The sequence below is a fragment of the Alosa pseudoharengus genome, unplaced genomic scaffold (genome assembly GCF_046254945.1).
Source record: "Alosa pseudoharengus isolate Yale_2024_CS ecotype anadromous, Long Island Sound unplaced genomic scaffold, YU_APseudo_1.1 YU_APseudo_1.1_scf_18, whole genome shotgun sequence".
Taxonomy (NCBI): domain Eukaryota; kingdom Metazoa; phylum Chordata; class Actinopteri; order Clupeiformes; family Clupeidae; genus Alosa; species Alosa pseudoharengus.
This window is the reverse complement of record NW_027468650.1, coordinates 34,384,682-34,511,941: the sequence shown is the minus strand read 5'-3', so window position 1 is coordinate 34,511,941 and position 127,260 is coordinate 34,384,682. Positions and strand designations below refer to the sequence as shown.

Genomic DNA, 127,260 nt, shown 5'->3' with positions numbered 1-127,260 from the left:
ATGGACACTGGTGTCTCCAGCCCAGTCGTAAAGCAGAAGCACTCTCCTGATTGATGTGCCCTCTCCCCTGGAGTGTGTGTGTGTGTGCGGGGTGGGGGTGGGGGAGACCTCTTAGGCACAAAGCAGCGGTGCTCAGGTGCACCCAAACACAAGTTGGCCCTAAGAGGTGAGAGACGGCCCTCAATCCCAACTGAGGCCCTGTGGGCTTGAGTCGGATTGTAGAAGTGTTGTCATATGGTTCGTAGGTGGTGTTCATGTTTTCTTCCATGAGAACGAACTGTAATATTAGTGGTCAAGAGTAAATGAGGCGTTTTGTTTAATACAGGTGCCTGAAAGGTTAAACGGTTTTGTTAATGACGACTGCCAAGAGCTGTGGGTGTCTTGGTTTTGTATTCCTCCAAAACATAATTAACCCGTATCATGCCATTAGATACGGTTATATTTTATACAACCTGTAATGCTTGTTTCATTGTTATCCAAATTTAGAAAATAATACATGACATTTCTTACCATTTCTACAAAATGAAAGTCTTAAAATTGACAAATATAATATATCTTTCATCTTTTATCTATGTTAACCATTGAGCAGATGAGGCACTAAGTTGGCAATGGATTTGAAAGAAAGTTTTAAAAATGAGGGTTGCTTTTAAGGGTGTTCCTATCTCACATCACATGACTAACGTGTGATAGGGCGTCACAAGGGTGAATATTAAATTACTTAAATGCAGGATTAATCAGGTCTGGGATCATGTCTTACCTCCAAAATGATTCATTAGCCTCCATGCATGCTAAGCTGCACACAATAAAAAAGAAGGGGACTCATATATTTAATCTGTTTTGACTTGATGCTAGAGCAATCCATCAATCGCCGAAAAGTTCAACATGATTTTGGTTTGCATTGGTATTCATTAACCATTACAGTGAGCGGAGAGGGCATATCCTGTAGATGTAAGTATTGGGTTTCATAGGGGCATTCTTTTCCAGGGTACCACCATACCCACAGACTGGGTGTAGGGCCACACGCACAAATTAACCTCAAGATGACACTTGACGTGAATCTCATAGTCTTCCTTTTCACTGCCCATTCTTAAAGAACTTGAGTTTCAAGATACATGGGTGAAATGCATATAAAAAGACTTTTAGGATACAATACATAAATAATACATTCAATGACTGTCAGTTTAGTTTATTCTCCCTAAGTAAGTCAAAGTTTGCAGTTTTCTTCTGTGCTCGAGGCAATTTGCTGTCCATCTATAAGGAATGAGGTGTTGACAGACCTAAACTTTTTTTTTACAGTTGCAGAAGGGAAAGAGGCATTGGGGACCAAGGCAGCACTTGAGACCAAGTGGGGCACAGCAAGCACTGACCTGAATGACTTTCAAGCTACGGTGCAGCACCTCAAGCAAAGCAAACAGCCATTTGGTTTGGATCAAAATAAGTCAACGTCTTCAAGCTCGGAAGGGCCGCGGCTTTGTTGCCTAAACATGAGGGGGGTGACACGACGTCTGATTTTTTTTATGGCCTCTCAGCGTGATCACCGTACCAGAGAAACACCCATGTCCTCCAATCCGCTCAGTCTGACAGCACTGTCTTCGAGATTTATGAAGCACTTTCACAAGTTGTGTTGTTCAGACTGAAACACCTGCCTGATCAGATCAACCCTTCCAATGTAATGGTACACAGGCGTTGGATGAAATAGATCTTCCCAGAGTACACACAGACAAAGAGATATGAAAATAAAAGACAAGTCATTTTCTTTAATCTCACCCAGTTAAAGGCTTCTAAGTGAACGGTTTCAGTGCTAGACTTAGTCACCCCCATTTGGCCCTCGGGGCAAAGACAAAAGAGAGAAGAAAGTCTCTGTGTGGAAAGGGAAGGGTGGGGGGGGGTGTTTTTTGCGGGCATCGGTGGGCCAAGGTGTGTGTGTGGGGGGGGGGTTCAGCTTGTCGGGGTCAACACCTGAGCTACGTGTTATTACTCCCAAGGGAAGCTCTCCCAGGGCTCAGTGACAAGCACTTCACACTCTCCAGCGCTCAAAGGCAGCTGCTTGCGGCGGAGGGCACACTCCAGTAGCAACGAATGGCTGTGCCGCGATGCTTATCGGCCCCTTCCACCGGCCCCCTCTCCCCAGCTGGGCCGGGAGCTGGGGGAACGGGATGGGAAACCGCTGATGATGGCAGAGCTCCCAAGTGTCCACACACACACACACACACACACACACCATAGAGAGAGAGAGATACATGCACATACTCACACTCATATACACACAGATACAGTACATGCAATCAAACACATACAGTAAACACACACATAAACACACAAGCACACACAGATGCAGGAAAAATGAGAAAAAAGATGCGGGCGTGCGTTGTGCTTTTGCTCTCAGTAGATGAATGCTGAGTTTGGACAGCCACACTCTCAGTAGCTGTATGTAGACTCATATGTTTGTAGGCAAACATAGGCTTAACTGTCCCTTGCAACAATTTGTGCGATAACTCTTTGAGGCAAAGCAGATCAGGCACAGTGAAAATGTTCTGAAGTTTAACACAGAGATCTTTCTTTGTGTGTGAAATAATTTGTGTGAAATTATTTCCCGACACATAAAAACAACCAATTAATTAATGGTTAATTGGTAATTTATATGATCCGAAAAAAAATTAATTCAAACTGGTTAAAACATAAAACTTCAGACCCTGCTCACATCAAATCCTACAATGTTAAAAAAAGTAAAACCAAATTTCAGCTCATGTAATACAACCCAGATATGCTGAACCCTCTACCTTGGCTGAAAATGTGAAGTAGATTGAACCAGTAGTTTTTGCACCCTTAGCAGACACATGCACACACCCACACAGACAGACAGACCTGGTTACACTACCTTCTAGCCATAGGGGTCAAGAATGGATGAAAGCCTTGATTGTCATATTATGTGTTTGGTGGTATGAACATATTTATGTTAATCTTTTACAGGGGAAATAACACCTTTAAAAATCATTATAGTTAATTACTCAAATCCCTAAGACAGCACTTCAAAAACTCCAACCATTTCACACACACTTTTAAATCACCTCCACTCTTCAACGGAAGTCTCACCACCAGCTTTTCACTTGTTGTCCTGAGAGACCAAACAGGCGGACCAGGAGCCAGGTGTGCTGATCACAACCCTACCTGTCCCCTCAGCATGTTTATGGTGGGTATCCGATTACAAAGGACAGACATTTTGTGGGTCTGCTGCCTGACCAAGCAGGATTTGGAATTTGCGGAGAAATGCTTTTCTCCATACTACTCTCTCTCTCTGTGTATGTGTGTGTGTGTGTGTGTGTGTGTGCGTGTGTGTGTGTTTGTGTGTGTGTGTGTGTGTCTAGGTGTCCTTGTTTGTTTTGTTTCTTTCTCCCTCATTTCATCCTCACTCCAAACACTCACCGGAGTACCTCCAAGGGGTCAGCTGCTCCCAAAAACAGGCCAGCGTGTTGGCGGTCATCACACAGAAGGCCCTTATCAGTTAAAAACAGTGTCACACTGTTTGAAAAGTAAACGTACCAAAAATTACCGAAGACGCTACAGCGTCCACAGGTGTACCAGACAGCAGCTTAGCTTGAGTAAATCAGGAGTCATTAAACGCGTACCTCAATATAGAGATTAGAGGTTTAGTTATGTTCGTCTGAAATAATCTCGATCTACCTGGAGTCAATGGGGTTTTTTAAGGTTTAACAAGGATAGTAGTACAGAACCCCGGAGGTGTCACTTGCAAGACATTTTTTGGTGTATATCGAGAGCACTCGTTTTATGAAAGTGTGTGCTAAATAGTTTTACTAAATAGTGCACTCATTTTACTAAATTGTGGGCTCATTTGCTAAATTGTGCTCTCATTGTTTTTTTTGTAAAATGAGCACAAAATATAGTAAAATGAGCATATTATGTAGATAAAGGTTTTTAGTACAATATTTTTCTGGATTCATTATGCCTGCATATCCATACTCATTAAAATAAGCTAATTAAAACACTACTGAAGCAGAATATTTACAGCACAAGCAACAGACATATTGATCCGCCTAATTTGTTCATTTTTATCACTCATTTTTGGATGTTTGTGGGTACTGCATATTTTACACTTTTGTTTAATCATTTGTTTCATTCTAATTCTTCACGATCCCTCAAAATCCACCCCATCAGAATGAAGTCTGAAGTCACTGCATTGTCATCAAACATCTGTTGTTCCCAGGTCCTCTTTTTTTGCCCCCACCAAACCCCCCTACCCAAACCCTCCTCCTCCCCCTCTCACTGAAATAAAGTCAACTTTCATCAGCAAGAAAAACAAGCAGAAATCTCACTTAAAATGCTTATCTGCAGTCAGAGTCAAACATGACAAACCAAACCTTCAAAGGCCTGGCTGCTGGAATCACCCACTGCATCTCTGGCAATCAGCTATCTCTGCCCTCAGCAGGATAACATGGAGACTGACATACGCAAGGGCCCACGCAGCAGAACACTGGAGCACAGACTCAGGGGTACAGTATGGCTCACCAGCAGGGATGCTACTACATATTTAGGACCTAGGACTTGGCCAAAAAAAATGATTTCAATCGAAAATCGAGTTTTTTTAATTAAAAACTAAAAAAAAAAAATTTGTTTTTATAAAAATCTATTTTATTTTTAAATTTGATCACTGAAAAATTATCTGGCATAAGCTATGTCCAATGTCTCTAAATGATCTGGCATAGGCTATGTTTAATGTATCTAAATGATCTGGCATAGGCTATGCCCAATGTCTAAATGATCTGGCATAGGCTATATCCAATGTCTCTAAATGATCTGCCATAGGCTATGTCCAATGTCTCTCAATGGTCTCCAATAGGCTATGTCCAATGTCTCTAAATGTTCTGCCATAGGCTATGTCCAATGTCTCTAAACTTTACCCAGCTGCTGATGGGCAGCAAACATAAGCAGGATCTGATGCCAAAAGTAATGGTGCTCATTAGTGAGCCATGAGCAGAAGCTTATGTGTTCAGGCCCCCTGGGAATATCAAGGACCGCCCCTGTGATTACGTTGTTTTTCCCACTGCAAGTGTTCATGTGCTTTGCTGTCGGAATGTGTGAACAACATGGATGCCACAACAAAGGTTAAAACGTACGCTCACTTATCTTAAATAAGCAACTGTATTTGCTTAAAAATATGGTGTAAGATGCTTGTGAAAGAAGGATATGCAGGAGGATGCAAGAAGGAAGTGACAAAAAAGGCAAATTCCTAAGTTCACATTAAAATTGTTGGACATGAAAGTCCATAAGGACTACAACTGAACTACAATGTGGCGACAAAAGTGACAACAAACCCCCTACTGGGCAACTCGGTTAGCAAAATCTTCCCCCAGTTTCCCCACCTCTTATTCCCACATGAAGTGGGAATAAACTCTTAATACTGGTAAAGCAGAGTATGCCTAATATTTGTACTATCCCCCCATCCAACTTGTCTGTTACTACCAACTGATTATTCGGCCTACTACCAAACTAAATAGACTAAAAAAAACTGTCATTTGTAGTTTGTTTGGGGGGGGGGGGGGGGTATTAAAATCATAAAAAAAATAATTCTGGCCATATCGCCCAGCCCTATTAGGACCTTAAGGAGTAATATATTATGCTCCCCCCTAACAGAGTGATAATAATTTTGGTCAGTATGCCGTATTAGGGCCCCTCCTGTCAATGCAGAGCCCTTGAAATAGTCTCACTTTTCCCCTGCCTTACCGCCCCACTTTGCTACACAATACAACAGATTTTATATGTTACATTATAAAAGTATAAAATATACGATTTATCATAATGTTGTGTCACAGTCACACCAGGCTCTCCTCCAGCCACACCCACTCCTCACTCTCCTGAAGCTCCCTTCTCTCCACTCTCAGACTACTAATGACCCTCACCTGTTCCCAATCAGCCTCACTCTCTACTTATGCTACGTTTACACGTGGCCGGCTATTTTCATAAACGGACATTTCACCCTCTCCATTTTAAAAAATAACATCGTGCACACCTGTCAGTTTTCAGAAAAGTTTTCCTTTACACTGGGTATATGCCTTCAAGAGCATGCCAAACCTGTACCTGGCAGTGTAACGAGAAGCTCAACCCCATGTTAGCCAATTAGAATCCCGAAAATATCAACAGCAACGAATCACTGACTAAAAATCTCCGCCTCGTTACATAAATCTCCGTTTGTACCTATTTAGACGCAAACAAACAAACAAAGTTTTCCCAAAAAACAACGATCAGCCCTGAGTTTTTAAAAACTCTGCATCTAAGGCCTTATTTAGATGACAACGAAAACGCAACCGGTGATGTTTTTCTGCTTTTGACCCTGTCATTTAAACGCAAACGGAGGTTTTTGCGTCTAAATAGGAGATTTATGTGACAAGGCGGAGATTTTTAGTCAGTTCAAAAGAGAAAGAGGAAGTGATTCATTGCTGCTGCTTACCTTGTTTGAACTCTACCTCCCTGTCCTGAGTCTGTGTGCCATGTCAGCCATTGTGTACATTGTAGCTGGACAAACTGAACACCTGCTGTATCCATAGCCATCCAACGATAAACAAAATGACACAACAACCCAAATACAGTGAGCAAGGATATTACATTTCATCAGTGCTGGTATGCTTGAAAGGCAAGTCTGTTGGCTGTTAGTTAGTATGTCTACAAACCTGTTTCAGGCCAAACTCTTTATGATGCCCCAAGAACAGGGGATTTTGTATCCATAAAGCTCCTCAGCAACAGCTGAAGGTTCATGTGACGTTTCTCCTCAATTTTAGCTTTTTCATGAATCCCAAATAGTGAAGTTCCAAAATGTCAAGATAAAAATAATCTGAAAAAAGAGTGTGTTTTTTATGTGTGTATTATCGGTCCCAGGCTGGCTTGCCTGAGGACTGATAAGAGTGATAAATTAGAAGACACCCGAACACAAGTTTATGTGTAGATGTTCTGACCATTTCTTTATTACTCTGTCTTTTCTGAAACTTAACTCATGTTATCTTTCACAGGTACAGGTAAGTATTCATCCTCAATGAACAACCCATTCAGTAAGACAAAAATCAAATCCTAAAACTACAAAAAACAACTTCTTCCACAGGTCTACATCTGCATGTTCAAATCTGTACAAAAATAATAAACTGTATTCTCAAGGCATATCTCATTACTAGTGTTCCATATTCATTCCTTTAATAGCTCTGCTTCATTGTCTTAACATGCCCATATCAAATATAGTACCACATATCATTACCATTATCAAGTGGTAATACTGTAATTAACACTCACATAACTGAATAGTAAATACATAATGAACAGTACTACAAACATTGAAATTGAAATTTGTGCATTCCGTGGACAAAAGGTGTTACGATGTAACATGGTTTCGTAATGAATATATGTATTTCGTCACACGAAAGTCATTCTGTCCACGAAATAAGGCATGTTGGCGCCCCATAGATCATAGCCTAATCCATTTCGGTGAATCACACATAGTACACGTGTAGAATACTGGGGCCGCCATCTTAGAACTGTGATGCGCCATCAACCTTGTTCAGATACGAACGGTAACTGTCCTGATACACTTGACATCCTAATTACGTTTATCTTAAACACATATCAAATAACTCACTTCTACTATGCTCTTGCATATTACTGCAGTGGCTTCAGAATGACTCTCTTCTATACATTAGCATCAATGGTTTAGCTTTCTTTTCCTTACAAGTGCATTAACTGTTATTCACGATAACTAGCATTCTGAAAAGTACCCATATGAACACTGTACAACTGTTTCACTTTACTACAACAGTCTCTGCATATCATTGAAATGTTACGAATTTCCCAAGATACTTAAACTTCATAGTTCATAGAATATTTTCATGTTTACCAACCTGATAAGAGTGATAAATTAGAAGACAACCGAACACAAGTTTATGTGTAGATGTTCTGACCATTTCTTTATTACGTGTAGGTAGGGATCGACCGATATGGTTTTTTCAGGGCCGATACCGATATCAATTATTACCAAAACAGGAGGCCGATAACCGATATGTAAAACCGATATGTCAGTTGTCAAAAAGGGGGGTAGATAGTAAAGGCTATATGCTGCAAAAATTGTATTCAAAATCATTTAATTATGCAAACTTTTCTTTCTTCTTTTGATACACAATTGTCTATCAACTTGCATCACTTTGCAAGTGTAAATCCTGTGTGTCATGTTAATCCAAGAGCTGAGTGATAGCAATTATTTTCATAGACTAGGCCTACACAATGGGCTATGTGCTTGTTAAGGGACCTCACAAAGAGGATGCTTTGCCATCGTGTGTGTGAGTGCACGAGAGGGAGAGGAAGAGGTGCATGCGTGATGGCAAGTGTTACGGTTGAATAGTTTAACAAAACAGTTTTAAAATAGTACTTAGGCTATTTAAGCATGCAATTTGTGTCCATGTGTAGACTATAAGCTACACTTTTGAGAGCCTAAAAGGCACGTTAATAGCCAGCTCAGGACGCGATTTTGTTCAGGTCGGATTAAATTACGCTTGGCCCTGGGTGCATGTAGTCTTTTCTGACAGTCCGTTTCAAAAAGGAGCAATTAGACTTTTTGACGTTCGTTATCGCATAATTTAGGACTTGTCTGTACTTTGTCCGCCGAGGTGTCCCGTTATTCACAATTAACGAACGAGGCGGAGGCAGAGAACTCCCGACGCGCAGCACCCGAGTTTGTGGGATAACTAGGCTAGTAAACAGCATCAGTAACGTGCATCAATCGGGAATTCGCTAAATGAAGGAAGTGGGTGCTTTACTTATTGATCCGGATCAAAGAGACAATAGCTTACAAAGTGGTGTTTTTGTAACTCCCGTGTAGATGATTGTGATTCACTGCAACTTCAGCAAAGTAGGCTACCTTCCTTACCTTCGAAAAATAGCTCCGTAGGCTACAGCTGAAGCCCAGTCTGCCTCAGTGAGAATCCTAAACTTTGTCTGTGTTCAGTCTTCGATCCTGATTGGCTGCATTCGTGCTAACTAACAAATCAGACGGTGTAGTGGGCGGGACAATGCTCTTGACCACAGAGTAGCAAATTCAGGGAGTGAGAGACGCTTTACAGACAAAGTAGCGCGTTTAATTCTTTATCCATTTCAATATCGGCTTATCGGTGGAAAAAATGACCGATACCAATTATGATAAAAATGCTAAATATCGGCCCTAATAATCGGCCAGGCCGATAATTGGTCGACCCCTACGTGTAGGGTAGGCTTGCGCAAAGCGTGTAAAGTGATCTACCAATACTACGATGTACTCGTAGCCTCCCTTGCTACGCTCCAAGTGTAAGTAATCAACTGACAAAAGTTCAAACGGTGAACTAGTGTTGATCGAACCCATTTATGCTCTTTGAGGGATGGTGGGGCGTTTCTGCTTGATACAGACACATTTTGTTACATATTCTTCAATTTCTTGTTGCATGAAGGGCCAGTAAAATATCTCTCTTGCTAAGTGAATTACTTTATCCGACCCCACATGGCCCATATCATTGTGCAAGTTCTTTAGCACCAACAGTCTCAGTTTGTGTGGTAGCACTAACTGTTTGCGAGTCCCAGAATATCTGTTGAGGACTCCTCCCTCCAGCCTGAGTTTGTTCCATTCATGTACAAGTCTCCTTGTTTCTCTGCTCGTATTCTTTTTGTCTTTTTCGTTTGGAATCCAATTATTTTCTTTAAGTCTAATCACTTCTCTTATTGCTGGATCATCATATTGTGCAGTTTGGATGTCTGTCTGAGTCAAGGCTCGGACTTCATGGCCATGCTGAATCTCATCTTCCATGTTGTCAGCCGACCTGAGCCTGAGAGACGCTACCCAGGCCACATCATCATCCCTGGCTGATTTGTTTCTTTGCCACACAGCGGCCACAACATCAGGTGTCAACGTTTCTGTGTAGTCATTCATGTTGTCTGTTAGATCCATTGGAATCCTGGAGAGCGTATCGGCATCTGCATTCTGCTTGCCAGGTCTGTACTTAATGTCGAAATTAAAATCAGCTAGCTTGCCTACCCAACGATGCCCCACAGCATTAAGTCTGGCTGTACTCTGAACATAAGTCAGTGTATTATTATCGGTATATACCGTAAAGGTCGGGCATAGTAAAGATAATCCCTGAATTTATCGCAAATTGCCCACTTGAGGGCTAAGAATTCCAGTTTTCCGGAGTGCAAATAGTAATTGCGTTCTGCTGGGGTCAACGTTCTGGATCCATATCCAATTAATCTAACTTTGCCTTGCTGATGATGTTGGTAAAGTACAGCGCCTAGTCCTATGTTAGATGCATCGGTGTGGAGCACATATGGTAGGTCAAAATCAGGATATGCTAACACGGGGGGGATGATTAAGCATGTCAATGAGTCTTTCCACGACTGTTTGGTGTTCTGAGGTCCATTTAATGGGCGTCTTGGATGACAGCTGCCCCTTGCCTTAATTTTTCTTTGTTTGCCCTCTTTTGCAGGCCTTTAAGGCTGCTAGCTTCATCAGGTCCCTGTAAGAGTTTGTAAAGTGGCTGAGCAAGCCTTGAGAAATCTTGGATAAATTATCTGTAATAGCTCAGGAATCCCAGTAACATTCTCAGTTCCCCCACAGTCTTTGTTTTTTTCCCTTAAGTTTCAGTACTGCCTCCAAGTCTTTCGGATCCACTTGTATGCCTTCTCCTGATACAAGTCAACCAATGTATCGTATCTGACGTTTAAAGATCTCTCATTTAGAGGGTCGGAGTTTGATGCCATGTTCCCGCATTCTGTGAAGCACTTTTCGTAGGTCCTCTACATGATCACTGAAGGTTTTGGAGTAGCACAGGACATCGTCAAGATAAGGAGAACAGCATTCATCACGAAGGCACTCCAATACAGTCTCCATGCACCTCTGAAAGGAGGCTGGAGCGTTGGTCAGGCCAAATGGGACTCTGATCCACTCATATAGTCCCCAGGGAATGCTGAAGGTTGTTGCAGGGCGTGATCGTTCTTCTTTGAAACCCTGAGGATAAGCACTACCCTGTTCGAGGATCGAAAACCACGTATATCCGCCCAGGTTGTGTTGTATCCGTGGCAACGGGTGCCGATCAGGAACAGTCTTCCAATTCAACTGACGATAGTCGACACACAGTCTTAAACTGCTGTCTTTCTTTCTGACACAAACCACGGGTGAAGAGTAAGAAGATGTTGATTTCTTAACCCTTTAGGCGCCAGAGTTTTTTTTCTCGAAACGTTCGATTTTGACATCTTCATTTCAAAAGGCTATATCTTAAAAGTGATGAGATAGAGACTTTCTGTAAATTAGAGAAATATTAAGGATGACCCAAAGTTTATGTAGGGATTAAATGTTTATATCTAATTTGCATATTATGACGTCATATGGTGGCGGCCATCTTGGATTATAGAATTTTCATGAAAAGTTGCATGTTTGAATGATAAAATGCACCACTTCTTTCCCCCCAAAATGTCCCTCACCTTCTGTATGCTATATTGCACAATACTGAATGCTCAGGTAAATAGTAAGTAGTGAACAAACTGTGTAAATTATTACTAATAAATGGCAGAAACAAACCAAATGCATGTAGCGGTAGACTGGCCTTTTGCTGTAGAGATTTTCCTTTTACTACATACAGTAGGCACTCTGATTCCATGTATGGGGCACATATATATTATTCAGATGACACACAAACACAAGTAGACAAGACCTGTTTAGTTCAAAAGCTCATTTGCCACAGCAAGGCACAGATCAGGAGTGAGATGACGAGACAAGACAAGAGACAATGTTAGTATTTTTTTTCTTTTTGTTGTTTTTGTTGATGTTTTTTTGTTTTTTTTCTTAGCTGACAAAGACACACACATCACAAGGACATAAACACACAAAAAGGAACACATAGTGTATGTCCTAAATGATCAGGGAAATAGATAGCAAATCAACAGTGTAAATCATTCCTAATAAATGGCTGACTTTTTTTTAATGTAGCAGGCCTTTTGCTGTAGAGATAATGACTCCCTATCCCTATCCATACAGGGCCGGCATTCCCATCATCTTGTGATAGACTATGCATGACCTAATGTGTATGTGTGTGTGTGGGACAGGGAGAGAGCGTGTCACCACCTCCACCATGCGAGCAGCATGGCCAGATCTGCCTCGCGCGCCCCGAGTGGAGAGAATTTGCGCAGCTCGGACTAGGCCTACTGTCATTCTCATTGCGACTCCCCACACTGCCACTACGTTCCCCCCTAACTGTCCTATGAGCACTTCGACCTCGTCTAACATACCCAGTGGCATTAGACAAAGGCTCCACCACGTTACTGTCGCCGCGATTGTGGAGAGGCACACGTTCAGAAGACAGAAGCTAGCGCTATGAACATTAGGCTACCTCCAGCCTCGTTCGCCACACCACTAACACCCTGCTAACGTCCCGATGAACACTCCGAACCCGTGAAACATTATTCCCACCAGTGACATTGGGCAAACGATTCAACATTTGTGCTTGGTGTAAGCTAAACTATGGAGTAAACTCTCACTTTGTCCAGCTGCATCATTGCAAGGCAGGGACGCATCTGAAGCCTCACTAAACGAATCACCGTCATTTTCTGAAGGCAGATATACCCCTTCAGAATCAGGGTCCGCGAATAGAAGACCCAACACTTCATTTCAGGTAAACTTTTTTGATGCCATTAGACGATAATCTAATGCAAATACTTGCTGACGTTGACAATATCGCTCTGACAAAGTGGCTCACACGCACACTAGCTCCGGTATTTCACACACTGATTCACTGCAGCTGTAGCGCGAAAGTTTTGTTTAAAGAGTGCCCTTTTTTCGACTCGGGGATGACGTATGACATGTCTGCCATCTAGTGGAGTGGAGGTCGAACGAAATATGACACCCTATTTGACTAAATCGGCCGTTTTATTCAGTACCGCATCTTGTCGACTATAGTCGACTGTGGCGCCTAGAGGGTTAATCCAATCTCGATCAAGGAGATTTCTGACATACTCTTTAACCTCTCTATAGAGTGGCTTGGGAATTGAGGTGTACGTTTTCTGAACAGGTGTCTCGTCTTTAAGATTGATTTTAAGCTGCAGACTCGGTATGCAGCCTATATCCCCATCTTCTCTAGCAAAAACATCTGATTCCTCGTACAGCATTGCTTTGACTATTTGCTGCTCATCCTCAGTCAGGTGACTTAAGTCAACGGTCGGATACCATCTCTCTCTAGTGCTATGAAGTGTGTGGTGTTCACTTCCCTGACCTGACCGGTTCGCACCTATTGTAGGATTAACAGGTGCAGCAGCAAGTCTGACCTCAGTTATCTGCATGACCGCACCTAACACGGTCCTCTGGGAAAGATATACGTCGTGCTGTGTGTTGTTCTGTACCGGAATCTTCACGCTCTTTGTGGCACCACACTAGGAACATCAATAACCACAGGGAAGTGTTCTAAACCCTCAGGATAAGATTCTTCCATGAAAGGCTCAAACAACATTGTTCCTACTTTTGGCCAAGCTCTGATCCGGCACTTCACTTCACACAGTTCACCCTTCCTGATCACCAGTCCCTTTTTTCCTACTTTGACCTCATATCCGTCCATTGTATCACTGTGACGGGGCGCATAGCTGCCGTCACGGTAGCGATGCGCTACCTATTCCTTCTCTCAAAGACTGAGTACAAATGTTGCCTTTATGTTTTGTCTAGTGTGTCAATGTGTTCCGTTTGTCCTCATGCTGTTTTCATATCATCTGTTAACCTAGTCATTCATCAAAACCCCCACAGTAATCCCGTAGCTTTCTTGTGCACTTAACATCCAATACTACGGTGATTTAATATGCTATAGCTACAACCATCATTACATCTCTTACTGTTTAAAACCACACCAATTACTTCACAATCATGACCGGTTACAATAATCACGCAACACATATCTTTGTTCATTACGTGTCTGTTTATTTAGCTTAAAGGTAACATAGTTTCACATACCATCTCTGTCTTACCGGCGTCTTCTGTTTGTTTGTTCGTTTGGGTAAGGAATGTTTGCCGCGATTGTCAAGCTTAAATGTCTTGGAATGACTCTATGACTTCCGGGTCAATAGGAAGTGACCCGGCGTTTGAATTATTAATTTATTAGCTGTCAGTGTATATTGGGGCTTTGCCAAATGTTAGTTATAACAATATAAATAATATTAGTCAATTTCTTGCATTATAGATGGGCGCATTTTGGCTGTTTTTAAGCTTGTATTGTCTACTCACCTGAGCCACCCCTGTATTGTACTGTTCAGTTGGTATGTGCCAATTTGAGGGGTGCGCTTCAGGCCTATATAGACTCGCCGCTTCAGTCTGTGAAAGGGGAGCTAGAGTTGAAGACATAAGTCTGTTATAGGCTCTAGAGAAAAAGTGACTTGTTTGAAAGTCTGTTTGAAGCAGCTGCATTATTGTATTTTGATATATATATTTTTTGACTCCCATGTCAATTTTCTTTATTTTTCTAAAAGTATTTTGTTTTCTCTAATTTTGTTAAATTGTATTGCCTTTTTAATAATAATAATAATAATAATAAGCTTTATTTGTATAGCACCTTTCATACACAGAATGCAGCTCAAAGTGCTTTACATTTGAAGCATGTAACAAAATAATAGTCAGTCAGTCATTATCAATCACATTTCTTCATTGCTGGGGCCGTTTATGATCCACTCAGCAACATATCAAAAATATAGAAAATGACATGTCATAAGACTGGCAGCCTTAACCCTCTTACCCCCCACAAGCACGCCATATGGCAACTGTGGCAAGGAAAAACTCCCATATTCCAGGAAGAAACCTTGAGCAGAACCTGACTTAATAGGGGGAGCCCATCTGCTTCTGGCTGGCTGCGCCCTCCAATAGCAGCAGATGTAGAATAATCTGAAAAAGTAGTCTACAGGATAAGACGAGTTAACTAAAAGCTTTCCTGTACAGGTATGTTTTCAGATCTTTTTTAAAAATATTTACTGAACTCGCCTGCTTGATGTACAGAGGCAGGGTGTTCCATAGTTTGGGGGCATAATGGATAAAAGCAGCTTCTCCACTTTGTTTGTGGAGCACTTTGGGTACGATTAAAAGATTAGAATTGGATGATCTAAGTTTCCTTTGTGGTTGATAAGATATTAAAAGCTCAGAGATATATGAAGGTGCTGTGCCATTCAGAACTTTGTAAGTAATTAACATAACCTTAAAATCAATTCTATAGGAAATAGGGAGCCAGTGCAGTTCAGCCAACACAGGGGTGATGTGTTCTCTCTTCTTAGTCTTAGTTAAAAGTCTAGCCGCAGAGTTCTGTATGAGTGCCAATTTCTTTAGATGTTTTTTGGGAAGACCAGTGAAAAGTGCATTGCAGTAGTCTAACCTGCTAGTGATAAAGGCGTGAATTAGTTTTTCTGCATCTTGTTGAGTTAAAAAGGGCCGCACTTTGGCAATGTTTCTCAAGTGGAAATAGGCTGTTTGAGTAACTTTACTGATATGGGGCTTAAAACTTAACTCTGCATCTAAGATGACACCGAGGCTTGTTACTTTTGGTTTGACCTGGTGTGCCAAGTTCCCCAGATTACTAAGAACAATATCTCGCTTTAGTTTTGGTCCCACCAAAAGTACCTCTGTTTTGTCATCATTTAGTTTCAGAAAATTTTTGCTCATCCACTGATTAATGGAGGTTAGGCATGCAGTGAGGGAGCAAAGGCCATCTGGGTTAGTTGGCTCCACAGAAATATACAATTGGGTATCATCTGCGTAGCTATGGAAGTTTACATTATGCTGACTTATGACATTTCCCAATGGAAGCATATATAGGGAAAATAGCAGGGGACCAAGGCCTTAATTGGGAGAAACAATAAAATTCCCATCTTTTTTCAACATCTCCGACTTCTCCCGAGTGTTTTACACCTGCTCACGACTTCTCTTTCGCATCTACCTTCAACATTTGGTGGCAGTGGTTTCCGGGTAAACAGTGTCTGAGCAGCACTCGGTGAGTCAAGATGGAAAATCAAGGCAGAGGTACGGCACCCCTTAGAGATGGTTCAGCTATGGGGACCAGGCCCAAATCCACAGAGTCATCCAAGCATCCCACTCCTGTGGTAGAAGACAGGACCGATCGCTTGGAGAAGATTGTGAGGACGATGGTGGAGTCTCAGCGGCGGCAGCAGGACCAGATAGAGGCAGAGGCGCTCCGGCAAGATCAGAGATGGAAAAGTATGGAGCACCAATTCCAGCAACTACAGCAGCTGGTGAGAAGCGATCCAGCACCCACGCAGGCGACGAGGCAGCCACTCGCCGGACTGCAGCAGCTTGACCTGCCCAGCTCCCACCCTTCGACAGCCTTTGATCCACTCAATATGCCTTTTCTGGACTTACCAACTCCTCAGCCACATCCAGGTCAGCACCCAGCACCCAGGATGCAGAGCTCCCTCAACTCCACCACTCTCGGCCTTGCCGCACCTCTAAACCTCCAGCGGGGGTGGAAACCCCCTAAGATGTCCCCATATGAAGAGGACGAAGATATTGAGCACTACTTAACCACCTTCGAAAGGCTCGCAGCAGCAAGTCAGTGGCCCCATGAGACTTGGGCATTGTACCTCGTGCCCTTGTTAAATGGTAAGGCCAGATCTGCCTACGTAGCCATGTGCTTTGAAGACAGCCAGGATTACATGAAAGTGAAGCAAGCCATTCTCAACAAATTCAACATCAGCGCCGAGACTTACCGCCAGCGTTTCCGCTCCAAGTCCATCAAGGAGGGTGAGACGGCGAAAGAACTGCAAGCCCGGCTAAAGGACCTGATGGAGAAGTGGCTTGTTCCAGAGACGCGAACCAAGGACCAGGCGTGCGACCAAATTGTGCTGGAGCAGTTCCTGGGCATGCTGTACCCCGAGCTTCAGGTGTGGGTGAAAGAACGCACCCCAGAATCATCGGCGCAAGCAGCAGACCTGGTCGAGACCTTCATGGCCGCCAGGCAGTCCAGAAGAGGCTATCATCTGGGTCCGCAACAGCAGGACTGGAGAAGACCCTACCAAGCAGCCCAGCGAGAGCCTGAGAAGACATCCTTTGGTAAGTCTGCGGGTGGTAGTGGTCGTGTGTTTAGGCCCTCCAACAGCCCCAATAGCCCCAGTGTTAGCCCCACTCCAGCTGGAACACCTAGGGTACCTGTATGTCACGGTTGTGGTCAGCAAGGTCACATTAGGCCCAATTGCACACTGAAGAAAGTGTCTGATTCCAGACTATGCTACTTACCTGGCCCTAGCAAGCACTTACCTCTTACTACTTCTGATGTTACTGTCCCTGTGAAGATAAGAGGAAAGACAGTGCAGGCTTTAGTTGACTCTGGAAGTAGTCAATCTTTTATTCGTAAATCCTGTTTGAATGCTGATGTCCAGCCCGTGGGCAAAGTGAGAGTCCGCTGCATCCATGGCGATGAATCTGAGCACCAGACCAGCGAGGTTCTCATAGACATTAATGGGCAAAAATATTTGTTAACTGTAGGGATTTTAGATAAATGCCCTTACCCTGTGATTTTAGGTCAGGATGTGCCAGTTCTTACAGAGCTATTGCAAAGTGTTAACACAGTTAGTGCTTATGTGACAACTAGAGCACAGGCCAGAGATAAACCAGACTCTGATGTTTGGTCAGAGTTACCATTTGAGGGTTGTCCTGGTGACAAACCGAAAAAGTCCAAGGCAGAGAGGCGTAGAGCAAAGGTGGCAGGTACTGCAGTGCAGGAAAGTTTGTCCTCCCCACAACTAGAGGGCACTGAAGTCTTTTGTGAAGACTTCAAGAAGTCTTCTTAGCTCTTGCTTTTCGGCTGTTAAAACCGATGATGAGGCTAGAGAAGCCATGAGAGAGGGTGACATGTGTTTTGTTGTCAATAATGATAAACTGTATCGAGTGAGTGCAGACACAGAGCAGTTAGTTGTTCCTGGGGCTCTTAGAGCCAAAGTGTTACACCTGGGTCACAGTATTCCGTGGTCAGGACATCTAGGCAGGGAGAAGACAGAGAAGAGAATCCTGCAAAGATTTTATTGGCCCGGTTTCAGCAAGGACATAGCAGAATACTGTAGGTCCTGTCCAGAGTGCCAGTTGTCTGCTCGCTCCAAGAGAGGCTTAAAAGCTCCCCTCATCAGTCTCCCAATTATTGACACCCCTTTTAGTCGCATTGCCATGGATGTAGTTGGTCCCTTAGAGCGGAGTAGGGCAGGGCACCGCTATATCTTAGTAATTTGTGATTACGCCACACGTTACCCAGAGGCATTCCCCCTCAGAAATACTAAGGCAAGACAAGTGGCCAATAGTTTAATTCAACTTTTCTCCCGTGTGGGTGTCCCCAAAGAAATCTTAACCGATCAGGGAACTAATTTCACCAGCAAGGCGTTGAGGCAGGTGTACTCCCTGTTAGGAATCCGGGGCATTAAAACCACACCCTACCACCCGCAGACCGACGGCATGGTTGAGAGATTCAATCAGACCCTAAAGTCGATGCTGCGGAAGTTCGTATCCGAGTCAGGAGCTGACTGGGACCAGTGGCTTCCTTACCTGTTGTTTTCCTATAGGGAAGTACCGCAGGCATCCACCGGGTTCTCCCCCTTCGAACTCTTGTTCGGCCGGGAGGTGAGAGGCCCACTAGACATCCTCCGAGAGAGTTGGGAGGGGGACGCTCCATACCAGCCAGTCAACATCGCGAGCTATGTCCTGAAGATGAGGGAGAAGCTGGACCAACTGAGCTCCATGGCCCACCAACACCTGGCCCAGGCTCAAACGAGGCAGAAAACGTGGTATGACCGGACAGCACGCAGTCGCACCTTTGTGTCCGGACAGAAAGTGCTTCTGCTGTTGCCATCATCAGAGAGCAGTCTACTGGCGAAGTGGCAAGGCCCTTTCACGGTACTTCGCAAGGTCGGCGAGGTCACCTATGAGATCTCCATGCCAGACAGACGTCGCTCCAAACAGATCTTCCACGTGAACCTCCTAAAACTATGGATTGACCGACCATCTTCTATTCAAGATCAGCTGTGGGCGCGGACCGTGGAAGAGGAAGAAGAGCCGTCGGAGCAGTATTTTCCTACTGCGGGCGGTGAGTCAACCTACCCCTCCGTTTCCCACTTGACAACCGAACAGCAGGAGGACCTGCTGAACATCATCCCAAGAGGCCTGTTCCGAGACCAGCCGGGGCGAACCGACGTCATCACCCACAACATTCGGCTGACTTCTCCGGGCCCTATCCGGCAGACCACCACCAGGGTTCCGGCGCGACTGATCCCCGCGCTGAAGCAGGAGGTGTTGGCGATGCTGGAGATGGGGGTGATCGAGACATCACACAGTGAGTGGTGCAGTCCCGTGGTCCTGGTGCCAAAGAAGGACGGGGGGCTCCGCTTCTGTGTCGACTTCTCAAAACTGAATACCATCTCAGCGTTTGACCCATATCCCATGCCCCGAGTGGACGAGCTGGTGGAGCGCCTGGGAAAGGCTGAGTTTCTAAGCACATTAGACTTGTGTAAGGGATACTGGCAAGTGCCACTCACCCCTCAAGCACAGGAACTGACCGCCTTCAAAGCTCCATCTGGCCTGTTCCAGTTCAGGGTAATGCCATTTGGCCTACATGGTGCAGCAGCAACATTCCAGCGTCTCATGGACGAGGTGCTTAGGGGCGCTGAGGACTACGCTGCTGCTTATATCGACGACGTCATAATCCACAGTTCGTCGTGGAAAGAACATCTTCAACACCTGAGAGATGTCTTCCATAGGATTCATCAGGCTGGGCTAGTAGTGAATGCTAGCAAATGTCAGCTTGCCCAGTCTGAAGTGTGCTACCTGGGATATGTCCTGGGTGGTGGCACAATACGTCCTCAGGTCAGCAAGGTGGACGCCATTCGCAGCTCCCAGCCGCCTTCAACCAAGAAGGGGGTGAGATCTTTCCTGGGGTTGGTCGGATGGTACCGGCGTTTTATCCCTAACTTTTCAAGCCGAGCAGTTCCCCTATCCGACCTCACTCGCAAGACCAGCCCCAACAAGGTGGTCTGGACTGCTGAGTGTGAGGCAGCTTTCCACAACCTCAAGGAGAGCATGTGCCACGAACCAGTGTTGCAGAGTCCTGACTTTTCCTTGCCCTTCACTGTGCAAACCGACGCTTCGGGTATTGGCCTGGGAGCAGTGTTGTTGCAGGGTGAGGGGGAGGACAAAAGACCCATACAGTTTGTTAGCCGCAAACTGTTCCCTCGCGAGACGAGGTACTCCACCATTGAAAAGGAGTGTCTTGCCATCAAGTGGGCTCTGGACACTTTAAAATATTACCTTGTTGGTAAAGAGTTTGTCTTGGAGACAGACCATAGGCCCTTGCAGTGGCTACACCGCATGCGTGATTTTAATTCTAGAATCACACGATGGCATCTGTCCCTACAGCCATACAGGTTTACTGTGAGGTATAGGGCTGGAAAGGACAATGTCATTGCTGACTTTCTGTCGCGCCATGAGCTGGACCTGGACGCTCTCTCTTAAGGGGGGGGGTGTGTGACGGGGCGCATAGCTGCCGTCACGGTAGCGATGCGCTACCTATTCCTTCTCTCAAAGACTGAGTACAAATGTTGCCTTTATGTTTTGTCTAGTGTGTCAATGTGTTCCGTTTGTCCTCATGCTGTTTTCATATCATCTGTTAACCTAGTCATTCATCAAAACCCCCACAGTAATCCCGTAGCTTTCTTGTGCACTTAACATCCAATACTACGGTGATTTAATATGCTATAGCTACAACCATCATTACATCTCTTACTGTTTAAAACCACACCATTTACTTCACAATCATGACCGGTTACAATAATCACGCAACACATATCTTTGTTCATTACGTGTCTGTTTATTTAGCTTAAAGGTAACATAGTTTCACATACCATCTCTGTCTTACCGGCGTCTTCTGTTTGTTTGTTCGTTTGGGTAAGGAATGTTTGCCGCGATTGTCAAGCTTAAATGTCTTGAAATGACTCTATGACTTCCGGGTCAATAGGAAGTGACCCGGCGTTTGAATTATTAATTTATTAGCTGTCAGTGTATATTGGGGCTTTGCCAAATGTTAGTTATAACAATATAAATAATATTAGTCAATTTCTTGCATTATAGATGGGCGCATTTTGGCTGTTTTTAAGCTTGTATTGTCTACTCACCTGAGCCACCCCTGTATTGTACTGTTCAGTTGGTATGTGCCAATTTGAGGGGTGCGCTTCAGGCCTATATAGACTCGCCGCTTCAGTCTGTGAAAGGGGAGCTAGAGTTGAAGACATAAGTCTGTTATAGGCTCTAGAGAAAAAGTGACTTGTTTGAAAGTCTGTTTGAAGCAGCTGCATTATTGTATTTTGATATATATATTTTTTGACTCCCATGTCAATTTTCTTTATTTTTCTAAAAGTATTTTGTTTTCTCTAATTTTGTTAAATTTTATTGCCTTTTTGGCCTTAATTGGGAGAAACAATAAAATTCCCATCTTTTTTCAACATCTCCGACTTCTCCCGAGTGTTTTACACCTGCTCACGACTTCTCTTTCGCATCTACCCTCAACAATCACATAGTGAAATTTGCTGACGACACAACTCTGGTGGGTCTCATCACCAAGGGCGACGAGACTCAATACAGGTTGGAGGTCGACCTTCTGACCACGTGGTGCAGGGACAACAACCTCCTGCTGAACGTCAGCAAGACCAAGGAGATTGTTGTTGACTTCCGGAGAGGTCACACCCAACACCTGCCACTGACCATCGACGGTGCTGTGGTGGAGAGAGTGAGCAGCACCAAATTCCTGGGGGTGCACATCAGTGAAGACCTCTCCTGGACCACCAACACTGCATCACTGGCAAAGAAAGCTCAGCGCCGCCTCTACTTCCTGCGGAAACTCAGGCGAGCAAGTGCTCCACCAGCCATCATGACCACATTCTACCGAGGCACCATTGAGAGCATCCTCTCCAGCTGTATCGCTGTGTGGGGCGGAAGCTGCACTGAATACAACAGGAAAGTCCTGCAGCACATAGTGAACACAGCTGGAAGGATTATTGGTGCTTCACTCTCCTCCCTGAAGGACATTTACACCACCCACCTCACCCGCAAGGCGACCACAATTGTGAGTGATGCAAGTCACCCCGCTCACAATTTGTTTGATCTACTGCCCTCTGGGAAGAGGTACAGAAGCCTGCGCTCCCGCACCACTAGACTCAGCTTCATACACCAGGCTGTTAGGATGCTGAACTCTCTCCCCCCTCTCCCCCCTCCACCCTCAGCTACATAACATCCTGGACTTTGGACCCACAATGGCTGCCTTGCACTACTCCACTTGTACACTTTGCACACTTTGCAACTTGTTGTTGTTGTCCTGTTGTCCTGAAAACACAACACTTCTGCTGCTCTTACATCACTTGCACCACTATGCCACTTGCTTACTTAGGTCAAACAGAACTACCTCAGCCATTTATTGGCCTGACTTTGCACTATTATATTGACTGTCTATGCACAATTTCAACCCAATTTTGCTGCTCTTATTTCTTCATTGTATGTGCCTTCTTATTTACTAATTTATTGTTTACTTGAATGTTATGTTTGTCTGTGGACTTAATTTCGATCTCTTTGCATGTCTGGGCATGTGAGGAAATTGACAATAAAGCTAAGTAAAGCCGTTAAGTTAAAAGCACCCTTAAGCTGCTCACCATTTTCCCTAATCAGCTCCTCAATGACGTTAAATCCAAGTAAAGGATTGTCAACACAACTCTGGCTGACTAGAAAAGGCACATTTATGGCAATACTTCCATGCTGGTTGCTTTTAAGTGTGAGGCATGTTTCAATCCACCCATCAAAAGGAATGACTGTTCCGTTGGCCGCAGTGATGTGAAGTTCATTGTCACTGAGTAAACTTGCAATGGATTGAATTTTCACATCAGGCAGCTCTCTTTCAACCCATGTCTTTTCTATTATGCTAACTTGAGCCCCAGTGTCTAACAGCATTTCTGTGCGGATGCCATTAATCAAACAAGAAATCATACATCGCCTGCCAATCAGCTGAGCCACTCGTTTCTTAGAGGGATAATGACATTTTTGAGCTTGGGTGGCAAGTTCTTGACTCTTTACAGTGTTCACTTTGGGATGGGACGTCATGCTGACTTTGGCCACTAGGTGTCCCTCGTCAGTGGCCTCCGTCCGTTTCCCGCCCATGAACCCTTCTTTAAGCAACCAACTGCTTTATGCCCTTCCTGGCCACATATGAAACAGTGTGAGCATTTCTCGTTGCCTTGATTAAGACATTGTTGACATTTCCCTTTGCCGTCAGCCTTGAGAGTTTTCTGATTTGACTGTGAAGAACTAGTCTGGCTCTGGGCCATAGGTCGGTCAGTGCTCATCATCTTGTCCATGTTTTTAGCCAAAGCCTAGACCTGAGCAGTCAATTCCATGATTGCAGTGCGGTTTGTTTGGAGTTCGCTATCTACATTTCTCTGCAAGGACTTGGCCTCTGCCTGACTAATGTCCTGTAATTGAGATACACTAGCAGTCGAAGATTTGGGTTTAGAGGCAGAAGCAAGCCGCTTCTGTCTTTCAGCGTCTTCACTAGCTGCTTTAGTGATCTGTTCTAGAATGACGTCATCTGTGGCAGTCATGTCAGTTATGTAAGATTTAATGTCTCTCCTAACAATACTGGATTTTTCATTTAATCCCTGATATAACGAGTGGAGAAATACACCCTGCACTAGCTTTTTGTCATAAGTGAAGTCTGCACCGCTCTGCTGAGATGCAAAGAGAACTCTCTGTTTAAGACCCATAATTCGATACATAAACTGCTGAGGAGTTTCTTTGTCTTCTTGGCGAGCATTGCTTAACTCTTGAAAAAACTCAGTGCTAGCTTTATCTCTAAGGTGGGATCTCAAGAAACGTTTTAGTTCAGCTACCGTTAGATCCTCTTTGTTTGTTAACATGTCTTTGAAAGAACCTGGTTTCGTTAATTTTAGCACTGTGCGAATTATTTCTGATTCTGGAAACTTTTCTTTTAGGCCATCATCAATCTGCTTGCATATGTTACTGTAACTCATGTCTGAACCTGAGTCTGATATAAACCCACCATGTAACTTGAACTCTCTGCGGGGCAATAATGCACAAAGTTTTACTAACTCTGGTAGCTTTTCTGGATCATTGCTATCAGAGTCCTTGTCTGGTGTGTTACCTGTATTGGCACTCAGTTCACCAATCTTGTCACGCAATGCAAGTAGTCGAGACATTCCTTCATCTTCAAGGTCCAGCAATTGTTCACTGTTCATGTAGCCGACGATGTGATCATAAAGTTCAAGTTCGTTGGAGCCTGTAGACGCCGGAACTTCCACTTCCCTGTCATCCTCCAGTGACACGGCCAGTCTAAAGAGCTGTTCTTCATTCAGCTTAAGAAGCTGCTTCTGGATGTCCCACTGCAGGACACGGCGTGGACTAGGAGAGGTCATCTTCAACGGGTACCAGTAGCATCCACTCTCACAGCTCTCACACACTCTTGTAGTTCCGGTACCAGGTCCACTACGTTTTTTGATTGTCGGTGACGTTAAAGTAGAAATATATCAGTAAGAAGCACTAAGCTAACGCACGCTTCAGACGCCGCGACTCCCCCAGTCAAGGTTGCATAGCAACGGCAATGTTTCATAGTTTGTCTTCACGGAAATGGAGTTCGTGAAACCAGAGCCTGTCTACGGAGGTGGCACTAACCCTGCATGAAAACATCATGTTTGATAGGTTGTTAATACATTCTGAAAACATTACTGTTCTGATCAAGGTCATGCAAAATAAAGCTATCGACTCAATACGATTCAGCCTCTGATTCCTAGTCTGCTTATCATTATCTGTTATTCGTGAAAAATCTTGTCATGTCTTTAGTGTCTTCGTCGGCAATTTCTTTCTTTTTCAAATATCTCAATAACAGCCAACAAACTCGCACAGTCAAACCAAAGTTAAGTCATGTTGAAAAGAGGCTGAACCTTGCAAACGATTTACATTTATAAATGTATATTTATATTTATAAATGTATCTATAAATAGACCACTGAAACCACGCATGAATCACATGTGAAAATGACCATCACGTTAGGTTGTGACTGGGTTGTGAGCAAGATCTAACGCCCTCCTCCTCCTCCCGCGTACATCGGAACTAGCTCCCGGTTAGCATTAATAATGGTTTACTACTTAAACGGCACCGACAATCAAAAAATCCAGTGGAAACTAGATGGCAGAAGTGTGTAGGTCAATCGGCCCACCAGCTTTTTCTACTTTGTCACCTACAGAGTTTGACAGGTACGATCTTTCGAAACGCCATGTTATTTCCCATAGACATTTGACGACCGGAAGTTGGATGGATACGGAAGTTACGGAGGCGGGACTTATTCTGGAGAGGTCTATTACTCTGTCAGAACCGGGCGTCCCTATCACTACTGGCATAGTGCCATCTACAGGTGTGGTGGTAAACTGTCTAGAATGACTAGAAATTTCAGTGGAATGGGCATTAATCTATAGACTATTAGCAATACATAACTAAGAATAACATAATAATATATTTTTATTTATAGGGGTGTCTGTTTCTCTCGCTAAATATGATATGGAAATGTTTTACTAAATCACATTAACTTCCAGTCTACTACATGTGTGTGGTTCGGAACACAAACTGTGGTTCACCTGGTGCTATGTTCAACAAAACGGTGCACACTGTAACGGTAATATGTCATGACACTGATACCTAATGATCTTGCCAGGGTGCTATAATATTGAACTGGAGAATAAACACCCGGAGGTGTAACAAAGTCTCAAGTCTCCAGCTCATTTAAAATGGATTTAATCTTTTTTTTCTAGTACTATTCGATGGAAAAATGGTGTGTTTGTGTGTGTGTGTTTGGGGGTCCTACTAAATTCATATCTGCGTGATTCACAGCAGGCATCTCTGTTCATTTGAGATTTTATGGCTGTCAAGCAGACCAGCGCTCCAGAGCAGCTGTAGCCAGTCTCTCCCTCTCCCTCTTAGCTCTGCAGGCTCTAATGGCCCCTATGCCAGGAGTTGGAGGACTGAGGCCCCTCCAGACGAGCCTTGGAGAGCCCATCCCTGCAGCGCGCCTCTGCTCTTTGTGCCTTTAGATCTGAGAGGTCCCTTCGTCAGTGCAGGGCTGCCACACTGGGGATCCTTAACACAGATTTGTGTTTGTTTTATTATTTTTTCTTTCTCTGCAGCTTATTATCACATGCTCTTTTCTGCCGCGATGAGAGATGCTGTGGCACAATCAGTGCATCTCTTTGTCTGCACGCAAATGATTTGTCTCCCCTGACTTGTAAATAAATCAGCGTATTGCTGCATGTTCTGAGCGATCGGATTTCAAAAATGCCCTGGCAGTGGGTGCAGAAAAACTCTCCTCCCTTGAGCGAGGAGCCTCAGATGTGGCCCACGGCTAATGGCTGTTTTGCTTGTGATGCCATTTGGGCTGATGATCAAAAACAGAAGTAGGTCTGAGAGCGAGGGAGGAGAGGCAAGGAGTTTGCGGAAAGATAGTCTGATAGAAGGGAGAGAGAGGGGGGGACAGAGAGATGGAGAAATGAACTGAGCCCAGAGGAATCCATGGGAGGAGAAGCAGCTGGCAGATGGCTTATCGGGAACGATGCACAATATCCTGACTATAAGATGGTTATCAGGGAGGCGGTGACTTAACCGGTAGCGTCATGCCTTTTTAAGAAGACAGTACATTTTTGGCTTCTGCTTCCTGCTCTGATAAGGATTCTCACGGAAAGGTGTCCTCTCTAGGCTTATCGCCACGGAGCATCAGCCAGGGAGTTGCAGAAGTAATTGCTTGGAAGCAATGGGGGGGAGCTAAAACCAAGACTTGGCGTAGGAGGGCGCTATTAGCATGAACAACAAAAGGAGCTGCTCAGCCAGGGCAGGTGGCAGCTTGAGCATGTGTAAGTGTTGCCCAGGGGATTTCTAAATCAAAACCTTTGGGCAGTGGAGTCATCAGTGAGATGGCTAGATTTAGTGCAAAAGGGAAAAGGGGTGTGGCAACTGTTGACAACTCAGTCACTCCTATTGCATGGAAGCAAGTGTGTCAGTCACTTCTGTGGAAATCCCCACAACTACAGTGGAAAACAATGTATTTCAACAAAGCTAAAAACCAGCCTTTTTATTAAATCATGTACAGTGCATACGGACAGTATTCACAGCGCTTCTTTTTTTCCGCATTTTGTTATGTTTCACACTGAAAGTAATTGTGGTGAATAATTACTTAATATTAATCTTAGACTGGCAAACTTCAGGAAAAACTCAGGAATCAAGTTTATTCTGTTACAAGCAGAGAGGGTACAAAAATGGTCTATGGTCTATGTAGCCCTAGCCCAGGCCTGGAAGGCCTAGGTTGGCCTGTAGCCAACTTCTCCTCTCTTCCGTTCTACATCTTATAAGTCCAAGTCTAAAAATCCAAAATCTGACAAACATTGCAGTTTAGTTACTTTTAAATGCTTTAAACAAAGAAGAAAATGGCGCCAAAAACAAGCCCACTTGGTTGGCTCTCCACTTGGCATCAGACACACCTACTCACACCCACTTCACACCTATTCATTCTTATCAGAATAGCATGAGGAGAGACATCATATATATCAGAAATATCACTTATAGAATGTTCCAAACATTCTCACAATCAAATCATTACAATCCTTGTACTGAGACTATCAGAATGATACCAAACATGAATACATTTACATTTCATGACACATGGATACATTATATCAAGGTAACATCCTTTGTCCTGTGTAACTGATAGGCCTTGAACCAGCACATTAGCATTCCATTGGGGGAGGGGATGGTGTCTTTGTTTAAAACCAAGAAGGGTTACATGGCTAACTAAAAGTAGTCTTGAAGTTAAATTATTATCCATTTTAACCATAAATTTATTGCTATCAAGACCAAAATGGATTCAATTCATTTTTTTGTCATCAATCTACACACAATACTTCAACACTCCACAAAAAACAGGTGTTTGGAGTGTTTAGTACATATGTAAAAAAGAGTAAAGAAGGACAAACATCAGTGCAGCTCAGTGCCTGTTTTGTTTCACACACACCGTTGGGAATTGTGGCCACATAGTTCAGTCTTCGATTCATCAAACCAGATGATTTCACTTCTTTTTTTTTTTTTGGGGCTTTTTGTTCCTTTAATTGGATAGGACAGTGGAGATTGACTGGAAGTGAGTGGGAGAGAGAGTCAGGGTGGGATCCGGAAAGGACCACGGGGCGGGAATCGAACCCGGGTCGCCGGCGTACGGTGCAGGTGCCCCAGCCAGTTGCGCCACGGCTGGGGCCAGATGATTTCACTTCTAATGATCTGAGAGTCGTTCAGGTGCTTTTTGGAAAACTCCCGGCAAAATATGGCATCCATCTGTCCACTCTACCATAAAGGTCTGATTGGTGGAGTGATGCACTGATGTGTGTCCTTTATGCTTCTCTCATCCTCTCAAAGGAACTCTGGATCTCTTCATAGTGACCATTGGGTCCTTCATTACCTGTCTGACCAAGGCCCTTTGTCCCAAATTACTCAGTTTTGCTGAGTGGCTGGATCTGTTGGTTGTTCCAATCTTTTCCATTTGAGAATGATGGAGACTACTGTGCTCTTGGGCACTTCCATTGCTGCAGAAATGTTCTTGTATCCTTCACCAGATCTGTGTTTTCACACAACCCTGTCTCGCAGGTCTACGGACAATTCTCTCGACCTCGTGGCTTGGTTTTCATGACATACACCCAGGGTGCGATTTGTGTAAAAACCAGAGGGGGGGGATGATTTTGAATAAGTTTGTAACCCCCCCCCCCAAAAAAAAAAATTAACGAACGATTCATAGCCTAGTAATGTCATGGCTAATAATCGGTGCAGCTCAGATGTCTTCTTAATTCTTTTTTTACTTAAGGCGAGACACTACAGGTGAATAGGGTAACATTTTTAACTAGCAGATATCACTATGAAACTTTCCCAGTTGTATTACTTATACTCATATTAATGTATTACTTACATTAATATGAGAAAAAAAAGTATTACAAGTTTTCTGTGATTTAGTGTTTACATATGCAAATTAGGCAGTATCTAATTAAATATGCGATAATTTGCATACATTTTAAAACACGTTGAGTTCATCATTAACTGCTGCACCTACTGCATTTCCAAGTTCCCTAATTATGAAGTGTTTGTGCTTCCTACTTTTGTGTGTCGCAAAGTTTTGTACATTGCCAATGCTATGGTCGCAGCCTACAAATGGACAAGTTATAGCTTCACCACGACGTAAATGTCCTCCAAGATGTTTAAAAAAGTCCACTGCACTGCAATCACATTGGAATGTACACTATTGACAACTGAATGTAGTTTCGACCTGAGGTGATTTGTCTTTTGCATGGTACCGTGCCAAATTAAATTTTAATGTAAGCTTACCTGAAGTCTTAAAGATGCACACGCACTGGGGGTGGAGGCAGAGCCAGCTTTTTCCCTAGTGACCGTGATGAAGCCTGTAATGGGTCAGGAGGGTCTCTCCGGGTGAGAAAATGGACATTCCTTACATTGCATAGCAACAGAAGAGTCTGCAACAACAAACAAGAGTAGAAAATTGTTTTTTGTTTTAGTGCAGTGGACTTTTTTTAAACATCTTGGAGGACATTTACGTAGTGATGAAGCTATAACTTGTCCATTTGTTGGCTCTGATCAAGCATTTTTTAAGGGAGCGCGATCGGCGAATGTGGGGTTTCCATTGTTTTATGTGCCTGCATTCTATTGACATATGTTGCATTAAAAATTACATTGCCATTTAATTTTTTTCAACCTCTGCAGATCGAGTGGCAGCAGTTGGAAGACATTGCTAAAAACTTTGGGCGGGAGTGAGGTTTAATCAGGGGTTTAGCTTACTCCACAGTGAGATAGCTATCCTCGCTGGCATCCAATACAAAGGTCTTTCTATAAAGGTTAATATTTTAGGAACATACATGTTTTCAGCAAAACAGGGAAATAGCTAACCAGACAATTATACTATTGCATTGCCTTGATAATTGAGCTGTAGCAGCTAATTGAGCTGTATGCTATCACTAGTTGTGGAATTTAGCCACTAAGATTAGCTAGCAGGCTAGCTTAGCCTAATAGCTACTATTTCAACAACACCACACTATTTCCAAGAACGTTCCTTGCTGACATCCATTTTACACAAAGTTGTTCCTGAAAGTGAATGTTTTAGGAACATCCTTGTTCAGCATTAGCAGCTATCGGTTATGTCTTCCCAGAACATTGCAAGCTTCTAACATTCACAGTCATAACTAGACATCACTAACGTTAGCTAGTGATAGCTGCTAACGGAATGTGGGCAGTCAGATCAGCTTAGCTAAAGCAACACGACACCGAGAAAGACTGACTATCATAACAATTGGATAAAACTAAATGCCTTACTTACCTTTGACAATGCTGTTGTCATTTGCTCCACGCTGCATACAGGTAGGGAAGGTGTCTGGCTTCTGTCCTCCTGACAAATTCAAGCCGCAGCCCACAGGTCGCCTTGATACGTTAGGAAACAATGCGCTTGCGCCAACTTGACTAAAAAGTTAAGTGAACTTTGGGAAACTTCTCTCTTATAGATACTTAATTATACAAGTTGAGTCAACTCAGTTTCTTAAGTTTGTTAGGTGAAATTCCCAAATTAGTTGTGAAAACTTGTTATAATGAGTTTTACTACACTATTTGATTATTATGACCGCCGCGCAGCGAAGCGGCGGTCATATAGGTTTAGTCAGATTTTTTTTTTTTTTTTTTTTTTCTTTTTCGCATGCCCAAATTTCTGTCAATGAGTCCCGGGACACTGAAAGACCGGGGTACACGAAACTTGGTGGGCATGTAACCCCACATGGATAGCATGGAACCATCGTTTTTCGTTTTGATCTGTAGCCCCCCCGCTGGACTGGACCCCCCGAAAGGAGGGTAGGGCAGACACAGTTTTCTGTGAATATCTCGAAAACCGTAGGGTTTAGGAGGACCATTTTTTTTTTGTATGTTTGCCTCCAGGGGTCATGTTAACCCATTTCATGTACACACATGTGCACAAACAGATACACACACACACACACATACATTCACAGTAATCATACGTATGACACATACTCACACAGTAGACATATGTACGCTTGCACAGGCACATACGCAGGCACACACACAAGCGCACACGCACGCACACACACACAACATAAACATGAACATGCACACATTTCAAGAATTTCTCAGAATTATGAACAGGCAAGATGGAGGTGGGGTTGTATAAAATGAATTTTACATGTGAAATCTATGAACTAATCATGTTTTGGTACTTGTTGTCTAGCAGATATCAGTGAGAATTGAGTACGTGTGGATAATGCAATTTAGTGAGACAGTTAGAATCATATAGGCCTTTCAGCGTGATTTATTTTTGTGGAAAAAATGTGCTGGACTGGGCGGCGGTCATATTTTGTACCGCTCTGCGGTACATCTAGTTTGAGTTCTGTTTAGTCAGAAAAGTTATTTGGCAGTACTAAAGGCAAGTTGTATTTTTTACAGTGTACCCTATATTATTTTTGCCACCTTTGTAACATTTTAGTTTCAGTTTACCGTGGTGTATGACTTTAAACAGCGAGTGTGCTTGGTATGATGATCAGCTCCTCTAATGCAGGTGTAGCAGGGCGAGGTTTGCAAAGAGGGAAAGCGGCACTAAATGCCAATCACTTTAGCCAGACTACGCCACCCTGGGCCTAGCACCCAGGGAATGAGTTAAGAGCACACACTATTGCACCATAGCACACAGGTTTGTATACACGAGGCAGAGACGTGAATTCCAGTTGAAACATGACCAAGTTTATTTAACTGAAGCCAGGGAAAAGGAAGGGGGGAGAGCTGCAAAAAGACATAAAGACTAGTCTGGGTTAGGAAAGTACAAAAATATTTATTATGTTTTCTTGTTGCACTTTTGTTTATTAAAAATGATCACAACTAACACAGGCTCCATAGGGTAGGCACGATGGAGCAGGATGAGCAAGGCAGGGGCTTACCTGGGGGGAGGCAGACTACTGATAACGTGCCCTAGAGCCCACACACATGCACACGCACAGCAAGAAAGATCAAATCATGACACCGCAGACCACACCAAAATGTGCATCTTTACTGCACCACCACTAGGTAACGGACTAGCCTCCCGCCAGCGAGAACCCTGCCTGCCAAATTAACAAATAGTTAATAGTTGTTTTTCCCAGACTATGCAATAAACACACACTGTATAACTAAGATAATAAAGTAAAGTAAAACGAAAGGGGACAAGTACAATGCAAGCAGTTGCCAAGTGCGAGCAAAGCTAAACAGAAACCAAACAAAACTAAGACAGACAAGACAGCAGCACGACCTACGCTGAGGGCAACGCGGATGGAAAAGCCGTGCTACCTGGAAGACAAACAAAACACATCAAACCTGATACCATTTCCCCAAACATCAGTTTATTTTAGAGCTATACATACCCATATTCTTCTCTATGGCAATTTTCCAATTCCAGCAGATGAGGATAGCATATCCATCCATCTAGGGCTACAGAGAAATGGAGTTTAGCTAAACCAAGCACATTTTAGTCTACAGCATTAGGGCAGCAACATACCTGATGGCCGGTAGACCCCAGTGCTCAGCCGAGGGACAAACAGTGGAACCTACCGAGCCTCTTGCTGTAGAGCTCCTAAAGTAGCACATGGTGGGCCTAATTGAATGATTGGCCCCACCCACTCATTAGCAGAGGGGCCAGGAAAGACCAGGAAGAAAGAGCAAGCAAGCAGACAAGGTCTGCCTGCTACACAGGGTAGTACTACGTTTTGACAAGCATACAAATTCACCTTGTTCTTGCCCCATCTGAAATGACTTCTCTACTTTTGCTGCCTCCATCCTTTCTGTATTTGTTGTGTAAAAAAACATTGTATATGATGGCACTGAAGTCTTAAGTTAGTGAATTGGCTAACAGTGTTAGTTGGTAACCAAATAGCCTACACATTGCGCTACACGCTGCGTAGGCTACGTGCATTCTCTCTCCTGCTGATTTGCGTTCAGTAGCCAAGTGCGTAATATTGCAAAAGTTGAAAAAATAAATGTGTTTATTGTAGCCTACAGAAAATAAATAGCCTATCATACTGTCAGTTAATTGCCTACAGTGCAGTGAAGAGTTTGGAGAGTAAAGTTATAGGGCAACTTGAAGTTTTATGAAAATAATTTACGAACCAGAACATAAAGACCATGAAGCTTCTATTTCTTGCAGCTGTTAAAACACCTGCTAGATAGTTTAAATACCCACCAACATTCGTTTTTGCAGTACAGATTATTTCTAAAAGTTATTTGTCTACTACTGGCTGATTTATCAAACGAGTGCTTTCTCGTTTGTCCTCCGCAAACTACAGGTGTTTCGGTAGAGAGCCATTGAATAAGCGATGCCAAGCAATTTCTGCAACACTTTTTGTGATATTCAGCAAATATCTCCTCATTTAATGTAAGTTCCTTCGGACAATAGGCCTACGTTCTACTGTGCAGTTGTCCTCCATCTCATTTGCATCAGTTTTCTAATTTTGAAGGTTCTAAAACATTATTATGCTTCACTGAATCCTTCTCGTTTTCTTTCATTTGTCCAGCTAACTTTTCCATTGAACCTAGCCATTTATGATGGATTACACACTCGACATTCTGAAATGTCCTGCACGATCAAGGCCAAATTAAGTTATCACGCAGCCACTGTGTCAGCAGCATCAGTGCTGACGGTGACGGTGCGTTTTTGATGTCAGATTATTATGTAGGCTAGCCTGTTCTCACGTTGCAGCGCTTTACTTATATGAAGTAGCATTAATCAATATGAGGGGCAGAGGGGGATAAATGTTGCCCCCCCCCCCCCCCCCCCCCCGACGATAAAAATAATTTAGCAGAGGTAGGGATAGGAAAACCAGAGGGGGGGAAATCCTCACCATCCCCCCCTTACAAATCGCACCCTTCAGCCCAGGGGCCTTGACCAATGAGGGGCCTCCTAATAATAATAATGATAATCAATAACAATAAACGGCCGTGTCCGTATTCGCGGCGTCAGTCATTAGTCTACTCTGGAGCTAGTCTAAATAGAGCTGCACAGTCCCGCCCACAGCCAAAACGCGGTTAGGTGCCGGATGTAAGATTCCCATTCATTTGTCCCATTGACGTTTGGAAAAATCCGTATCTAAAGAGTTTTACAGCATGTCTTAGGCTAACCAGCTACGGCATAAATCATAAGCATACAACATATCATTTCGAGTGAAAAAACGAAGAGAAAATCCAAAAAAAGTCAAAGGTACAAGACTGTGTACATATTTTCATTTCCGAGCAAAGGAACTACTCATCCCATAAACCACCGCTCCTCACTGAATAATATAAGCAATGCACGAACCGCGCGAAATCATTTCAAAACTGGCGACAGCAGGCGAACCCTTTCCTCCAAACAGTGATTTTTATATAGTGAATGTGCAGTTAATAGCAGTTATTTCAGGAGTAATCGTGTAAATAATAGTGTTTTGATATTGAATTTTATATTTATCATCGTATATTTTATATCGTGTGTGAAAGCGGTTAACGTTAACGGCAATGCTTCGTAACGTTACCTGACTCATCCTATGCTGTCATCACTGCTCAGTCGGGCTGATGCATGGACTGGTGCATGGTCTGCTCTTGGACCACCATATTCAGTTTATTAATTTGCCATGAATTATTACACAAAATGTTCATTAAATGCACGAAGTATTCCTAGGTTAATGATTGATATGAATCATACAGTATGAAGGATACAGTAGCCTAGCTAATGTTAACTAGCACTGCTAGCAGCATTAAAGTTACCAACCTCCCTGCTTAACTCACCACAACTTTGTAGGTCTTGTCCCTCATACTGCTAACCCTTACAAAACCCACAAACTGACTCGGACACACAACAGTCAATAATGTGACCCGATTTAAAGTGGCTTTCACCCCTTTGGACACTCACTAAAACATAATATATTTCATACCTGTGTTGCAGCATGTAGGCTAAGGTTAGCTGCATTATGTAATGACATACAATGTCGGAAATGCTAAAGGTTAGCCTGTCGGCTAGTGCTAGCCTACCTGAAAAGTTTGAGTGTTTAAACTAACATTTACAGTGGTCTATTTGATAGTGTATTGGCCCTGACTAAGTTCGTGTGATGTATAAACCCCAATCCTTGTTGATACAAGTACCAATATTCGTCAAGAAAGTTTTTATTCACATTAAGATTTTCGCCATAGGCAGTAAAAAACTCCGCCATGTTTGTCAATATTTTTCCGCTGAGAAAGTTTCAAACTATGACCATAACGGCCTTTCCACCAATCAGAGGCATCACTGTGGGATTGTGGGATTGTTCAGGATTGTGGGTAATGAAGTACTTATCCAAGAGATCGCGAATAAAAGGCATTTATCTCAAAACAAGGTTAGTGCCCCACGAACTCTTGGTGTCTATAGGAGCATATACAATCGCTTAGTACAACCGTAGCTGGTTTTAAGTCTACCACGTGCAGTTAAGTTTTTATGGCTTACACCGCAATTGTCAATGGAGAAATTGCATTGGATTTTTACATCCGGCATCGGCTGTGGGCGGGACTGTGCAGCTCTATAATTGAGCACATCCAGGGGCGGGGCCACAGGGGCCCGGGCCCCATCTGAAATCCCATTGGCCCCTGACTGGCCCCTGTACCGTCAATCATCAATAAGTGTCAAACTTTTTGAGAACGACGATCAGAGATGCAATTCCATTCCCAAACAACTGGTGGCAGTAATGCACCTATGAACCTTGAAAGCTAAAGCAAACAGTGAACTGTAAAATAAACAATACATTTGGCTAACCAGAAATGTCTCTGCTAATGTGAAGAAACGATACATTTGGCTCACGGAAGTATCAGCTAATGTGAAGAACCGATACATTTGGCTAACAAAAGTATCAGCTAGAATTCTAACGTGAAGAACCGATGGCAGCGTTTCATCCTCCACAGAAGTTTCTTGGTGAGTCACAAATCTCTGTTGGTTATCATCATTATGTGAAATGGATGTTTATTTGTTGCTGTCACAATATTTTAAGTTTGTCAATTAAATTACGAAGCAGCAGCAAGCTTGCAGTGAACTGTTAACATTAAATTAACGTTAGGTTACTTGAGTTGAGGTTTGATTGTTTGTTTGCATGCTGGTAGATTTCATGTATGGAAAGGTAATGTGTGAAGTGTTTGAAATGGTGTTATATGAAATACAGAGAAATGGACATCCTGTTTGTTTGTTTGGGGTCCGAAATGAATAATAATAGGCTACATGCGCTAGTGCGCCTTACCAAATGTAAATAACGTTCGATTTGTTTTTCCTTGAGGAAAAAGTTTGGCAGCTGCTAACATGAACATGAGAATACATGCCTAATAGCTAACGCTACGTTTTTGTAGTTAATGTGAGCTATCATTGCAAAGTTATTAACCACTATTCTGAGTTTATTTGATTCATGGGCTTCGCATGAATTCTGTCTCAAAGTGTTAGGACAAGGAGAGTTTCATTGAGATAAATTGGTTAAATGTTCTACTCACTCAAGCTTTATATGATTTAAAATAATAATAACTGGTTTTACAGTTGCCAGACGACATGCTGAATACAAGCATGGAAATTTGTGTTTCATCTATGACTGGGATGGCGCAGGAGCTGGTGACTTCAACCCACAGTCTTCAGAACCACCAGTCACCAAGCATAGCTGCTCCTAATGGTATGATGCTATTTCCTATTGCCACTACAGTGAGCATATTTTGTCATTCATTTTAGAAACGCCAGGTTGACAGTGGGTTATGAAAGTTAATAACAATTAAGTTACTCAAACTTGTTTCATTTTCTTCTCTCCAGACATTTCCCATTCTAGAGCGATGGTTCTGTGCAACCTCTCCTAAACTGGTATTCCGCAAGATGCAGCACAGAAATAGGAAGAGGCCACTCAATGACTTCTGATACAAAGACTTCAAATGGTAGAAATATTCCATCTTTAGTGTTTTGCTACCCCTTCCTTAATTTTTGCTTTCAAATGACCCATTGTCAGTCTTCAAATCAGAATCAGGCTTTTCTAACTGGAAGCAAGACGGTGGCTTCAAAGACCATTCCAAATAAGACCATTGTAAAAATAGTTGTTGAAAAAATTGTGTAAATATGATGTAGTTGTTGCTCACATGCTGTGTGTGTGTGTGTGTGTGTGTGTGTTTGTTTTAATGTACGCAAACTGGCAGTGAAAGTGGTTTCTCTTATCAACAAAAGGGGAAACAGTTAAAGTAAAACTTGTTTAATTGAACGAAAAATGTGTGTATGATGATGTATGATTTATGTTTAAAATAGCAATGTATTTCCACTGAAGTGTCTATTATATTTTAGTTTTATATTGTGTTTTCAATGCACATTATAAATAAATGGGAAAATTGTTAAGAATTGTATTGGCTTTTTTGTTTTTAAGTATTTAGCATTCAAGTATTTGAACAAGGTAAGACTGGTGAAATGTATGCACCTTACTACTGTGGTGTAGTCTAGTTAGCTGTAGTGGGTATACTGTGATCAACCCCAAATATTAATACCTATCCTTGTCTGTTTTAAGTGGGTATACTGAGATGGTGATGCTTTTTAAGTGGGTATACCAGAGACTTTCTAATGAGGAGACACAGCACTCAAAAAATCCTCCATAGAAATTCATGGGGCTAGTTTGTCCGTTGTCTACACATATCCCACTTCTTCCTCGGCAAAACGTCAACATGTGAATACATTGAGCCAATTATGTGGTGTGATGTGAATACATTGAGCCAATCATATGGTGTGTTGTGAAGACATCGTGCCAATCATGTGTTGTGAACTCGCCGCTGGAGCAAGATTGGTGTCGTGAAGCCTTGCGCATGCACATTTTTGCCGAATAGGATGCCCGATGAGTGACCAAAAAGCGTTGCAATATGGCCGTCGAGTGGAGGGACTTGCCTAAAAGGACTTTGGGTATACCGCGTATAGTCCTGCATATCACGTAGACAACGTGCCTCTGCCTTACTGAACAAGGGATTTTCTGTGTATGGATGTTGACCGGTTCTTGGCCCCTCAGTGTATGATGTGGCCCCTTTATGGCCCCTGTCTCAGAAAAATCCTAGAACCGCCACTGAGCACATCGCTCATGACATCCATGCAGAGGCCCCCTTTGTCCTCTTCTAAAGTGTAACAAAATGTAACTAAACTTAATAAATCCCAACGGGTCTGTAGAGGAGCTAGAGGAGAGGCTGAAAAACTGACGGACAAACTTACAAACTCTGGAGATAACGTGGGTAGGATTGAAGCAACGATAAACGAATGACGTGGATTCCTGTAACTGTCCATGAAAACAGAAGGCATAGCAGGTAAATATCGTAGCAATTAGCCTGGCAATGAAAAGGCTTTAAAAACATGTATTTCACTTGTCTCACTGGAGTGAACGCAGAACATGGGCTGTTGCGCAAATAAATGATTAGTGATCTGCATCTCCGTTCACCAAAAGTTTGTACTAACCCATTATGTTTTCTCCATTGTTAACTTGAGATATGTCTCCATAGGTTAGTGTAGTGATAATGCATAAGGTAGCCAATGACACGACAAACACATGCACTTTTGAAAAGCTTGAAACGTCCATATATGTAACCCATCTTTTAACTTAGCCTACAGCCTGTGTTGTAAAAGTTCAACGCTTGTTTTCGTGCAGTAGGCTAGCCTTTTTGATAAGCGATGTCATGGGTAGGCTGACGTGATTAAGGAGGGCTTTCTGTTCCTGTTTATGTAAAGGTTTTACATAGGCTCAATAATGGCTACACTGCATGTTAGGCTATATTAACCAAAAGCGCACGTTATGTAAATAGGCGGGTCAGATCGCGGGCCGGGTATCATTTAATCATAATACATTTTTGCGGTTTGGGGGGCTTAACAACATATAGCCCAGTGGCCTCAGGTGGTATTAAAGCGCACCTGCATACACCATCAACTGTGAGACCTTATATGCTGCAGAGATGTGTGCCTTTCCTAATAATGTCCAGTGAATTGATTTAGGCACAGATGGACTCCAATCAAGTTGTAGAAGCATCTGATAGAAGTAGGATGCACCAGAGCTCAATTACAAGCGTCATAACAAAGGGTCTGAATACTTATGTAAATGGAATATTTCAGTCTTTTTTTTTATATATATAAATTTACAAAACACTCCAAACACCTGTTTTTTTTTTTTTTTTTAACTCGTCAATTGATCTCATCACACTCATAATGATTCACGTTGCATTGCACAACATTTTTGTTATGACATGTACTAACGGTGTGAAACAAGTTAATTTAACACCTCACACCCTCAACCACTCTCACTGGTTAAGTTGTTTTAGTGACTCAGAGAAAAAGAGCAGTCAGGTGACTGCAGAGCCTCGTTCCATGATTTGGTCAGTAAATAAATCTGATCTGGATCTGGATGATCATGTAGGCTGTGATACGTGACCCACTTAAATGTAAAGTAAATCGGACTAGTACTTTTACTTTTTTGATGGACACACACACACCCACATACACACACATACTCTCTCATACAGACAGACATACCAGATTATCATCTATAGCCTACTATTTTATTCCCTATTATTAGAAAAGGACATATTTATCACTTTACTTAACAGTATCGACATAAGAGTGACACTTATGCGTTATGTCATAAACGTTTATGACGTGTTTATGACACATTCATGACAGTGTCATGTCACACTTATGTCGACACTGTCAAGTAAAGTGTAACCTATTTGTCTTTTCCCCCAGTAGTGGGCAGAGGGTAAAAATGTCCTCTATTCTCGGAATCTGATCAGTTGTCTAAATCAAATGTTCTGTCATGGCCCATTTCCTCTGTTATGCCTCTGAGGTGAAGAGTATATGGCAGAACTTTATCTAACCCTTGACTTCTGTGTCAACTCTGGCAGATCAAGAACATGGGACACACTGCGCAAAAAGTCATTTCTCACCCTGCGTTGTAAACTGCCAGTTGCACAATGGCAGTGTTCCCTGAATGCTGTCACTTTTCTGTCACTTCCTATCACTGTACACTGTACATGATGTACATTATCGCTGTACATCCATCGCTCAAGAGCTCTTTGGTTTGTTCTTGATGTCGTTATTTACACCTGAACAGAATGTCCATGAAGCGGTACGGCAGCGTCTGTTTATTTTGAACGCAGGAGCAACTGATGCCGAACTGCTCAGGTCTGACTCGCTAAGAAGCCTTTGATGTGCTCCTCCCTCGATCTTGTTGGCTACCGACTCTGGTCTTCGGGAGGCAGAGGCGATCTGCACGTAGGCGCCACTCCTGTTTATGGGCGCTGTGCCAACATGCGGCCAAGAAAACTCCTGCTCATGCTGGTAGCTTTGATAAAGTATCAGCTGCTTCTGATCAGCTAAACATGCCTGCGTGCCCAATGCATCAGTGATGTCTGGAGATTGCTAAGAATGCAACTGTATACAAAGTGGCCCTAAGACATAAACTAGCAAGCGCGTTCTGCGGCTAAGGAAAATGCTACCATTTTGGTCCTATTGTGTGTGTGGAGGCTATGCTTAATTTGCCATTGTGCACCTGAATAGAAGTCAGAGGCATTTCCATCTGTGTTTCTGGGATAGGATATCCTGAGAGGCCAAGGAACTGTTTTGGCACAATTTTCAGGTTGGTTTGCCGTCCACCTGGATCTCATCCAGTTCCTGCTCCGTTGTCCGCATAGCCGGTGACCACTCTCATATCTAAGACAGTGCTAGTACCCAGGATGATTAATCTCCCTGCAACAGAGCATGTCAGAATTTGCATTGTGCAAGAGAGCGAGAGAAAGCGAAAGATAAAGAGAAAGAGAGAGAGAGAGAGAAGGAGGGGTAGTGAGAGGAGACAAGGTGTCTCTGTCAACAGCAGTTTTTTTTCCCTCTTTGGTTTACATTTTTGGGGAAATTGTCTTGTGTGTCACATGTCTGGCAAATGCCAACCTCCAACTTTATCCCTCTTCAAATCTGTGAGTCAAGCCATGGATCTGGAAAACAGTCCGTTAAGACGTTCAAACATCCACCGAAGACAAGCCTGAGGTTTGATCTGATTACAAACATTAAAAAGGCACTATCAAACAAACTTGTATCTCAGAATACACAGTTCTCATTCAGTTGTTACAGAATAAAGTAAGCATTATTTCACTTATGGAGTAAAAAACTAGAAAAGTTTTATGAGCTGAATTATTTCATGTAATGAATGATTTACATAAAAACCATAAATTTAGATTATATTGAAAACTAGCTTTAGTATTTCAGAGAGGTCATCACCGGTCAAATGCACCGCTCCTCACAGTCCTCCTCTGCACATCCATAGCCTATCCGTGATGTAGACCTTTTTGAAGTCAATATCAGCGACCTGGTAAGATCTCAAACAAACTGACTCAGTGCACCCTAAATCATGCAGGTATCTGGCCTCTTTACCAATCACAGCAAAAGCAAAAAAAATAAACATATACACCTCCTCTTGGTTTTGATTTGCTTATTGGGTCCCTCCACTAAGCTCATGCCCCCATCATTTGTTAAGTAGCCGAGTGTATACCTGTTTGCCTCAGATGGGAAGATTAGGGCACAAGTATGTGTGTGTGTGTATGTATGTGTGTGTGTATATGTATGTGTGTGTGTGCGTGTGTGTGTGTGTTATTGAACCTGCGGTTCATCGGCAGGGTCACGCTCCTTGTCCCTCAGGCATGGTGAGATTGTACGCAAAAGGATTTCACAGTGAATGGGTTTCGACGGCTGTCTCCCCCCTAGCTCTGGAGCCCTGGAGGCTATGCTATGCTGATAGCTCACTGCGCTGTACTGTGCTATGCTATGCCATGCCATGCCATGCACTGGCGCCTTTAGGTGATCGCACATGTCACCCGACACCATTCGGGAGGTCACAAGACTAGCTTCTCATAGCCCACGTGGTTCAAATATGGCAACTACGAATGGCGTTCGCATCTCGTCTGCATTATCATTCCAAATATCCTGAGAAAATATGTATGCCAGCCTTATCTCCACATAGCAGGTGAGCTTGGATTTAAAGCAACCTGGTCCTGACATGACATATCTCTACTCCAATCTAGGGTTGGATGTATCCCACGATTGGGAAAGGGATACAGGAGCATGTCCCCCCCCCCCCCCCCCCCGGACCCCCCGAGGACGAATTTTGCCCCTGTGCAGTCTAGGGCAAGTGAAGCCCCTGATCTGTAGAGAACTCTCCACGAACGGCCATACACAGACAAACTCCAGTCAAATCATTGTAAACTTTCAAAATCGGTCGAGTGTAAACGTTCTGTCATGGTCACTTTCCTGTTCACATGCATCAAGTGTTTATTAGAGTGTGCACAACGTGATATCATTCACACGAGGGTATGTTTGACTTCTTCTGTAAAGAAGTGATGATGTTTCTGATAAAAACAATGGTTCTACTGGCAAATCTTTTCTTCCTTCCAGGCCTTCAGGGAGTACCAGGAAATCTTCTGATCAAGGTCATGGGGATTGTCTGATGAGCTGATCTGGAGGAGAGTCAGGGTGTGGACGTGGGTGTGATCCTCATGCAGGGCTGGACAACAAACCCTTTCATTCTAGCGCCTCTCGCCTCTACAGAGATGCACCTACGTGGTGATAACACACAAACACACATCCTTAGGAGGTTCTTGTTCGGTCTAGTAGCACAACTTCTAAATTAGAATGAGTGATGATCGAGTGGGCTAGAGGCTCTGGCATGGCGCAGCTGTGGCTGGAGGTAAAATACTGTGTTGACGTTTCCTGACAAGAGGAGAAACTGGCTCCGTTTTCCACAGGACTTTGACTCTCAAAAACTTGAAGTGTAAATGTAATTATTAACAGTTGGCATTTAAATTGGCACGATTTGGAGATCACAGTCCAAGCCAATATGCATATGTCAGTCACCAATTTCCAATACCTTTTTAGTTTGACCCTTCACATGGCCATTTTAATTTCACTTATGTTTATTATTACTGTATACTCAATCTCCGGGACATCTCCAAAACCAAACCTTCACATCTGAAAATCTGTATATGTGTGTGTGCTCGTGAGTCATTATGGTGCCTCTGGTACATCCCTTCTAGCCCGCACACACACCACATACATACACACACACACACACACACCCACACATCCTCCCTTTGCGTGAGTGTTAGTGTTGGTCGCTAGCCATGAGAGGGTTAACGGGTGATGAGAGGGGTGTGTGTGGCTGGTGCGTATGAGATCATGACTGCTGCTGATGTGGGGATTACCGCGTGACGCCGATCCTCACTGGCGCACAAGCTTAATGCCGGGCGGAGGCTGCTCCAGTGCAGGGCTGTTCAAGCTCTATACAGATGCACATTACACACACGTATGCAAGCTCTAGGTACAGATGCACATTACACACACGTATACAAGCTCTATACAGATGCACATTACACACACGTATGCAAGCTCTAGGTACAGATGCACATTACACACACGTATACAAGCTCTATACAGATGCACATTACACACACGTATGCAAGCTCTAGGTACAGATGCACATTACACACACGTATACATTACATTACATTATATTACATTACATTTAGCAGACACTTCTTGACCAAAGTGACTTACATATGTCAGCTATATTACAAGGGATCACATTGTCCCCGGAGCAACTTGGGGTTAAGTGCCTTGCTCAAGGGCACAACGGTGGAAGCCGGGAATTGAACCGACAACTTTCAAGCTACTGCACGCTAGCCCAGCTCCTTAACCACTACACTACCACCGCCCAATACAAGCTCTATACAGATGCACATTACACACACGTATGCAAGCTCTAGGTACAGATGCACATTACACACGTATACAAGCTCTAGGTACAGATGCCGATGCATTCTCTACAGAAAAACATACAATACACACACAATTTACACCCCACTCTGTCACACAAATACATACTCTCTCTCACAGACACACACACAGACACACGCACACGCACACACACACACACACACACACACTCAGAGACACATTCAAACAAACATATATACGCACATACACATACCTTTTCATCACCTCTGTGGGATTAAACGTGAGATTAGGTGGATGCATTTACCACCTGCACTCTCTTAGCCAAGTCTCCTGTGTCTACATGTCCCAGGGCTTTGGTGCTCTGGAAGAGCTTTTATCCACCCTCAATGCAAAAGCTCAAAAGACTTGTTCTTGAGTCTTAAGTGGCTTTTGCTGTCATTCAATTACAAGGCAAATTACTGTGTGTCTAAAGCCTAAATTAGTGGCATTATAAAAGTAGCAATTTTACAGTGTAAATAAAACAGACAGATATTATTATCAGTCCTATTGAATGTAATGTGACACTCCCATCCATATTCTCACCAAAAAAAGAAGAAAAGTAAGTTATGATTGCATTCTTATAGTAGTTGAAAAGGTTTTTGGCCTGGTTGTCTTATCTCTGTTATGCTTTGAGCACTCGTCATGGTGTTCCTATCTTATTGTGTCTCTGGAGAAGCTGCTACTGATGTTGCATAGCTGTGAATGACACCAACTCCCCAAGATGTTTTCACAGAAAAATGGAGGGGTGGGGGGTGGGAAGGGGACACAATAGACTGTAACACTGTACCTTTATCAAACAACCAAACACGTGTGAACCAGAGGTCTTTCAACTGCTCTGCTATCCACACCATTTCACTTTTGTGTAGGAAACAAGGATGAGAAAAAACAGAGGGTAGGTTAAGTCCAAGCGTCACGCAGATCTGGAAAGGAAGCTGGAGGAGAAGGCTAAAGGTGTGTGTGTGTGTGTCTGTAGAGGCGGTGGGGGGGGGGTGCCCACCCCCCTTTCATCAAACATTAGCCATGTTCAGGATCGAAGTGGGATGAGAACGGCCCTGGGTCATTGGGCTTTTTGGATAGGATCCATTAGCACTTCATATTAGCGTACAGACATAACACGGCTAATGTCATCTGCTCGCTCCCTGAACCAGGAAGCTGTTGTGGAGACGGCTGAATAGGGGGAGCATGAGTGGTGTTTGATGAAGCAATGGAGAGAGAGAAGGGGGGAGAGAGAAAAAAGAAGAAAAGTTAACTTCGGAGTGAAAACAGTCGTGCTTCAGTACAGGTATGACAGACACACACATAACACACAACACACCTGCTCTAAGTGTCGTTTTACATAAGCTATGTTCTGTACCAGCCGACTGGAGTTGGACTCTTCAGGGGGGTCACCCAGAAATCAACACTTCTCCCTGCAGGAAAGGGGTGAAGATGGGGTTGCCATTGAGACAGGGGAGAAGGTGTAAAGGAAAATGGTCTAATCCAGTTATAGTGACTTAGCACCCACAAGGACTTTAGAACTGCTATGAGCAATGAGCTCCAGTAGAAACATGTCTCCTGTTCTATAGGGAATGTACAGTTCAGTGTGGTGGCAAAATGGCGTCCTGTGTCCTGTGACCAGCCAGTCTTATTCTCAGGTTCAGGTAAAGTACAAGAGGAGCTGTGCATATGTTGCACTCTTAAGACAGACTCTGTCTTCTCTTTAGCAACTTTATTTTGCCAGTTCTGTTGGAATTATATTTTTACACGAAGCAACACACAACCGCAGCAACATAGCCCACGTTTACTTTACTTGGCTCAGCTCTACTAGGCTACTGCGCTGGCTGATGACATCATCGTAACTGAACTTTTACCTTTCAGTAACACAAATCATAGAATTAACAGAATCATTTCAGAATAATTATAAAATGAAATTACAATTATTTCCCCTACAGAATCTAAGCATATCCCTATTCTAGGAAATTATGAAATCATAAAATAATACTTCTAGGTCGCAACACATACATTTGTGTCCAGGTGAGGGCCGTTGCCTGTGCGACAGAGTGACGTGCAAATTGAGCTGATGCCCTGTTAAAGATCGAGTGCCACTCATAGTCGGCACAGTCTCGTGACAAAGACATGCTGGAGATATCTGTAGACTGAACCACTGATTGGAAATGAAACATGTCCAGTGTTGGCTGGTCTGTGACAATTTGGCTAATGAATTACAGTTTTTTTCATTCGCTAACAAGCATTTGTCTAACCAGTTGTCACATTTTAAAAACTCTAAACACAATTAGCACAGCATTGGTCTTTTGTGGCCATACCATTCACACATTTCATGTCGTTTTCTGAAACATAAAACTCTATGCAGTTTTTGTAATGTCAACGATAGCCAGTATTTTGAAACCTGTTGTACTTTGATTGACTGCATGTACCTTATGAAAACAAGTGTTATTATGACCGCCGCGCAGCGAAGTGGCGGTCATATAGGTTTAGTCAGATTTTTTTTCTTTTTTTTTTTCTTTTTCGCATGTCCAAATTTCCGTCAATGATTCCTGGGACACTGAAAGACCGGGGTACACGAAACTTGGTGGGCATGTAACCCCACATGGATAGCATGGAACCATCGTTTTTCGTTTTGATCTGTAGCCCCCCCGCTGGACTGCACCCCCCGAAAGGAGGGTAGGGCAGACACAGTTTTCTGTGAATATCTCGAGAACCGTAAGGTTTAGGAGGACCATTTTTTTTTTGTATGTTGATCTCAAGGGGCCATGTCAACCCATTCCATAACCACTCATTTCATGTATAGCGCCACCTAGTTAAACACAAAAAAGTAAAAATGAGGTGTTGTAATCGCAGGTATCTGTGACCTAACATAGTCAAAACTGCACGAAATTGGAAGTGTAGGATCATTATGACACCCTCTGAATGCACGCCAAGTTTCGTGGAATTCCGTTCATGGGGGGCCACACAATAAATTAATTTATGTTACTATACACCAACTGGCCTGTAGGTGGCCGGAGACAGTTTTCTGTGAATATCTCGAGAACCGTAGGGCCTAGGAGGTCCACCTTTTTTTTGTATGTTGATCTCAAGGGGCCATGTCAACCCATCCCATTACCACTTATTTCATGTATAGCGCCACCTAGTTAAAAATTAAAAAGCAAAAAATGTGGTGTTTTCATCACAATATCTCTGGCTGACATGGTCAAAACTGCACGAAATTGAAAGTGTAGGATCATTCTGACACCCTCCGAATGCATGCCAAGTTTTGTGTACTTTCGTTCATGGGGGGCCTTACAATAAAACAATTTATGTGTACATTTAGTGACGTACACCAACAAGGATTCCCGGGACACTGAAAGACCGGGGTACACAAAACTTGGTGGGCATGTACCCCCACATGGATAGCATGGAACTGTGATTTTTCGTTTTGATCTGTAGCCCCCCCGCTGGACTGGACCCCCCGAAAGGAGGGTAGGCCAGACACAGTTCTCTGTGAATATCTTGAGAACTGTAGGGCCTAGGATGACCATTTTTTCTGTATATTTGCCTCCAGGGGTCATGTTAACCCAGTTCATGTGCACACATGTGCACAAACAGATACACACACACACACACACATTCACAGTAATCATGACACATACTCACACAGTAGACATATGTACGCTTCCATGCACAGGCACATACGCAGGCACACACACAAGCAAGCACGCACACACACACACACACACACTCACACACACACACACCCACACAGCCACACACATAACATAAACATAACACAAACAATCAAGAATTTCTCATAATTATGAACAGGCAAGATGGAGGTGGGGTTGTATAAAATGAATTTTACATGTGAAATCTATGAACTAATCATGTTTTGGTACTTGTTGTCTAGCAGATACCAGTGAGAATTGAGTGTGGATAATGCAATTTAGTGAGACAGTTAGAATCATATAGGCCTTTCAGCGTGATTTCTTTTTGTGGAAAAAATGTGCTGGACTGGGCGGCGGTCATATTTTGTACCGCTCTGCGGTACATCTAGTTCTTTGACAGAATAATTTCATTTTGAGTCAGGTCTCCAGTGTTTTGGTAAAGTTAGTGTGTGCAGAGAAAGATGTGTTCTGTTTTGAAATGAAGAGTTAGTATATATTTTAAAAAATGTGTTTTTGAGAAGAAAATTATCCATTTGGCCAATTGTGTTTTGTAGGTGTGAGTCTGTGGTAAGAGTAAGAAAAGTATGGGTAAGCGCTTGTTAGCGATTGAAAAAAACTGTAACTTACTGTAGTAGTGACCCTTACAATGACACAGGTATCTTTTTTGTTATTATGACCGCCACACAGCGAAGCGGTGGTCATATACTGTAGGTTTAGTCAGATTTCTTTTTCTTCTGGATTTTTTTTTTCTTCAGTAATTTTGTGTCAATTATTTCCGGAACACTGAAAGACCAGGATGCACAAAACTAGTTGAGCATGTAGCCCCACAAGGATGACACAGAACCATTGTTTTTCGTTTTGATCCGTCACCACATTTTTTAGTATGTTGGTCTCAAGGGGCCATGTCAACCCATCCAATAACCACTCATTTGATGTATAGCGCCACCTAGATAAAAATAAAAAAATAAAAATGAGGTATTTTAATCACAGGTATCTCTGCCTAACAGGGTCAACACTGCACAAAATTGGAGGTGTAGGATCATTCTGAAATTCCATTTATGGGGGGGCATACAATAAATTAATGTATGTGTAAATTTAGTGGCTGTACACCAACTGGCCCGTAGATGGCCGGACAGTTTTCTGTGAATGTCTTGAGAACCATAGGGCCTATGACCGATTTTTTTTTTGTATGTTGGCCTCCAGGGGCCATGTCATGACAAAATTAGTAGATAAAAAAACATATAAATATAAAAATGTACTCAGGAGTCCTTAACAACAGACTTAATACTTTTTTGGAGGTTTATGGAGGGTTGGTAGATGAACAGAATGGTTTTCGGAAAAACAGGGCCTGTATTGATCATATTTATGTGTTGTCCTCTGTGGTGAGAGCTCGTTTGGACAAGGGTAAAAGTACTTACCTGCTTTGTTGACTTCAAAAAGGTGTTTGATTGTGTTAACCGAGACCTTTTGCTGTTTAAGGGTCAGTGACAGATAAGGGTTGGTAAGATGAAAAAATTAAAAATATGTTTAAACCTTTAAAACAAAACATGCCTGAGGTTTGCTAAAGTGTATACTTTGTATTTGTGTTGTATTCATATTATTTAATATGACGTGTATGCTATTTTTTAACAAAAGATAGAACTAACAGCCTGTTAAATTGTCAAATAGTGTAACCACAAAAATGACAAATATCTAATATTTCACACCTCCTAGAGTTCATGCAATTGCTCTAATGAAATTATTAGTTGATTTTGTAATATCCTATGAGAATATGTTTTATTATATTTATTTCTAAATTTAAATTATATGGGTTTTTCATTGTACTGAGCAAGACCATATGCTGTAAACATCTTGTATTCTGTCTATTCTTTGACCATTTGAGTAAAAATGGTTTAAACAACCATTATTACAGTAAGGTAGAGTATTAAATCATTATCCATATTAATTTGGGCTACACCAATTGACCATAAAACGTTTATAGCAATAGGACAAGAAATTGACACAGAAAATAGGCATCAAGGTAAACTGAATTGGATATTTTGATATGTATTCATGTCATTCATCATATTCCATATCAAATATCATTTCATAACATCAATGAAGAAACTTGTGTTCTATTTGATTTCAATTCAGTTCTCATACAATTTCAGTCTACCCATTATTTTCAAAGAGAGTGAGATAAAGGGCCCTATTTTCGCGATGCAAAAACTGGCGCAAAGCGTATTATTATTCTGACGCAAAGTTTTTTCCTATCTTACACTTCACTTTTATTAAATAATGCGCCTAGGGGTGTGGCAATTACCGACATAAGGTGTGGTCTGGCACATGATCTAAAAATCACTATCTTATACCGTCTAAAAAGCATTACGCCACTGACCAAGAAAAGCCTGGTCTATAGTGAAAGGCGCATATGAAACACGTCACTGTCACGAGATGTAAGCAGCAATTCCTCTGCAGAATAAATGTCCTTAGGTTATTTATTCAGTCATTTGAACATTATAGGGGGAAGTTTTGCTTTTTTCAGGCTATTTTTTTGCTAGTAACCCATTGTCAGTCAATATTGAAAGTAATTAACTGTGTATAACTGTTTTGTCGTTGACTATGACACCACAGTGAAGTTAGTTTCACTTTGCCTATATGTTCAATTAATAGACAAGTGCAGATGTGTGTAGCCTATACTCTACTCAGTTTTAGTAAAGAATGGCTTAGTGGAATACCTGTTCCATACGGTCTTGCGTACAAGCAGATTCCTTCAAATACACAGCTGACTATCAAAATACTGATGCGCTGTTTGAAGTTGCCCTGCTTGCTGTTAAAGGGAATGACAGATGTCCTCCTCATTGGTTTAAAGGATGTTAAGCCCAAAACACACCCATGACTGATTAAGAAACATAAGAGCCACCTTTTTGCGCCAGGCACCTGACGTTTGATAACAAAACCACCCCGAATGTGGACTGGACAAACCCCTAAATGTATTTACACTATTTTCTAGTGACCATGCATTTTATATTGCTAAATTAGGGCCCAAAGTGTGTGTGAGAGAGAATAAGATTGAGTGAAAGAGTGGGTATGATAATTTCTTAACAACCAACCAACAGCAGGATCTGCATTCACATGCACTCTGTGGCGAGACAAGTTTTTCTTGCTTGTAAGTGGCATCCATTGGGGGACAAGAGGTACATTTTATATATAATAAATGTATTTATATTATTTATTTATAATTTGAACATACTGTTTACATACATCATAATAAAATATTAAAAAATAATTATGGAAGTTTAAATTTAAAATGAAAAGCTTTGACATTTCAAAAATCGCTTAAAGGAGAATTCCGATGTGATATTGACCTAAAGTGTGTTGAAACATGATACCGAGTGTAAACGTATGTCTCATAGCCCATCTCGGCTTGTCCCCTGCACTCCAAAATCTGGCGCTAGTTAGCCGATGCTACCAACAGCTTTTTCAATGGTGGTGCTTCGGCATCGGGCTAGCCATGCAAATAAATCACTGTTTTAGACCATTTACGAGGCTCAATGTATCTCCACACTTCATTGGTAGACTACCGAAGGCCCTGACATTTAAAACGAGACATTGAGAACTTTGAAAAAGCACTGGTAGTTTACTTACAAGACGATTTATACAGACAGTATCTTCACGAAGTTTAGCGTTTGCAGCCATCTTGAATTTAGTCACGATAAGTCGAGCGACGAGTAAGAATGAACAGGTATGATAAGGGATCAGATTCCAAAAATAATTCAGTGGAAATGCATGGATTCCAGTTTCTTCCAGTAGCAGCAACTGGAATCCATGCATTTCCACGGAATTATTTTTGGAATGGTGTAAAACAGTGATTTATTTGCATGGCTAGCCCGATGCCGAAGTACCACCATTGAAAAAGCTGTTGGTAGCATCGGCTAACTAGCGCCAGATTTTGGAGTGCAGGGGACAAGCCGAGATGGGCTATGAGACATACATTCACACTCGGTATCATGTTTCAACACACTTTAGGTCAATATCACACCGGAATTCTCCTTTAAATTGCAATCTAATTAAACCCTTTTAAAGCTATTGTTCATGCTAAACAGTTAGTCACTATTTACATTATAAAAATAATATAATTGGCACCTAAAATTACATACTCTTGGCCCTGAATCTGATCAAACTGGTCTCAAACAGAAAAGAGTCAAATGGTGTAACCGGTTGCACCATTTGACATTTCTATTTAAAAGCAAAAGTTGCAGGCATTATTATGGACAACTATGTATACACTTCACCTTTATGTGAATATTCAAACACAGTTTTTACATTAAATTGAATATTTTATGATTATTATGATTTATCAACATTTTTAAAAGGTCATACCATTTGACATGTAACCTAAGCTTGCCTGGCCATGGCCTAAAAACACTATTATGTTACTTTAAGAGAGTTGCTAACCTTGACTCATAGCAGTTGGGGTCTTGAAGGGTCCTTCTCTATGACATAATTTCCTGTCACATGATTCTCTAAAATAATACATACAAAATTGCTCCTTAAATGGTGGTTGCACCACTTGACATTTTAAGTGGTTGATGTGACAGACACGATTCCCCATATTAATTCAAACATTCAGAACAATGGGGTTTCATTACTTGTATTAAATATAGATACATTCTTGTGCAAGATCATGCCAGATTATTTTAGAAAGGATTTTGGAGAGAATTTCACATTTTTTTCAGCAAGTGTAATTATTTGGTTCATGTTTTTGTGGTTACACTGTGTTGACAATTTTACCCAAATTCAGTTAATACTCTTTCAAAATTAAATAAATCCAAAACTTTAACATTAGGGTATGATGAAAATGATATTTGATATAATTTGTCAAATTATTTTTACATTTTAACAATTTTAAAAGTATGTAACCAATATGTACACAAAAAAATGAGCGTCACGTCATTGACCCTTAAACTACTTTCATCTGGTATCAATGGAAAATTCTATAATGCTATAAAAGCCCTTTATAAAGACCCCATTGCTTGTATACAAATAAATAATTTAAGAACGGATTGGTTCCTAACGCCTTTTGGGGTGAAGCAGGGAGACTTACTCTCCCCTTCCTTATTTGCTTTTCATATAAATGATTTAGCTCAAGAAATTAAGCAGGGTAATCTTGGTGTGGCAATTGAGGACATGAATTTAAGTATTCTGCTTTATGCAGATGACATTGTTTTGATAGCTGAAAAAGAAGTGAATTTACAAAATATGCTAAATATTATCAGTTCATGGTGTAGTAAATGGCGTCTTAAATGGCGTCTTAAAAACACAAGTTGTTCATTTTAGGGAAAAATGTGAACTATAGAGTATTCATTTCAGTTTGGCCTTGTGCCCTTAAAGTATACTCATCATTATAAATATCTTGGTTTTGTTTTTGATGAAAATATGAAATTTACAGAGGGAAGGAAAGTACTAGCAGAGTCTGCTGGAAGAGCATTAGGTTCTGTGTTGAGTAAAATGAAACTATGTACAGATCTTGGTTTTTCTACATTTATACAACTGTATAAATCTTTGGTTGACTCAGTTTTGTTTTATGCTGCAGGAATTTGGGGCTTTGAAGAGGTTTTTGACTGTAACTCTGCAAACCATCCTTTTCTTGGTGCGCATAAATATGCAGCAAAGGTAGCGGTTAATGGAGATGCAGGATGGGATCCATGTATTGTAAAACAAAGGTGTGAAACGGTGCGATTGTGGAACCGCCTTGTCAGTCTGCCAGAGGAAACGCTAACTAGGAAAGTTTTTAATTGGGATAGAGCAAAGCATATCCCCTGGTCTGGAGAGGTTTCAATAATACTGTCTGCGTCTGACTTGCATATAATGTACCAAAATAATTTGCGATGTAATATAAATGTTGTCAGACAAAGACTGTTAAGGAAATATGAAGATCAATGGAAACAGGACATACAGTATGGAAGAAGCCAAAACGTAGAAATTATGTTTATGTTACAGAACCTTATATTTTCCTTAATCTAAAGAGAAGGCAGAGGTCCCTCTGTGCTCAATTGAGAACTACCTTACCTCTGGCAGTGGAAGCGGGTCGATTTAAAGGTACACCTGAACACTTACGCTTGTGTGAATTCTGTGATCTTCAGGTTGTGGAAGATGAATTTCAATTTGTTTTTTATTGTCCTTTATACTGCGACTTAAGGAACTCTCTTTTTGAATCAATTCAGTTAAAAAAATCCTGATATATTTTGGAAATATGAAGGGGAGATTTTGTGCTGGCTGTTTGAAAATGATGTTTTTGCTTTGGCAAAATGTATAAAAAAGGCCTGGTATCTGCGGCAAAGTATTTTGTGTCCCATATGACAAGCCATCTCTATGTGTATGTGTACTTATTTTGAGTGGTTTAGTTATGTTATGTTGGGTTCTGTGTTACGTCACATGGTTATCTGGAGATAACAGTGAAATTATTACTGCAGTGTCTAATAAGCCCATGAGGGCTGGGCACTATGGTGTTTGACACTTAAATAAACAAATCAATATAAATAAATAAATAAATAAATCCAGAAGAAAAAGAACTCTGACTAAACCTACAGTATATGACCGGCGCTTCGCTGTGCGGAAGTCATAATAAAATGCCCATTGCTGTGCCAGTGTAAACAGACTGGTCAAGGAAGATCCGCTTCAGCAAACAATGTTCCAAGAAAAGTCATTGTGGAAACACTGCGCCTTCCTGTTTGCCACTTCAACAGAGCGTAAAGCTAAAGCAGTCATGACTTCAGCAGAAATCATCATTACTAGGCCCGGAACTGGTAGAACTGGTCTTGGGTGGGGTGTGGCTTCCACAGAGGAGAGGGCTGCCCGGAACAGTTGTGTGGTGGTATCAATGGAGGCAGGGAGGGGAAAAAACAGGTCAGAACCAAGACAGTAGGGGGGGCTTTTGCCGCCCAACCCCCCCCCCCCCCCCCAAAAAAAACAAAAAAAAACAGTGGACCAGACATCAGAGGAGCTGTGACTTGGGCTATTCTTTTCACTCATAACTAAGGGATGGTCTTCGATGGTCCAAGGTTTGGATGAGCCTCTCAACAACATGGCTGCCTCTCCAGTCGAGTGATGTTGCAGGACTGAAGTAAACAACCTGCAAGCTATTTGCAACCTGCCTGAAGGTGGGAAAACTAAACCAAACTAGTGGTACCCAGTAGATAACACAACAAATACCGCAAGCATTCCCACTGTAGTATTGTAGTGATTTCCATTTTTTCCCTCTGTAGATTCCAATATCTGTATCCACCTTATTCGTGAAACCTTACTTCCATCCGGTTTTCATCTTCCATCCATTCTGTTGACATAATAACTTAGTGCTCAGCTAAAATCAATACCATGCAATTTTGGTCAGATAGAAAACCAGATTACTGAAATGTCATGGCGACGTCCATTCAGAGGCGTATCAAGCTTTTTAAAAGTGTGGGGGTTGTGGGACAGGGACGTTGTAAGTATTTTCTGAGAGGGGTGCGGACTATATTAGTGTCCGGGAGTTTCTCCCCCGAAAAAAAATGAGATTCTGATTGCTAAAAACACCATTTTAATGCAGTTTCGGAGGGACAGAAGAAGCAGCGCCTATGCGTGGCTCATGTGACATGTAGGCCTACATGATCTACCTGCTATCACTTCACTATTTGACACTACCCTACATGGAGACATATCTCATGTTATAAATCAAGAAATAATTTCAGAAATAATTTTTTGTGCATATGGGTTAGCAGGCTACAATAAATTGCCTAACAGACAACAGCCTAATTTCGAGGTATCACTAATACCTATTAAATAAATGTAAAGGACACAGAATAGTGACAGAACTGTAAGCTCAAATTCAAAAACGTTTGAAGTCTACCCAAACATATGTAAAGGGGATATAAATAAATTGTGTTGCATATAGCCAGCTTAATTAATGTCAATTTAAAGATTATGATTAGCAGTTTCTATGTTTTTTCCATTGATAGTTACAGGAAGCCACGTTGTTGTTTAAACTATTGTTGCTTCTAGCCCACATAACCTCTAGTTTCACTTGCTGCAGGGACGCACACATTGCATGAGCTCTCATAAGCGTTCTATTTGAGTTCATGCTGGAAATATTACTTCTCAGATGTAGAACTCAAAATTTGTGTCTTGACGCCGCCGTATAAGATCAAAATAAGATGTTCTAAATGGAATGCGATCTCCAGTAGATGTAGCACTACACACATTGAGAGTGAAATGCCGCCTACGTTTGTAAAGATCAGGTCAAATAAGACGTTCTAAATGGCGATGTAATTAAGCTGTTCAGATCTTTTCCAAGCGTCTTGGAGACGTATGTGTGCTGACTGGGCTATGTCTATATAGTTGATGACACCAAATGAATAAGTATTTCTGATTGGGGAAACTTTTTTTTTTTCAGTCCGCGCGGTTCCATACAATCTTGCTGTAAATGATCAGACGTTAAGCACCGGGCATAACTTCATTTCGCGGCTTCGTGGACCAGTAGGTTAATTGTTGTGAAGGCCCATAGTTTGAGAAAAGCTGCAGATCATAGACAGAGAAAGCATAATGCTCTGAGAACAGTAGCCAAGGTCTTTCTGCAGAAAAAACAAGTGCCTTGGTGCGCGCACCCCCGCTTTCACTTTGACTCCCTGCATTTCTACATTGTGACAAAAACTGTCAGTCAGTGAATTTTGGTTTACTAAACTAGCATAATGTGGTAACAATTATCATTTCAATTCTACCTGAAATCTGCTCACTGCAGACGTTATAATGCAGACCCAAGCAGCAGCACAGCCTTGAAAGACGCACACTTTGAATTTGATCAGAGCGGCTCTGGTTCTTCACTGGCTAACTTGATGTGATTGGCTGGATGACCGTTCAATCAAATCAACAGACCTATTTGTGTCTCTCTGTGTGTGCGTTATAGATACGCTTCCAACTCTTTACGGGAGCGTTTATTTCCATATTTTACTTTCATTTTAATCTGACAAAATGTGTGGGGGATAGAATCGTGTTTCAGCAATAGTGTGTACGTTATAACACCCACATCCCCCACGCTTGCTACGCGCCTGCGTCCATTGTTGGCTCACGAATATCGTTGATATGAAGAGAGATCATAGAGACTGTCTGGGTTAAAGCCAGAGGAATTCACATGAGAATATTTTCAAAATATCCCGGATTCCACCCATAGTGTTGCTAATTGCACAACCCCTGAAGCTATCGTAAGTGTGGTTGTAACCTTCAGGTGTAATTGAGCAATACTGTTTATTCTTGACAATGTAGTCGGCTCTCTAACAAGTGTTTTCTTTGCTGCTTGCTTTTTCTATTATTATTTTAAGCTGTTATTAATTGCAAGCCAGGAAGTCTTTCTGGTTCAGGTGAAGAAGATACTGACTGCATTTGGCAACGTTTATTCGGTAGATGACTGTATACATTGCTATCTGTCACAACTTGCTTTCAGATTGCCGTGAACTGAATGTACTTAAAACACGTAGTTGTAAATATGTGCTCTGACCTGTGTGAACGAAGCGAAGATTAGTCTACCGTATTCCCGCGAAGTACTGAGTCATCATCGAGACCTAACTGTTGACTATCAAATGTTGGATCTACAGGGCGGACACTACACAGGTGAAATGAAGCAGAGAGGGTGTTCTTGATGATCGGATACAGGACGGTGTTCACTCACATCCACAAGAGACAATTTGGAGAAGATACTCCTGGTGAACCCCTCCAGATGAAATAGTTGACAGGCCGGTTAAATTTGATACTGATTTTAAGTTAATCACTGTCATATTTCAAAGGTCTTGTTTTATTATCTAGGCCTATAGTTTCTTTTCTTATTTTTTGTTTGATTTCCGGATGATTCTTATGTAATGCTGAAGTCATGTGTTGATTGATGGGAATGCTGTCTTTATCCCAAACTGAATCTCTGCTTTGGCAAACCCAAAGTTCAAGAGTTCATTAGCACCGAATGGCTTCAGTTTGATCAATGGATATGTAATTGTCATATCTAAATAATAACCAAACACTGTGTTTATGAATTTCCTAGATAAAGTTTTCAAAAGAGTCTTTCACAGATACAATCAAGAAACTGTATTTACTGTACGTATTTTAGTCTCAAGTGGTCACCTCAATTTAGTAAACAGAGGCTGTGCAACATTGTAAGGATTAGGGATTAAGTTAGTCAATTGGAAATGAGGGCAGTGTTTATTTACCCTGAGATAGGGCCCAGCCATTATTTAGGCTTGTCTCCTTACTGTAACTGCAGCCTGTTCAAAATGATACACTCACCTCCCCTCCTTCAAGCCAACCATTGTGTGCTTCTGAAATATTATTGTCTGTAAAAGAATAGTCTGTAAAAAGTATAATTCAATTTAGATATTCTCGATATATTTATAAGGAATGACACTATAAATCTACTCTGTCCATATGAGTAACTTGAAATAAAAATTTGCAAGAACTTGCGATTTGGTTAGAGCTTCACAGACAAGATGATACGTATTCAAACACTGTTGTTTGAGAGTTGCAGCAAATGCAGCGTGTTGTTCAAAACTGAAATTTAGTTAAGCATAGTACACCTGCAGTGTACACATAAGAAAGTAGCTACCTCACACAGGGTTGTGTGCAATATATACAGCATGAGGTCCTTTGGCCAAAACTGCCACGTTCTTTCCCATGAGTCTCTGGGGATCCACTTAGCTCTCGCCCGCTGCTGCTGTGCAATGGAGAGTGAGAGATTAAACCCTCTGTGCCATTGTCCTGCTAATGAAAACATCTCAGCAGCACCATGACCTCCGTGTGGAGCGCCGACGCACCAGCTCCTCTACCTGCACGCCGGGGCCTCCTCTACCTGCACGCCGGGGCCTCCTCTGTGGGTATTTGATACAGAGCCGTGGCACGGACGGCAGGGACAGACCTCCTGGTGCAGGTGCTAATCCTCCTGCTACAGGGGGGTGAGGAGGGTGTGTTCTGGGGAGGTGGTGGTGGAGGAGGAGGGGTCTGTCTGGGGTCAGGAAAGCTGTTAGAGGAAGAGATCACAGAGGGAGAGTGCGACGGAGGGAGAGGGAGAGAAAGGGAGATCGCTGGCCCTGATCGAGGCAGCGGTGCGTAGCCGAGGGCTTTTGTCCTCCGTCGGGAGTTGTTGCGTTTTCTTTTTCCCTCCACCTTCTCGCCATGTCCTTCAAGCAGCCGGCAGCTCACAGGAATACTTAATGGTTCTGTCATCCCACGCACAAGCATATCCTCTCCTCTGGCAGGAGGTGAATAATGACTTCAGATGACAAGTCATGGGACAGTTTCACTTTTTTATATAAGAGCTGTTACTGCAACAAAGGAAATGGTCAAAGTCAGACCATGGCAGCTTCTAGGCTACTTCTGTTCTGATGGCAGTTGTACAAAGGCTACTTTTTTCCAATTTGCTCCATCCATATAACTTCTTTGTTTCTTTATTTTATTTTGCCTTCGTCATTTTTTTCTGTCTTTTTTATCTGAACACAACAATATCAGGGTCTCGTGTGTAAGACCTCTTAGAGCACTTTTCAAAAAAGTGATGCTCCAATTCTACCAAGAACCTTTTTTCACAAATACCCCTTTATTGTTAGTAAAGTTCCTCAGTTGTATTCAGCTGGTACTGTGATGAACCATCCATCATAGGGTCCTAAATAGACCTCAGTCAGGACAAAGCCTGTGAACTGCTCCGCACAGTTCACCCTGTTCTAAGGATGGGTGTTTATGTATGCACAATAGCCTACGCATTCTCTCTCTTACAACATAACTTTCATCCTCAACCTGCCTTGGATGGTACCACCTGCTAGTCTTACCCAAACAAATACTGTACCCCCCCCCCCCCCCCCCCTCCCTGCATCATGGTAAGATGTCAGCACTGACAGTCGCCGGTGCTTACTGATGGTCTAGCACGAAGAGGGAGGATGAAAGCAGAGGCCGAGGGGGGAACACAATGGCCCGGGCGTTGGGTTTGTTTTTGCTGGACGCGTCCATGTCCACGGCTCTGACGCAGCAGCCCTCAGCGGCCCATTAGGATCGGTTTCAGGTGATTTATGTTAATAGAGCCCAAGCATGGCATTCCACTGCACTGCACTGACATTCCTGTCACCTTTCAGCCTGGCAGAGCGAGAGAGAGAGAGAGACAGAGAGAGAGAGAGAGAGAGAGAGACAGAGAGAGCAATCCTGAGATAAAGAATAACCCTGTGCCTTTAAGAGACCATTTTTAGCAATTATGTGACATCCCCAGACGGCATAGCTGAGATTCCTGTCTCGGTTCATGCGAAAGGACAAAACAACAGAATCTATCAGGTGAGACAGCTTCCTCCCGACACAGGTACAGTAGTGGCCTTGTGACAGAGGGATCTGTCACGTCCACACAGGTAAGTGGCGGGGTTGTGACAGACACAATGGAAAGGAGTTCTGTTTGCTATCAAAAAAGCTAATCAAAGAACAGAAGAGGTGGGAGTATCGCACTGTGTCTGCAAATATTTTATTATTATTATTCACTGATTGGTTGTTCTGATTGTAGAATTTAGTATCGGCAGCATTTTGGCACAAATAAATATCTGAAAACGTTAATGCTAGAATTTGCGGAATTTAATTATATGCAATCTAGTGAAATTATGCAAAAAGCCAAATTCAGCAGTGTAGTGTAGTTAGTAGGCTAAGGAGCTGGGCTAGCAACCCAGAAATGTTGTGGGTTCAATTCTCGGCTTCCACTGTTGTGCCCCTGAGCAAGGCACTTAACCCCAAGTTGCTCCGAGGACAATGGCCTTAGTAATATAGTTGACGTATGAAGTCGCTTTGGATAATGGGTCTGATAAATGAATCAATGTAAATGTAATTTGCTCTTAAGATCTTTTTAATATTCTTCTTTTTCAGTTTGCCTTCAAAAAATTCAGTTGCCTGAACCATTTTTTAAAACATTTTTCCCAAAGTAAAATCCTTATGATGTCCTAAACAGAAAATTGGATTAAAAACTCCTAAACAAAACCTGTGCAACCAAGACCCACATGAGACAGCACTCTAATTCACTTTCTCCGAATCCTATTCACCCTCTACCTCGCATCATGGAGTGGAGAAATCAGGTCAAGCATTTGATGTTGACTCTATCTCACACTGTTGCAAAGAAAAGAAGGGGTTGTCAGTGTAGAAGCTCTCTGAAAGGAAGGAAACTTCTCTTTGTGCGCTCTCAAACCATGCAGCTGAGGGAGAATGGGGGAGATGGAGAGAGAGAATGGCCACCGTTGGAGCACCTGAGACCTGCTCTCGCTCCTTGAAGAGAGAGAGAGAGAGACCGTGGATAGTCTAATGGTGAAGTTGAGAGACTTACAGTATTACCGGGCTCTTTGTCAGAGCTGCTAAAAGACAGTCTTGTCACCCAAGCCACCTGTGCTCCTAGCCCTCTCCTAATAAGAGAAGAAGAGAGGGAGCTTTTAAAGCAGATTAAAAAAAGTCATTCCTGGTAGTGTGTTGTTGTGTGTTTACATCATGAAGTCATGACTTCATTTCATCTTTTTTTTCAGAATTTCATGGAAAAAAGGTCATGTGACACGTGGTGAAATATCCTGGTCCATGGCATTGTGCTGATGTATTGTACTGCTGTTTTGCATTACTATCATTTCGCTGAATAGTACATGTCAAAGAAAATCTTTATGCCTTTTAATTCTGACAATCGTGATAGTGCATGGCTGAGTACGATAATGCAAGTAATGTCCTTTGATAACAACGATGTGAACGTGGTAGGCCTACCATCGAGAGACAAGGTGACCCGTCCCCGAGAGGCCCTTTGAAGTGCTATTGGCCTGCAAGTCACAGAGATAATCAGGCACCTGCCTTAAAGTGTGGCGTATCTCTCCTCTGCTGTTTGTAAACAAAGCCTCTTGAAGTTCACTCATGGGGGATGAGGGCAAGGAGGGGAACATACGGGTTGAGCTGTTAATCACATGCCTATATCAGCAATACAGACCTGGGTTGAGAGAGAGAGAAGGAAGAGGAGAGAGGAAAGAGAGAGCAATGGGAGGAAGAGGGTGGAGGGAGCGATATGTGTGTGAGAGAGAGGTGGGAGGATAGTGGTCAAGTTCACACCATCTGAGAGAGTGATGAGAAGTAGACTTACTTAGCCTTGTGTACAAATGTCCACGCGTACATGTGCATAGTCTTCACACAGCCTATGGGAACATACACAGAAACCAATTTTAGGGAAAGGGGCGGGCTGATGCTGACTATTTGCTATTTATTACACATCCAAAAGAATACATTTCAGTCGTTATAAGCTCTGGCTTATTATGGAGCATAATAGACCTCAGCACCTTTTTATTGTAAGATCGTAGGCCTACCAATTTAAAATCATAACATAAAAACTGCAGTGGTAGTCTACTGTTTTTAAAAGCATGTGTAGGCCTAAGTGTAAGTGTGTGTGTGTGTGTCTGTGTAAACATGCTTTAATGAAAATAGATACTTGAGCTTAGTCATCAGATAGAGGATGGTTGCTGCTTGCTCTGTTAAGGTATTTATGTCCCTCCCAAACTGCATTGAAATGGTATATTTAGCAGGCACCCCCACCCCAGAAAACAATTGCAATGTCCCTGATTGTGCCACCCCCAGAATTTTGCCTTGCATTACACCCCTGTCCACAAATGGCTTTTTCTTCTCCACAAATGCCTTAATATAACATTGTTTTCTGGTTATTGCGCTGTCAGTATCTTGTACAATAGACGTGATAGCGAAATCGACCCTTTAGCAACAGCGTTTTTGTTAGGAAGAACCAGGAAGAATGAAACACTTTACTTAACTTTAATTACCGGTAGGCCTACACTTTAATTACACTTTAATTAAATGTCACTTAAATGTTACACAAAGACATCGTACCATACTGAAAGCTAACATTTTGTTACAAGCAACCTACATCTGTCCTCTGTCAAACACAGTTTTATTTTCAGCTCTGGACAAAACCGGTCAGGAGTTCTGGTCCGAACCGTGACTCCAAACAGCTCTGGTTCAGGCATAGTTAGTCCACAACGGAACAAGTGGGGCGGGGCTAAGTTCGGCTGGCTTCCAGGCTTCCATTCTGTCCAAACGAATAGTTTGTTCTTTCTGTCTTTCTGTGTGTGTGTGTGTGTGTGTGTGAGAGAGAGAGAGAGAGAGAGAGAGAGAGAGAGAGTGAGTGTTTGTGTGTGTGTGTGTGTGTGTGTGTGTGTGTGTGTGTATGTGTGTGTGTGTGTGGCACTTAACCCCAAGTAGCTCTGGGGACAATGTGGTCCCTTGTCATAAGTCACTTTGGATGAAAAGTGTATGCTAAATGTAATATAAATCTCTGTGAATCTGTGCGTGTGTATGTCTGCCTGTCTGATAAGAAAATCTCACTTATAGCTGTGGGTGGTAGCTAATTCCATTCATGTATAATTCCACTGAAAAGAGATGAAGATGCCTCAGGGACACTAATGGGAAAGACATGGGTGTAGTACCATCCCAACCACGACTCCTCGTAAATCATTCCCACTTGTTGCACACAGGGATTGCTCAACACTTTGGGACCACCAAAGCCCTGTTAGCAGCTAACTCTCAAATGCACACCATATGAGGGTGGAGCGACGTGCAGGATTCACAGAGTGGTACTTACTTATGCATTTTTCCAAACCATGAAAATAGCAAAATGCTGTACACTACCTGTTCTTCAAAGAGGAATGCATGTAAGAATGTATGTATGTATGTATTTATGTATTTATGTATGTACTGTATGTATGTATGTATGTATGTATGTATAAAATGTTGGAAGGTAACAAAACACATGTAACGGTGTTAGATATTTAAAATACAAGATATGATTAATTGTATTTAAATATGTTTACAATTTAAATGGGTGGTATTCAGAATACAGTTACAGGTACAGTGACGGTTACAGTTATACTGATCTCTGAAGGGTCAACGTTTTAAATCATTATAGCATGTATGCTCATTGCCGAGGCCTTCGGTAAACTATTGGAATACGTTAAAAAATACATTTCTGGTCATGTATTCTGTAATCTGTAGTAAAATACATTTTAAAATTAACTATGTATGCATGTATGTATGTCTGTATGTATGCATGTATGTATGGGTGTGTCAGAAAACCCAGGAATTCCAGTTCTTTAGGAAGTAATTTCAGTGTTAGATTAGAATGTTTTGAATGAAGCCAATTTTTTGCTATACGAGTTAGGTGACTTTGAGGTTGATCAATACAGTGTACAGTTTTCTTTATGGTTTTGTCTTTTAATTGTCAGTGACAGTGTAAATACTGTCAGCGTGTTGACACACTCCTCTGTAAATACAGGTTCCAAATCTTATCCTAACCTCCCTTTGAGTGCCCCGTGAGCTTCCTATGTGATCCACACATTGAGAGGGACTTACTTTTGGATTACTTGCTGTGTAATTATGTCTATTACTCTACTTTAAGGTGGGCTAAGCCCCTGTATCTGTGTGTGTGTGTGTGTGTGTGTGTGTGTGTGTGTGTCACCCATCACCTGCATTTGAACCGGAGTGAATGGCTGTGCATACTGTGAGTGGATGACTAACCAGACGTCTGTGATCACAGCGCCGTCTGACAGACGAGGTATTTATCTGCTGTCAGCCTTCAGACCACTGGTGTGGCTCCTCTCGGGGCTACAACTGACTCATTCTGTGTGTGTGTGTGTGTGTGTGTGTGTGTATTATCATTGTATGATGTGAAGAAAAGAGAATGTGTGTCCATATATGTACAGTATACAGCACCCACCACATTTAAAAAATCATTTGGCATTTTACCTTATTTTCACCATGAAAGTTATTTTCACCATGAAAGTAATGAGGAAAAATCCAACCTTTAGGGGAAGCAAGTTTATTCTCAATAAAAAAGAAATCTCATAAAGAAATATTCTTAACAAAGATTATTAGCCCAGGGTTTCATTTTTTGTAAGCCTCCCCTTGCCAATAAAAGAGTTCTTTAGGCTTAACCTACTGTATTACATCTCATAATGTTGGAGAACACAAATCAGGGGATTTGAGAGCATTTCTCTTTACATAATATCTTCAGCTTTTCCAGATTGCTTGTGCATTGCTCTTAAGCTCACCCCACTTGTTTTCAATGGAGTTCAGGTCTTGTGTCCAGTAAACCATTATTGTGTTGACCTGGACATACAGTTTGGATCATTGATCAGCTGCATGATCCAATCATGACCCATTTTTAAGTATTTTGATTTAAAATACCCAGATATTTAATGGAGTTCATGATACCATGTGGTACCTAATGGTTCGCAGGGCCTTTGGATTAAGCCCAAGACTAGCCCCTCAGCTTCCACCATACTTATACTTAGGCATGGGGTTCGCTTCAGTAGTCATTCTACTATGTACACTAAACCCACCCAGAATTTCTGTTGGCAAAGGGCTCAACATTTGTAGTAAAATGACAAGGCTTTCCTGGCATGCATTTTCAATAACCTATGGAGGTTACTTCTGGTGTTTCTGTTAGACTTGGTGACCTCAATCTGCTACTTTTGTCTGTATCTCTGTATCAATATCCTTAGGGATTTTTTTGCTTCTCTTGCCACCCTCCTCATTGCGTAGGGGCAAGACAAATATGGGTCCTTTTCTATGCAAGACTGTAACAGTTCCACTTGATTGGAACATATTAATGTTTTAATTGTAAATATGGGCATTTTCAGGCAATTACTGTACATGTTTTTTTTTATAATTTCCCGATTTACCAAGCAATACCTCTTGTATTTCCCATATTAAAAAAATATTGTGTTTGTTTGCCCTTTTTTGTATCTTAATAAAACAGGAAGTCATGGAATCCCTACTTCACTTAAGTTGAATATAAATTAAATAAGTTTCAGTTATATTTTGTGACAATAATTGTGGCACGTGTGTTTTGTTAAAATATTTCTTTCTTTACGAGGATTTTTTTTTCTTCTCAAATAGCTTCTTTTCAAAACTGGATTTTTCCTCATTAATTTCATTATGAAACTAGCATAAAATGGAAGAATACTTTTTACCCATTATTACCAAAGGTGCCAATACATGTAGAGGGCAGTGTATATTTGTGGGGAAGGGAGTGTGAAAGTTGTGTAAGTAAGATAAACACTAAGATGAGATGTGTCAGTGCATGGCTAAGCTGTACATCAGTTAATGTTAATTCTAATCTTTCTATAGGCTACTGTAAATGTGGGCATTTCAAGCATAGCAAGAGATATGAAACTGTAAAACTTAAGTAGACGTGTGTGTGCGCGTGCATGCGTGCGTCCGTGTGTGTGTGTGTGTATCTGCCTCTGTGTATGTGTATTTGTGTGTGTGCACCGCCATGCATGTAGGTGCATGTATATTATGTGTGTGTGTGTGTGTGTGTGTGTGTGTGTGCGTGTGTGTGTGTGTGTGTGTGTGTGCGTGTATGTATGTGTGTGTGACCTTATGCGTGTGTGTACACATGGGTGTGAATACTCAGCTTTAGGAGGGCAATGGCGCCTCTGCGCCTCCAAAGTCGTTGTGAAGAGAGATACTGTCAGCGACAGGTATTACTGACATCTCTCTCTCTCTCCTTCACTTTCTTTCTCTCTCTCTCACCCAACTGCACTCTCTGACTTCCTTTCACACTCTCATTCTCTTGTTCTCCCTGTGTGTCTCTACCCACCCTGCCAGTGGAATGGACAGATGTGCCTGTCAAGCTGTATGTCAACAGCCAGATTAAAAGCATCCTGATGACAAACCGGACGATTAATCGTCCAAGATTAACCTTCTTCCCCCTGACCCCCCTAAGTGAGATGGGTGAGCGAATATGTTTACTCACACCTTGGATGTTCCTCTTTAACCAAAGTGGGTAATAGAACCATGTGTACTTATGATGCACACATACTAAAGATTTTTTAAAGGTTGCCAACAATTCCAGTTTAATATATATTTTGTTAAATTCAGTGAATTTCTCCTCAAAGTTCTCACTTCAGTTTGTGCACTCAAATTTGATTTGCTGTTGACTTTATTATCAATACCTTTTTTGTCAGAAGCATAGACTTTACTTACACAGTAAATTGAAGTTTTATCTGTGCAAATTGAATTGCAGTCACAAAAACAAATCTGAATAGACAGATAGACTATCAGGTATTATTCATTGGAAAAAATATATCATGATTTCAGATGAAAGATTTTAATATTACACATATATTTGGTTTAATGTGTACAGTCAGACATATCAGCTGATCACTTTTCAATTAATTTTGTCAAATACACACCTCACAAAATATAGTCATCAAGTTTTTATTTTTACAAACACTTAATTTTGAAATATTTGTTCATAGACTGTGTTCCTGTACCAACACAAGAGTTGCTTTGGCTTTCAAGAAGCTAAACTTCCAAATTAAAGAAATGTATTGAACACCGGCATTTGTATTTTTTAACATCAGTATAATCTAGAGTTCTATGTATTTTTTAAAACGAATAATAATGACATCTCACTATATTACTGCAACACTGTTTATAAATAACAAAAAAGTATTTACAGACCTGTTTAAGGACGGCCAAACTTGGTCATGTCAAAGTGTTCTATTGGCTCGTTGATTCAGCTACATCATCAGTCTTTGTTTCTACACATATCTCACCTGTTGTTCTCTCTCTTTTTCTATCTCTCTGTCTCTTCCTCTATTTGTTGTTCTTTTGCTCCGTGGCTCACAAATGTCAGTACTCCCCTCCGTCGTACCTGAATGGATGGCTCACCCTCTCCGGGTAGCTGTTGGAGGGGTATCCGCTGTAGCGGAAGGAGTCCAAGTTTTCTGTGCGTTCGATTTTGGCGGGCAACGTCTCCTGGTAGGAGAGGGCCGACTTGATGACACCTGAGTCCTCGGCCAGCTTCAGGTCAGAATAGGAGGCGGTGGGCGAGGCCTCCTCCAGCAGGACGTTGCAGTTGGGGATGCCCTTTACATCGTAGAGGTTGTCGCCATACTTGACCACAGAGGGCTTGGGGCAGGGCTGGTAGGAGACCTTGGTGGTGGTGGTGATGATGGTCTGCAGGGCGGCGGGCGTGGCCGGTGCTGGCCCCGTGTACCGGCACGGGTATTCGCCGTTGTAGTAGTGGTGGTTGGCAGAGTTGGCACTGGGCAGCTGCGTGTACTCGCCACGCTCCCCGTACGCCCCCTTGCCCAGAATCTGCTTCCAGCCGCCCAGCTTGGCAGTGGCGGAGCCGTCGTAGCCGCGCTCGTGACCACTCACGGTGCTGCCGCTGTGGGTCGACCCGGCGAGGCCGGACTTGCTGGGGTCGGCTTCCGACGGCGGGCTGGCCGGGTCCTTGTAGAGGGCGGTGTAGGAGCTGGGGGTGGTCAGGTAGCCCGGCATGGGGAAGTCGTAGTGCGGGCGTGCCATGTAGAGCCGAGGGTTGGCTGCCTTCTGCAAGGAGGAGGGGGCCTCGGCCATGGAGTCGTAGGCAAACTTGTAGGGCTCCGAGTTCTGGAAGGGGGGGTAGTGCTGGCTCTGCAGGGGGAAACTGGGCTCCAGGAGGTTGAAGCGGTCTGCATCCACACAGGGCAGCTGGTGCAGGTTGCTGAAGGGGATGTCATGGTAACGACCCGTCTGGAATCACATAGATGAGGACAGTAAGGGACACAGCTAGGAAGGTCACATATCTTTCTGATTTCATCTTAATAAAACAATTGAACTATGTTAATGCCTTATGAAGCTGGGTTCATATATATTTTAGGGACCTCAATGTGTATGATTGATAAAAACTGTATAAACATGGATATCACTTATGTAATATACACTGCCTCCACTCACAGATAGATCTTAAATGATTAGATTCTTATTAGTCGTAGACAAGTGATTGTGGAAGGAGACATTAGCCCTGAACAACAAAGATGACCATACTGGGTTTTATTTTCAACTGACCTGTCTCAAGGGTAAAAACAGGCATGACATTTTGTAGATCAGTATTATGTGTATCATGGAAAATAAGAATACAATTTAAGAATTGATAAAACTATATGTCGGCCTATGTATTTTAGCAAAAAAGTAGACACTGTGGATTCATTTCAGTATGGCAGCTCATTGCCTACATCATGTTGCATTGAACTTAATACTCACATAGATAGTTGTGAATTCTACATAGTGTGTATTAAATCATGGAAAGAAAATATATGTTCATATATCTGAATGTACGGCAAGTTTATAAGAGTGTGAATTAATTTGTGGAGGAGTTTGTGAAGTCTGCATGCATACGAATGCATGATTACTTATGTATTTATGTGTGCATAAACTGAAACCTCTCTCTACCTCTCCCTATCTGTTAATGGGCATTTGAAAGTGGCATTTGAGTACACCTTGTGTGTGTGTGTGTGTGTGTGTGTGTGTGTGTGTGTGTGTGTGTGTGTGTGTGTGTGTGTGTGTGTGTGTGAGAGAGAGAGAGAGAGAGAGAGAGAGTAGACACACACTAACCTCGGACTCCACCAGCCTGCGTTTCTGAGAGAAGTGTGGAGACGACATCCTCCTCTTGACTGCGCTCCTGCGCGCCTCTGTCTCGGACTTGCTCTCTGGTCGTGGGTGATCATGGACTCCTTTAGCCTGATACAGAGCAAAAAGGTTCGAACCCTGATCAGTAGGAACGGCTGAAGTGCCCTTGAGCAAGCCACCTAACCCCTCACAGCTCCCGAGCGCCGCTGTCACAGGCAGCTCACTGCATCGGGATTAGTGTGTGCTTCACCTCACTGTGTGTTCACTGTGTGCTGAGTATGTTTCACTCATTCACGGATTGGAATGAATGCAGAGACCAAATTTCCCTCACGGGATCAAAAGAGTATATATACTTATACTAACAGTATAACTACTATTAATTATGAATGTAATTACAATTATTAACATAAAGACATTGGAAAAAATACATAATACAGTTCACATTATGACTGATACCAAAATTGATATCAAACTGCAAAGCTGTTTTATTTTAAATATGAAATTAAATTAAGCATGTATATCTTAAATTAATTTTGTCTGATCAATTGTAATTCAAAAATAACATTTGTACACCTACAAATGCTTTTTATTTATTGGTTTGTTACGTTACTTTTATCTCACATTCTTATTTGTTAAATTACAAATATTTTATCTTATAAATTCTTCTTCATTCAAGTCTCACCTGGAAAAAAATGGCTTTTCCATCTACTCTCCAGAAGTTTGTGACCGGATAACCACTGTGCCCTCTACATGGAACTAGCTCCAAAGCTGAGCTGCAGTTCGGGCAAAGTTTCTCTGGAAATCAACATGCAAGAGAGGTTAGTCTCATTCACGCAAGCTAGAGAGAGACATTATTATTAGGCGATGGCCTTTAAACGACAGGATGCGAGTTTGAGAACTTGTTATAGACATACAGCATAAAGCGTATATTTCCTGTGCATATTTTTCGCACCTGACTTCTTTACCTATCAATCTATAGGGCTAGATTTGATGATGGCTCTGCAATAGCAGCGTAATAATCCTCTATTTCTTTGTTCATATTGTATTCTGAAGTAGGCTAATGAAAAACAAAACTCCTCTGGCGACAACAAACTCTTTATTTTGTCCATTCTTCATGACTAAATTTCTACTTCTCTTGCTGTCCAAAATTTATAATTTAACATGCATGCTACATAAACATTCTAAAACAGTGTAGGCTACATATCACGCCAAGCTGATACAAGCACATAGTTCTGCACACAAATTTGACAAACTACAAGAAAGTCTCAACCTAGTCTCAAATAAAATTGTAAATCCTTTCTTTATTTAGTTGGAATTAATTGGAAAACAATCGTACACTACTCTTCTTAATTAAACATATCGGTAGTCCACATGGGCAGACTTCGAGCTATCGAATCGCCAGCCTATGGGGAAGTAGTTTATTGGCTCAAACTAAATCCAAGCCCATAAAAAAACTACTTTTGTTGACAAGACAACAAGAAAAAGAAATCCGTTATTACAGGCGTGAGAACTGGACCATTGCCTTGTTCATACAAGGGACCTTGTTGTAGACTAGCCTACCGTTCCTTTTCTGAGGAAGATTTAGTTAGGAAGATGTAAGTGTCGTTGACCCTATTCTAACTTAATATAGGCCGACACAATAACACAAAGATAGAGAATAACGAGTTCGAGTGGATAATGCCAATGACAGGCCTAGGGCTAAGTCATATAGGGCCCCTGATCAGCGGAGGATTTAGAACGTTTGTGAGGCCTTTGTCCCTGTGCGTAAAAGTGATATTCTTTACATGCATCATTCATGTGTTCGAAACATTTTCATTTCAAATGACAGAGGCCCACACTTACTTTGCTGCTTTTGTCTTGCTTTGTCGCAAATCGCAGGCCTAAGCTGCAATTTGCTTCCATCACTGAGCGTACAATTCCTGCCGCACACCACTACTCCCAAACAGGACTTCTTTAAGATCTGGCAGTTGTGATTGTTGGTGTTCCGCATCGCCCATCCGCTCAGGTGACGTTGTGCGTTCTTGTCCTCGGCGCTGTAGATGTAACGAACATACCCGTCCGTCCATTCTTGAAAGGCGTCAAACTGCTTCGTGTCCTATGGAGACAGGCTTTAGTGTAACTGATAACATAAGGAGAGGTACCAATACAATTTCAGTATTGAGCTTCTGTGTCCTATCGAACTATGTAGGCTAAACCGATGCAAATTTAAAACCACATGTTTGTAACAGCCTAACATGACTAGGCTAGTGATAGGATAGGCTAACGTTTTCCATTTCAAAATGAAACCAGCCCAGCAGTCTTCAGCTATTTGAAATAATGAAAGCTGTGACCCCTGGTCACCATGTCAAAAACCTATGGGTGCAGTAGCTGTCCTTGTAAGTGCGTCCACAGTCGTAGCCTGTATAACTAGCGAAACTCACCTGGGGAAGCTTGGGATCGTTGATGTCCCATGTCAACTTCATTCCGAAAGAGCAAACACAGTCCGAACCACCGTCAAACTGATCACTCGTCTTTGACATAATGTGAGAGTCTGACAAACGTTTTCAACTTTTAAGTCGTCTTCAGATGTATCCGTGCCAACATTCAATTCCGGACCTTTGAATGTTCCGTACCATAAAGAAATGTTCACACAGGAGACTTAACTTGTAAAAGTTTCTGTGTTATATAACGACACACTTTCATAGCACATAGTCTGCTATAATTCGCTCGTGTATCCAAAAAAGTAAGCCCAGAATTCCAGTACGTCAGTGAAGGTGCGCGTTAAGAGAGGGGCGGCAGGCAATGACTACAGGTGAGGACTGTCTGGCATATGTAAAGAAGGAGGCTGGGCTAACCGCTCACCTCAGAATTGCTGATGCCTAGTGCCGTGTATTCTGTACCTGATCCTTAGCCGTGACCTCTCCAAACCGCATCTATTGTCTGGAAAACGATTTTCTCTGTTGACTACAATTGATCTAACGATAACTTAAACAAATAAACATTTGAACAGGTATATCTATTGCTAAGTAGTGTAAATCGGCAGCCCAAAGTGGTAATTAGGCTACATAGACCTATTTTCATATTGATGTTTTTCCGTTTGCTGTGCAATTTCACTAAGGGAATATCACGTACAGTGATATGCAAACCTGACGGTTTGGAATTTCGAGTCTTATTATGTATGCGTCAGCGAAATTTATGCAACCTCTCGATGAAAGAAAGATGACGAGATCTTAACGGCAGAGAGACCGACTGTCAAATCACCAGACTATAGCCTATGTAAGGTGATCCATTTGAGGTCAGTACTTGTTATATGTAAACGCAAAGCCTCGACGGACTGCTGACATGAAAACGCCATTTCTCGTGAACAAAACAAACCAGACTTAGCCTATCATGCAAAACTATTCTCTCCAGTTCGAAACAATTTTGCTTTACTATTTGGAAATAGGATTAAAAAAATCGATGTAACATTTTTTGATATGACAGTATCAGAAACTGCAGGCAAACATTTATGCACATTAATTATTTTACATATGGTTATTTGTTTTAAAAGTCATTCATAGTCGTAGCTTACCTCTTAAGTTATATAATAAAAAATATCAATAATCAAACAATAGGTCTTGGTCTAAATTACAAATTTAATAATGTCTTCTACAATATCTTCTTAACGTTTTTCATGTTTCTTTCTCATCTGAATTGACCATCAGAAGGCCTTACGTTACCAAAAGAACTGACAAGGCAGACCTTGCGAGAAGTGACTGGTAAAGAAAAAATATTACCAACCATTCACAATTCCAATTCCGTTTTATTAATATGATTGATTCTAGTTGTAACCTATAAATATCATGTCTTATTAGAAATGCAGATTGTATCTAGCTACACAAGTGTTTATACAATAAACGCCTAAGTGTGTCAGCCTTTCATTTGGTAAAGGACACGATTGCTGACGCATTTAATATACAAACACCTTGGGTGTAACCATAAACAAGACCAAAATAGTGTTCTCACGTTAAATTGCGCATAAAAGGAACATCATGTGAAATAGTCTAGGTCTAGCCGATAAAACTCCGTTTTTTTCATGGAGCCTAAAGTAACCTAATTTGTAGTAGGCTATATGTAGGCATACGTTATCACACGCTAATTAGGCTATACCGTCTGATTGATGATAAATCAGACTACATTGATATTGGGAGTGATTTTTAGGCTAAGTCTATGTAATTCCTGTCGTCATGTCAATCACAGAATTGGAATATCAGAAGTTCTAAAACATTTGCTAATTTGGAAGAACATTAAAAGAAAAATGTGTGCAAAACTAATGGTGGTGTCGATAGGTGTCGCAATCTGAATGGCCAAATCTGAATGGCCAAATTCATGGTATGGTGGCAGGCTTAAAATAAACTAATAATAATTCACTTTTGCCAAAATTTTGACCATTGCTTTTAAATATTTTGAGCACAATATGCTATAAAAACCTACAGGATACCCGGGAAATAACGTTTGCTATGAACTTTCACAACTTTCTGTTGTGAAAAACTAATAATATGTGAGGAAGTGACCGGTATCCCTAGTTCACTGAACTAGCCTAATGAGAATCTACACCTGTCACCTGGTAGAGCTAATTAGGAACGCCGCGAGACATTCCACTACTGTTCAGTAAAAATGAGCGTAGGCTATGGTCTATTTTAATTATTTTCAAATCAATGTAATGTTAAATGTTAGGAAATACTATTGAACAAAGGATAGCAACTTAACCATAACCTTAAATAAATTAAGTTTAAGTTATTTTGATGTGACCAAAATGCCGGCGTGACTTCTATCATGTTTCTCTCACAGTTCGAGAACAATCTCCAACAGGCTTTTGCCAAAAATAATGTCCAAACAGTCATTGAAGTATTTGCCACGGAAAAACTTTTCAAATCATTCGCAGATCGACTGGAGAAAATCGTCATCAAGGTAGGCCTATACGCTACACATTAATTATGTCAGTAACGTTAGCCTACCCACATATTAACTTTGATAAATCATTTGAATCACAAAAGACTAGGCTAAGTTATCTGTCAATGTAGGCTAATGTGCTGCTAAACTCAATTTCAGGAACTGGATAAAAATCTATTTAAAAACGTCATCCTGATTCTCAAAGCCATTGAAAAAGCAATGGAGCAAGACCCCGATTGCTTTCACACACTTGTTCAACAAGGCCTTGTTGTAATGATGAGTATCCTGTCAACTTGTGATCCTTTTCAAACCATTACTTCTCAGTTTTGTTCTGAATTAATGGTGCTTGAATAATTGTTGCTCTTGCCTCCCCTGGCTTCTAGACTAGCCTACAACAGTTTCTTAAACATTCCCTATCTGTTGTCTGCGTTTACCTACATGCTCACTTGGTATGAGAGGACAATGGAGCAAATAATCCTGAGTGAAGAAGCAACTCCAGAGCAGATGACTTTCCTAGAGGCTTTCTATGATATTGCTGTGGTAGGTAGTTACAGCTCTTGCAGTCCATTGAAAAAGCTGTTCTGTGTTCACCTGGCCAAATACTAAATAAGATTATCCATTGATTGAAATGGTGCCAAATCCACTTATGTAGACACTACACTAAACAAATAATTATAGAATAATAAATATGAGGTATTGTGATTCTGTTGAGGATTTAAGGTTAGTAATAATGTTTCTTTTTGAGTAATTTAGTGAATTAACCTTTATTTACTTTTCCCAGAAACTTTCTCATGGCATTATTGAAGGTTGTATGCCTTTATCTATCTATCTATCTATCTATCTATCTATCTATCTATTTGTTTATTAATTTCACTTATTTACTACTCTGGTAAATGCAACAAAATTTATCTGTTTGTGACTTCTGCAGGCAAAGCTACAATCAGGACTCTTCTTATTCTGCGCTTTGGGGCTCTTGTGGCAGATGAGAGGGCAAACTACAAACTTCGCCTTGATGTAGGATGAAAGACCATAGATACCTGACTGATAATGTCATAGCTATAACAAGAAAGAATGCTTTTTTCAGTTTTAAAGAACTTTTACATTTTCTGTATCTTACATGCCAAGGCTGATTTTATTATTATTATTATTATTATTATTATTATTATTATTATTATTATTATCTATTTTTAACTTATGAAGATTTTTCATAGCCCAGCCTGTTATTCAGAGATGCTTTGTGATTGATATCGGCAGAACACTCACAATCTATTCTCGAATTTATCTATTGAACAATCAATTCTGATTGATCGATCAGAAAAGATGTCCGTGGAAACAAAGGACTATCAAATTCCCTTGATACTATACAAATGCAGTACATTTGATGGAGGACCACAGCACGCAAGGGATGTAAAGCTTTGGTGCTAATAATGTAATGCTGCACATAAACTTAGAGGGATGGTTCCATCGTTTGTAAAAGGCCTTCTTTTGCCGTCTTTCTAGGCCATTCAGACAATTAACTCCATGGTGGATGGGATTTCCAAGGATGACCGGCGAGATATTTGTCAATGCTCTTCTCTTTCTCAGCTCCTGTAAGTTTATTTTTGTAATGCCCCTACTAAATCCACTTGTTTCATTTTTTTCCCCCAAAACATACTGTTGTAAATATGTTGTGGAACTAAATCCCGCTGTAATTATGGAAAGAAAAGTTTTTAAGTTTAAATTTCACCAGGTGGTACCTTGTACCTAGTTGTGGGTTTGCTATAAGACAAGAATCTAGAATGACCCGCCACCAAGCCCATCTCTGTACTGTGATGGACAAATAAGGAGGGGAAAGTTTGTCCTCTCAAACCCCCTCAATTCCAAATGTAGTGGCAGAACATTGCCCTCTTGTGGGCAGTCAGGGTTGCTGCACTTTCAGATTGACAAACGCTTGCCCAGTTCAGCCTACTCACTCAGCAGCAGAATTGAGTTGTGAAAAGCCTTACAAACACCAACAAAAATGCAGCTGGCTTTGATAAATGACTTGCTAGCCTGATTTATGAGACTTTTGGCAATGTTGTGTTGTAAAAGCCTTTTTTGCATTTGTTTGGTCCAACTCGCCACATAACTGCAGAGTGCATCGCCTATAGGCACATAGTGTGGGTTCATGGTTTTGCATACTGTACGATGGAAAGTAAATTGATGTTACCAGTGCTAATGGTCTTTAAAAAAAACATGCTTCAAAAGTGCTTCAAAAGTGCACAGACTGCTGCACATTGACAAATGCATTGAAGTGGTCATGGTGTTAAATTATTGCATAATGTACAGTATACTCTGTACATTTCAGTATCAGAAGAATAATCAGAAGAACTGAATACTGATGTAGGCCTAGTGAAAACATATCACATTAATAATATTTGATTCTATTTATCTTGGTAAAAATCTGAGTTAAAATACTTTCATGTTGCTGTTGTGTCCCCACATTGTTCAGTCTTGACCTATGCAAAAGTTTTTGCATATTAATCAAAAATATTTAATAGCACATGCAAACAAATCTATATCTGTAGACACATTCATGGTAAGCAAAAAGGTCATTCTAAAACGTGCGCAGCTGTGTGTAACTATGCATGATTTCATGAATTATACTTTATCTTTATTCCAGGGAAGACTTTGCCAATGCTTTGTTGAAAGGTGGAGGTAAGCTGTCTTTTTTAATATTTATTTTTCAAATCACAGTTGACCTAAAACCTGGACTCATCTTTTAAATGAATGTCCTACAGCTGTGTTCACACTCCTACAGATTATGAGTTTCAGGTTGCTGTGACTGAGGCTCTGTCACGCATGACCGTAAAGAGGACCAGAGAGGACATTGCCCACAAGTGGTTTGGTGACAAAGGACTGGCATCCTCTTTTATTGGTATTAAATACGGAGAGTTCGAAACAGTAGGTTCCTATGTTCTTTAACCAATCAAAGATTATTTTTAATTAAAGTGGTCATGACTTGCTCTAGCTTGTAGTGACCTGTTTGTTATTATTAAAGGATTGCCGGATATTTCTAAATGAAGTAAATCTCTCATTTGGAGATGAAAGAAGGTATGTCACAATATTTGTGCTGTAATACCATTTAATTATCATTAATAATATTGATTTTCTTTTATCTGAACTCATTTAAGGACTGTTCCTGCAGGGCTGACCCAAACCTGTTATCTTTTCCAGAGTTTTCACATTTCCCTGCTCAAGAGTGTTTCTTGGCCCTACTGAGGTGAGTGTTGAAGAGCAGTGTGTTTATGATCCTAGTTTATCTGCATTGTCCCCCTAATGTCTATATTCTGATCAGCTTTACAAGCCTGATGATGTACACCTCAAGGAGTTCTGGGTGGATTTCAACGTTGGTTCATCCTGCATCACCTTCTCTGTGGATGATCCAGAGGTAAGGTCTTTTTGAAGGTCATCTTTGTTTTTTTTGTGTGCTCTGAACATACAGTGATGGATGTTTAATGAAATTACTGTCTCTTATAATTGATTAAGTCTTTTTTTATTTATAATTGATTATCTCTGTTTATTCCCTTGTCTAGCCCTGGACATTTGAATGTCACACTCTTGTCTTATTAAAGCCCCAACTCTTAAGAGCACTTTGTTAACTCCAGCAGATGTCTTAGGTCTACTCTGTGACTGGTTGTCTTGGCATTGAGAAATGTAGTGCTGCAGGTACATGGGAACCGCTTAACATGTGCTGTACTGTATGCTCTGTCTGTGTGTCCCAGAACTCTCTCTGGGGGTCTATCTGCTTGGTGAAGACATCTGTTCGATTCTATGAACTGTCAAGTAAGTGCCTTACTGTGTGTGCTTTCTTGGTCCTGATCAATAAAATGCCACTAGGGTTGCCATTTTGTATTTTCACACTCTCTCACTTTTTCTCACTCTCTCATACTCTCACTCAAAGCAGTGACTGACCAACTACTCCTGACTATCTGGACCACCAGTCCTGTTGTCCCCTATGGAAAACTTTCAGGCCAGACGGTGTATATGTACTTCTCGCCATGCCTTGATATTGCATCTGCTTTACAGAAAGTCTTTGGGGATATACCACAATCCAAGGTGTGTAAAACGTGCTAAGTGTGACAAATTATATATAGAATGCACTGCAACAAAATGCATCCTTTGTGCACAAATGCTTTTCTGCATTCTCTTCCATATTTTGTAGACAAAAGGAATTGCATTTTTGCTTGGTTTCATAATAAGTTAATGCATCATATTGCAAAGAATTAAATCTGAATGCACCAAAATATGTTATTCACAAATATGTGCCTCATAGGTAGATGCATTCTATATGATGTATCTAAAACACTGTTAATGCATCAAAATGACTGAATAAATATAAGGTATATAATATGTATTTCTATGGACTGTATAAGGAGCTAATGCAACATCATTAAATGATTAAGGGCTCAGTACCAGAAAGACAAACAGCCCCTCTGGCCTCCTACATTGAAGACTCCTCCTCAGGTGTGTAGATTTCTGCCCAATCAGCTTCATGGTGTTATCTGTGTTCTCCATGCCCATAACTTTAACATAACTATTTATATGTATTTATATATGTGTCATATCCAGAACCTCCTGGTGCAGTAACAGAGGATTCACCAAGGTAAGCATACATTACCCTCCAGAATTATTGGCACCTTAGGTAAAGTTGACTAAAAACAGGTATAGAAAGTACTTTTTTACTGGTTTACAATGAAAACAAAAAGAAAAAAATCAAACCTCGAAGGGAAGCAAATTTATACTGAGAAAAAGGAAAATCTCATAAATAAATAAATAAATAAATATGATCAACAAAAACAAATTGCCCCCAATTATTGGCAACCACTAGAAAACAGACACAAAATGGAACAGAAGCATTTATTTTCTTCATCTAATTTCAACTTTAATCAGAGCGTCGGAAATTTCAGAAGTAGTTCATGACTTTCTTTTTCACTAAGGTATGAAAATAAAGTGACAGAGGTTAAGCCCCCTAGTCATTTTCGCAAGAAGATACACTTAATTTAACCCTCCTGTTATCCTTGGGGTCAATTTGACCCCAAGCAACGTTTAACATCATAAAATATATGGTTCACTTTTTTTTTTTTTGCTTCATGTTTCATGACTTTTCTTAAATTGAAGGGTACAACAGAGTTAGCATGAAATTTGTTCAATAATATGTTTTCAATGTCCTGTACAAATATTTTGTACATTGATGTTCCTTGGGGTCAGTTTGACCCCAGCTGTATGAAACATAAGGTACATGAATATTTTACACATTTTGGATATTATTATGATTAAGCTAGCGAAGCGGTCATATAGGGATTGTCAAAGTTTTTTTTTTTTTCTTTTTTTTTTTTCCCCCGTCATCTACTTCCTGAAATTTTGGTCAACGATACCTGGGGCACCGAAACACCGGGGCACATGAAATTTGGTGGGTATGTTGCCCCACTAGACATTTTTACGGAAAAATTTCGTTTGGTCCCCGGGGGCCACTCCCCCTCCTCGCTGGGCCCCCTGAAACCCAAAAAATGCAGTTTTTCCTAAATAACTACCTGAACCGTGGCACCGAGGATGAAGACATTTTTATGGTATGTTGGTCTCAAGGGGCCACATCAACCTAGCCCATAATCACTCATTTGTGATTTGCACCCCCCCCCCGGTAAAAAATGAAAATGCAATATCATTCTGCTTTAATCGCCCTTCTCTTCAGTTGAGACGTTCAGAACTGCACCAAATTTTATGTGTATGATTAACCTGACATTCTCTGGGGGTATGCCAAGTTTCGTAGAATTTCATCCATGGGGGGGTCTAAAAAATTAAGTTATGTGTACATTTAGTGACTGTACACTCATTGGCCTGTAGATGGTGGTGCACATATATACACGCACACACACACACAGGCACGTATACCATCAGTATCGGCAATTAGAACGGCCGATACATAATTACAAATTCTGTAGGATTACAGGAAACCCAAATATTCATCATAATAATAATTTGGCTGCATTTCCAGTATTGGCGTCACGTAGTCGTTTGTCCACTAGATGGCGCATCGTTGCAGTGAGACGTAATTTTGTTGGAAGTTAATCTAAAGTGGGTTGGAACACTATGCTTCCTACAAGGACAAGACAGTAGGTTACAGTAGTTTACCGCAGAGAACGTCTAAGGGTGGGATGATTTCTGCATGACATGTAATTCCCATTTCCTCTTGAAGCCGAAATAAATCTGAGAATGTTTATCGGACATGCTTGTTTTTTACTGCAGGTAGCTACGTTAATCCTATCAATAGCAGAATGTAGGTAAAATAATGTTACCATTAGCATGGTTGAGTGATGGATAAACCATAAATGCGTTTATAGGCTACCAAGCAAATTGATAACAGCAGTAATTGTATCTTTCGACTGTCATCTCATTTGCTTATGACCATAGCCTAGGCTACTAACAGGAGCTAAGTGAGTTAGCCACAATACGTTCGCTACGTGATGGTTTTTTTAATGGAAAATATATAGGCTACCTGAAAGATAACCTGTCTATGATGCATCCTAAACACCGGGCTGGGACATTTCTGACATTTTATTGGTCTCAAAAAGCATCCGAGTCAACGTTCATTCCCAAACACATATAGGCTACTTCAATCCTCTATTTTCAAAGGTGATTCAAGTAAGGAAGAGCATGGCTCAAAGTAAAGTAACTGAAACTACATAAATTCGTCAAAGAGAATAATTTGTGTCAACTCGCCGCAATGTAGATTTATTAACGCACCCGTGATGATCTACATCTCCATTTAAACCAGATGTTTTAGAGCGCACGTTGAGATGTATTCAGGGCAGGGCTGTACCTACACATATTTGTTGCACGTGCTACAAAAATCATTCTTTGCGATGAATGATTTAGTACCAACGTTACACCGGTCAGATACAGTTTTGCTTATGGCTATACCGTGAGACGCTTTTTGTTTGTTCGAAGTGCGTGTTTAGGGTGTGAGAGGGGAGTCGATGTGCTTTGATTCCAGCTTGGTAGTTGTAGTCTATGCGATTAAAAAACACGTGTGTGTGAAGTATCCAAACAATGATAACGCTTTCATTATGGCTGCTTTAGCCACAGACCTTGAGCTACTGTACAGTGGGTTGGGTTCCATTTAGAAGTGTCCCTTTCGGTGATTCAGCTACTTGAAATGTATTACTACTAGACTTGTAGTCAAGACCGCCTAAACCGAGACCAAGACACTACCAAGACCAGAGGGTATCAAGACCGAGACCAAGGCCAAGACAGACTGAGTCAAGACCAAGACAAAGTTGAGACGAGACCGAGACCAAGACCGAGACCAAAAAAAAAAAAAAACAGCTAGGCATGTCCCTCCACTCGGCGGCCATATTGCAACGCTTTTTGGGTACTCATCGGGCATCTATTTCAGCAGAAATGCGCGTGCGCAAGGCTTCACCACACCAACCTTGCTCCAGTGTCGAGTTCACAACACATGATTGGCACAATGTCTGCACAACACAGCACATAATTGGCTCAAAGTAGTCAACTCACACCACATGATTCGCTCAATGTATACACATGTCGACATTTTGGCGAGGAAGGGGTGGGATATGTGTAGACAACGGCCATATTGGCGTTGCAAACTAGCCCCATGCATTTCTATGGAGGATTTTTTGAGTGCTGTGTCTCCACATTAGAAAGTCTCTGGTGTTACACCATAACTTGCATCAATTGAATAAGAGCAGCATACTGGGGCAGGGTTCTCAAGTTTTGAGCTCAGCTTGGAGTGAGATTGGGGGGTGCACTCACTCACTAATTATAAAAAAAAAATTGGAAAGAAGCATTAACCCTTTGAGACCTTGAATTTGTCATTGTAATCTATACATCCTATATCTTGTTTTTGTCTGGGAAAGTATAATGCATAGCCTATGTCTCTTATGTCAGCCTTATCAAGGGAAACCATTTGTTTTTTTATGTCACCAGGAAGCATGTCAGTAGAAATAACTTTTCATATTTAGGTGGGATAGATTGGAATCTTGATATATAATAATCGTGACGCTGGGATATTCTATGGCTAACCAATTTACGAGATGTAGGCCTATATGTACTGAGTGAAACAAATATTTTATTTATTAGGCTAATTGCTTTATTCACTTGAGTAGCCTATATTGTCACTGAATCATTAGACTAAGCATGTGCATGCCGAAACCGAGGACAGCAAGTTCATTATACATTATGGTGGTTGGCAGGTCATTGTCTGCAGCAGTCCTGTAGGCCTATGTTTAGAAAAAAATGTAGGCCTATGTGTAGCATAAATTGATAACACTCGTTAATAATAAGCTAATTTTCATTCATTGTTGACATGGTCCATGGAGGATCAGATGGGTGTCCAGGGACCTGATGAACACGGCGCTAAAAAGCACAAACGAGTGCGAAAGTTGCAGCCGTGACGACAGGGAAAGTGCAGGCAGCCACGAGAGTGATTGGTCGTGTAAAATGAACGTTGCTGATGTCTGGCTTACACAAAGCTATAACGACACAATCATTAGGTTTTCTTAATGACCGACAGTTTAGTTTAGTTTCTAGATAAGAAATAATTTTGCCATAAAGTAGGCTAGGCCAAATGTTCGTGAAAAGGCTTGATTTACACACCCTGTAAAGTACCATAAGTAGGCTGGTTTACCAAATGACAGACAGTTGAATTTCTGAATAAAAAGAATGTTGGTGCAGTTTTGAAATCTTAAACGTGTAACCCCACACAAGCATAACGTGGTTGTAGGGAGGGGATGTGCTATTTTGGAATTTTACCCGGATACAACGAATAGCCTACTATGTTTTGATTGGATGTCGGTGGCTATTTCTTTTTTTGATTTTGCTGGTGAGTGGTGCGCTAGTTCTGAACCCTGCGAGAAATCCTCTCGTATCCCTGCGCCTCCTCTAATAATTATGCAGATACCTTGACATCCCTAGTAATATTTCTGCGTGAGAAATGCAAGGTGTGGTGTGTGAGCGTGTGAACTTGTTGAATTGCGTGTGTCTCACGCCCATTGCATGAGACTTGAGAACCCTGCTGGGGTAAGAGGTTCAGTCCCAGTTTAAATTAAATTTAAGAAGGTATTATTTCAACTACAGACAGAACAATGCAGAGACAGAGCATGTCATGAATGTGTGTGACTGTGAGCTATGTACCGTGAATGCAAATTTAATGATGGTGGAATTCGCTGACATTATTATTACTAGGTCTGACTGAGACTGACAGCTACGACGTAAACCTAACGTTTCGCGCTGGCTACACTTGCGTCTTTTGATTGGATGAGCGCCAGTTTCTTAATCACAACAAAATACATGTATGTCATTGATTGGTTGCATTTGAAAGGTTGCATTTGAAGGGCGTGAAAGGCGAAATAATTTAATGTTGCATTATCGAATGTTATGTTTTGTATCATGGACATATTTGTTGCAAATCTCCCGACCACTATGTCGACCCGAGACCGCAAGACCAAGACAATGAGACCAAGACAAGACCGAGGGATCCGAGACCAAGACAAGACCAAGACCAAAGACGGTCTAGACTGTGACAAGACCGAGACCACGTAAAAGTGGTCTCGAGACCGGTCTCGAGACCAAGACCGGTCTCGAGATATCCAACTCTAATTACTACTGATATGCAAAACGATTAACTTTTCGCAAAGAGGTGGCAGCTTGATACTGTAAGGTGTAAGCCATTGGTTTCAAAGGAGATTTTATTTGGGTCGCCAGCATAGCATAGTGACAATTTGTGTTGTGTAATAGGCTAGGCCTAGCATAGGGCCTACCTTATATAGCTTATAGTTTGTTAACAGTCACGGTTTTGTCATAACTCCCTCTATGCATTTTTGCATTTACAATAGCTCTGAAACCGGGGGGCGAACACGTCGCAGGGGGGGGCGCCAGTGCGTGGATATCTCAATCGCAAAATTAAACAATATTTCTATCGGGCGCCTACCATGGACTAGGCTGGGTGAAAATCAAAAGATTGCGTCAAAAGATTGAGCTTGGTCTGGCGAAAGCCAGACTAACCATGGACCTCATAGTTGCAAAATGCAAGGGAACATGAATCAGCATATTATTTGCACAAACAATAACGGACAGTAGCTCTTCAACTTTGCCCGTTAAAATGTGTATGAACAGTCTCGCAACGCATTTCATGAAGGCCCTTTTGGACATGTCAGTTATTTGCACCACTGGGTAAAACGGCATTTTGTTTTAGACTACTGGTATTTAATTTGTGCATTGACAATAAAGCTGAATATCATATGAACTAGATGACTAAACTTATGCATATGTAGAAGAAGAAACATTCACAAAAATCCGTGACATGACCTCTCTTCTTGATAGCTGTTGAAAACTGCATGGAACTGACAGGGATTGTTTTGTTTAATAATAAATAAATAAATACATTATGCTGCTACCTTCTGCTTTTCCCAAATACAATGTAGCCTACAGGTGTACCTTTCATCAGTCTAGTTGCAATGGATGGACTGTGATGAACTGCCCTACTTGTGATTGTTTAGAAATTTTAAAGGTTTTATAACAATGCTGCACATTTTTTGGCCCAGAAACAAATCTATTCACCTTTGCAGCGCCAGTAGGCTACTTTGTGTGCGGAATGTGTGCACACACACATTCCAAACAAGTATACACAAAAGTTTCAAGAGTGGGGGATGGAGTAGAAGATGGAGACAAATTCATTAATATGATTTATTTTTGCGGAATGGATGTACAGGACTGAGCGGCGGTCACATTTTGTACCGCTATGCGGTACATCTAGTTATTATTTGAATAGTATGGGAACATATTGTTATTATCATTATTACATACACAAGTACTTATTACATATAAGTCATTTTGGCAGGACTCTAAAAGTCAAAAGAGGAAGCAACAGCAAGCCTTTGGGCTGCTGACACTGGATGGGCAATATTGCCAGCCAGGGTTCCAAGGTTCATAAAGGGGTGTGGGGGGGGTGGGATTGTTTTGTAGGGCTTTTGATGGTGGTTATCACGCTCTTGTTAAGTACCTATCACAAAAAAAACTGGGTAACAATATGAATTATAATCATTTTCTGAGGGTTTATTTAGCTGGGGTCAAATTGACCCCAAGGATAAAGAGTGTCGGTAAGATTTGAGGATAACACAAGGGTTAAATAAAAAGTTGACATTGTGGGCCAGATGTACGTAGCCTACATTTGCGAACGTAGCATTATCAGCGTCATGGACACACCGCAGATTGCGAACGCTGTCAGACCCAAGTTTCCGTCGTATTTATCAATCGTTCAATCCTTAGTGTACACTGCGCCTTTCTCTGCCTTTCTCCGCTCATAAACGCAATTTACGAACGTCCACAACTGAATGGCAGCGCCTACATACAAGCGCAGTTGAATGCTGATGACACCATTAAAAAGAATCAAACGTTTAGCGATTATGAAATAATACCATACATGATAAGATGTAAACAAGCAGGGAGATAATGAAGATCAGTAGTTCTACTCAAACTACTTGTGCACGTAGGCTATGGAAGATTGGTCAAATCTAGCAAGTAGGAAAGTTTAAGTGAATGACGTGAAAGTGAAAGTAGCCTAAGACATTCGAAAGGCCAACGAAAGTTAAGGTTGCTTTTGGTAGTACAAATACTTTCACCACAAAAACTGGTGCTCTAAATAGCGATTCTGTTGTCTTTGAAAGGTTCTCTTATTGACGCATTGAACTGCAATTTGGATTAACACCTGCTTTTACAAGGCGGAAGTATTTAGGCGCAGAATAGACGTGCGCTTTCAGGAGCAGTCTTTGTACATACCGCGGAATACATAACTAGGCGCTCTTTACTCTTCCCCTCCCATCTTTTTACGCTAAACTCCCACTTTCCCCTGGATCCTCCCATGAATGCATATGCATGACATGACAATCGCAATCTGCCACTTTCAGCTCCCGCGACAGGCAGTTTGCGCTTTTAAATCATTGCGGCCTGTTTGTACCCTCGCAATGATTTTACACGCACATTGCGAAACAAATACGCTTGAAATGGGACAAAAGCGTTAGTACATCTGGCCATGTGTGTTGACATTTGTAAGGCAGAGAATGGCTATAAAAACTAGGTACTTTGTTCAAAATGCCTATATTTACAGTTAAAACAACAATTAAAAGGTTCTGATCAACTGGAAATGTGACAATATGCTTGCACAAAGACCCATGGCTATCTTGCCCCCACACACATATATGGAGGATGGTAAGATATGCAAAAATGTCCGTAAGAACCACTGTTGGAGAGTTACAGAAAAAGGTATCATCTTGGTGTCACCATGTCCCTCAAAAAATCTTCAAAAGAGAACTCACTGCTATTTAGAGAACATGCCGGTTAAAAGCCGTTACAGTCATTTAATTACAAAAGTAAATGACAGGGGTTACTGAATGATACAGTGATTTTGTCTGGAAGTGTGGTCTATTGGCAGATGAAATGAAAATTGCCCTCTTTGGCAAGAAACGCCTTAGGTGCCTTTGGCGTAGAAGAATGACTATACTGAAAAGAACCCCATGGCTAAAGGGAATTATGGTGGAGGGGCTGTGATATTGTGGCGCTGTTTGTATTCCCAAAGGCCTTGGGAAACTTATTAAGGTGTATGGTGTCAATCTCTGCCAAGACACCACAACAAGTGGGTCATGACTGGACATGACAAGTGGGTCATGACTAGATCATTAATGAGGTCAATGAACCAAAGCAAAATCTAGATCAAGCTTCAGCCTTTGCCATCTCAGTCCTCTGATCTAATCTCCATAGAATAACTGTGGGGTGAGTCAAAGAGGACAATATACAAGTGTGGACCTACAGTAGGAATCTGGACAATCTAGGGAGATTTTGTAAAGACGATTAGTCTTAAATCCCTTGCTTTGTATTCTCCAACTTTATGGGGTGTCATAGGATAATATTACAAGCTGTTTTATTGGCAAAGGGAGGCTCAGTAAGGTATTACAAGCAGGTGCGCCAGTTATTGTAAATGGCGTGTTTTTGTGAGATTTTCCTTTCCTCAAAATAAATTAGTGTCCCTTCAATGTTAGATTTTTCCTCATTGTTTTTATTGTGAGATTGTGAAGAAATTACCAACAGGTGATTTTCGTATACCTGTTTTTATTTTACTTTAGCAGAGGTGCCAATAATTCTGGAGGGTAGATGTTCAAATGCCATGTTGTAATTATCTATGGATTTACATAGACAGACATAGACCTCCATTGATAAACCATGAGAACTAATCATTCGCCCTGTTTTGCATAGTCCACAGATTACGAACGAAGACACCGAGGTAGAGAACATTTCATTATTTTCACACCGTCTTTACACACAGGTTAATGAATTGCATAATTTTACTACTAAGAATCTTTCTGTTTGTGTATCACTTCTCTTTGAGTAGATGAGCCAGGCGGAGGTGTCCGTACAACAGTGAGTGACTGATTTACATCTCCACAGTATAAACACTGAGGAGAAGCTTTACAGTAGGCTACTCCCCAGTATGTTGTCATGCATGTGTGTGCTGCAGATTGATGTTTTGTTCTGTCATTTTATTTCCATTGTCCAGAGAGGAAGAAAGCACCCCCACACAAGATGTCTTCCTGATGCGCAATGACTCTGACACAGAGGTTGAATTGATGTGTATATACTTCATAATGTCACCTCTTCCTTCTGTCTTTCTTTTTTTTTCTGTCATATGTTTTATCTTTTTCTCTGTCTCTCTCTCTCACATATCAAGACAGTACCTCTCGGGCTTCTTTCGGTCAGTTTGTGTATTTCAATCTTTGTCACTGTCCCCAGTCTGTCTTTTCTCTTCTTTCTAAGTTTTTCTCTTTCAGTAACAGGGAACAAACTTAACATAAGATAAGTGTTATACTTCTGTTCTTGTGGAGAACAATTCAGCTTGCTCGCTAGATGTGTCCTTAACACATTAACCAAACTATCTTAGGTTGAAGTAAAACACAATCTTGAACCCACAAGACGCTTATCAAAGCGCTCACAAGTCACAAAGCCAGACAATGTGTCATTCTGGACTGCTTTGAAGATTTATAAGGTCAGTGTCTTCATAGAGCTGGGGTTTTTGGCACTAGCTGTTAAAATTTATTTGATCATAAAGTTGTCCTTTATCAGTGGGGTTGTTTTCCCAATTTGTTGGAGTTTTGAGTGGGAGAGGGAATCAAGGCATTGAAATATCACCCCAAACTCTAGCTAATTTGTCCTTTTCAGTGGCAAATTCCAATAAGCCCAATACCCAGTTAAGCATTTATGTTGTCAAGCAGCATTTTTGTTAAAATTGCTGTCTGTTTTTTTCTTTTTGTGTGTTTGTTTATTTGTTATCCAGGTAATGAGGGCAAGAACAAGATTTCTCAGCAAGCCCGCCTCCACAAATGTGTATGACCACATTTCACTACATGGTTTATAACTGTAAACGTTTTTAGAGGACATTCCAACTGAACTTGGGAGGTGGTGGGGGAGGGGGGGTTCTGATTTACCATTTCTCATATTAATCTCTAAGCTCTCTTAAATATTTAGACATTATGCCAGATAGCATACAGCTAGATATTTTCTGTTGTTTGAGGATGGCCTGTTTTCATGCCTGCTCAACCCAAGACTGAGCCGGCATCCTGCCTCACACTACATGCAAACAGTCTTGTGAAGTGATCCCACATAAATTATGGAAACAGCTGTGTCAATGGTAGGCAGGAATCATTGGATAAAAGTCGTCCTATTATTTGCAGGTCTCATCCGACTGTCTCGGCCAGCACAACTGAGAAGAAAGTTCCACAGAAGGTAAACACAAGTTCTCCATGGGACTGAACCATTGTGAATTGCAGCCACTGTGACTATGTTTGCTGTGTTATGTTATGTTTGGAAAATCTGCATATTTGGTAGATGAAACAGAGACTAAATACAAGTATTGTATTCAGTGTTATTTTTCGAAAACAAATACCTGTCTTCCATGTCATGTCTTCACTTGTTTAATCAAGTAAGATTATGTGAAATGTGTTGCCTTATGTAGACCAGAGGGGAAGTTTCCAACTGGGCTGACCTTGAGGGGAACAGCATTGCCACTGACAAGCTCAGCCCCTGCCACACTAGCACACCCACATGCACCTACACCAGGAAGAAACCAAAGGTCAAAGGTCGACTGAGGGGTAACTACAGTCAGTCTTTTCTGCTTCAGTTATGGCGCATCCTCCTGTGACGTGAGGATTTTATTTAAAGACCACCAGTCCTTGAATATGTCTCACCAGGTTCACCAGTCAAAGCACCAGTTCATGAATAGAGTTTGTTTGAGTGAATTATTCCACTCTCAAAGGCTTCAGGCATGTCATCATGGACTTATTTGGCACTTTGAACAGTACTGTTCACCCAAATTCATAATGTCAAGTCCTCTACACAGCCTACACTCTGTTCTGTTCTCTATCTAAATTCACTCCATTCACTATTGTTTTCTTCTGTCTTTTTAGATTTTATTGTTGTGTTTTTATATTTTGATTTCCTTCACCTTTTTAAACCATTTTTAACTGACTCCACCTTGTGCTTTATGGATTTTAACAATTGTTTTCTTTTTATGACTTATAATCTGTTTTATAACTTTTTATCTTTTAATCTTTAACCTATTCTCCTTCTTTTTCTTTTATCTTTGGCCACCATGCTTTTATTTAATACTGCTTGCTATTCTGTCATTGTTTAAAGCACATTGAATTACCTTTGTGTATAAAATGCACTATATAAATAAACTTGCCTTGCCTTGAGATGCACTACCCATCAAAAGTTGGGGGTCACTTAAAAATTTCCATTCTACTCCATTATAGACATAATATCAGTTGAGATCATTTGCATTACATTATGTGCTTACATAATTGCAAAAGGGTTCTACAATGTTTTCTCAATTAGCCTTTTAAAATGATTAGTAAACAGAATGTGCCTTTGGAACACTGGATGAATGGTTGCTGATAATGGGTAATGTAGATATTGCATTAAAGATCAGCCATTTCTTTCTACAACAGTTGAGAACCCTTTTGCAAGATCACACAATACTTCATACCAACCTCAAGTTTCTTGAGAACTTTAATGATCAGTTTCTTGAGAACTTTAATCATCCAATCGGAACCGGTTATGTGGTTTCCCTGCAACATTGCTCAATCTGGGCATGCACTGACGATGTCAGAGACTTGTCTCCACTATGTATCGCTTGACAAGTTCAACTGTGTCTTTTTGAGTGCATCTCTGATACAGTATTTAGGCTATGATATCTAACAGACAAGTCAGCATATTGATCTGTTGACTGTTTGCAGGTTATGGCATGTCACATAGGCAGAGAAAAGCTATTGCTCTCAAACATTGTCCATTTAATCAACATGTCAATCAACCAGTGGTAGGCCTACTGATGAAGGAATACATGAAATAGATAGATATGGATGGTTTGCAAAGTGATATGTTCCTTTTAAATAGTATGTTTAGTACTTTCAAAATGCATATTCAGTATTTTGTTTTGATACATGGTTTGGCTATGTATTTTGTAGTTTTGTAATTTTGCTGAATTTTGCCCATCCCTACCGACAGCTAGAGCAGCCAGGCAGCTACAGTGCTACACTCTGGGGGTATATTTAAGATAATGTCCCCGTAGTATAGCACTGTAGCTGCCTGGCTGTTCAAGCTGTTGGCTACAGCAACTCGAACTAGGTAGCACTAATTGTTTTCGGGCCCCTGCCTAGAGCCTGCCTTGCCGGCGGTGTACCTGCTTTAAGTGATTTTGCTTTCTTCTCGCTCTAGTCCTGCCTCTATCATCCCCCAGTAGCGGAGAGGAGGACCATGCTAAGGTAATGGACGTCTCTGCTGTCATTCTGTCATGACCATAAAGCATCTCAAACATAGCTAGAACAATGACAATGTGTTTAGATTCATTTTACATTTACATCTGTTCATTTGGCAGGTGCTTTTTAACCTGACTCTCGCCAGATGAATTTCGTTCCGTCTAGCTCCACTCATCCATCTGGGATCAATCCATTGAAGTGTTGCTTCAGAAGGCTGGGCCTAATCAAAAAATGCTTGAATATGATTGAATAAGCCACTTGTCCGTCATCTATTGACGTGTTACTTCAACCACTCACATCAAAGCCAACCCGTGACGCTGATAACAGTCTCACAGTCGCTTCTACGCTACGTCACATCTATGAAACTCCCACCCTGCGTCCTGATTGGCTCTACCATACAATCTCGTGCAGAAATCACTCTCAACAGAAGAGGTCCCAGATGGATGTGAGTGAAGCTAGGCGGAGCTAAGTGGAACGAAATTCATCTGGCGAGAGTCAGGTTAGGTGCTTTTATCCAAAGCATCTTACAGCAATAGAATAAGATTTAAGATGCAGTGCATAGGAGAGCTTAGCAATGAATTACCACTGCATCTGCCAATACCAGTACTGGAGGATAGGAGTGGTGACCTTAATAGTTAGTGTGCTTGGTGGAAAAAGTGATAAAAGGGTGAAGAGGAGGAAGGAAGAGAGGGAAAGGAAGTAGAGGAGAGAAGAGGTGCAGGAGGGAAGAGCATGGTAAGTGTGAATCAGGTGTGATCATCTTTTTCTTCTTTTTTTAGTATATATATTTTTGGCTTCTTTGTCTTCATTCTGATAGGACAGTGAAGAGGCAGACAGGAAGTGGGTGGGAGAGAGAGATGGGGTGGGATGGGGAAATTACCCGGGTCCCCATGGCACTTGGACCTAATATGGTATGAGCACTGTAATCAGTTACGCCCCCCACCCCAACCCCCCAGGTGTGATCTTTAATTGCAGCTTAACATGATTATGCCTATATTTAGTTTAAGATCAAAAAGATATGTATTTATCAGTCAGTCTATCAACCTTTCAATCTGACTGTTTGGTTATTATAGACCAAGACTGGCAGCAGATTAAATGTCATTTTGGGATTAATACTGTTATTGTCTGTATTAATCCCTGACACAGTCTTGACTATTATGATGCAATGAAAAATAACCAACCATGTATCAGATGATCTTGGTAGTTATTCAGCCTACTGTGATATTCATGATGTGAAGAGTAAAGCCCTGGTTGTAAATTTCCACTTGTGGTGCTCTTTCACAGACTTTGTCATCAATCCAAAAGACATCAACTGCTAATCTACAGGTCATTTCTGAAATCTCTGAATGTGAGAAGGGCCAGACAGACACAATGGCCGACTCAGGTAAAGTTTCTCCAACTGATAGAAGTCTGAGTACGTATGAGTACAGGAATGAAATTAACTGTTTATATGTTCATGCATCAACTATTGTGGTCCTCTTTAGGATTCCTTGAGCCGTCGGTCCTTGACAGCACCATACCTGAAACTCTACCCTGTGACCTGGCTGATAAGGTGCTCTTTTGTGAAGAAAACTTAATTTGTTCATACACTAAAATTATCTGGTGCTAAGTGGCTTGAGTCTTTGTCTAGTTTAAAGTTGCATAAAAATAATTTAACTTTGATGTCCTTAGGAAAGTGCACTTGCTCAAGAATCATCATTTCAATCAAGAAAAAGGCCCCTCAAGAGTCCAGGTTTGTTTTGGGTGAAGTTTAAAGTCAGTAAAGTTGGGGCCAGCAGCTATTGGGAAGTGTTTTCTGAAATCCACAAGCTATATGGGACATTTAATGCCGAAATATTCTCTATTTCCAGAGCCTTCTGTGATCCAGAGGAGAGAGCAGGCAGGAGTAGGCCTGCAGTCCAGAGGCCTATTCCACTCCCATCCACAAGAGGGGGCAGCAGGTATGTTTTGGAATTTGCACACCATTGTAACTGTCCTAGGCATGCTGAGTGCTGAGCCAGGGAGAAAATCACATTCAAGTTGCATTCTACCTGTAATATGTGTTTGTGTGTGTGTGTGTATGTGACAAAATCATGACCAGGTCTGCATAGTGAGAAACCTCTGGAACATACTGATAATCTGATAAGCATACTGATTATCTGACATCTGATAATCTTTTTTGTATTTTATATTTTATATTAATTCAGTTAGGAAATAAACAATTCTAAGCTGACACATTTCAGTCACATCCAGAAACATGTCACGTTCCTGTGTGTGGTGCTCATAAACAACTCCAGCTCTGTAAATGAGTTCAACTGAATCAAGTCTCAACAGTCCTCCATTATTGTCAAATGTACCTAAATTTACCTTCTTTACTGATGAATAAATGCACCAAGATATTAATTAATGCAGAATTTTGCAATGTTCCCTTATCCAAACCTGTTATGACATTTTCAAGACTTCATGTCATGACTTTTTTCACGCACGAATGGAGACGTGATATCTATGAAGAGCAAACGTCATTCATGCGTTGTGCACATGTCTTACGCCAGAGAATGTGACATGGCCTGGGTTCCGTTAACCCCAGCCAGCAATCGGCTGAATGGCCTAAGCGTGGCTTTGTCTTGAGAGAGGATCACCCCACCGTTCCCTTTTGAGTTTCCCAACAGTCTTGCCACCTGGGCATGGTGCCAGGCTGGCATACACGTTTGCCAGACCCACTCTCCTTTTATTATGCGGCTCCAAACAGAGCCACTGGTGGAACACTCGCTAGTGCCCACTGGGTACACGGGTTCACTCTGGGACAACATCCTGAGATGCCTTATTGTTATGCTCATCACTGACCAAGTAGTAGAAGTTGCAGGAAGACATTTTGTTAAATCAATCATTTAAAAAACAAGTTAGAAGGGGTGATACTGCAGGTCATATATAGTTGTTATAGTATTTGTACATAGTATTTAGAGACTGTTCTCAAGAGAAATGTTTCATGAAACACATTAAAATGAATCTCTCTTTGATTTGACACTTTTGTAATTGTCTTTTTAAATTACTCATTGTGCAGACCCTGTAATGGCAGATGAGGAGGACTCTGAGGCAGATATCATGGGTCCTGATGTGATATCCGCTTTCCGGAGCTTCAAGTCTCAGCTGCTGGACCACGTCTTTGTAATGTTTTGTCCCAAACCAACCTACACACTCTGTACTGTGCACACTGTGCATTGACTATGCACGCTTCCAAAGGACTGTGGTTCTGAAAGCATGGTTTATAAGTGAGACTAATGGGGCCTTGGAGCTTTGAGTTCATAAACTGTGACTAATGGCCTCAAAATTCATTCACTTTAATGTCTATGATTCTCTGGTAGAGATGGAATTATCTGGTATATTTGTACTACTGCTTGCCAAACATATACCCCTTTAGTGTAAATATTGTATTATAATAAGCTTTATTTGCATAGCACCTTTCATACACAGAATGCAGCTCAGAGTGCTTCACATTTGGATCATTTAACACAATAATAAATATAATAATAATAATAATAATAATACAAACAAACAAAATGATAAATAAAACATCAGTGATTTAGAATTCAGTAAAAATGAGAGAGAATGAGAATTTGCAAGATGGTAAGGAGATAGATACAACAAGGCATAGGCCTACAATATAATTAATGCAGTGAAAATAGGAAAACCCTGTAAATAGCAGCAGTAGGATGTAAAATAATGTGAAGAAATAGGCTACAAGATAAAAGTGTGTTAACTAAAATCTCTCATATACAGGTATGTTTTCAGGTCTTTTTTAAAGTTTGGATAGAACTGCCCTGTTTTGTGTCAGCTCGTCTTTGTGTCAATTGAAATGTCCTCATATAGTGGGTAGAATTATTCTTAATTCATTTTCAATCACTGTGCATCACACATTTGTTTTCCTCTGCCACAGGCAAAATATCAGAAAATAGAGACAAGATCTCTACAGTCACTGTCTGATTGCCAGAACCAGGTGGTGACGCTTCTGAAAACTGTGCAAACTCAGCGGTGAGAACAAACCCTGTGCAATATGTTATCCAACTATGCAAGTTCCTGAAGAACAATAAACGTCATTATTAGTATAGCGCATTCGGCCAAACGTGGCCTGACAATGTGTTGAAATGATGAGTCACCGTAGCATTAAATTAGGCCCACTCAAGGTTTTTATCCAGAATATGTGATCCAGCATTTTGGACAATGCAGTTAATGCAGTTTCTTACACAGCAAGGGCATTGGTCTGATGACACTTCTTTGTTTACCTTTCTGCACTTTGAATCTATGCAAAACATTAGCAATTCTAGGAAAATGTAATCCATATATTGCCTTAATGCAAACATTCTATCAACTACTGCTGAAACATTTTGTCGTATTCATGTCCACATACTAGAAGTTATTTATATATTAGTTATTGTTGAAAAGTGTGTGTGTGTGTGTGTGTGACACCGTTCGTGTCCAGGCTGCAGCTGCTGGAGAGGTTTGAGGAAGTGGTTGTGGAGCAGCTTGGGCGTCTGGAGCAGGATTGTCGTTCACTCAGGAACATCGAGCAGGAGACCATGGTCTGTATCACCACCACAGGCACAGAGCTGTTTACTGTATTCACATGATTCTCTTCTTTGCTTTACTTTGTCCAACACAGCTGTACAGTATCTGCTTGTGGAGGATATTCCTCTGCCCTCTCAAATCAGATGGGTTCAGGGGCATTGGACTGAGGATGAAACCAGTACTGATTCCTATACTCCAAGAGGAGGGAGGGCCCTTGATAAGTCTGGAATATATTTTATTATATTTATTATGGGGGGCCCATCAGGACTGCCTATGCATAGGGCCCAGGATCTTGTGCTACGCCCCTGGATGGGTTGCACACAGCCTTTGCTTGGTGCACTACATTAGCTGGTTGTGGTATGGTGTGGTAGGGTAGGGAAGGGTGGGGTAGGGTGGGGTGGGGCGAGGCATCGATGGTGCAACAATTCAAACAGTTTTCTGCTGTCTGATGTTGAAATTAAAACCTAGCTTTGTTGGACTTGAGTATATGAGTCAGCTGTGTTCTGATGTTTCTCAAACTCTTTTGCATACAGAGTGCATCAACCTGCCAGTGCTTTGCTACATGCACTGGTTCTCTGGAGGTCTGTTGTGAATATCTAACGTGCATGCAGTCTGCGGCGCAATGATAAACTTTTTGCAAATTATAAATGATAATGAAGAGTTATCGCGGTTCACGTCTGTGCATTGAACTGTAGGGGGTGCATCGTTTGGTTTAATAATATGCTGTGTACTGTTGCATCCTTAATGAGTTGGCACACCAGCAAACTACAATAGAAGACATCTTATGATTTCTCTACCGGTATGCCTTTTCTGGAGGACTGAATGTGGTCAAATTCCCCTGCCTGGTAGGACAATCTGGTGATTAGGACAGGACTGGATGGTGCCACTGTGGTCAGTGATATGAAAATGCAGTATCTAAGGCCAACAGCTTGACATTTTGCTTATCTAATTGCTAGGCCTCCTCAAAGCCACAGGAAAATGCCTGATCGTCTCCTGCACTTGGAGACGGTAACTCCAAGAATAGAAAAAGAGAACACAGTCCTTTTCAAAATTAAGTAAAATATGTCCTTCCTTCTGTGGAATCTAATAAGATTTCCTACTCTTCAATAATGATTTGACTTGGACAAGAAGCTCACCTAGGTTAGACATTTAGTGATTCACGTCTTACAACTTTTTGGAAGATAGTGATTAGATTAGATTAGATCACTTGATTGTCATTGTGCAGAGTATTATGTACAGAGATAACGAAATGCAGTTTGCCTCTAACCAGAAGTGCAAAAAAGAGAAATAAATATAAATATCTGCATGTATTAGCAGTAACCTTATAAGAGCAGATTAGATATGGATATGCAGGTTGAACAATGTATGAACATCATGTACAGATATGTGCAGTTCAGTAACACTAACATTATAACAGTAGTAAAAATAAGTGTATGTGCAGTATGAACAGTATAAAGAGCAGTAGAATATGGCTATGTATATATAAAGTGTAATTATAGTAAATTTATTAATATAAAAAGAATACTATAGATGGGATAGGGTAGTGCAATTGTTCAGGGGGAGAGTGCTGTTGAGGGGCAGCGCTCAGAGATGTGGACACCCAGAAACTTGAAGCTGGTGGCACGCTCCATCTCAGGGGATGTATGTACTAGCTTTTGACTTCCTGAAGTCCGCAATGAGCTTCTTGGTGTTGGGAGCCAACCAATCAAGAGTGTCGACTGCAAACTTGGCAATGGTGTTAGAGCTATGTACAGGTGTGCAGTCGTAGGTGAAGAGGGAGTAATGGAGAGGGCTTAGCACACACCCCTGTGGCATGCCAGTGTTTAGGGTGAGGGTTGAGGAGGTGTGGTTATCTAGCCCAGTCCAGTGAGTTTAGTGATCAGAAGGGGATGCTGGTGTTGAATGGTGAACTGAAGTCAATGAACAGCATTCTTACATCGTTGTTGCTATTGTCAAGGTGGGACAGGGCAGAATGAAGTGCCATAGAGATGGCATATGCGGTAGGCGAATTGGAAGGGGTCAGGTCTTGAGGTGGACCAGTCTCTCAAGCACTTCATGATGATGGGGGGTGAGTGCAACTGGACGGAGGTCATTAAGGCTCGTTGCAGTGGAATGTTTAGGCACCGGTACGATGGAGGTGGCTTTAAAGCATGTGGGGACCGCTGCTTGGGCTAGAGACAGATTGAATATGTCAGTCTAAACCTCAGTCAGCTGCTCAGCCATGTCATCAGGACCAGCAGCCTTTTGTGCATTAGTCCTACTCAGTGCCGCATCATGTTGTATTTAACATTGCATGTTTACGTTTCTTGACTGACTCTTTTGTCCAAAGTGACTTGCAACAATATCAAAAACATTACATTATAAACATAAACACCATAAACATATACAAACCATGAGGTCTTTGTAAAGAGCATTAATTAATTAGGCGCCAGGTAAACAGAACACGAGGTAATTTCCACAAAATGAGGAATCCCAGACAAAAATTGTCTAGACTGTGACCCCTTAGTGTTAACCCTTAAAGGTGTACCGTCACACCGGTGTGATGGGAATGTTGGAAAATGAACATTCTAAAGAGTATCTGGGTTTATTAAATTAATCATAGAATTTTAGAACCTTCAATTGTTGCGGAACGGAATCTTATGTTAGAATGTTGAAAAACCCGCACCTTTTAAAGGACCAGTATGTAGGAAATAATGAAAAATAAACTGTAACCATTCCAAAAATTATCACCATATGTTGTCAGAGAGTAAGGAAACACGATGAATTGAAGTAATGGCTTATTTGACAGCATTACTCTAACCCGTAAAACCCCTTAAAACCCATGAAAAAAATGAGTTAGGGGATGGAATCTTTGGAATTTTCGTTTGTGTTTTGAACGATTAAGGGCCGGTTTATAAAAAAAATGAATATTTTTGTATGCGTTTTTTTTTTTTTTTGTTATCGCGTTTACACGACATTCGATTAAAAAATATATCCATACACACTGGAACGCAAAATGATTCCAAACGCGAATGTTTTTGTAGAATAGTGAAGTGTATTGTTCTACTTGTCTGCGTGTCCTCCCCTTCTCAATGGCAGGAGACTAAAGACGCTAGTTTATCAGTGCATTAGTTTAGCAGTTTGGCGGAAATGACAACGTGTTGGAAACACGACAACTTGGATCACAACATAGTATGATAGAACTACAATATGAGATGGAGATGAATTGTCAGTTATGTTATATCGTGTTATGGCAAACATCGATTAAAACGTGCAAAAGCCCACCACTAACACTTCACGGTTACACTCTAGGCCAGAGGTTCCCAAACTGTCCCCTGGGGGGCGCCAAATAATTTGAGGGGAGGCGTTATGTTAGCGCCACGACGAGATTTAGCTACATGAAGTAAACAACTATAAGTAATTCAGAAGTCAACAGACAGTCCTGTTTGAACCTGCGTGAGGTGAGCACGAAATAGTTTGCGAAATATTACAAATAATATATCAGACTTGTGTGTACAGTCTGTGTGCAAAATGTTCAGGCAGGCACTGCACGCCAAGAGCTCCGCTCTAGAATCTTTGCTGCGGGTACGAAATCGAATTGACACATGACACAATCGAACACGTCATCGTTTTAAGAAATCTTCACTTTGGAGTGCGTTTGCAAAAGTATGCGTTTGAGGGAGATAAATCTCCATTTACGTGTAAACGAAAGGGCCAAACGCATACAAAAGTATGCGTTTATTCAAATATCTAGATACGTGTAAACAGGCCCTAATTCTAGAATAGCGTATTAATAATGGGCTAGTGCGTCTTCCTATTTGGGTTGCCAAATTAGCAAAGGCCAACTGTCAACAGCTGTCAGTTGTAGTCATGAACGCCTACAAGAGGCAGGCAAATTTCCAAAATTAAAACAAGAAACAAATTAAGTCGACATCGGAGGAGCTTCCTGAGATCTGACGCAGAGCTGGCCATATTTCTCCACAACAGGTAGCCTAGCTTAGGCTAAACTTCATCTGCATCGCTAACTTCAGCTAAATATATGTTACGTTGGTTAGAGAGGTATTTTTTGTTTTCACTGTTTCCGTAATGTACAGTATAGCTCTAAGCTGGGTCATGGTTGGAGAAATGTTAAAGTAGCTGCAGGTCAACTAATGTTAGCTAAGTCTTCATTACATCTGGCAACCCAGAAGAGGTTTGCGTCTGGTAGTCTTGAGAACGTTTACCAGTGTTTTGATTTTGGCCTACAGAACGTTCTGTAACAATCCTACAAATCGCACCTTTAAGGGTTAATGGAATTCTGATACGGCAGACTAAATGCATGCTCAGTTAAGGTAATGGTTTTGTAAAGAAATGGGGAATAATGTTGATGCTGATGTATGCACATACTCTCCATGTACACTGATCAGATGCTGCTCTTGTCCAAACAGACTAAATCCAATGCTTGGTGAATTCTTATTGCAGACCTTCTGGAAGACAGAGTACCAGGCCGTGAGATCCTTTTGTGAACGTCAACAAAGCAGGTCTTGTCTTTACCTCATTATTGGAGTGTCAAAAGAGAAATGGCATGTTTTCATGGTACACTGTGTAATGCCACCCGTGTGTGTGTGTCTCAGGTGTTCAAATAGTTTTTCTGTTTGATGGCTTATCTATACAATAAGTGACTACAGAAGTATAAGTATATAAGTATAAGTATATATACTTTTTTGATCCCGTGAGGGAAATTTGGTCTCTGCATTTAACCCAATGGGTGAATTAGTGAAACACAAACAGCACACAGTGAACACACAGTGAGGTGAAGCACACACTAATCCCGGCGCAGTGAGCTGCCTGCTTCAACGGCGGAGCTCGGGGAGCAGTGAGGGGTTAGGTGCCTTGCTCAAGGGCACTTCAGCCGCGGCCCACTGGTCGGGGCTCGAACCGGCAACCCTCCGGTTACAAGTCCAGAGTGCTAACCAGTGGGCCACGGCTGCCCTAACAAGCCCTAAGAAGCCCTAAATGTATAGAGGCAGCTCAGTTAGTGGCTGCAACACAGGTGGTGCTTGTCCCTCTTCAGCCGACTGTTGCTAGTCTGTTGACTATTGCAAATATCTGCGACTGCAAACACTAACGCTCTGTTTGGCTCTCTCCTCCACCGTAGACTGGACTCCTTAGAGATCTGCAGAGGTAACACCACTCAGCACGCCCCGGCTCCACAGGTATGTTGTGTAATCTCCCTCAAACTGAAACTAAATCTCCTATTCAAATACTCAACTATGGGGAATATTTAACTTGTCTACCACTTACTTTGAAAGTAGATTACTATTAAAGAGTGTTTGGATATTATTTGTATATTGCACAGACACGTAGTCAAACACTCATGCTTTTAGAGGTTATATTGAATCTTGCCTTTGAAAAGGACCTTTATAAGTAAGAATATACATAAGAATTTTGTTGAATTTTCATTATACATATATGTCATAAATGTAACTTAACAGAACTGAGGAAACAAGCATAGCCTACCCTTGGAGAAATTTGGTCAGAATATGCCCAACTACCAGTTTGTTTAGTGTTTGTTCAGTGTTCCTATTTCATGTGTTTGTCGGCGCTTATCTGTGTCAGGACAAACTAGATATGGTTTTCCAGTTCCTTACGGTTGGCTTTGCGTTTGTCCTTGAAATCCAATACTGGTGTCTGACAATACACAGACCAAAGAAGTGTCAACACGAGTGAAGCTGGCCAAGCCCATGCTGAAAAATGAGCTGAAATCAATTCCAGACATCGCCACTAGCATTAGGCTGCCCAAAATGTACTTTTCAGGGCACTGGAGCACCCCAAGGACACACATACCAGCCAGCTCAGCAATGCAAAGCAGTTTAGTAGAACAAGCAAGATGCAGTGAGAGAACGATGTTTCAGAATTTCCGAAGATGTATGTAACATTGTCCGTACAATCACATCATGCACAAACACTCAACTGTTAACTACTGAGTTACTTTTATATCATGAGAGGTATTTCACTATGTGTTCTCTGGAATGGGGTCTACAGGAAAGTGCGAGCTTGTCATACGACTTGCCCAAGTCAGCTGGGTCCTCAGAATGACCCAGAAGCTGTTCCAGAACTGATAGGGGGAGGATACCCGAAATACTGTAAAAAAACATGATTTCTCAAAACATAATGACGTACTGTGAGCCTTGGCCTGCTGCTATGGCAACGAAAGAGCTTCTCTTGGGCAAGTGCTTGAAATTATGGACCTTCAATCAATGATATTGACAGACTAAAGGCCCTAGCCAGAAGACTGAAGGAAAGGGGCTGCAACGTTACCACACAAACATGCAAAACTAAAGATGATGGCACATATCTATTCTGTGACCCGCCACATGCCCAATAATCCAGCAGCGTCCACTTTGACAATATCATGATGCACAGTGTGCTTGTGTGACTGTGCTCAGGTACAGTGGAACACCGCTTGACCGCTGACATTTATATCTTGTCTGTTTCCCTTCAGGCTGAGGAGGAGGATGCCAGCATGGAGTAGCACACTTGTCTGCTACAATGGCCTATACCATGTACATTAAAACATAAGATGTTAATAACCTTGGTAAGCTTTTTGTTTGTGTGTGTGTGTTAGCTGGATGCTCATGTTAGGATTAAACACCACTTTTATTAGTTCATTTGGTTGAAGTGTATCATTTTGTACTTAGTGCAGTATGCAAATTGGCACACTGCCCATAAATGGTATGGAAAGTAAGTGGCCTATAGTGTGGAGATATTTGTTTAAATAAATATCAAGTGTAGGAATAAAACATTGCAGGGAAATACATTCTGATATAAACAGTAGTCTGATTTAATGTTTTTGCTCAACTAACTTTATTTTGTGTCTTAGTGAGAACATTTGTTGTTCTTTATATTCAATTTATTGACTCATAATAAAAAATCTACAAAACACAGTGAAGAGATTCTGTAAAATGTTAAAATAATTCTTGTTACAAGATATATTCATATTGTCACAGCTGAAAACTAAGACATTCAAAAAACATTGTAAAATCATCTGCCATAATCAGATGGAGGGATCTTGTTGTGTGTCTAAGGCAACTTTAGTTGAATGATAGCTAAAATGTGTATTTTTGTAATGTTATACTTCACTTCATGTTCTATGAGGAGTTAATACATGGCTTGGCTAATATTCCTTGTATGTAACCAGTAGTATCACTTTATTCATAAAAAATAGTATTTCTGCTTCCTCCATGACTACGTGTCTACACTAACAAGATGTACAGCAGTGGATATAGTAGTAATGTTCTGCCATTAAATGTCTCACAATGTCAATGGGATTTATCTCCAACTTCTGTCCTGAAGGAAGGGAAAGCACCTTCCCATGCAATCAATATGAGTCACTTTAATTAATAAAAATCTTGAAAGAATTAAAAGTTATAAAAGAAAGAAAGAAATCAAGATCAAAATGGCAAAAATAAACAATCAAAAAATGATAATCCCTGCTTTTGTTCTACTTTCTCAGCATATTTAGGTTTGATACAATCATCTGCCCCCGAGGCAGGTCACTTGACCTTTTGCTTTGTCGTGGTCCCATTGACGTAGGCAAAATGGCCATTTAGATGATGAGAGCTGACGTCAGCATCAGTCCGATTTCCCTCATCCCTGGGTGTCCTTTTCCTGTATGTCTGGAATAAAACAGCTCATTTGAAAATTAACCCCACGGGACGGCTGAATAAGGGACAGGGCATTCTCCTCTTCCCCCTGACCAATTTGGCTAAGTGAGTAAGTGGCCTTCTGGTTACAAGACTACATGCCACTACATTCTGACTCAGGACATGAACCACTAAGTCACCCTTGTAGCTTATGTCTTTTTAATAACCATCTGTTTCTGCAGCCAGGGCTCTGACATGCATTTACTTAACACTGTTTAATAATGAATGTGTTGCAGCGCTTTCTCTTCTATATATTGTAGCCCCCCTCTCTGACTCATAAGCTTCCTATGCCACACTTTTTGGCACTGTTTTCTGCTCTTGAGTCTATGGAAAACACATTCATGAATGTCATATGCCAAATTCATGAATGTCATATGCCAAATCCAACATCTTAATGCTACTGTGTGGATTTGATTTGTTTAAAATGTTCAAAAATAACCTAGAAATATCAACAGAATATGAAGAAACTACTGTTTGACATATTGCTAGAAATGCCGTTGTGTTGTCTAGATTTCCACTGAATTTAGCATGCAAACCAGCTAGCGCTGGGATGGTTCTCTTTTGTAATATATCATCGTACCACTTGTGGCCATTGTATTATGCAATGCAAGTGAAAGGAGTGTCGTGTGGCTGTGGTCAAGGCAACTGGAATCCTCACAGCTCCTCAGAGCCATGACAAATGCCTTCAGCTTATTTCATCATGTTCTATTGCAATGTTCTTTTGACATTATAATGACATTAGCAAGGTACTGCACATCATATTGAAGAAACCTGTGTAGCATGTTGTATTTTGTACATATTAAAATCTTCAGGATTATATTTACAATGTATGAATTTACAGAATGTCATATGTTACACTCTTATGGCATAATTGCAATGTGATATATTCTATAATATGAAGTTTTTTTTTAGCCTAATGGTTGAAATGATCCTTTACCTGGATGTAGAAGTTGATGAAGAGAATAACAAGAGTGAACATGTAGCTCGTCTGGAAGAGTAAGCAGCCAGTGGGGAAGCCACATGGCACGATGACCGCACTCAGCGTGTGACTGATGGTCAGGAAGAACTGAATCTGAAATGGGAATCAGACAGACACATGCTTACTCAGTGACTCAGAATATAAATGGGCAAGATTACTAAACACAAGCTACACAACAAAACACAAACAGCACGTTCAGTGTGGCCTTAGAAGTGTGATCAAAAGAAAACAACTGCATTAGCAATGTGTTCAATGAAACAATCATACAATGAATTGATAAATGAAACAACATATAAAAAGAACAGTGGTGAACATAACCTACTGGTATAAGTATATATACTTTTTTGATCCCGTGAGGGAAATTTGGTCTCTGCATTTAACCCAATCGGTGAATTAGTGAAACACAAACAGCACACAGTGAACAGACAGTGAGGTCAAGCACACACTAATCCCGGCGCAGTGAGCTGCCTGCTTCAACGGCGGCGCTTGGGGAGCAGTGAGGGGTTAGGTGCCTTGCTCAAGGGCACTTCAGCCGTGGCCCACTGGTCAGGGCTAGAACCGGCAACCCTCCAGTTACAAGTCCAGAGTGCTAACCAGTGGGCCACGGCTGCCCCAACAAACAATGGTGGGACAAACAATGGAAATAAAAGATTACAACATCTCACAAAACAAAGCCAGAGCAACTGTAAAGACTGAGACCAAATGGTGTACTGACCAGCTGGGCCTGCGTCAGGTAGCGTTTCCACCACAGGTATTTGTGCATGGAGGGGAAAGTGGACAGGCCGTAGTACGAGTACATCATCACGTGGATGAAACTGTTCAAGGTTGGCCCAAAAAAACCTTCAGACAGATTAGACACAGTAAGTGTTGATACTGTTCATGTGGAAGCATTATAGTTTTGGTTTAACTTATTCATAGGTGTTTGTTGACATTCGCGTTGTGCAGTGCAAAACATGAATGTTTAAATCCTGTTTGATATGAACATTGAAATTGAAAGTATCTTAAAGTGAGAATGTTAAAGATGTTTGTCACATACAAACTGTGAATGTCATACAACCACAAAATATGTGGAGCATCTAATCGACAACAGCCGTTTGCTTTTACAGTAAAATGCTTGCTTACTCTGCCCACAGGGGATCCAGTTAAGTACACACCACCAGATGTTGAACATGGAGGCATGGTGGTACACATGCAGGAAGGTGATCTGACTGTTCTTCTTCCTCAGCACGAAAAAGATGGTGTCCATAAACTCGATGAGCTTCGAGAAGTAGTACCACCAAAGCACTCTGGCCACCTGTTAGAGACGAGGCACGGTCAATGGACTTTAGTTGTCAAGCAGTTGTCAGTTTTCAGCAGTTTACAATATCATGATGTGTCTGAAACTAGTTCAACAACGGAGCAAAGAAAGCCAGTCAGCTTCCCTCTGCTACACTGATTTCAGGTTGAAGATCACATGAAAACTGACCAATGAAACTAGAAGCACAACATTGTCTACTCCACTCCTACATTTTGAAGGGTTAAAAACATGAATATTGAAATGCACATGACAGAATTTCAAAGGAAACTAAAAAATACCGGTAATCGGTCAGTGTACTCAGTCAACATGTTGGTCAGTGTGTGAAGACATGTGTAAAGCTGGTGATGAAAGATGAAGGGTGTGTTGCCCTGGAGCTCACCCTGACGTCTGCATCTCCTACTTCGCTCAGACCCTGGCACTGGAGTCGATAGCCAGCCGCCCAGGTCGATGAGATGAGCTGAGGACCAGGAGACAGGTCAATCGATGGGCTTCCCTGATCCCCTGCCGCTAATGAAGGTGTCCTTTTCACTTACGCACAGTCTTTCTCAGTGTTGCTGACTCACACACACACACCACACACACACACTTGTACACACAGGCCACAGGCAGACTCTTACACATTATTCATACTCTTTAGTTTTCTTCAATTCAAAGACCACTGGCATGACAGAAAAAAATCTAATTTGTATTGAAACATTACTACATTCATACAAGTACAAATATATATGTGTGTATGTATATACATGGATGGACAGTATTTATAATACATGTATTTGAAATATGTATTTCAAATGCAAAATAGTATTTTGTAATTTGTATTGTATTGGGTTGGGTTGAAGAAAATGGCTTTGTATTTTGTCATGATATTTTAGGTGTGTATTTTTGTTGTTTAAAAATAATGCCAAATATGTTTGGTGATGTGATGACATCATAAAAATGCAAAACAATGAATGTAGCCTCTGACTGGTGCTGACTGTCATTTTACCCAGAGTTGTGGTGATCAGAAAATGAGATTTAGAAAGATGATCCAGTGGCAGATGAGTTGGTTTCTCACACACACAATACACTACCTTTCACACCATCTTGAGAGTTTCTTGAGAACTTTAATCATTCAATCAGAACACATGGAACTGGTTATGTGGTTGCCCTGCAGCATAGCTCACTCTTCAATCAATAACACCATTTAGTGCGTACACGGTACCCAGTTAAAAAACAACTAAAGGGGTCATCCTTCCTGATCAACAGCGACACAGTGTAATATCATTACATTACATTTTGGCAGACGCATTTTTAGCCAAAGCGACTTACAACATGGTAAACAGTTTATCAGTTTAATATCAAGCAATCTGGGCATGCATCGAAAATATCAGAGACTTGTCTCCACTTTGTTCCACTTGACAAGTTTAGTTGTGACTTTTTTAGTGCTTCTCTGATACAGTATTTAGGCTATGAAATGTAGCAGGCAGGTCAGAATAGTTGATCTGTTAACGTTTGTAAGTTAGTTCATGGCATGACTCGTAAGCAGAGAAAAGCTGTTGCTCTCAAACACTGTCCACTTAATGTACTGATAAAGGAATAGATTAAATAGAAAGATTGTGGAAGGTTTGCAAAGTGATTTCATGCTTCCTTTCAAAATACAAAAAAATACAGTATTATATTTTGATTCATGGCGTGGCTACTTTATTTTGAATTTTATTTTGATACACTTAAAATTAGGGTATTTGATATTTCATAAAGTTTAAAGAGGTCAAACAAAGCCTAAACATAAATTAAAATACTATAAAATATAAAAAAACAAATGATAAATACCCAAGGATAAGAATGAAGATTACATATATATATATATATATAGAGAGTGTGTGTGTGTGTGTGTGTGCATGCATGTGTGTGTGTGTGTGTGCGTCCATGCATGTGTGCATGTGTGTGTGTGTGTGTGTGTGTGTGTGTGTATGGGTGTACAAGTGTTTTACTGATGGATTGACTCTCCTCTATGGCAGGCATCTACATATCTATCTACGACTCTGCAAATATCCTGTTCCTCATCTCATCTTGTTTCATCTCTCTATCTCTCTTCCTCACACACACACACACACACACACACACACACATTTCTCTCTGTCTGTCTGTCACACACAGATACACCCACTGTGTGTTTGACTCTTAACTCTCCCATACTCACTCTCTCTCTCTCTCTCACACACACACACACACACACACACACACACACACACACACACACACACACACACACACACACACACAGAGAGAGAGAGAGAGAGAGAGAGAGAGAGAGAGAAATGCGCAGCAATCATCATCAGATCAGGTGGGTCTAATTGGATTGAGTGCTGAGTGGGGTGAGGGTTGAATGACATAATCTCTCATGAAGAGGGACTGAACCTACGTGACTGTCCCCTTTTTCCACCTAGTGGAACACCCGAGGCCCTCGCGACACGTCTGCCCAACTAACACTCCATGCTCCTGCATGTCTGGCCGACCCTGTGTAATATGGAAAAGACATGGGCCATTGCCATTAGGATCTCTCCTTGGCAGTGCCGAATCCCTACGATTGAATTACATCCTTTATAGTTGTGTGAGGGTTTAACACAATCTCCATTACATAACAGTAATACTTCACTGCTGATGATGTGGTATAATTTACTTAATGCTAGACTGGATGGTGGTAGAGTGAATTACACAAGCAGTCTAGCACATGGGAGATGCAGCTAACTAACTCAATCATGCAAAAACATTAGAGGAAAGGAAAGATGACCGATTTTAGTCTTTTGGCTATTCTATGCTATAACTCACTACGATGCACTATATATACCTTTATTATACGGCTCTTCACAATGCTAGTAGAACGCTCCATTGACTTGAATGGGATTTCCCAAAGTTCTAGCGGTAAGATATATCATGTAATTACCGCTGCAAACATATAATTACCGCTGTCAATGGCAATGGGTTTTGTGCTTACGATACGTCTTTCATATCACTACGCAAGGACTGGAACTTCATTCAAACGTGAAAGCAGACGGTTGATCAGCTGTGTTCTAAAGAATGTTTGATTCAAGTTCAGCAGCGTGTGTTGTTGCAAACTATTTGTTTCTCAGCAAATGCCACGATGAACGGTAACAAATAGGCTAGGTTATGTAGGCTAAAGTCATATCGTGGGGAGTTTATTATTTCGTTTTGGCAAGTAGCCGTATAATAAGCGGGATAATGTATAGAACGCCGGTCATTATAGAACTGATATGTAAGGGATAATGTATAGAACGCCGGTCATTACTGGGAAAATAAGTCCCTTCAGGGCGGAACAAGACCCCTCCGCTGCGCGTCGGGGTCCGGTTCGCCCTGTCGGGACTTATTTTCCCAGTAATGACCGGCGTTCTATACATTATCCCTTACATATCAGTGAAGCAAGGCCATATAAACGTACATCTGTGACATGCAGGGAAGAGCTCATGTAGTTCAACTCATGATTGTTTCAGGATGTCCAAGTCAAAATTGGCTTATCAATTGGGGGCCACTTGACAGGAATGTCCCAGGCCGGGCTGCTTTATGCGGCCAGTTCGCTCCTGACAAAAAGTGTGACAGGAAAGGAGGAGAGAGGGTAAGTGAGAGTTGCCGAGGGAACCGACGGAGTGACACACGGGGGAGTGAGAAAGAGGGAGAGAAGAAGATAAGATGGAGTGATATGGACAGATGGACAGAGAGAGAGATGAACACTGACACAGACACCCAGGGAGAAGCAGATGGGGAATAAAGAGGGTAAGGGAGTGGAATAGTATGAGGGTAAGGGAGTGGAAGCTCATAGTGACTCTCTACCACTCTCTACAAGTTTCTTTCTCCATCTAGTGTGAGACAGAGAGAGTTCTACTGTATCTGACTGTCACGCTTCAACTTCTCTATCTTTCTCTTTGTGGTAGACTGCAGTGTCCAAGCACACACACACACACACACACACACACACATCACTACTAAGCTCTAGTACGCCTTCATTCAACCCGCAAGAACTCTGAAAAGTTAATAAAATACTAGATGTATCGCATAGCGGTACAAAATATTACCGCCGCTCAGTCCTGTACATGCTTTCCGCGAAAATAAATCCCACTAATCAATTTGTCTCCATCTTTTACTCCATCCCCCACTCTTGAAACTTTTGTGTATGCTTGTTTGGCATGCCTGTGTGTGTGTGTGTGTGTGTGCGGCTGCACAGAAAGTAGCCTACTGGCGCTGAAAAGGTGAATAGATTGTAGAATAGCCAAAGAAGTTGTAGCATTATTATAAAACCTTTCTAAACAATCACAAGTAGGGCAGTTCATCACAGTTCATCCATTGCAACTGGATTGATGAAAGGTCACTTACCAGCATAATGTTATTTATTTATTTATTTATTTATTTATTTATTTATGTATGTATGTATGTATGTATGTATTTATTTATTTATTTATTTATTAATAAACAAAAACAAAGGTCATTTTTGGATAGATGGATTTTTTGTGAATGTTTCTTCTTCTGCATAAGATTTTAGTCATCTTTAGTTCATGTGATACTATTGTCAATGCACAAATTAAGTAACAGTAGTCTGAAACGAAATGCTGTTTTACATCTAACCCGTGGTGCAAATAACTGACATGTCCAAATGGGCCTTGATGAAATGCGTCGCTAGACTGTTCATACACATTTTAACGGGCCAAAGTTGAAGAGCTGTTGTCCGTTGTTGTTCGTGCAAATATAGGCTGATTCATGTTCCCTTGCATTGTGTAACTGAGGTCCATGGCTTGTCTGGCTTTCACCAGACCAAGCTCAATCTTTTAAGAAATCAAAAAATAAATAGCGGGCAGATCAGGCTGGGTTCACCCAGCCTAGTCCATAGGCGCCCGATATTGTTTAATTTTCCGATTGAGATATCCACGCTCTGGTTATTCTAAATGCAAAAATGCATCAGGGAGTTATGACAAAACTGTAACTAACAAACTAGATCCTAATAGAAAGCTGTTAGCTTCCCTAAGCTACAGGTAGGCCTATAAGGTAGGCCTATTTACAACATAAATTGTCAATAGGCTATGCTGGCGACACAAATAAAATCTCATTTGGAAACCAATGGCTTATGCCTTACAGTATCAAGCGGACTTAAACTGCCATATCGTGCGAAAAGTTGTAGGCCTAATAAAATTCACGCAGCTCCATGAGTCAAGGAAAGCGTGAATGAAGTAGCCACTTCTAAATGGGACCCACTACACAGTAGCTTAAGGTGTGTTGCTAAAGCAGCCATAATGAAATGAAGGTGTCATTGTTTGGATACTTCACACACACGTGCTTTTTAATCTCACAGACTACAACTACCAAGCTGAAATCAAAGCACATCGATTCCCCTCTCACACCCTGCACGCACTTAAAACAAATAAACAGGCGTCTCAGTCTCACGCATGTATAGGCAAAACTGTATCAGACCGGTGTAACGTTGGTAAATCTTCTATTGCACAGAATGATTTTTGTAGCACTTGCAACAAATGACAGTCGAAAGATACAATTACAGTGCTGCTATCAATTTGCTTGGTATAACCGCATTTATAGTTTTCTACAAATGCAATCAAATTGGCCTCCATCACTTAACCAACGCTAACGGTAACATTATTGTACCTAGGTCCTTATTGATATTATAAGATTAACGTACCTGCAGTAAAAACCAAGCATGTCCGATAAACATTCTCAGATTTATTTAGAAGAAATGGGAATTACATTTCATGTGAACATCGTCCTATCCTTATTAGACGTTCTCTGCGATAAACTACAGTCCTTGTAGGAAGCGCCCATTGTTTTTCCAACCCACTTTTAACTTCCAACAAAATTACGTCTCACTGCAACGATGCGCCATCTAGTGGACAAACGACTACTTATCGCCAATACTGGAAATCCAGCCATGATGATGATGATGAATATTTGGCTTTCTTTTAATCCTACTGAATTTGTAATTATGTATCGGCCGTTCTAATACCAATAGTATGTGCGTACCTGTGTGTGTGTGCATGTGTATATGTGTGCACCGCCATCTACAGGTCAATGAGTGTACAGTCACTAAATGTACACATAACATACATTTTTTAGACCCCCCCATGGATGAAATTCTACGAAACTTGGCATACCCCCAGAGAATGCCAGGTCAATCATACACATACATTTTGGTGCAGTTCTGAACATCTTAACTGAAGATAGGGGCGATTAAAGCAGAATGATATTGCATTTTCATTTTTTACCGGGGGGGTGCAATCACAAATGAGTGATTATGGGCCAGATTGATGTGGGCCCTTGAGACCAACATACCATAAAAAATTCTTCATCCTCAGTGCCACGGTTCAGGTAGTTATTTAGGAAAAACTGCTTTTTTTGCAGTTCGGGGGGCCCAGCACGGGGGGGGAGTGGCCCCCGGGGACGAAACAAAATTTTTCCGTAAAAGTCTAGTTGGGCTACATACCCACCAAATTTCATGTGCACCGGTGTTTCGGTGTCCCGGGTATCGTTGACCAAAAATTCAGGAAGTAGATGACGGGGGGAAAAAAAAGGAAAAAAAAAACTTTGACAATCATTATATGACCGCTTCGATTAAACACGCTTTAACAGCCCTCTAGAGCGCCTGTGTTTTCTTCTGAGATATTTTATTCATGTGTTTTTTTTTTTCTTTTTACTTCTTTTGCTGACGTGCCTCTACTTATGGCAGTTTGGCCAGGTGCAGTGGCAATGGTGTCATAATAAAGACACGATAGGTACAAGCAGTGTTCTCTCTCTTACACCTTTTACACTGCTGGGGATGACCCGCAAATGAACTAGTCTCAAACACTCAAGCCTATTACTCAGAGAAGAGATTACACACACACACGCACACACGCACACATAACACACACATTCTTTCAAGGTAAGTAACCTGGTCAGTGGTTACATTGTCCTTGACCCTACCATAACATTCAGTTCTGTTTTTATGGCATGGCAGTCTATGAAGCAATCTACAGTATCTCTTGTGTTTTGGTTTCACAGTCCATGCAGCCTACTGTACATACTAGCCATTACTTTGCCAGGTGCAGTGGCAATGGTGTCATGATAAAGACAAGAAGATACAGTAGGCACATGCAGTGTTCACGAACACTCCAATGAACTAGTCTCACTACAAACAGGCAAACACACAAGCCTTCCCTACAGTGTGAAATTGCATGGAGAAGAGATACACACACACACACACACACACACACACACAAGGCATAAGGCAAATAGCCTCATCAGATTGTCCTTGACCCCACCATCACATTCAGATCTGTTTGTATGGCATGACAATTGTATGAAGCAATCTCTTGCTTTTTTTTATTTCACAGTCCACGTAGCCTATATATTATCCAATGCACACACACACACACACACACACACACACACACACACACACACACATACACATAGAGAGACACATACACAGAGCACAAAGCTTCAACAGGCTTACCTCAACTAACATGTAGAAGGACAACATTGTGACTGAGAAGTTGTAGGCCACTAAGACCCTTTTGAGGGAGTAGGCTGGTCTGTGCCTCATGTAGAGGGGGCCTAGCAGCACTATGAGCAGATAGAGGAGCGTGAACAGGACTGTGGGCAGATAGGAGTCCAGTAGGAGCCATCCTCGCACTCTGGGATCTGAAACAAAAGTGTTTGGTACTTACAGACACATAGTAATGGTCAGGTGTCAGCGTTATACTTCTGTGGGCTCAGGTGCACGATTACGCAAAAAGGAAGTGTTGACCAGAAGCATAGCCAGTTTCAAGAAAAGTAGACAATGTGACTCATCCTTCCTTCATTCAATAATGAGGCAACAACCTCTCTTTTGCGCAAGAAAAATAAATAAATAAACTAGATGTACCGCAGAGCGGTACAAAATATGACCGCCGCCCAGTCCAGCACATTTTTTCCACAAAAATAAATCACGCTGAAAGGCCTATGAGTCTAACTGTCTCACTAAATTGCATTATCCACACTCAATTCTCACTGGTATCTGCTAGACAACAAGTACCAAAACATGATTAGTTCATATATTTCACATGTAAAATTCATTTTATACAACCCGACCCCCATCTTGCCTGTTCATAATTCTGAGAAATTCTTGAATTGTGTGCATGTGTGCGTGTACATGTTTATGTTTATGTGTGTGGGTGTGTGTTTGCCTGCATACTGTATGTGTGTTTGTGAATGTGCATGCATGCGCACATATGTCTACTGTGTGAGTATGTGTCATACGTATGATTACTGTGAATGTATGTGTGTGCGTGTGTATCTGTTCATGCACATGTGTGCACATGGAATGGGTTAACATGACCCCTGGAGGCAAACATACGGAAAAAATTGGTCATCCTAGGCCCTACGGTTCTCAAGATATTCACAGAAAACTGTGTCTGCCCTACCCTCCTTTCGGGGGGTCCAGTACAGCGGAGGGGCTACAGATCAAAACAAAAAACGATGGGGTTACATGCCCACCAAGTTTCGTGTACCCCGGTCTTTCAGCGTCCCAGGAATCCTTGTTGGTGTACGGTCACTAAATGTACACATAAATTATTTTATTGTAAGACCCCCATGAACGAAAGTTCACAAAACTTGGCATGCATTCGGAGGGTGTCATAATGATCCTACACTTTCAATTTCGTGCAGTTTTGACCATGTCAGCCAGAGATATTGTGATGAAAACAGATCAGAGGGGGCTACAGATCAAAACGAAAAACGATGGTTCCATGCTATCCATATGGGGTTACCTGCCCACCAAGTTTCGTCTACCCCGGTCTTTCAGTGTCCCGGGAATTCTTGACGAACATTTGGACATGCGAAAAAAAAAAAAAGAAAAAAAAATCTGACTAAACCTATATGACCGCCGCTTCGCTGCGCGGCGGTCATAATAAATAAAGTGCCATTACCACCAAACATGTAAATGATACAACACAACCTCTATTTTTTTTTATATATGTTCTATATTTCTATATTTTGATATATGTTCTATATTTCAGTCTCGCACTTTAATGTCTGTATGTGGTATGTCTGTATATATTTTTTTTTTTATTGTCTATGGCTATGTCTATGTCTAAAGTATGTCTATGTCTGTATTTAAAGTATGTCTATGTCTGCATGGGAAAGTAAGAAACTAAATTTCAATTCTTTGTATGACCAGTGCATGTAAAGAAATTGACAATAAAGCCGACTTGACTTGACTTGATCAGTAGCCTATGAGGAGAGAAAAGCAGCATACAGTAACTTCAGAGACAGGTCTTTCAGTAGAACCACGAGCAGGAAAAGATGGTGAAGTGGTGGTGTTGTCCCTAAGTTACCATTAGCTAGATGTTGTTTTCTGTGCCACCGGAAATGCCTTAGGAACACACATGCTTGCTTATGCAGTTGAAAGGGACTATGTAAAGACCACCTGGAAAGTGGCCCATAGGCTTTGAGTTTGAGAACCCTGTTTTAGAGTCATTTGGTGGCCGTAGGAAATTTGAGTTTGAGAACCCTGTTTTAGAGGCATTTGGTGGCCGTAGGGAATTTGAGTTTGAGACTCCTGTTTTAGAGGCATTTGGAGGCCTGAGCTGGGGGAGACTGATGTCCTGCGGTTTCAGGCCACAGTGGTAGTGCATTGATATTCTTGTGGGTGCACTGTGAGAGAGGAAAGTTTTGGCAAGACAGCTCTTAGACAGCAAAAGGCTTTCCGAGGTCAGAGTAGAGAATGGCAGTGAAGTCTGTGGCTGATCCAAGAGTTTCTCTCAGCATCAAAATGGACCCTGCGTCCAGCTGAGTATGACAGACGTTTATTCAGCCTTTGACTCTGGTGAGGCTGGTCACAGTCACTCAGGCTCTCCAGTCTCCCGACTGCCTTTTTCACCTGAGTTACCAGACTGTGTGTGTGAATCAGATTGAAGTTAAAGTGGTCTGTTCCTAACCCAAGTACCAGTATAGTATGAAAGTAAAACTGAAAGAAATTTAAAGCTAATTCATCGTATAGGAATCAATGTTTCATGCCATTATTGCAACATTCTTTTTCTTGTTTCACATTTTCAGGTTCCCCCGGAGGCTTCTCCATGTCTGTCTAAAGTTGACGTGGTGGAGGACAGATTTGTATTATTTATATTAGGTAAAGGGGAATAAAGTCTCTGACCTGGTTTTGATTGTACTGAGAGATGAGCTACAACTAAGATGCTTAGATGGCCCATTGTTCAATCAGTGCTTTTCACAACCAATTCTTTACTAACTCCTTTATCTTGTGACATAGTCAGGTCAGGTGTGACACCGTAATGAGAGTCGTGCCACAGCTGTGGGACTTACCTCTCTCTCCAAACAGGCGGTCCACGGCTGAATTTAGCCGTCTGTCTAGCGTGCTGAAGTAACTCTGAAAAACACAAGAAAGAAAAAAAAACAGGACATTTGAATAGAGTGTGAATATGCAGATGAAACACACACACATACACACACACACACAGCATGTGAGACTTAGGTGCTGGTGAAGGGTATGAGTTCAATTCCATGGAAACACCCAGCCATCTTGGCTCTCATGTTCTGTATGGCATGATGTACTGTACTACCACCACCATGCACAAGTATACACGGACTATGTTATACGCCACTTAGTTATGTCTAGTGCAGATGGGTCACCCTGATCAGAAAGGCCTCCCTTTTCAAGCTGGTACGGGTTTTTTTCAAGAGCTGCATTTCAGTTTGAGTTCCGCTTCGGAGGAGGGCATCATTGACATACTGCATGGCGTGTTGTTGTATATATGTATACAATGGCTGTAGGGGCTGAGCACTACGCTTCACTGACCTTCAGTTCAATATTGATCCACGGCCCAATCCATGGTGACCAATGTCATCAGGTTACGACCCACAGAGCAAATGATCCGACTCATATCCGCTAGATATCTAGATTCTGATGCTTCATGTAGAGATACAATTGTGTTGGGATAAATGACCAATATCTGGATGGGACACTTCATATCTTGGAGCAGTTCTGGCCTATTTCAATATTTGTTACTATCTACCGGACATGGCATGATCCCCCCCCCCAGCCCCCAAGTACAACAATCAGGCCAACCTCTGGATGTGTGGAGGATTAACCATATCCAGTGATGCCACATGAAGAAGAAGAAAAAACACAAATTTCCTATCCTCCCTTCGCGGGCGGGACTCGGGAGGGGTAAAAGACGTTTTCGCTGAGGTCGGCCTTTTTCGAGACTCTCTGTGCCTCACTTCCAAGAACTTCAGTGACCATCGATCCGATCGGGCCCGTGGTGGTGTACAGTGTCAACAGTCCGGAGGGTGACCTGACACCGGAGCAGAGACCAAGGCGTGATGCTGAAATTTCAGTCCCATGTTCTCCCTCTGTGTGTGTGTGTGTGTGTGTGTGTGTGTGTGGGGGAGGTAAGGCCCCTGGGGTTGTTACCCTTGGGCATCAGATTTCTGCACTCTACTCTGCACTCCACACAATCCCCAGTGTTATTAGCAGGCACTCTGACAGTGTCTAAATGAAGAAAGGGTGGGATTCTTGAATTCTCAGTAGACCTATGACTTATTTTGGAAGAGCTTGAAGAGGTTGCTTTTTTCCTTCAGCGCTTAGTAAAAAGTCAAGTCAGACTGCTATTGTGGGGCTGATTTTTTTACAACCAAATGATAAGACATTGAAGACATTGACATTGATGAGCTTCTCCTGCCAACACTGGTGTTGTTTAGTGTAAAATGATCCATCATATCCTCCACAGCAGCGTGGAAGATGTCTGCAAAACAGACACTTCAGAACTCTTGCATCGCAAACGTATAATATGTCTGTAAATTGAATTAAACCATATTATAAAGATCACCATGCAGTTGCCATAACATGGATCTGAGTCACTACAAAATAGTGAAAATGACAGCGTGAAAGAAGCTTTCCTGAATAGTCTCACTCTATCCCATGGCAACCTAATAGCCTACTTTTAGGCCCGTACACACCGAGTTCAATTTTTCGGACGAAATATTCGCACAAAATTACGCAGCCTATTAAACACATGCATTCGTATTGTAACGATTTGATAGCGACACACACAGTTGTCCAATCAAAAGGTTTATTAGCTGAGAACGAGAGCAGGGACACAGACACAGAACACAATACACACGGGGCAGGTCAAGTACACACACACGCTACACATACAGGGGAGGACGCAGCCCCCCACACAAAAAGGATCACACACGAGGGAGAACTAAAAGGGAAACATGTTACAATAAAGACGCTAACATTACACTCATAACTTAGGAGAAATACAGACATAAACCCCCAAATGTTCGCTCCCGTATCCCAGCATGCCCTGCGTGGGAGAACGCTAACAATGTCTTGTGCGCCGACGTTACATAGCTCCCCCAACAAGCCATTGCCGTCCTCGGCAATGACCACGAGGTAGCCACATGCTAACGTCGGCGCGCGTCGCCCGCCACTCAGTCCAGTGCGACAGTACCGCCAACTCACGTGGGGTGCACGCCGCAGGAGCTCACTCAACAGGGAGCCACGGTGCTAGCAATCTAGTGCGGGCGTGCTAGCAGTCACGTGGCCGTCCCCGCTCGTCACCAGCTCCCTCTCAGCAGCCGCCCTCAGGCTGCACTTTCCGCGGCGTCACCGCGGCACTCCTCCTCTGAGGCACCGACTCCACAGCAACCGGACCACGCTGAGCTCTCCCGCTGCAGCTACCGTTTTCGGCGTCCCTCCTCGCAGAGCCGACCTGCTCTGCTCCCGGCCCGTTCCACTCCCTCGCGGCCTCAGCGAAAGCACGACCCCCGAGATGGCCATGCTATCGAACTCCACACAACACATTTTTTTTTTTTTTTTTTTTAAAGGCGCCGGCCAACAGGCCAACTAGAACGGGCGCCCACACAGCACGGTGCCTCTCACACGCACCCAAACGTTTTAAAGTTCAGAGGGCCTTTCCGTCGAAGCTGCCCCACCGTCGTGAGTTCACTGCCCCGAGAGCCTCTGCCAACCGTCCGTCGTCCAGGAACCTCTTCCTCGTCGCTCTCCCTCGGCTCTGCTCACGCGTCGCGGCCACCGCCAGCTCCAGCCTCGAACCGCCCGGCGCGGAGTCACTGCCGGCGTCGTCTTCTCCGTGAACGCTTCTTTAGGCCCCTCTTCCGGCAAGATCTCCTCCCATGGCAGCAGGCAGGTCCAGACGACAGCACCTCTCCTCCGTCGGCAGTAGCGATAGAAGGCCCCGAGCTTTTTAGCAGCCCTCACAAGGGCTCTCTCTGGATCCTCTTGCGTGGGCCTCCACCCAGTTGTGAGGTCTCCCGCTCCCAGCTTCTCTCGCTGAGCGGATGCCATGTTCGAAAGTCGCTTCTGACACCAATGTAACGATTTGATAGCAACACACACAGTTGTCCAATCAAAAGGTTTATTAGCTGAGAACGAGAGCAGGGACACAGACACAGAACACAATACACACGGGGCAGGTCAAGTACACACACACACTACACATACAGGGGAGGACTCAACCCCCCACACAAAAAAAATGGATCATACACGAGGGAGAACAAAGGGAAACATGTTACAATAAAGACGCTAACATTACACTCATAACTTAGGAGAAATACAGACATAAACCCCCAAATGTTCGCTCCCGTATCCCAGCATGCCCTGCGTGGGAGAACGCTAACAATGTCAAGGCCCGTACACACCAGATACGATACGAAATAACAGTGCGAAAATGCGAAAAATTTGTGTGCGAAATTTTCGCACTCAAAGTGTACACAAGTCCGATGCGATTATTTTAATATTTCGCATTCTATTTCGCACACTCACGTCACGCAGGTTCACACAGCGACTTTCAGTAAGCAGGGAGAACTCATAAAATCATCAAGATTTGAAACAGATTATAGCCTTGATCATTCATGGAACCGTGCATTGGCTTGAGAGGTGCTGGGGAAATTAAAGCTTACGGACATCCTTCCCATCCCTTGTCTATTATACTTGTGGTATTGTGATAATTGTGCAGTCGAACCACTGACGGAACACATAAGTTGTTTGGGCTCATTAGTGCACCCATACACCCATCCCACTACACAACACACACGCAACCAGATTCTAACGCTAGGCGGGAAGGGACATGATTAACATTGGCAGTAGTTTAAGGAGGATATACGCTTTTATAGAGTTAAGCATTCTTCCTTGAGAAACATTTGAACTCTGAGTCCGGGTAAATAGACGGACACAGAGAGGTCAGCAGGGAATGACGAGCTGATTTTGGGCTGAGCTCAACGTTGCGCTCTGCCCCACATTGAGCCCAGCCCCGATCTGCAAGCTGCAGCCAGGGGTGCCCGCATATTGGACTCGAGGTATGCCATTTGGGCGGACTGGTGTAGCCTAACAAGTTGTAGGGTAGGCAAGGCCTCATTTAAAATGTTACATGCCAAAATGCTATACGCCAACACGCTATAAAACGGCCATAGCCTATATCATGTACATCTCACGAAACCATTTCACACGCAGGCTACGTCAAAATGCACTGCTGCAACAAGTGGTAAAAATGTATCAGCTTGTATGACGATGATCCAACACACAGCAAAAGCTAATAATGATTGCCTACCAGTTATGAGCTTACCTTTATAAGATCCACAGAAAGTTTTTCAGAGTTTCACATTGGGCTACTTCACTTATGAAGCATAAAGCAAAGTTAACGCACCAGTAAATGTGAGGCAAAATTACGATAGTGGTAGCCTAACCCAGGTAAAAAAGTAGTATACTTTAGTGTGTTAGAAATATGATTAAAGTATATGAAGTATAAAGCAAGTATGCTTACACTTTTTGTACTTTATGTAAAATATGTTTAATGTGTACTTTTAGAAAGTATACTTCAAAGTAGATGTTATTAAGTTCAACTTCAGTGTACTAAAATTAAATATACTTATTGTGCAATATTCAAAGCGTTTTTGTAATGTACTTTTAAAAGTGTACTTTGTTGTTAGTGTATTTTAAATGGTAAAGAAGTTTATTTAGTTTAAGTGTATTAAATTGCTAATACTTAGAGTTGTAATATAGTGTACTTATGGAAAGTATATTTTTTTGGTAGGCCTAATACATTGTTTGTATAGTTTCATAGTCATCTCACCTTTAATAAAATACTAATGTGTGTAGCCTTTAGGCCTGATATGTCAGCCTCATGCATCAAAATAGTAGGCTAGTGCCCTTATGACTCCCCATTGAAAATGCCATTTGACCCGAAAACGATAATAGGGTTGTATTGGAAACAAAGGAATCTAAGGTAATCAAATGCAGAAAACAGGGTGGTTGCACTCATATCGGTGCCAAGGTGCACAACGCTTTAAGGAAAGACTACCTGGCCAGGTCTACCCATACCAGGATGGCAAACAGATGGTGTCAATACAAATTTGACCCATAAAAAGTAAATGTCAAATAGATACAGATAATCTGTATTAATCTCATCATTGCCAACGGATTTCTGTCTAAAATATTGTTTATCTTGTAAAATGTTGTCCATCATCTTTCTGTTCACGGACAACAGAGACAAATTCTCTAATACCAAGGTCAATGCATTTGACTGCTGTCCAGCCCCGGGTTGCCACCGAAAACTTTATGCATCTTGGACTGGAAGATGGTGTGCTAGTAAGGAAGCTAGCTACCACAGCTTTTGCCACCACATTTCAGTGTTGGGAGGGAAGTTCACTCACTGCACAACTCTACCAGCTGTACCTTTCCTCCTCAGCCATGATCCGTAACCACCATGGTTTTCTTTTTTGGGCCAGAAGATATTGCAAACAAATAAGCAATAAATGATCATGCATTACAAATTTAGCCATGTTAGACTGTTAAGTTGTTGGCTTGTAGGCTGGGTGTCCAGTAAACAATTTCAAGCTTAGAGGGCAAATTATCTCACCTAGGAGGGTAAACAACTTTTGTTTTTCATGAAATCTGCATTTTGAATTGATGGTCTACCAATGAGGCTGTAGAGTATCGCGACACAATAGTGGCAAAAAGCACTTGCGCGATAAAACATGCATTCGGGTGTATTATATTATATATTATTTCACACACGTATATATTAAATGCGTGCGCGCAAATTCTCTCTGTGCGTGCGTGCGCACTCAGAGGAAACTGCTCCCCAAGCATGGAAGAAAATGCTGCGAGCGAGGAGGAATCTGACCAGCGCTCCAAACAGCCACTCGAAAAATCTATGCATGTGAAATAATATAATACGCCCAGATGCATGTTTTATCGCGTTACCACATCCAACTTGAAAAGATATGCTCAAGAGATCCATAACTTTCAGAAAAATGTTTTACCTTTGCTATGGATGAATATTATGTTTTGTTTTCATTCATGTCAATAAAATGTTTTTGTCATAATCAAAGTGTAATTTGTCATGTAACAGAATAGGTAGGAGAGTACTAATAGTACAATTTTAAATCACACTAATATTATACTTAAATTGCATGCCTTTATAGCCTAATGCTTAAAGTATCTTAAAACTATACTTTTATTAACATAACTGCAAACTTTCAAGGCACTTATTGTAGTCAGGAAGTACATTTGAAGTTAATTTAAAATATTACAGAAGCATGCCAAATGAATAGAAATGAGGATGATAAGAGTGTATTCAAAATACACTACTACACTATTATTAGTTATACTGTAATGCCTTTTAAGTACAGAAATTTCGCATGAAATGAGACCTTTGCGAAAAAAAATTTAATCGCAACGAATTTCGTCCTCGGTGTGTACTAATACGAATGCATGTGTTTAATAGGCTGCGTAATTTCGTGCGAATATTTCGTCCGAAAAATCGGACTCGGTGTTTACGGGCCTCTGTAGGCTACACACCGAGGACGAAATTCGTTGTGATTAAAAACATTTTCGCAACGGTCTCATTTTATGCGAAATTTCGCATGCAAAAAAGAGCTGTTGACCAATCAAATAATGATTTTGCAGGGTTCCATTGATGTCACAATAGAACGACGAGCAGAAAAAAACCTGATAGATTGGGTGATCCTACTGCTCACGATGACTAGTCTCCTTAATAGGCCTATATGCCAAAGTTACAAAGAGTTTATACATTACAGTAGACTCTCTCAGGTGTTCAAGAGTACTCCTGACGAACTTCTTACGTAGTGCGAACTCCTTACAGACAGCTTTCCCCACTTCTTACCACCGTCCCATTTTACACTCAACCAAAAATAATGAATGAGTCCAATATGCGGGCACCCCTGGCTGCAGCTTGCAGATCGGGGCTGGCTCAATGTGGGGCAGAGCGCAACGTTGAGCTCAGCCCAAAATCAGCTCGTCATTCCCTGCTGACCTCTCTGTGTCCGTCTATTTACCCGGACTCGGAGTTTTTCTCAAGGAAGAATGCTTAACTCTATAAAAGCGTATATCCTCCTTAAACTACTGCCAACGTTAATCATGTCCCTTCCCGCCTAGCGTTAGAATCTGGTTGCGTGTGTGTTGTGTAGTGGGGTGGGTGTATGGGTGCACTAATGAGCCCAAACAACTTATGTGTTCCGTCAGTGGTTCGACTGCACAATTATCACAATAGCACAAGTATAATAGACAAGGGATGGGAAGGATGGCCGTAAGCTTTAATTTCCCCAGCACCTCTCAAGCCAATGCACGGTTCCATGAATGATCAAGGCTATAATCTGTTTCAAATCTTGATGATTTTATGAGTTCTCCCTGCTTACTGAAAGTCGCTGTGTGAACCTGCGTGATGTGAGTGCGAAATAGAATGCAAAATATTAAAATAATCGCATCGGACTTGGTGTGTACACTTTGAGTGCGAAATTTTCGCATTTTCGCACTGTTATTTCGTATCGTATCTGGTGTGTACGGGAAACTAGAGCATATGACGGGAATCAAAGAAGGCTCTGAGCACTCCACAAATGTAATTACGGAATGGCTATTTTTATTGCCAGTAGAATGTTCACACTCGAGAGCACTAATACAGATACATTCTGTGTGATTCAGACATGTAGGCTACCTTTTAAATCCTGGGACAGTTAGAATGTGAGAAGAGCAGCCCGCTTACCATTTTTACCACCAGCTTGTTTTTATATCGCCGTGAGATGCAGAGAGACAGCCGATCCAGAGAGTAGTAGACGGGGACCTCTCTAGTTTGTCCACCTTGTTTGTTTCTTTGAGTATCCGCCCAAAAGCTAGATATATACTCTCAACCATCACATAGCCATCGGATCGGCGAGAGGCTGATGAGGCGATGCTGTGGGACGTAAGAACACGACAGGTTGCGTGGCCAATAGGAGGGGTCTCTCAGACCATCCGATAGGGCGGTGCATTCACCTAGCGTTAGCGTTCATGACCTAGCGTTCACGACCTAGCGTTCATGGCTTCGGAAAAACCCAGAGCCCGTCTACGGAGAGCCTGGCCACTCCGTATTAAGTCCCATTGTACCGAATTTTGGTTGCAGTTCCACCAGAGTTCCACTGGGGGCGATCGCCATGAGGGCAGAATGAATGGGAGTCAATGGAGCTAGACGGCTAAATTTGTCTCTTTCACCTTATTGTCGTTGACAAATCTCAGATTTGATTATAGTTTGTATAACTTCAGCATGGGTTATAGGTCAAAAGTTGAATGAACGAGTACTTATGTCCTTTTGATTTCTTACAGGTTGGGTCGTTGTTGCCCATAACCAGAGGTGGGCGAAGTACTCAATTTCAGTACTTAGGTCAAAGTACAGATACTACTGGCATGTTACTCCGATACAAGTAAAAGTTGCATATTCAAAATTGTACTTAAGTTAAAGTACTGAAGTACTTGATTTTAAAAATACTTAAGTATTAAAGTACAATTTGAAATTACATGTGTAAGGTTTAACTCTTAAATGCATGACTAGCTTGTATAAGCTGCAGAATAAGGGATTATAGAATGTTACAGAATGAAGAAACCCAACTGACAGAAAGAAAATGTTTATTTTATTTAAATTTTTGTATGCAGTGATGTGGTTTACTTTCGGCAAACAAAGCACGCATTTAAAACGATAGGAATCGTTCATCCGTTCAGTAAACTTAAACATTTTGTCGAAATACGGCCATGGGTGCGATTACTCGACAGGGCATCCGCCTTCATCTCCGTCTCCGTCTACCTCCATCTTGCTGTCGATTTAGGAATAGAGAACGGTTAGACGTTGAACTTGGTTTTATAGCCTAGCGCACAGATGTGACGAAACCCTGATTAGTGATAGGCTGTCACCTATGAACAAACCATCACATTTTAGAAGAGAGGGGAGGGGGGGACAGAGTTTCGATATAGGCTAGACCTAGTTTATTGAAAGTTAAAAGTAACGAGAGCCTTAACAGAAATGTAGTGAAGTTAAAAGTACGATTTTTGTCATTCAGATGTAGTAAAGTGAAAGTATTTTTTAAAAAATTAACTCAAGTGAAGTACAAATACTCAAAATCTGTACTTAAGTACAGTACTTAAGTAAATGTACTTCGTTACTGCCCACCTCTGCCCATAACACGCTAGCATTGTGCTAATGAATGACGTGATTGACACGTTTGAAAGGCTTTTTAGAACAATTAAGTGACTTTAAAAAATATAATACTCAACCAAGTGTATTTTCTTTGCCCCCCCCCCCCCCTCGAGTACAATATTCAAATTACTTGAAAAAAAATTATATCCCGAGAGAAGTGGATTTTGAGGGGTACAGCCAGAGACTTTCTAATGTGGAGACATGTCACGCCAATATGGCCGTTGTCTACACATATCCCACCCCTTCCTCGGCAAAACGTCGACATGTGAATACATTGAGCCAATCATGTGGTGTGATGTGAATACATTGAGCCAATCATATGGTGTGTTGTGAAGACATCGTGCCAATCATGTGTTGTGATCTCGCCGCTGGAGCAAGATTGGTGTCGTGAAGCCTTGCGCACGCGCAGTTCGACCCAAAGACTGTGCCCGATGAGTGCCCATAAAACGTTGGTATATGGCCGCCGAGTGGAGGGACTTGCCTAAAAGGACTTTGGTACAGCTCCATAGACCTCCATGCGTTCTGCACTCGTGGACGAGCGCCCTCATGTGGAACCACAGAAGGAACTGCAACCAATTCAGAAACCGGAAGTTTTCCGAGAGTGGCAGTTCTCCCCTTATTAGACATTAGGCGTGTTCGACTTGAGGCAGATCTGTGCAAATCTGACTTGATGCAATGCTTGCTGGTTAGAAATTGTGTCCGACTTCTGTCAGCCGGGGAGGGACTTACCACCGTGACACCATGTCACATGACCTTAAAATATCGCGGGAGTCTTAGCCTGCAGACAGATCTTGCAGTTGCCTTCCACGAGCTGCACGAGCTAAAACACGCCCTCATGACGTCAGTTCAAAGACGTGATAGGGCCATTTGGGAGGAATGTCCTCATGACAATTTTGACGGGAGTCTCATGGTGCTTCCTTATGTTGGAATATGCGAAAATAAACAGAAATCGAAGGGATACCTTCTTATGCGTGATTTCTTCAACAATGGTAGGCTAGCCTACTGAAAACGTTTGGATATTCTGTTATTTTCTGCTGTTGGCCAAATAGATAGATACACATATAGGGGAAACACTTGATATTGAATGTATGTGCTACAATGCAGGCCTGTTAACTATGACAACAGTGGTTTATTTAAAGCTACATTGTGTACTTTTTTGAGTTAATTCTTAGCAAAAACCCATTTGTTCTGTAGCGACCGTGCTTTGCGTAACCCCGGGCGCGCTCATGGTTGGCAGCCTGGCGAGAGGGGGGGCGGGACCCCCCGAGGAATATAGGCTACGGTTCGAGGAAGTTCTGCCTCTTTGCGTTCTGGGCCTGACACGGGCCGCTGTGTGTTACATGCTGCATTGTGTGCTTGTTCAATAAACCAGTTAATGAAACTCTGGCTCTTGGTAAAACGTTACACTGGTGTCAGAAGTAAAAATTATCGAAGGCCCCACCAGCAATGGCCTTTGGCCTCCCTCCTGACACCCCAGCTGTGCCCCCAGGACGAGAGTATGCCAGGAGACTGCAGGACCGCATAGAGACAGCCCACGACTTTGCACGCGTACAGCTGCAAAGCGCAGGGGCGAGGCAGCGCAGAAACTACGATCTACACCACAAGGGCCGCCACCTGGAACCAGGGGAGCTGGTTTGGGTCCACAGCCCGCAGAGAAAAAAAGGTCGTTGCCCCAAGCTGGACAGTGACTGGGTAGGCCCCTGTAGAGTGTTGGAGCGTCTAGGGGAGGTGGTATACAGAGTACAGCTACCCCCACGTGGCAGACGAGTGGCCATACATAGAGACAGGTTGGCCCCCTACCACGGGGATGCTAATCCCCAGCTCCCACACAGGCCCTCACAGACCCCCCCTAACAGCCCCCTCCCAGACACACATTCGGACATTCCCACCTCACCCCTCTCCCCAGTGCCACTCTCTCCCACACGTGTTATGGCGGTGCCTACTCGGCCCCAGAGGCGAAGAAAACCGCCGGCCCATCTGAGAGACTTTGTTTAAAGTTGTTGTGTTGTGTTGTGTGTATTTGTTGTTCCCTCAGGGTCGAGGAACTTTGATGCGGGGGGGTAATGTAGCGACCGTGCTTTGCGTAACCCCGGGCGCGCTCATGGTTGGCAGCCTGGCGAGAGGGGGGGCGGGACCCCCCGAGGAATATAGGCTACGGTTCGAGGAAGTTCTGCCTCTTTGCGTTCTGGGCCTGACACGGGCCGCTGTGTGTTACATGCTGCATTGTGTGCTTGTTCAATAAACCAGTTAATGAAACTCTGGCTCTTGGTAAAACGTTACAGTTCTTTCAAAAATATGTGCTCATTCATGTGTAATTATTTCCACCTACTAATCAAAGTATTCTCGTAAGTGTAGAATCTGCTATTCCAAATACATACGCGCGAGTCGCGCGAATGGCTGAATCCATGTTGCGCCTCCATCTTTGAAATACATTCGCCAACGAGGGAC

General features: G+C 41.8%; 3 protein-coding genes and 3 long non-coding RNA genes across 16 annotated transcripts; 2 read left to right on the top strand and 4 right to left on the bottom strand.

Annotated features, from left to right (window-relative positions):
• Window positions 1-35,880: 35,880 nt before the first annotated feature.
• Window positions 35,881-37,523, top strand: LOC143131782 (uncharacterized). Its single transcript, XR_012988211.1, has 3 exons — window positions 35,881-36,101; window positions 36,708-36,837; window positions 36,972-37,523. It is a non-coding gene; the product is annotated as an uncharacterized LOC143131782 (long non-coding RNA).
• Window positions 37,524-42,426: 4,903 nt separating this feature from the next.
• Window positions 42,427-43,478, bottom strand: LOC143131781 (uncharacterized). Its single transcript, XR_012988210.1, has 2 exons — window positions 43,409-43,478; window positions 42,427-42,763 (listed from the first exon to the last, which is right to left on the bottom strand). It is a non-coding gene; the product is annotated as an uncharacterized LOC143131781 (long non-coding RNA).
• A 6-nt stretch (window positions 43,479-43,484) lies between these two features.
• Window positions 43,485-57,189, bottom strand: LOC143131780 (uncharacterized). Its single transcript, XR_012988209.1, has 3 exons — window positions 57,126-57,189; window positions 45,295-45,388; window positions 43,485-45,146 (listed from the first exon to the last, which is right to left on the bottom strand). It is a non-coding gene; the product is annotated as an uncharacterized LOC143131780 (long non-coding RNA).
• A 9,562-nt stretch (window positions 57,190-66,751) lies between these two features.
• Window positions 66,752-71,836, bottom strand: gcm2 (glial cells missing transcription factor 2). Its single transcript, XM_076291050.1, has 5 exons — window positions 71,479-71,836; window positions 70,901-71,153; window positions 69,741-69,853; window positions 69,044-69,169; window positions 66,752-68,182 (listed from the first exon to the last, which is right to left on the bottom strand). Exons 1-5 carry the CDS (start codon window positions 71,575-71,577, stop codon window positions 67,295-67,297), a joined length of 1,479 nt encoding a protein of 492 aa, XP_076147165.1. The 5' UTR covers window positions 71,578-71,836; the 3' UTR covers window positions 66,752-67,294.
• Window positions 69,787-102,906, top strand: sycp2l (synaptonemal complex protein 2-like). Of its 11 annotated transcripts, none has more exons than XM_076291042.1 (34): window positions 71,958-72,047; window positions 72,156-72,332; window positions 73,868-73,987; window positions 74,129-74,509; window positions 74,751-74,775; window positions 74,898-74,983; window positions 75,470-75,558; window positions 76,611-76,645; window positions 76,749-76,891; window positions 76,989-77,041; window positions 77,165-77,210; window positions 77,286-77,378; window positions 77,713-77,773; window positions 77,892-78,046; window positions 78,394-78,454; window positions 78,560-78,593; window positions 87,257-87,284; window positions 87,393-87,421; window positions 87,558-87,618; window positions 87,939-88,043; window positions 88,332-88,381; window positions 88,729-88,780; window positions 89,010-89,145; window positions 90,770-90,816; window positions 92,095-92,194; window positions 92,295-92,362; window positions 92,482-92,542; window positions 92,661-92,750; window positions 93,851-93,954; window positions 94,724-94,818; window positions 95,267-95,366; window positions 99,793-99,851; window positions 100,469-100,526; window positions 101,816-102,257. In XM_076291042.1, exons 4-34 carry the CDS (start codon window positions 74,408-74,410, stop codon window positions 101,843-101,845), a joined length of 2,256 nt encoding a protein of 751 aa, XP_076147157.1. In that variant the 5' UTR covers window positions 71,958-72,047; window positions 72,156-72,332; window positions 73,868-73,987; window positions 74,129-74,407; the 3' UTR covers window positions 101,846-102,257. The 11 variants fall into 11 exon arrangements, 10 of the variants coding, with proteins under 10 accessions (XP_076147159.1, XP_076147157.1, XP_076147158.1 ...); XR_012988100.1 differs by adding an exon at window positions 102,827-102,906 and having other exon boundaries at window positions 71,973-72,332; window positions 101,816-101,908; XM_076291040.1 differs by adding an exon at window positions 72,742-72,795 and having other exon boundaries at window positions 71,973-72,332.
• elovl2 (ELOVL fatty acid elongase 2) lies at window positions 102,393-123,502 on the bottom strand. The gene is made up of 8 exons (XM_076291051.1): window positions 123,352-123,502; window positions 115,625-115,688; window positions 112,779-112,966; window positions 105,672-105,749; window positions 105,118-105,289; window positions 104,711-104,835; window positions 103,954-104,088; window positions 102,393-102,989 (listed from the first exon to the last, which is right to left on the bottom strand). Exons 1-8 carry the CDS (start codon window positions 123,352-123,354, stop codon window positions 102,867-102,869), a joined length of 888 nt encoding a protein of 295 aa, XP_076147166.1. The 5' UTR covers window positions 123,355-123,502; the 3' UTR covers window positions 102,393-102,866.
• Window positions 123,503-127,260: the final 3,758 nt, after the last annotated feature.

Excerpts from the sequence above, each read along its gene's own strand:
- gcm2 (XM_076291050.1), bottom strand. The coding sequence starts at position 71,577 with ATGTCAAAGACGAGTGATCAGTTTGACGGTGGTTCGGACTGTGTTTGC. Across the intron at positions 71,154-71,478 it reads ACGATCCCAAGCTTCCCCAG|GACACGAAGCAGTTTGACGC; the intron begins GTGAGTTTCGCT and ends CTGTCTCCATAG. Across the intron at positions 68,183-69,043 it reads GCAGGCTGGTGGAGTCCGAG|ACGGGTCGTTACCATGACAT; the intron begins GTTAGTGTGTGT and ends ATGTGATTCCAG.
- sycp2l (XM_076291044.1), top strand. The coding sequence starts at position 74,408 with ATGCTCACTTGGTATGAGAGGACAATGGAGCAAATAATCCTGAGTGAA. Across the intron at positions 90,817-92,094 it reads GAGAGGAGGACCATGCTAAG|ACTTTGTCATCAATCCAAAA; the intron begins GTAATGGACGTC and ends GCTCTTTCACAG. Across the intron at positions 92,363-92,481 it reads CCTGTGACCTGGCTGATAAG|GAAAGTGCACTTGCTCAAGA; the intron begins GTGCTCTTTTGT and ends TGATGTCCTTAG.
- elovl2 (XM_076291051.1), bottom strand. Across the intron at positions 104,836-105,117 it reads CTGGATCCCCTGTGGGCAGA|GTTTTTTTGGGCCAACCTTG; the intron begins GTAAGCAAGCAT and ends ATCTGTCTGAAG. Across the intron at positions 104,089-104,710 it reads ACCTGACGCAGGCCCAGCTG|ATTCAGTTCTTCCTGACCAT; the intron begins GTCAGTACACCA and ends TTCCCATTTCAG.